This window comes from Podarcis liolepis, assembly GCF_965112155.1.
Source record: "Podarcis liolepis genome assembly, chromosome: 2".
In the NCBI taxonomy this organism is placed as follows: Eukaryota; Metazoa; Chordata; class Lepidosauria; order Squamata; family Lacertidae; genus Podarcis; species Podarcis liolepis.
Window position 1 is genome coordinate 55499922 of NC_139555.1, and position 144179 is coordinate 55644100.

The 144179-nt window shown below is 42.7% G+C and overlaps 5 protein-coding genes and 2 long non-coding RNA genes across 13 annotated transcripts in view; 3 read left to right on the forward strand and 4 right to left on the reverse strand.

Annotated features, from left to right (window-relative positions):
* Window positions 1-40009: 40009 nt before the first annotated feature.
* NDFIP1 (Nedd4 family interacting protein 1) lies at window positions 40010-63109 on the reverse strand. Its single transcript, XM_083487931.1, has 8 exons — window positions 62631-63109; window positions 50908-50995; window positions 49733-49863; window positions 49458-49545; window positions 48856-48980; window positions 46878-46944; window positions 44794-44899; window positions 40010-40967 (listed from the first exon to the last, which is right to left on the reverse strand). Exons 1-7 carry the CDS (start codon window positions 62697-62699, stop codon window positions 44796-44798), a joined length of 672 nt encoding a protein of 223 aa, XP_083344057.1. The 5' UTR covers window positions 62700-63109; the 3' UTR covers window positions 40010-40967; window positions 44794-44795.
* Window positions 48987-50857, forward strand: LOC310699688. Its single transcript, XR_014522203.1, has 2 exons — window positions 48987-49338; window positions 50383-50857. It is a non-coding gene; the product is annotated as an uncharacterized lncRNA (long non-coding RNA).
* Window positions 59010-62621, reverse strand: LOC310699687. The gene is made up of 2 exons (XR_014522202.1): window positions 59905-62621; window positions 59010-59860 (listed from the first exon to the last, which is right to left on the reverse strand). It is a non-coding gene; the product is annotated as an uncharacterized lncRNA (long non-coding RNA).
* Window positions 63110-68802: 5693 nt separating the features above from the next.
* On the forward strand, window positions 68803-77585 carry GNPDA1 (glucosamine-6-phosphate deaminase 1). Of its 2 annotated transcripts, none has more exons than XM_083487929.1 (7): window positions 68803-68955; window positions 71072-71201; window positions 72003-72104; window positions 73518-73700; window positions 74234-74418; window positions 74840-75014; window positions 75541-77585. In XM_083487929.1, the coding sequence occupies exons 2-7, from the start codon at window positions 71078-71080 to the stop codon at window positions 75636-75638; spliced, it is 867 nt and encodes a 288-aa protein (XP_083344055.1). In that variant the 5' UTR covers window positions 68803-68955; window positions 71072-71077; the 3' UTR covers window positions 75639-77585. The 2 variants fall into 2 exon arrangements, with proteins under 2 accessions (XP_083344055.1, XP_083344054.1); XM_083487928.1 differs by lacking the exon at window positions 68803-68955 and adding an exon at window positions 69622-69765.
* RNF14 (ring finger protein 14) lies at window positions 76036-89466 on the reverse strand. 6 transcript variants are annotated; one of them, XM_083487902.1, is made up of 9 exons: window positions 88855-89466; window positions 87039-87190; window positions 86101-86263; window positions 83238-83389; window positions 81210-81710; window positions 80259-80487; window positions 79197-79369; window positions 78146-78276; window positions 76036-77787 (listed from the first exon to the last, which is right to left on the reverse strand). In XM_083487902.1, the coding sequence occupies exons 3-9, from the start codon at window positions 86252-86254 to the stop codon at window positions 77736-77738; spliced, it is 1392 nt and encodes a 463-aa protein (XP_083344028.1). In that variant the 5' UTR covers window positions 86255-86263; window positions 87039-87190; window positions 88855-89466; the 3' UTR covers window positions 76036-77735. The 6 variants fall into 6 exon arrangements, with proteins under 6 accessions (XP_083344028.1, XP_083344027.1, XP_083344032.1 ...); XM_083487901.1 differs by having other exon boundaries at window positions 88831-89466; XM_083487906.1 differs by having other exon boundaries at window positions 81210-82787; window positions 82976-83389; window positions 88831-88972.
* Window positions 89467-91110: 1644 nt separating this feature from the next.
* On the reverse strand, window positions 91111-115244 carry HSPA4 (heat shock protein family A (Hsp70) member 4). The gene is made up of 19 exons (XM_083487853.1): window positions 114568-115244; window positions 107661-107718; window positions 106580-106720; window positions 106213-106335; window positions 104974-105073; window positions 103984-104117; window positions 101944-102188; window positions 100324-100400; window positions 99568-99719; window positions 98928-99034; window positions 98491-98624; window positions 97897-98078; window positions 96870-96974; window positions 96403-96555; window positions 96132-96257; window positions 95705-95812; window positions 94642-94761; window positions 94107-94268; window positions 91111-93069 (listed from the first exon to the last, which is right to left on the reverse strand). The coding sequence occupies exons 1-19, from the start codon at window positions 114672-114674 to the stop codon at window positions 92863-92865; spliced, it is 2541 nt and encodes an 846-aa protein (XP_083343979.1). The 5' UTR covers window positions 114675-115244; the 3' UTR covers window positions 91111-92862.
* A 20494-nt stretch (window positions 115245-135738) lies between these two features.
* The window catches only part of ZCCHC10 (zinc finger CCHC-type containing 10), a 14198-nt gene continuing 5757 nt past the window's right edge, over window positions 135739-144179 (forward strand). Inside the window, exons 1-2 of the mRNA XM_083487932.1 lie at window positions 135739-135870; window positions 143303-143461. Of these exons, the coding sequence (XP_083344058.1) occupies window positions 135830-135870; window positions 143303-143461 (200 nt within the window). The 5' untranslated portion in view covers window positions 135739-135829. The remainder of the gene's footprint in view (window positions 135871-143302; window positions 143462-144179) is intronic.

The following is a 144179-nucleotide window of genomic DNA, read 5'->3' on the forward strand; positions in this document are numbered from 1 at the left end:
CAACCGGCAAAGAGCTCTATAGCAACGGATTCAAGGAAAAGCAGAACCGCCTACTCTCGCCGTCCCCACAATGGCAAAGGAGAAACCACTTTACACATGCATTAGACCATTTTACCAATGTAATCAAACTTGAACTTGTGACCCTCAAGGCATGTTTTTAAGTAGGTGGGCACTGTGTGCATATTAGGATTTTGTTTTGTTTTTGGAAACAGGGAGAGACAGTGTGGTGTGGTGGTTAGAGTGTTGGACTGGGACCTGGGAGACCTGGGTTCAAATCCCTCCTCAGCCATGAAGCTCACTGGGTGACCTTGGGCCAGTCACCGGCTCTCAGCCTAACCTACCTCACAGTGTTGCTGTGGGAATTATTAAAAAACCCCAGAAAAACAGGCTAAAACCTAAAGTCCTGCTGAAGTCCATGGGGGGTACTCTTGAACAAACATATCTATGATTACACTGAAAAAATGCAAAAGAGATAATCAAGGAGAAGGCGGCAAAAAAATCAAAATGTTTGGACCAGTCAAGAGTAGCTCATCACTAGCCCTTTCCACAGGGCTACCCAGCAACAATGACTAAATTGAGCCACTGAATAGTGACTCCCAGAGCATGAGATTGTTCCTGACTCATCTGTCAATATGTTTCACTTGTGGTACAACTTGGGTACCTCCAGGATCCTAGCCTAAGATCTGGTAGTAGAAGGGAGCATGGGTAGAAGAAACAGTTCAGAGCAAAAGAAGAATTTATCGTGGCTATGTACACACCCTGCATTCATTATGGCTGTGTACATACCTTGCATCCTTCTCCCAAAAGATCTTGGGGACTGTAGTATACCCCTCAAAAAGTTACAATTCCTAGCATGCTTTACAAACTACAAAATGTATGTGTTGTCCACAGCCATAGGATCATACGTAAGTATATCAGTTCAGGCATGGGCATTAAAAAAAAAATACAAATATGCATTTCTTTTAATGGTGCTTTTAAGGGGCAGAGTGCAAGCTCTCGTTACCAGGTTCTAAAAAAAAACAAGCAGACACATTCTAAAAAAGGACTAGTTAATCCAAAACGAGAGCAGAGCAATCCTCTGACCTTTGTGGTTAGATGCACTGCATGGCTTATCCAGCCCACAGAGAATCTCCAGTCGTCTATGCAGGAAATAAAAGCCAGGAGCGAGAGGAAGTCTCCAAAGAGCCATAGAAGATGAGGCAAAGGCTTCTTGAATGGCAAAAAGCAACCACATGCCTGGACAAGGATACTCTCATATTTGGTGTGGTAGCATTATGTAAGTAGGTCAGGTGGGCAACTCACATGAGATCAGACTTGATTACCTGTTTACAGAAGTTGAACATAAGGTGAAAGGAAATATATAGACCCACCCTGCTGGTTCTGTCTTCCTATCTCCCTTTAGTTTCATCCACATTCATTCCCCCATGCAGACAATGTTCCCTTTTGCAGTGACATTGGATGGGGGTCTCTTTAAAGCCAAGTCAAGAAGAATATGAAACTTAAGAGTGGATTTTCCAGCAGAGAATATTGGCTGATGAGATCAACATTGTTACACATACCTGAACTTCTGAGAGATTTCAGGGGTGGTTCCCTTCCGCTAGTTCCATGGGTTGGTTTCCTTGAAATGAAGGTCACATAAAACTGATGTCATTTTTCTTCTACATGGTTCTAGTAACTCAAACATGGAGTAAGGTGGAAGGCTCACAGCATTAACAAATTAGTACCATTAACAATTTTAGCAGTCACCTTGTGGTGCGGAATTCCACCTGACAGCTATAAAATCACAGAAGTGGGAGGGGGACCCCAAAAACCAATTCAGTCCATCTCGTTTTACTGTTTCACCTTCCAAAGAGGTCTAGACTCCCCATACCCTGTAAAAACAGCAACAACAAACAGTAAAACAACAGGTCCTGTAAGACACACACACACACACAGAGAGAGAGAGAGAGAGAGAGAGAGAGAGAGAGAGAGAGAGAGAGAGAGAAACAAGATGCAAACATACATGACCGAAAGCACAGTTAAGGTTCGGGAACTGTGCGTCTTCTTTCGTTCCTTGCCCCAGATGTAAGAAGGAGCCTGGAATGTGTGCTCAGAGACACATGATTAGAAGTAACAATCATGGGGGAAAAGCAGTAACAGGGATGTTTCCCAGTGTCGCTCATTACCATCATTCCAAGCAGAGGCTCAGAGGTACTTGGTTCTAATGGAGCTTTAAAATAAGAGTTGAAAAAGCAAGCAGCCCCGTCCATCTCATGTCACTATCTGCATAAGCCTTCATGTAAGGAGGTGATGGTTGACGGCAGCCTAGCAGTGCTCCTTATAAAAATTCCAACTGTGCAGAGCAGCAGCCAAAACCAAACTCTATTTAGAATGAGAAAAATGTTTGCTTTGTTTTACTGGGATTCAGGCTTCTTTCCCCAAACCTTCAGCTGGAAAGGAATGGAGAGGGTCGTGTTTTTCATGCAAACAGAATCCCCCTATCTATGTTTATCTATCCAGAATCATAGACTTGGAGAGTTGGAAGGGACCCAGAGGGTCATCTAGTCCAACCCCCTGCAATGCAGGAAAATAACCAGAGACACATTTCATAGAATCATAGAATCATAGAGTTGGAAGAGACCACAAGGGCCATCGAGTCCAACCCCCTGCCAAGCAGGAAACACTATCAGAGCACTCCTGACATATGGTTGTCAAGCCTCTGCTTAAAGACCTCCAAAGAAAGAGACTCCACCACACTCCTTGAAAACTTGTTTTATTGTTAGGTTGTTGGGGGTTTTTTTAAAAAAAGTTTATTATTGTTATTCCTTATAAAAGTGTCTATAGAGCATCCCACCAAACTAACTCCAGGCAGCACAAAGAAGTGAGAGCTAGTTACAGGAAGTAAAAATTGGCTTCTGTTCTGTAACACAGAAGAAGCCAGTAGCTCAGCTTTAAACCACTTCCTTTACCTAGTCACAGTGCTCCAAGGAATTTCCACACTCTGGCATGACTTCCATTTCTAATCTTGGGGGGAAAGAAATATTATCAGAATATTCTGCTGTCGTCTCAGCCTCACGGACTGTTTGGTCTGGCATTCTTCAACTAAGCTAAAGGATCTTGATTTCCCCAGGGCAGGGATGGGGGAAACCCTCAACCTACCCACCACCAAAAAAAAAAAAAAAACCTAAACAAAACAGAAGAACAGAGGAAAGGTTAATGGCATTTTACAAGTGGCCTGAGCTGCAGTTGTAAATTTATACCAGCTCCTTAGGGCTGCCACTTTTCTCCTCTCCCTGTGCCATTAATCTCAGCATTTTGGCTCCACACGTATCTGCATTTTGTAGAGCCAGGGAAGATGCTGGGAAGGGCATCTGAAGTGATCCGAGGGCTGGAGCCACTCTCCAATGAGAAAAGGTTGCAGTGTTTGGGGATACCAAATTTAGAAGACAAAAATGTGAGTAAGGGGGAACACGGTAGAGGTTTATAGAAATATGTGTTATGTGGATAAAGTTGGATAGAGATCTATTTGTCTCCCTCTCTCAAGAATCCAGTGAAGCTGACTGACAGCCGATTCAAGACAGACAAACATTAATACTTATTTACGGAAGGCAGTTTATCAATACAGGATAGTGCAATGGTCACTAGCTGTGATGTTTTTGTCTCATGGAGGACAAGACTACCAGTATGACAGCTATATGCAAGCTCCAAGTTTAGAGACTTTTTGACTCTGAATACCAGATGTTGGGGGAACAATGGTGGGAGAGGGCTATTGTCCTCCCATCTAGCTTGTGGATTTCCCAGGTGTATCTGGCTGAGAGTTGTGTGAGCAGGAAGGTGGACTGAATAGGCGTTCATATGTACTTATCCCTGACAATCACCATCTCCTAATTTTTTTGGTGTCAAGAGTAGAGACTTACCATATTTTTCGCTCTATAAGACGCACCAGACCACAAGATGCACCTAGTTTTTGGAGGAGGATATATAATGTGGCAAGCCTATGGCCAGAATATTGTCTCCTGTTTGCTCTCTAGCATCTCCAGGGAGTAAAGACACCAATCTGTCACTCTGGAGAGCCACTGCTGCCAGTCAAAGGAGACAGGACTTAGCTGGATGGACCAACGGTTTCACTTGGCTCAAGGCATCCTATGCTTACCTCTGGTTTCAGGTGCGCATACATTAGCATTCCACCTTGGCCACTAGTACCCTTCTCTCATCAAGGGCACCAACTGCTGCTTGCCTGCACAGGCTACTGACACACCTTTAGGAGGTTGTCAACACCTTGTCTCATAGTCTGTTTCTCTGGTGCCTTGTTCATTTTTTCCATGGTAAGGAAATATTTTGCAGGTGGGACTTCTCCTAACAATGATGGGATCACTGGGATGAGCAAAGGCACACCTGCCCAAACCTTCTTTGGTAAGAAGTTGGCAACCACTGCCCTACGCCCCTGTTTTCCAGGTGTAAGGCTAAGAAAGAAAGCTCCTGGGAAGATTTGAGGACGTGTTTTCAAGCAACAGTCATCTCCTGCTGCGCACAGATGCTAAAACATTCCTCATTCACTGAAATGATCCCTATGCATGGCCAACTACCTCAGTGAGATCATGGGTGAAATCGGAGGATGCTGCTTCTGAGGACATGATTGGTACATAAATGGAAAACAGGTAAAGGGAGTAAAATCTAATCCAAATATTTACATCCTTCTGTATTAATAATTAGCCAAATGAAGCAAATGGCATATGAATTGATTGCCCAGCATGCCTGCTGAACTATTCAGCATGCACATTCCTGTTTAAGTCTGAGTTCAGTCTCGAGTGATGTATAGGATCACAGAATCATAGAATTGCAAGGGACCATGAGTGTCATCTAGTCCAACCTCTTGCAATGCAGGTATCTTTTGCCCTACATGGGACTCAAACCCATGACCCTGAAATTAAGAGTTTCATGGTTTATCTCATGCTTCTAGAGGGGATACTGATTTTGTAGTCAGTCTGCCCCTTGCATTAGGTAAGATTGCACAACATAATTTGCTTTCCTGGCTATGACCTCCTTTGGCCAAGAACACAAACACATTTCTCCTCAAGCACATTATTGAAACTGGGCCTACATTCGAGTAGTGTCACTCAGATGGGGAAACTGGGACATCCATCCTGGGCAAAGAATGAGGGATCATGTAATCCACTGACAATTATTAAAGAAGCATTAAACCATGCAATGTTTGCTTTCAGCTTGTAATCATTTGGCATGTTGTCCAGGGGACTGGTGGAAAGCCATCTATGATGAGCAGATCAGACACATTGGTGCCCAACTGCACATTATGCACAGAACCTATTATGCATAGGTTGGAAATGGGACATGTCATGGGCCTAGCTGGGGGGGGCAGGAAGGGGCAACTGCCCCCCTAAATCAATAAAAATACATAGCAAACTGAGGTTTTGCCCCCCTAACCAAAGGCTACGCCCATGGGACACGTGATTCTGACTAGCTAGTGCTGATTCAACATTGCACATGAATGTATTGGAGATTATTCCACTTTGTCTGAGTTCACTGAGATTTTTCTCCACCAACAGTGTTGTGACAGTGACCTGTTCCCCACTGTCAGTAATTATGATGCCATGACTAGATACCATGATTATATTGAGATCATAATGCACTCTTTCCACTAATTTTGTCTACTATGGGAAATGGCATCGGCCTCCTCCAGAATTGTGCTTTTTGCGGGTGTATTCTGCAATGTAAATGTATACTAGACTGCACATCATTTTGCTTTACTAGTTGTTCTGCTATGTTCTCCAGCATCATCTCATTATTGCCATCCAGAGGAGCCCTCTTGTGCTCTAGTGCAACTAAAGCAGGCTAAAAAAAACAAACCAGGACATTTGTGGTATAAAAAGTTATAGGATTTCAGCAGTAAGTTGTGGGACACACACTGATTAGAAATGAAACAGCATACATGCCCTGAAACCTTTGTAGATGCAAATGGTATTGAAAGTCGGAGAGCGTACAACCACCCCAATGCCACCAGGAGCACAAATCATCATGAATGTACCATATGTCTGGAGAAGCCCACAGACAAGGTTTCCTGGATTCTCACTTCCTGCCACTAGCTTGATGACCTGCTTATTCCTTCTCTCTCCCCACTCCATCTCCTACCTGTTTTATCTTTTATCTTTTTACAGGTCATAACATACATTCCAAGACCCTCCCTGTGATGGGCCACTATCATGAAGAATGAACATACTCTTCATTTTGACAATTCCTTCTGAGATGAGAAAAGGCCCCCGCGGCAACTTTCCCAGTCCCGCTGATGGCTCCCCAGTGTATTGGATCTCCTGGTTTTTTGGTAACAATACGCAGTTCTATTAGCCAGGGATTCTTTGTGCTGTTTATTTTCCATCTGCCCTTATGTTCCCCCACAAAATCCAGGCCGGCCTCTGTTTTAAGTTTAGGCTTCGAAGATGTAAGCGCAGCAGATGAGCAAGCGCATGAAGCCAAGCGGAAACAACACAAGTGAAAACAAACACCATATGTTTGGGGGGGGGGCTTCTTTCCTCCCAAGAAGTGGAAGGCTAGGACTGGTTCAGACAAACGCCTGGGGACGCCACGGGATGATTGCACGAAGTAACAAAAGCAGCATGTCTGAATGGACTGCTAGGTGATGGGAGAGTTCCAGCTGCAAAGGTGCAATATGGCACATGATGCTGCCTTTACTGAGCAATGAGCAACCCTCGCATGAACCAGCCACGTGAAACAGTCTGATGTTTTGATTGTGTTGACAAGGCTTCACAGAAATCTCGCAGAAGCTGGCAAGAAAGATGCCTGCTTCTAACAGTTCAGAAATAAGGGATTGGCTCTGCTGTTGGGCAGAGTGAGGCTCAGATGCTTGGGTGGGGGTAGGGTGGCGCCCATTAGTCATTCCACCTGAGCCCTCTCCCCATACCATTGTATGGCCTGTCCTAAGCCGCCCTCCCACCTCATAACTAGCCTGATGCCCTCAGATGCAACAAGAGGCATCTCCCCATTGCTAGTATTGAAGTAAGGTTCTGCTGTGAAGTAAGATTCTGCAGATGAAGGGGTGAGAGAGCCATCTTTCCTTCACCTCAGGTAATATAATGTCTTGGACCAGCCCTGATGTCTCTTAGTCACATATTGTCAGAAGCAGGTGCCAGGAGCAGGTCAGCAATAACTCACACGGCTTCAGTGAAGTTAACTCTTTAGTCAAAGAAACAAGATAGCTCAGGAGGACAGGCCTAGAGAACACGGCAACTTTTCCTGGTAGAACCTGCCCCTATGAGACCATTGCAAGGACTGAAGGTCCCCACATTCCCACAGCTCCCTAAGTCTCCTCCTCCCCTGGTCCCTTCCCCAGCAATCTGAGGCTCCTTGTCTGTCTTAGCTCCTCCCTCTTCAAACCTCTTTGGGTTCTGGGAGACCAGGGGGAAGGGTAGCTGGTAGGAGCAGAAGCAGGAGACAGCCAGGCTTTCTCCCTAGTCTGATGTATCTCTGCCTCTTGCCCACCTCACTTCTCTCCATCCTCCTCTTTTGCCTCTGCTTCTGTCACCAAACTTTGTTACCTTTCAGCTTCCAACCCCTCCTCCTCCTCCTGGTCTGCTCCCTCTTCTCCCTCTGACTACCTGTCATCATCCTACTACCAATCCCCTGGCATGAGCCTTCTTCCCTTGAGGGTTCCCCAGCTGATGCCTCCTACCACTCCTCTGGATCCAGCCAGTCCATGACCCAGGCTGTTCCTAGGACCCCATCATATGCATTTCCCACAATCCCCTAAAGTGAGATTCCATCAGAGACATGGTGGGATATTAGAACAGTGCCTGGTTCTAAGCAGAGCACTGCAGCCGGGTGAACCACAGTGGACCCACCAGTGCAGGAAGGGCCTCACTGGAGGGCAATTGGCCAGTGGCTCATTCAGACCTGAAGCCAGGTGGCTGGTTGCTTGCTCAAAGGCAGCCAGAGAGGTTGTGGCCTACGTGGAGTTTCAGAATCAGGCCTTTGCTCTCTGTGATGGGTGACATTTCATTCAGCAGACCAAACTGCAACGGTGTGCAGAAATGCAGACAATCAATTTTTGGGGGAGGGCGGTGATGCACAAGAAACACAAAACAGCCCTGAGGTTGAGAGAATTTCTGTGTCAAACTAGAGTAGGAAAAATATTGCTATAAAATTAGTGAACACTTCTGGACGCATGCTGTTCTTCCCATCTGGTGGTTATTCACGCCAAAATGGAAAGAAAGACGGAAATAATGCTTCCCCCCCATTTAAGAATCCTAATTTAATTCCAGCGATAGCTTGCATAAATGCACCATAACAGCTGCATGCGGTCTATGTTGCTAAATAATGCTTAATGGCTTCCATATTTGCTTACAGTTTCCATGTTCCCCACGGTCAGCAGTTTGTATCCATTATTCACATGCGGAGAGGAAAGGGGGAAATAGAGAACTCTAATGCTTCTGCAAATGCTTTTGTCTCTCAGGGTATATTGCAGTTACAATGTACAGGTAGAGCTTCTTGTAGCCAAGTGCTGGTCTGGGTAATAGCTCTAGGCAAGAGAACAGAAAGGAAATGCAATTTTTCTTTTGCTTGGAGCAGTACTGTAACCTGGAAATGCAGACAACCTTCCAGTTTTAGGACTGACTGCCATAAAGCCAACTCGGTCCTATGCTGCCTGCTCACGGGGGAAAACATAACACATGGCCCATCATGTTGGATGAGATCATCTGCAGAAGCTCTGCTTCAGGTCCCCAAGTACCAGGGAAGTCTGCTGAAGGGGGATTGGAGTCAAACTATTCTTGGATGTTGTGCTGCAGCTGTGGAATGCCCTCCCTGGAGGAGCCCAGTTTATGACATCATAAACCACTGTAGAGAAATGGGAAATGGCACATTATTTCTATATTTACAAGTTGAGCCTAGGATATTGTGGTAGGTATCAATCCAAACTGATATGCCTTCCAGTTCAAGGTTCCTCAAAGGTTATCCACAGCCACTGAACGCCAAAAGTCCTATCAGCACTTCCTGGTCATAGCCAACTTGGACTCTGGAGAGTTTCCAAGAAGGAAGGGAAAAATAAGGCCACTCTTGGAGCAGTGTGAACTCAGGCATACATGAGATACATGAGATACCTGAGAAAGTCAATCTGGGAGATTGTTCAGAGTAGACTCATAGTACCAGTTTGGGCCAACCAGCCAGTCTCTGCCACTCTAAGGTGCTACAGATCTTCACATACTGTAGTTTTAATTTGCACAGAATTGAGACTGAGTGGATCAGCACTAAGATATGTTGAACACTGTGAGTGCCATACTGTATGTTAGACTTCTGGGAGCAAGACAGGAGCAGTGGCATACCGATATTAAATCAAGCCAACACCGCTGAAAAAGTATTGTGCATGGAAATTCTGTCTGTGATAGAAGGTGGCTCTTTCCAACATGCAAATCACCATCACTTGATTTTACGGTCATCAAGTGATAGCAACAGAGACAAAATGGGTTGTGTGCAATGAAGTCTTCTCATTAGCACAAGGACTTCTGCCTGCACAATGGGAATTCCTTTCCCTCGCCTTGCACCCCTCTCCCAATTTGTTCTGGAGGAGATTTGGAGGGATGCAGGAGGCACACAAGGACAGAAGAGGGAGAGGGAGACCCATTGAGCAGGCGGAAGTCCTTGTGCTAACAGGGCAGCTTCACTGGCTCCAACCCAATGTAAATACATGGATGCTTTTATCTATCCACTTTCACACACAGGCGAAAGGTAAGAAATGTTGCAGACTCAGTGACCTGATTCTATTTTACTGCTTGCTCGTTTCACACACAGATTTGTACCCCTCAGTTTCCAGCACATGCATAACAATATTTTAATAAGATGGTTCTGTTGCAAGGGTTCCCAAACTCTGATCCGTAGATCACCAGTGGTCTGCAAGCTCCATTCAGGGGTCCACAGTGTGTTTGTGGATTTGTGGCTGAAGATGGGAGATGGCACATCCACCCCATTAAATGTTGATATTGATTTTTACTTGTTACCTCTTTTATTTTACCTCTTTTTACTTATTACCTCTTTTATTTCTTATATTGCATTTAACTATATTACAATTTGTATTTCATTGAATTCAAGTTACTGTACAATAAAATTCAATATAGAAGAAATACAAGAAGAAATAAAAATACAAGTAAAAGTCATATGGCATCTAACATAGCACATTACCATCGCTATAGCAGGCAGAAAAATCGCCGTGATCCACGAAGGCCCTCATTTTCAGGGGGTTGGGAGGGGGAAAGTTTGAGAACCACTGTTCTAGTGCACAGTTTATTTGTGGATGTTCATATTTTAAGGCATATATAATTGCTTTTTATACTTGTAAACCACTTAGAAACCTAGTTTGGCATTAAGCGATAGAGAGAGAGAGAGAAATGGCTGAGGAACATTCTGTTGGTTAGGAGGAGAATATGCATTTGTTTTATGGTTTTATTCTTTTGTTCAGTTTGCTGTAAAAGAGATAATGCCTAGATGAATGAGGAGTGAATCTGGCCACCACAAGAATGACTCATGCTGGACTGTTTTTAAATTTAAACCTGGAACAGCAATTTTCTGTTGGGACAGATTTCAACTGTCATATTGTTGAGACGCTGTCTAAATGCTACATTTGCTAAGTTATTATTCTGAAGGATAATGGTTGGCATGTTGCCATGTGTAAATGTAGTCGGTCACATGCCATATGATGTGTAATATGGTAGCTATTTTTTTCCAGGACATTATAAAGAAAGAACAGCCTATGGCGATCTTGCAATGTCCTTTCTTTCACCAAGAACTCAGGTTTTAACATTCTAGATGAACTCTCTGAAGCTGTTTCATCCTTAACCTAAGGTTACCAGATTTTTTCCAATGAATCCAGGGACACTTTTCAAGTTCAATGGATTTTGTATGAGGTCTGATGTATAAATCTGGAGACTGTCCCCGGGAAACAAGGACGTCTGGTAACCTTACCTCAACCGATATGCCACCATTACAGGTTTAAAATCCAATCTTCGGTTCCTTGTTATGTGACACGTGGTTTGCTGTTTGGGGGTTTGTTTTGCTTCAAATGCATTAAGGTGATCAGTGTTCTCCTATGGTTACAATGCAATATTTTAAATATATCCTTACATTGGTGGTTTTCAACCAGTGTGCCCTGGCACCCTGGGGTGCCTTGAATGATGGTCAGGGGTGCAACACTGGCCTCTGTCCCTCTTTCCTTCCCTCCCTCCGCTAAGCCCTCTTGCCTCTCTGCCTCCCAAAGGCTTGCACAGCTGTTTATTGCAGCAGCCCTGGCTACAAGCTTCCCAGGAAAATGGTCCTCTTGGGCTGTGTTTCCCAGGTCCCTGTGGGGCAGTGTGAGGAGGCACCTCTCTTTGGGGCAGAGGGGCAGCTCAGAGACCAGGGGTGTCAGCTGTGGCTGCCCAGAGGACTCCCAAGGAAGAGGGGAGAGGAGAGGAGGCTGAGGGAACATTCCACAAGGGAGGGGGTTCAAAAAAGGGTGAGAGGCTGCCAACTCTGCAGGCAAGGGGTGACATAACTGGGCTCCTGAGCCTCACAGGAGTGCCGCAGAAAGAATGTAGTTGGTCAAGGGAGCCATGGACTCAAAAAGGTTGAAAATCTCTGCCTTACATTATTTCAGGGGGGGGGGGGGATAAGACAACAAATCAGGCACAGGCAAAAAAATTCAAATGCCCAGATCAGCTGTGAAATTCCATGTTAGGGATAATTAGGAAAGGGGTTGAAAACAGAACTTGCAATGGCATAATTTATGGTGCGACTGTATTGTTCTGGCTCCCTCAGCTAAAGAAAGGATATTGCGCTTTTGGAAAAGGTTTCACAAAGAGCAAGCAAAATGAACAAGGTTCAGGCGATGCAGCAACTCCCATAATAACATATTCCAACGTGTTGATATTTTTTGTTTAGGAAAATAAAGCATGGGACGTGAGAAAGGGGGCATGAGAGAAATGTATATGTTTTTTGCATAGTATGGAAGAAGTGGATTGCTCTCCCATAATCCTAGAACCTGGAACCATCCAATGAAACAGAATATTGGAAGATTCAGAACAGACAAATGAAAGTACTTCTTCACAGTTCATAGTCAAGCTCTGGAACCCACTCCCAGAATATGTAATGATGGGCACCAACTTGGAGGGTTTTGAAAGAGGAACCTCAGCAATCTGCCTTGCAAAAATCTATGATGGTTTTATATGGTATTTGGAAATATTTGGTATTTGGAAAATGCTTGAAAGGTGTTTGTGTGGGATGCAGCTTCAAGTCACGTTAGGTGTGCACCTGAACAGTTGCTATGGGTGCCAGAGTGGTGTTCAGTTTCAGAGTTTGTGGCTGACAGTACTGACAGGAGTATTATCATGCTTTTCATGAAGAGGAGGCTCCAACTATATTGCAAATGGCTGTTTAAAGTCCCTTCAGCTTAACATACAAACATAAGAAGAGACTGGCTGAATCAGGCCAAAGGCCCACCCAGACCAGCATCCCGTTCTCACAGTGATGCCTTTGGGAAGCTGGCAAACAGGATGTGAGTGCAACAGCTCTCTCTTCAGCTGTGATCCCCAGGAAATGGTATTAAGAGGCATACTGCTAATAATGAAGGCAGAACATAGCCATTATGGCTGTTAGTCATTGATACACTGGTCCTCCATGAACTTGTCCAATTCTCTTTTAAAGCCACCCAACTTGGTTTCTCTCACTGCCTCGTGTGGGAGTTTATTCCATAGTTTAACTATGCAGTATGTGGCATATATCTGTACAGTGGTACCTCGGGTTAAGTACTTAATTCGTTCCGGAGGTCCATTCTTAACCTGAAACTGTTCTTAACCTGAAGCACCACTTTAGCTAATGGGGCCTCCCGCTGCCGCCGCACTGCCGGAGCACAATTTCTGTTCTCATCCTGAAGCAAAATTCTTAACCTGAGGTAATATTTCTGGGTTAGCGGAGTTTGTAACCTTAAGCGTATGTAACCAGAAGTGTATGTAACCTGAGGTACCACTGTATCTTGATTTTCCAACCAGGAACTCAAGCTCGTATACATTTTCTCCCCTTTATATTTGAAACAGACTTGTGAGGTAGGCTGTGTTAAGTTAATATATGTACATAAGAGCAGCAGTTCCTGTCAATAAATTGCCTGAGGAGAGGAGACAGGGGGCCCAAGCCACAGAAAGTGTGCCATGCCCAGGAAACCCTCTTGACATCCCTGCCACGGGCAGCCTCACACAGGTGTTTTCATTTGGCCCTGCTTCGGTTCTCCTTCTGCATAAAACCAACTACTGAAGATACCTTATTCTGGCATTAGAATTGCCAAGCGCTCCTTTGGGTAGTGGCACAAATTGCTTCAAACACAAAGGAACACAAATCTTAAAAAGAGGGAAGGAGGCATCTTGCAGGAAGTTCATTTTCCTCTCCTGGAACATCCTAATGCACCCAGCCAAATATTCTTGGCTGTACATGCTTATTGTTTCAAATATGCATGAGGTAATTCATAGTAAATTCAGGAAGTTTGTGGCCATAAAGCACTCCTTCCTCTAGATCTCCGGCAGCTGGATATAGGGATTGGGTAATGAATTGTTCTTGTCTGATAAATATCTCTGCTACACAACAAGCAAGGACAATGCGGGCTGCCAAAACAAGAAGACGAGCAAAACCCAGTTGTGAATGACATGTCCGTGTGGGCTTCGTGTCACCTTACTTTGCCAGAATCTCAGCTATGAGTCAACAGCAAGCGAGTTTTGAAAACCAAATAAATCCAAAATGGGCACTACTTGCTCATTCCTGCTCCGTGGGAGCAATTATTTAGATACTTCTTCCTCAGCAGACCGTACTCAGGAAAAAGGAGGCACATGGAAATGAACGCAGATGGATCCAGGCATGTGTGCGCTGGAGGAAAACGACGACAACAGAATGAGAACAAAAACAATGAAGGGGGGAACATCCGTAACTCTAAGCGGAATTTCTTTTTCCAGTTCTGAAGAGAAATTCTTTAGCAGTGACATCACATTCACACCAATGGTCCCCAGTTACCACCCCCATTTTTTAAGTAGATGCCCCTGTTTTAAACTGAGTTTCTTTTCTTTGTTGTCTTTTCCCCTTCTGGGAAGAGTTTGGGGCTGCCTTTCCACTATTTTGTTCGTTGCTATAGTTGTCTTTCTTCAGGTTTCAGCTCATTCCCTTCAGGTTTCTAAAAAGCCCAAAACCAAATGCCATGAGACGCCTTTCACACAACAAGCGATTTATTTTTTAATTGAATTGAAACAAATTAAATTATGTAATTTTGCTGGCTCAGTTCTGTGTTATTTTTGTGCTGCTGGAATTTGTTAAACAGATTGGATATTGTTAACTTATGTTACAGGCTCTGCTTTTATTACTGTCAGCTGCCTTGGGTCTCCTCGGAGAAATAGATGGCGCAGAAACGTTCAGAGTAAAATAAATAATAAATAGAATTAAAGCAAATAGAATTAAAAGGCTTTTAAAAAGTTAATAGCAGGTGTATGTGTGTGATCAAAATCTGGATCCTGGAGGAAGGGAGGGGGCTTTAATCGTCCATCCCCTGCTGTGGGGTGGTGCTATTGAAAGAAAAACTGTCAATGGCACAAACAGGCACTTAACGTCTGCAAGTAGCAGCTGGTGTGGATCCCCAGTCTGGATCAAGTCCACCGCGAGAGGCAAAGAAGGATCACAAAATCCTGATCAGGACTGGTGGGGCCGTGTCTGCTATTTACTTTTGGAAAACCACCCAAGCAATTGCTAATTGTGCCAATGGCATCTCATTTAGTTTAACCATGTACGTCGGAGTGGGAGTGGGATACTTTCTGACTGCACTACACCAAGGGTGTAATTCTGCTCATGGCTGGCCTCCATGGGATTCAAGCAGGCTATGTACCTATATGTGCAGCTTGCCATTTCACATACTACACTTAGGCAAAGTTCACGCTGAACTTTTATTTAGGGCAGCTGAGGACGACTCAGAAACTTCAATTGATCCAAAATATAACAGACAGGTTACTGCCTGGGGTTCCTTTTAGATCGCTTATAATCCCTGTGTTAAAACAGCTTCCCCAGTCACCAGTTCATTTCTGGGCCCAATTCAAGGTGCTCACATTAATGGTTAAGTAGCTCCAGCCCCCCCAAGACCCACAAAACCTCCTCCTTCCCTACAGACCCTCTTGGGTGTTAAGATTGGTAACATTGGAAGGTATGGCACAATATCCCAGGCTTTACATTCCTACGGCTGCAGTTCTTGAATGATTTATTAACAGAATTGGCCCATCTTTGAAATGAGAGGCAGTAAACTGGAGCGCAGGAGCCAGTGTGAATGTACCTGTTAGATCTAAAGCCATTTTTGTTATGAATGCAGTCCTTTGAAATTTGTTTTGGTAGGACATTTGAGTTCACAAAGGCTTGCACAACATTGCACAATCTTTCTCTCTCTCCCCCCCTCCCCGCCCCATTGAAAGCTGTCACGAATCCAACCTCCCACTTGAAAGCAGAACTGTTGAGCAACCACATGAGAAAAGAATGTTCTACGGGTCCCATTCACAAATTTCCTCCTTGTGTTATTTGAAAATATCGCTGCCAGTTCAAACAGCTAGATATAGAGCATGTAGTCATCTGTGTGCTGTGGCGGGTACATATCTAATGTGCAAGACCACAGGGATGATCAAGACTGCAGGACAAAACAAACAGGCCCATAAGATCATTATTCTAATTGTTAGCTTCCAATTCATAAAGTTTGTAGTCTCAAAACACGAAACAAGCAAGCTAACTTTATCTAACTGTCATATCAGTATTTCAGAAGGGTAAATAAATCTCCTCACAATGTGACACACACAAAAAAGAACGTGATTTTCTTTCTTTCATCTTTGGTTTTGACAGGGATGTAATCATTCATCCCTGCTTTTACAGTAATTATATTGCTTGCACTCAGCAATGCTATAGTGTTCTGTCAGGGAAGACATTTAACCATCTCTCTATAAAAAAGGTGTTAATGAATAACTCACAATGCAATCCTATCCTCAACTTACGACCATTGGGCAAGGATAGGATTGGTGGTGGTTCCACAAAGATATGACAGCTGATCCACATCAGAGCAGCACTGGAGGTACCTAAGCCTTACAGCAGTTAACCTTACACTGGTTATGGGGGTGCAGGATAGCCCATGTGAAACAGCCAGTTCTGTCCTCCAACAGAAGGGCACAGGGAAGGGGCTCTAAAGTAGTGGACCTCAGCATCTACCTGAGACCATTGTCCAACTTTGCCTAACGGAAGGGGACACACACATACTTCAGGCATTATGCCCTACCAGCAATGGGGAAGGTAAGGACAAGTGCACTTGTTTCATACACCCACACTGTCCCATCACAGTGTATAAAACAGGGGCCTATCAAATTATGCACAGGAAAGTTTCCCCCCCCCCCCACGTCCCATGATATTAGAACTCAGGGTCATCCAACACAATTGAATATTGGAGGTTTCAGGATGGATAAAAGATGCTCTTGCACACTGTGCATAGATACAGGCACCAACTTGGGTGGTTTTAAAAGAACATTAGACGAATTCATTGAGGATGAGGCCATCAATGGCTACTAGCAATGATGGCTATATGTTGATTGAGCAATGAATCTGTGCACATAACCTGCTTGTGGACTTCTCATGAGCATCCTTTGCCACTGTTGGAGTAGAATGCTGGACTAGATGGGCCTTTGGTCTGATCCTGCAGGACTTACCGGTATGTTCTTATCTCTATACAGTGGTACCTCGGGTTACAGACACTTCAGGTTACATACGCTTCAGGTTACAGACTCCGCTAACCCAGAAATAGTACCTCAGGTTAATAACTTTGCTTCAGGATGAGCACAGAAATCATGCTCTGGTGGCATAGCAGCAGCAGGAGGCCCCCATTAGCTAAAGTGGTGCTTCAGGTTAAGAACAGTTTCAGGTTAAGAACAGACCTCCAGAACAAATTAAGTTCTTAACCTGAGGTACCACTGTATTACACCAATTATCTCTGTGCTAGCAGTGAAACCTCATAGCTGGGTTGCGATGCCCTTCCATAGAAAGTGATAGGATTACCAACGTATGCAATGCCTTGGTTACAATGAAATTTAGTCATGACTAACTTTAGCTAGATTGGCCCAAATACTAGCATAGTTTGAGCCATTTCAGATGTGTTCCTTGAGTGTAAAATTTGCATGCCAGTTTTGATTTTTGAGAAATGATGACACAGTGACAACTCACCTTTTACTAGGAACCCAGCCATTCCCTGCTAAGGCTGTTCCTCCATTGCAGGAATACAAATATACTGGATTCCATTCAATTCAAAGGACATCAATTAATTCTAACGCAATAGGAATTCTAGTTTCCAAGTGTCTCTCGGCATTGAAAAGTGCATCCCATTGCTGTTCCCAAATGTAGGTACTTTCTTCATTTGTGGTTACCATGAAACCTTCCATGCACCTGTCCCTGAGAGGTTTTAGAGACTTCTGAAACACATTAATGATAACAACCTAGTTGGCAAATATGCCCAGTCACTTTGCATGGTCAATGTGAAAGTACATCACTCACCTTTCGAGGGAGCATTTGATGTGGTTTCTGCCTTCCATGCTGTGTCCAAGCAACCACAGAATGCCTATGTCGTTGCCACAAAAATGGACTTTCTATACAAATGCTTGAATGCTCCCGGTGGTTGTAAGGTTGTGTAGACTCATTTCTCGTCATCTGAAAGCAGAGGACCCTCAACTCAGTGATGATTTTCACACAAAGGTCTTTTTTGCATGCTATTTTGTAAGGAAATAGTGTGTGACAACCATTACAGGTTGCCTCAAGTTGGCTTAACACATAAAGAAAAATTACTGGATCATCACAGAACTGTGATGGTGCACCAAACAAATGAGGGCACTCTTTTTTCTCCTCCCAGCTGACATTATGACCAATTAATTGAAGGCATGGAAGGACTTGACTTGTGGTTCTCACCCTTGAATGGTCAAAGAGAATATGGTCTCCATAGGTGCCTAATGAAGATGGCATAAAGTGTTTTGCAAGGGATTCCCTTTATGTTATGTTTGACCCAGGAAGACTGGGGAATGCAGGCTGTGTGCTAATTGTTATGGGATAAAAAGGAAGCTGTAAGAAAATATTCTCATTTTTTAACAGCAGGATGGACTTGCCAAGCTGCAAAGAGCTAGTATGCTTTCTAGAAATGTACGATGCAGGGCCAATTTTTCTAACCTTCTAGTATTCCATGGTACCTGGAGAAAGACAACAGGAGCATTTGGTCTAGAAGCTAAATTGCTGGGTGTAACCTAAAGCAGTTCTCAGATCATTCTGAAACAAACAGAAGATAAGATAACATTTTTATTCTGTAGCGTGCCACCCTTTTACAGCGGGTTATGAAAGCAAGGCCAGGCTATATGTCATCCCTTTGTACGCTTTCTTTCAATGCATACAAAGCTTACCAAACAGACTCTGCAAGGCAATAATCAAAATAATGGTTTCTCAGTCTATGAGAGCTGAGCTACCTTTGTTGTCAACACCCTTCAGTAACACAGAATCTAAGGCAACAGGTATTCCTATAATGATATCTGATGGATGGCTGAGCAGTTAAGAGAAATAGATTGCATATAGGGCTATCACATCTGGTGTGTTTCTGCAATAGTGTTACAGAAGCACAGGATTCAATACACAGAACACAATTCAACATCCTGAAAATTTCAACTTCATTTTTTAAAATGCAAGTTTCTAGTGCTTCAATCCAATGAAAGGACTGTAAACATACAAGAAGAATCTGGTGATATCTCAGAAACAGAGGAAAGACAAGCAGGACTTTCAGAAAGCAGTAAGAGGGAGATTTCAGCACCCCACACAGCTCCTTGCCCTTCATCATACACACAGAAGAAACAACTATATGCACAATTGCTTAATGTACATAATTTTTCATGCTGCTTCCAAGGAATCCATGGTATTCTGTGCCATAATGCCTCTGAATACAGAGCCTCCGCATAGCCTTCATAAATGATATCGATTCCCATACTGTACATACTTGATGGGATTTGCTGCCACAAAATGTGATGAGGATTATGATGGCCACTCGTTTAGATGGCTTTGAAAAGAGAAATAGGCAACTTAATGGAGGCTTAAAGGACACTGAGCCACAAGCCCTAAATCAGGCTTCCTCAAACTCAGCCCTCCAGGTGTATTGGGCCTACAATTCCCATGATCCCTAGCTAGCAGGACCAGTGGTCAGGGATGATGGGAATTGTAGTCTCAAAACATTTGGAGGGCCAAGTTTGAGGAAGCCTGCCATGAATGAAGATGTCCAAGTTCAGAGGCAGTGTGCAGGCCATGGCTATTGCTTTCATGCCCTCTCTGTGGTCTTCCCAAAATCAGTAGGTAGACCACTCCATGAAGCAGAAACTCAGGGTTGACCAACCTGTGACTTGCCCCAGCAGGACTCCTCTTATGTGGGGGTGGCGTTGCTTTAAATTGTTTTTAAATGTTAGGTTTTAATTTGGATTTTTGTATTTGTTATGTGTTAATTTAGATTTTTGTATTTGTATTTGTGGGCTGGGGGATTGTTTAGGGACTTAGTTCATATAAATTAGTACAGTATTGTTAAATGTTATAATTGTTTTTATTATTTGTTTTTTTTTTTAATATTGTAACTTTGTGTTGTGAGAACTATGGTTATTTATTTATTTATTTATTTATTTGTTTGTTTGTTTGTTTATACCCCGCCCTCCCCTTCACTAAATATGAATTACAATAAAATTTAATAGGAAAACAACAACAACAACAACAACAACCAGTTAATTAAAATATGGGTTAAAATACAGCTTAAAATGCAGCCTCATTTTAGTAGTAGCCCATAAATCAAGACCATAAAGGGAGGAAACATCAGATATTCACCCAAGCCAGCTATCCATGTTGGTCCTACATGGGCCAGCAAAAAAGCCAAAGGATTTTTTTTTTACCAAATCCCATATAAGGGGTCAGAGTGAGTCTACGCCGAAGGCCAAGCAGAACAGCTCCATCTTGCAGGCCCTGCGGAAATATGTCAAATCCCTCAGGGCCCTAGTCTCTTGTGACAGAGTGTTCCACCACGTTGGAGCCAGTGCTGAAAAGGCCCTGGCCCTAGTTGAAACCAATCTAACCTCCTTGAGACTTGGGACCTCCAAAGTGTTGTTATTTATGGACCTTAAGGTCCTCTGTGGGGTATACCAGGAGAGGCGGTCCCATAAGTACAAGGGTCCTAGCCTGCATAAGGCTTTAAAGGTCAAAACCAGCACCTTAAACCTGACCCTGTACTCCACCAGGAGCCAGTGCAGCTGGTAAAGCACTGGATGAATGTGATCCCACGGCAAGGACACTGTAAGGAGCCTCACCACGGCATTCTGCACCCACTGGAGTTTCTGGGTCAGCTTCAAGGGCAGCCCCACTTAGAACAAGGTTATAGGGCAGTATGCAAATTTTAACAACAACAACACTTTTATATCTCAATATATATATTTTAAAATAATTTTTATTAAGTTTCACATTTTTATCATAATAACATCATATCAACTAACAACAAATTCATTTCCCGGATTCCACCCCCCTACGTGACTTCCCTCAACTTCCCCTTCTGGTTTTTTGCATAGTAACTTCTCCTGCTTGCTTTATTATATCTTAATATTATATTCTTTAGGGACGTGGGTGGCGCTGTGGGTAAAACCTCAGCACCTAGGACTTGCCGATCGCATGGTCGGCGGTTCGAATCCCCGTGGCGGGGTGCGCTCCCGTTGCTCGGTCCCAACACCTGCCAACCTAGCAGTTCAAAAGCACCCCCGGGTGCAAGTAGATAAATAGGGACCGCTTACTAGCGGGAAGGTAAACGGCGTTTCCGTGTGCAGCTCTGGCTCGCCAGAGCAGCTTCGTCACGCTGGCCACGTGACCCGGAAGTGTCTGCGGACAGCGCTGGCTCCCGGCCTATAGAGTGAGATGAGCGCACAACCCCAGAGTCTGTCAAGACTGGCCCATACAGGCAGGGGTACCTTTACCTTTTACCTTTACTATTATATTCTTTAAATTAAATATTGTTATGTTCTTATCATTTTATCATCATTTCTGTAATTTCTATATTTGCTTTTGTTAATTGTAAGTGTTTACTCAAATCCAGTTACTGAGTCCATTTCTTTACATTGTTTCTGTAAGTACAACACAAATGTTCCAGTCCTTTTTAAATTCTCTATTATCTGTATCTCTAGGTCTTTCAGTTAGCTTCGCCATTTCAGCGTATTCCATCAGTTTTTCTTGCCATTTTTCTTTGGTTGGTATTTCATCGCTTTTCCATCCTAGCCGCAGTCATAAAGGTAAAGGTAAAGGGACCCCTGACCATTAGGTCCAGTCAAGGATGACTCTGGAGTTGCGGCACTCATCTCGCTTTATTGGCCAAGGGAGCCGGCGTACAGCTTCCGGGTCATGTGGCCAGCATGACTAAGCCGCTTCTGGTGAACCAGAGCAGCGCACAGAAACACCATTTACCTTCCCGCCAGAACAGTACCTATTCATCTACTTGCACTTTGACGTGCTTTCAAACTGCTAGGTTGGCAGGAGCAGGGACCGAGCAACGGGAGCTCACCCTGTCATGGGGATTCGAACCACCGACCTTCTGATTGGCAAGTCCTAGGCTCTGTGGTTTAACCCACAGCGCCACCCTTAGCCACAGTCATAGCATACATAAAAAGTTTCTTTTTCTCTTTTGGCAAATCTTGACCTGAAATGCCTAGTAAAAAAGCTTCTGGTCTTTTAACAAAGGTTATCTTTAACATTTTTTTCATTTCATTATAAATCATTTCCCAGTATTTTTTAATTATTTTACAATTCCACCACATATGAAAAAAACATGCCTTCTTTTTCTTTACACTTCCAACATTTATTGGAGCCTGTTCTATACATTTTTGCAGGTGTAATGTACCACCAATAAATCATTTTCATATAATTCTCTTTTAATAATATACAATCAGTGAATTTTAAATTCACTTTCTATAGTTTTCCCCAGTCTTCCACTTGTATATTATGTCCTAGATCTTGTGCCCACTTAATCATTACGCATTTAACCTCTTCATCTTTAACCTCTTCATTCAATATAACTATGTGAGGAAGGCATCGCTAGCAGAAGCCACATTGCATTGGAGATTAAGAGAAAGGCAGGGTTTGTAAGTTTTTGGGGGGTTTTAAACCTTTTATGATGAGATGACTAAACTGTGGTCTTCCAGATGTTGTTGGACTCCAAATGGACAGCATCAGCCCCAGCCATCCTGGCCAACAGTCAGGGACGATGAGAGTTGTAGTCCATCAACATCTGGAGGGCAACACTAGTTTTATACACTCAGAAAGAACACGTGCCTCAGTCAACCTCATCTCCGAGTATCAATCCATGCAAGAAAAGAGGATGTGGCTTTATTCTCCTGGCACCATCTGAGGAACCCTCTTTGCAGATGCAACACAACCCCCTGCCCACCGCCTGTTCACTTTAGTGAACGCTCTCCGTGCTTGCAGAAGATGGCAAATTTTTCATTTTTAAATAAGGTTTGGTCCATTTCCACGTAATGCAAACAATACTCACATGTAAAGGCCTGCAACATTTGGTAAACCTAAACAGCAGATCTGAGCAAAGTACAGTGTGTTTTGTAGCACAAGACTGTACATGATTCCCCCCCCCCTTACTGCTCTTTACAATGCTAACATCAGGAAATCATTAACTTTATCACAGGCACAGCCAGTCTTTCTTTTGGCCCTTTAACAGACACAACAAGGCCTGACTGCCAGAAGAATACACTGTACCTGTAAATAGCACCATTTGTTCAATTCTGTGTGTGTGTGTGTGTGTGTGTGTGTGTGTGTGTGTGTGTGTGTGTAAACTTTGCATGGGACATTTCCTCTAGCTGCCTCTCAACTTCTGCAACAAACATGGCAATTTTAAAACACAATGCAATGCCAAGCTGTGGACTTCAATAGGACCTGTTCTGCCCCATGTTACACTATTGTGAGCTGCTCAAGATCACAGCATTCTGCTCCACCCCCACCAAAAGAGACGGTAGCTATGAAACTATTCTCAGGGGAAGGAAGGAAGGAAGGAAGGAAGGAAGGAAGGAAGGAAGGGAGGGAGGAAGGAAGGAAGGAAGGAATAGGGATAAGGAAGGTAATGTTTTAAAGCTCCCTTGAGGATACTTGTGAAGGTTCACAATTGGGCCAGATTTTTAATAAACAGGGCAAAAAAACACCACGTCCTGCTTGTGAACATCACCAAACACTTGTGTAACTTGCTCTTGGAAACAGCCATAGCATGCCATACCACAGAATTGGAAAACCAGTCTGAAATAATATATGATTAGCATCACCAATCAGCATCTGAAGGATGCAACACTGGCAAAAGCTGGTCTACTCTGACTAGCTAGGGCTAAGGTGGGAGGCAGAGGTTGCTTCCACCCCAACCCCCGAAAAGGCACCCTCTTCATGGCAATCAGAGACACTATGTGCCATCCAGTCCAATAAAGTCTACTCCTGAGGCAGCAGCTCTCAGGCAAAGAGAACCCCATTTCTCTGAGATCCTTTAAATTGAGATTGAAACTGTGATCTTTTTCTGGATGGAAAGCATGCCCTTTGCTTTCTGTACCCACCAATGAGCAATTAGTATCAGCTCTCTTTTTTTCCTGGTAGAGCTCCTGAACATTTAACTGTTGCTTAGCAGGCAGAAATTCAAGAGGTGAGGCTTTTTTCAGCTGCTGACTGTCTGCTTCCCATGCAGCTGTGAAGGGCGCAGAGCTCATGCTTAAAAAGGAAAACTGACATCCTTGCACCTAGAATGCTGTTTGTATCTGCAGATGTTTGATATTTATCCAATAGTGCTAAAATGCAGCAGAACTGAAATCAGACACATTTTCTACAGAGGTTTACTATGTTTCCATCTTCCATTTGGTTATTTATACTTATTTATTTTATATGTTACATTTATATCCCATCTTTCCTCCAAGTATATCAAGGTCATGTACTGTGCAGGCAGTAAAACTTAGTTTCAGGAGTGAAGGTTCCTAAAGTATTGGTATAGGAACTCAAGAAAGGCTTGTTAGAGCCATGTGGTCTCTAACCATGTGGTTAGAGCTTGGAGCAACTACCTCAGACCTCTTTACATGCTGAGCTTCTCAGGTAGACTGGGGTACAACAATAGGCTTAATTACCTTCCTCCAGGGTGAGGGGAAGTGACCTAGCTATAGCTGGAAAGACAGCTTACTCTATGGCATTAACCCCTTCATGCTTTAATTAGACTTAAGCAAGTTGGTTATGGGAAGCTGTTTATCCTACCTTGCCAGAGGGTTCTGTGTAAACCTGAATAGTATCTCATGCCAAATTAATGAGACCCCCCTCCCTCCCTGTTTAGCGTACCCCTTCCTGATTCAGGGAGGTGTGTGCACCAGAATCTCGGGATAAAATGGAGGTGCAATTGCCCTCATTTTACTAGGTACTCCATGCAAACCTGCATATGTATTCTATATTGCCTAAGATTTCTGACAACATATTTATAAAAGAAAGGCAGGTACACCTACAGAGGTTTCAGCTTGCAACGGAAATGAGCTTTCCATATACAAGAACTTACTGGTAGAAGTGAGCAACCACGGCCTCCAAGCTGAAACACAGATATGTTTCTCTTCAGAAAGATGCTCTGCAATTAGCCCAAAGGCTTTCAACATAGCTATTCCAACTGTATGTGTTTTGTTTTGTTTTTCCACAGACATCTTTCCAGCTATGAGAAGGACTGGGATCAAATAACATCACTCTCTGTTGCTGCCTGTTACCACTGCAAGATTAGATCCAGCTGAGGTTCCTTACTCAACATATTCTAAGCCGTAAAGCAGCCTTCACCAACTTGGCGCCCTTGAGATATTATGGGATATAATCAGTGCTATATTTCTAGAAAAAAGAGGCACCAGAATGCACAATGAACACCTCCCTCGTTCTCTTAGAATGGCAATGACGTCCATCTGAAAGGTGTCAGGATTGAGTTCCAGCAAGTTCCGGCTGAAAGAAAGCCCTGTCTATAATCCCCATGAGCCCCAGGGGCTGGTGAGAATTGTAGTACAAAATATCTGGAGGTCACCAGGTTAGAAAAAGCCACCCTAGAGAATGTTTAGGTATAGATGATCTGGCCTCGGTGTGGCTGGTTAGAATAGATCGCTTTCATGTTCCCTGGGGGTCTGATTCCAAATGCTTTGCTGTAAAGTCAGATAACAGCACAATTTCTAAGCCTGCTTAGCCCAGTAGCTCCGTATGTGACCTGTAGGTCTCAGAACTACAGCTTGGAAGTTTTGCTCATCTGACTGCAGCTTCACAAATGTACAGACTTGTCCCCTTTAATTTCAATGTATGCAAGTCCAGAAACAACAGAAATGAGCTGAGGAATTGTCAGAGGGCCAAACTACACATTATACTGATATCATGTGCTTTTGTAACATGCAGGTGTTTTTGTTTTTTAATTTTAAAAATGCCAGTTGTATCCGTTGTGTAGGTGGGTGAGAAGTAACAAGTCTGGGACAGACAGAAAGAGGAGATTTGACTCTTTTCCCTCCCTTGCTACAGTAAGGGAGAGAGAAGAGTCAAATCCTGAGGGAAATGCTGCTTCTGTAGATGGTATTTGCTTTTTGGGTGGGAGCAGGGGGATAGCAGCAAACAGCAGCTTCAGAAAAGACATTTTCCTCAGGATCACAGTAATGAGGAAGCACAGGGTTATATCCCATCTCCATGCTTGCCCTGATCCTGTTCTTTTCTCTCTCTTTTTTACTCATCTGCCAACTAATGCTATTTGGATTTTTTTAAAGGGCATATAGAATGTTGTGTAGTTTGGCCCTCAGTTTCCCAGACCTGTTGATTAAAGCCAGCACTCTGCTAATCTTGTTGACTGTAGCAATGTTTGTTTGATGCCAGTGCCCAGGCCCAATCAAGCTGCCACTGCTTCTCTGCTAGTACCAGAACATTCTAGAATCGTATCTCCTCAGGGATAGGTGCTGTCTTCGCAACTATTCCAACATCCCATACATTCATCTGGTGCAGATTTTATCAAGTGGTTAGAGAACACATAGCTGATCCTACTAGGAGCAGAGGATTCTGGGCAGCCTTTCAAGACCTATTTTTCTTGAGGGGATTAATAGATCTATTACCAAAGAGGTGGCAAAATATTTGAACGTTATCCTATCTCTCGGACCTGCTATGAATGTTAGTTCCTAACTTGCCAGAGTTAATTAATATTTAGCTCCCCTGAGGCTGTGGTTTTTATATTTTGTACCGTGTTAACTGGTCGATCAGCCATAATAAACACTTGCCTGATTATACAGTAGTTGTCATCTTCTGATCAGCAAATAGTGGCAGATTAGCAAAAAAAGATTAGTGACGTTAAATGTTATGACTGTGGAACCAACTACTAAGGTGCCCTGAGTCCACTATGTGTACCAACCCTAATAAGGGAGGGGGGAATCCATTGTTCTCTTGGTTGTGTGGCCATCTCAAGGTAGCAGTGATCAGGGGGAGAGCTTTCTCTGCGCCAGTCCCCTTTCTATGGAATCACCTCTCCTTGGAGCTCTGGCAGGCATCATCACATTTTGGCACTGTTTAGAATAAGGTGGAATATGTACCACCTAATATAATCTGTCTCAAGGCTGTGTACAAGCTGAAATTATAAAACAATATTTTTCAAAAAATTAAATTTTCATGCTGCCCTTCATCTCTTGATCTCAGGGCAGTTCGCAGAATGAAAATGCAAGATAAAAGCACAACACTGATAACAAAGACAAAAGAAGCCAATAGCCACCCCCTCTCTCCCACACCGAAACAATAAAACAGCAAAGAGCCCAAATGGCACTGCTACTTCTCCACACTATAAGACAGAGTGAGGTTTGAAGAATCTCAGACAATAAAGAGTAGCAAGCTGGAACTTGATTTTTAACCAATGGAACAGCAATTGAATTAGCCAGCAAGAGGGGGGCCAGATGAGCAATGGTGAGGAAAAGCAGGTCCACAAGGCTCTACATCAGGGGTCAGCAACCTTTTTCAACTGTGGGCCGGTCCACCGTCCCTCAGACCATGTGGTGGGCCAGACTATATTTCAGGGGGAAATATGAACAAATTCCTATGCCCCACAACTAACCCAGAGATGCATTTTAAATAAAAGCACACATTCTACTCATGTAAAAACACGCTGATTCCTGGCCTGTCCGTGGGCCGGATTGAGAAGGCGATTGGGGCAGATACAGCCCACGGGCCTTAGGCTGCCTACCCCTGCTCTACATGGAAGACCCCATCCTGCTGGGGTGTGAGCCCTGACACATGGCCAGCTGTGTTGACTGACCCCCTGATCCAACTCCCTTGGTCTACAATGGCTTTCTGTTCCCCAGCCAGAGGAAGAGGATAGGCAATCCTTTTGCCACAAGGAGAGCTGGCAGGCCCAGGTGAAGGGAGAGACATCCTGAAGACGAGTCCTTCTGGCCCCTGACCATTTTGGCCTGGTTTTTAACTGTTTTGGCCAGCGCTTAACATCTTAAAATGAAAAGTGCTAAGACTCGAGCCAGGAAACTGTAGCTTCTGAACTGTAACAGCTGTCCCCAAATGGGCGAGAGGTTCAGATTTTGGCTGTCTTTACTCAGCTGAGGGAGTGAAGATCACTGCAAATGACATTTGCCAAATGCTCAGAGGAACTCTCTTTCCTGTAATTGCTTCATGTGTTCTGAGGTTGAACCGAGAATTCAAAATGGGTTCTGAAATGGAGCCCTGAGGAACTGCAGCTCATTTTAACCCCCTAAAGATAGCTCAAAAGTATGATGTTCTAACCAGACATTAGAAGGGTTTTAAAGTCAGCTACAGTGCTATACTCATTGCTGGCCGGGCCAGACCAAGATATTTTGTAGCCTGAGATAGAAAAGCGAACGGAACCCCTTCCCACCAAGGCAACATCCATAGTATCTGTGGCAGTCAAATTATTGCCTTCTGTTAGATTGTGGCAGTGTTTACGTTAGCCTGACTTCTGTCGTCCATGCTCTGCTAACCTCTGGGTTAGATTACTGCAATGTGTTATCCATGGAGCTCCCTCTGAAGATGTTTCAGAAACTTCAGCTGGTGCAGAATTCAGCAGCCAGGTTGCTCACTGGGGCAAGATAATTTGAGAATATTACACCGATCCTGGGCCAACTGCACAGACAATTAGTTTCTGGACCCAATTCAAAGTGCTGGTTTTGAGCTATAAAGCTTTAAATAGCCCAGGACCGTAATGTCTCAAGGACTGCCACTCCCCATATGAACCGACTCAGATCCCATGATCTTCATCTGAGGCCCTTCCTCATGTGCCTCATCCGCCAGAGGTCTTTTCTGTGGTGGCTCTGTTTGTGGAATGCTACCCTCAGGGCAGCTCACCTGGCACCTTCGTTGCATATCTTTAGGTGCCAGGCAAAAACATTGCTCTTCTCCTAGGCCTTTGGCTAATTAATCTATGGTCTTTTAAACTGTGTGGGGGAGTACTGTTTCTGTTTGCTACTATGGTATTTATTATTGTGTTTTTATTTTGTAAAGCACCCTCTGATCCTCGAATGAAAGGTGATATAGAATTATTATTATTATTATTATTATTATTATTATTATTATTATTATTATTATTACTACTACAATATTAAACTAAATAACTACCAATTTGCTTCCATTTCAAGACACCCTATTTCAACTGCCTGAGGCTTCCCTGTCACTCTGCCTGATGGTAGGGCTTTGGCCTCTTCATAGTCACAGTACTTACACAGGGCCAGCTGAGGCAAGGTTCCTAATCACTGCCCGGGCCAATGAGCTGTTTTCCAGCTTTTGACACACATTCAACTCTGTGTGTGTGTGTGTGTGTGTGTGTGTGTGTGTAGTGATGTTGCTTGGGTTTGCTTTCCTTTCTTGCCTCTGCTGCAATCTTTTGCTAGTTATAGATTTAGCAGCTGGAGCCAATTGGATTTGTTTGATTTTTCTGTTGATGGTTATTAGGCACAGGAAGTGCCAGAAGGGATTTGCCTTGAGTTCAGAAATCCATTCCCATTACAGCCGCCGAGTCTTTAATTATAGATTGTGTGCTGCTTCTGGTTTTTTGTGCTTTGTTGTTGTTGGGTTTCAAACGGTCAGTTGTGTGCACTTTTGTTGCTTTTGGTGCACAGAGCTTCAGCAACAACGGGGGGGGGGGGCTGTGCTTATAGCCCATTTTAAGAGGAGGCTCTGCAGATTCCGCAGCTTGCCGAAATGGGTTTCACCCTTGGGAAAGAGTTGTAAGGCTCAAAATTAGGTGTTTACTAAAAACCAAACTGCATGGGAGGCCAGCAGATGATACAGATGATATTTCCAGAAACAGCCTGGTCCTTGGGGTGCACTTGGCTGAGTAACAGGAGTCATCTGAAGACTGTCTTTTTGGTGCAGTTTTGTTCCCCCACCAACACATTCATACCTTCTGCGCCCTCACAATGTTTTTCTGGCTTTCTCACAGCAGAAACACTGATGGGACAGCAGGGCAAGAGACTCCATACTTCTCAGTGTTTTGTGGGAGGGATTCAAAGGCACACCAGAAATTTATCTTGGTGGAATTCAAGTGGATTAAAGTGCTCTGTCACCCTGTAGTTTGGTTTTTTTGGCAGTTAAGAAAGTGAGGGGACAATGCACTGAGAAGTATGGGATGGACAAATGATTGACAACGAGACCTATCACCACTGCACCTGAGGTGAAATACAAAATGGCACTCCCCTCCCACCATGAGTGAGTGAAGATCTACACCAGGAAGAATGGGGGAACCAAGATCTACATTGGGGTGTATGACAGCAGTGGATCCTGTCCCCTGAGGCAGCTGTCTCACCTTGCCTCCCTGCCACTGCACAAGCAGATCAGGATCAATGTCATATAAACTCTTCAGAAGGAAGGTTCAATAAAAACCAGACACAGTCTAAGCTCCCTGTGAGTTTTATGCAAGTACATCAAGATGAATGCTCAGCCCTGAAGCCACCAGGAAGAACTTTTTGTTATAAAAGGACTCAGGTAGGGCGCTAACTGTAACCCAAGTGCCTGCATGCCTTGAGTGCCTGATGCGACCACCACCACCTATGCAATTGACCTTTCATGATTTGGTGCTGGGTGCAAAACAGGCAGCCAGTGTGGTGTAGTGGTTAAGAGCGGTAGTCTCGTAATCTGGGGAACCGGGTTCGCGTCTCCGCTCCTCCACATGCAGCTGCTGGGTGACCTTGGGCCATTCACACTTCTCTGAAGTCTCTCAGCCCCACTCACCTCACAGAGTGTTTGTTGTGGGGGAGGAAGGGAAAGGAGAACGTTAGCCGCTTTGAGTGAAAGGGGGTAAAAGGCGGGATATCAAATCCAAACTCCTCCTCCTCCTCCTCCTCCTCCTCCTCTTCTTCTTCTTCTTCTTCTTCTTCTTCTTCTTCTTCTTCTTCTTCTTCTTCTTCTTTCCCTTATTCACATCGAATTCTTGGAAGCCCATTACAACACTAATAGTTCAGAGGAGCTGATTCGAGTTGCCTCGCCACCTCCTTTATCTGACTCTATCCCTCTCCTGGTTTCTCCTTCCTTCTGGCCTCATCCTACCCTAGCCAAGGTTTTCACTCTGCCTGATCCCATCCACCAGCACCCCAGCCTTCAGCAGCCTTTCTCCCAACATTCCTGATTCTCACCAGACAGGTCCTGTCTCTTTGCCCATTTCTTTATTTCTTTGCATCAGGATATATATCTATAAATATTTCCTCCCCGCTGCATTAATATGCTGCTTCAGTTTGCTGTTCTCTTCTTGCTCCCCTGTGCCTCTTTCAGGTGACCCTGCCCCACACGGTGAGAAGCGCAGCGCTGAATTCATGCTAGCCCTCTTGCAAAGGGGAATATACAAGGCACAGCACTCCACTCTCCTGAGCGGAACTGCTGTTTCCAAAACACATTCTCATTAGTTCGTTTCCGAAGAGAGGGAACACATGCAGGCTTCAGGCACATACATCTGGAGAGCAGAGGCCCTTTCCCTCGCCTCAGACCCCTCCTTCCTGACCTCAGCAGTGAAACCAGAGGTTCTTCCGCTTCTCCAACCCCAGCTTGAACAATATCCACACACAGGCATAAATAACATGACAACGATATGGCCAGCTGTCTCGGCCAGCTGTCACTGATGTTGGAGGAGCCTCTCAACTTATTTTCACAGCTAAATAACATGCAAAGTATACAGAGTTGATATACACAAGTAGAGCTCTTGTGTTGGATCAGGCCCAAGGCCTACCTGGTCCAGCATCCTGCCTCCAGGGTGGCCAACCAGATGCTGGACGGAAGCCCACAGGCAAGGCAGCTGTTGTTCCCCAGCAGCTGGCGTGTATGGGTATGGTGAGTCCAGTCCTGGAGGTATACCAAGCTGGTTTATCCAGCTGTAATTGTGGTCAAACTACTAACACAGAACAGTTGACAGCCCAGAATGCAGCTCCCCATGTGCATCGAAACGCACGTCCACCCAGTTCATTAGGCATCAAAATTCTGAAAATAAAGGATTGCTAATGTGGGTGATTCTCTTTTGCTGGATGATGATGATGATGATGATTTATTTATACCCTACCCATCTGACCGAGTTGCCCCAGCCACTCTGGGTGACTTCCAACAAATTATAAAACAACAGTAAAACATCAAACATTAAAAACTTCCTTGTACAGGGCTGCCTTCAGATAATAATAATAATATAATAATAATTTATTACTTATACCCCACCCATCCGGCTGGATTTCCCCAGCCACTCTGGGCGGCTTCCAACAGATTAAAAATACATTAAAACATCAGTCATAAAAAAAAAACCCAAAAAATCTTCACTAAACAGGGCTGCCTTCAGATGTCTTCTAAACTTCAGGTAGTTGTTTATTCCTTTGACATCTGATGGGAGAGCATTCCACAGGGCAGGCACCACTACCGAAAAGGCCCTCTGCCTGGTTCCCTGTAACTTGGCTTCTTTCAGTGAGGGAACCGCCAGAAGGCCCTCACTGCTGGACCTCAGTGTCTGGGCTGAACGATGTGGGTGGAGACACTCCTTCAGGTATACTGGACCGAAGCCATTTAGGGCTTTAAAGGTCTGCACCAACACTTTGAATTGCGCTCGGAAACGTACTGGGAGCCAATGTAGGTCTTTCAATATGTCTTCTAAAAGTCAGATAGTTGTTTATTGCCTTGAGATCAGATGGGAGGGCATTCCACAGGGCAGATGCCACTACTGAGAAGGGTGTCTGCCTGGTTCCCTGTAACCTCACTTCTTGCAGTGAGGGAACTGCCAGAAGGCCCTTGGAGCTGGACCTCAGTGTTTGGGTTGAACGATGGGGGTAGAGACGCTCCTTCAGGCATACAGGGATCAGGCTGATTTGCAGGCCTGGGCCATTGGAACCTAAAAAAATATGTTATTTAGTCATTATCAAATTTATATCCCACACGTCCCTCCAAAAGAGCCCAGGACAGCAGACATGTCAGTACTAAAACAGCACAATTAAAAACTTCTAAAATAGTTTTTAAAAAAATTCCTAAAAGCAATGAAAACTCCTAAAAGCAACCAGCTGTTGCCAAACTAATAATTTCAGGGTTGCCAGGGACAGAATTTTCAACCATAAAATGCACTGGCAAACAGGAATGGTTTTTAATTTCTCCTAAGAGTTAATAGTGAGGGAGACTGGTACACCTCACCAGGGAGGGCATTTCACAAAGGGGCATGGTGTGGGGAGGAGTACCGCCAGAATAGTCATAGCAAAAAACAGGCTTTTAGTCGGTGATAGAAGAAAGGAGAAAAACAAAGCTAGAAATCCCAAGGTTATCAAACACCAGTAGAAACAGCATGGAATGGCATGTTGACAGCTCAGCAGCGTCAGAACAGGAAGTTATGTCCACAGCAAGAGATAATCTAGAGTTGGTCAATATCTATCCACAGCTGAGCCAAAGTTATTTTGTCAAGCCAAGGTCAATGATATGGGAGAAAGTTAAGGTCAGAATTCATTACAAAGCAACAGTTAAGCAAAAAAAAAAAAAAAAAAAAGAGCAGGACTCTGGGATGCTGAGAACCATCCAAGCATCAACATACAGTGCAACCTTATACATGCCTACTCATAAGTAAGCCATCTGGAGCTGCAGGTATCAGGTTATGCCTAGGATTCAGAGGTAAAGAAGCAATGGCTGAAACATAAAACACAGCTGTTACCCAAATCTGTCTCTTCTGAAAATAGTGAGATTAACTGTCCTCCAACCTGATCTTGGTAAGAGGAAAAGGAAGGAAGGAAGGAAGGAAGGAAGGAAGGAAGGAAGGAAGGAAGGAAGGAAGGAAGGAAGGAAAAAGAGGATTTTCCAGATGGCATAAGTCTATATTCAAGGATAGTGGTTGCTGCCTGGGCCCATTTTCAAGTAACATCCACACACAGACACAGTTGAGACTGGTCCATTAGGCTGACAGGGCAGCTCTCCAGTAACCTCAGCCAGACAATCAGGGGTGGGGCTGGATCTGCCTGCCATTGCTTCTGACTCCACCTACTGTTGGTCTCCCTACCTGCCACTTTACCAGTCCTAGTGCAGAGCTTTTGGTACGGTGGAGCTAGCCAGGTTTTTTTGCCCCGGGTGAAGCTTCCAGAGGGGCTCTACTGAAGCCTGTGTGTCTATGTATGCAAATACATGGGGGTGGGTTTGCCATACTGGGTCTTTGACCCTGGTGAAATAAAGCCTAGTTTCATCCCTGCCTAGCTGCCACTGCACGGGGGGACGGGGACCTTTGTTTGTTCCCAATCGAATGTTAGAATGCTCAGTCAGGATCTCAGGATAGTTATTAGGTATAGGTACCTTTCCTCCTATGTCACTACTGCACTACAGAAAGGAAGTGATGGGACCAGCAGTGAGGCCTAAATTGGCTGATCAACCCACTTCCTTGGATTTTGAAATCTAGGGTGTTCCCACCCACACAAAAACCCAGTGATTTGACTTAGAGGGGGAGAGAAACAGAAAATGAGATGCTCAAAGGAAGGGAGATTTTTTTAAAAAACTTACTGACAAATCCCAAGCTCCTCTGCACATTTAAAATAGCTCTTTGGGTTCCATTGATAACGAGATGGAGACAGAGGTACTAGCCATGAAGACTATACATTCGTATCTTGGTTTTCAAACAGCTTCATTCCCAAATGTTTTGGATCCCGGACGTCACAAACCAGGAAGTGACTGTTCCGGTTTGCGAACTATTTTTGGAAGCCAAACATCCAACGGGCTTCCGTGCCTTCCGATTGGCTGCAGGAGCTTCCTGCAGCCAATCAGAAGCCACACTTTGGTTTTCGAGTGTTTTGGAAGTCGAAAGGACTTCCGGAATGGATTCATTCAACTTCCAAGGTACAACTGTACTCTATTTCCACAGTCAGAAGTAGCAATGCTTCTGAATACCAGTTGCTGGGAACCACAGAGAGGAGAGTACTCTTCTGCTCAGGTCCCACTTGTGGGTTTCCCACAGGCATCTGGTTGCAGTGGTGTGGTGTGGGTTGCCAGAGCCTGGGGGTGCGTGGAGGGGGGGATGGGTGGAATACGCATGTGCATTCAACTGCCTAATGGTGTCTGCATCACCCAGGAGATTGCAGCCGCAGAGATAAGAAAAGAAGAGTGGTTCTGTTGTCCGGAAAGGTCACTTCCTGGTTCGCATGGAGAAGCCATTTTCAACAGAGCCCAGCGACGAACACATGCCGCTATATAATGCAGCACTGGGTGTTGGAATTTTGTGCCCCTAACAATTTTGCACCTGGCGCAACTGCCGCTGTTCCTCCCACCAATACCACACTACACCACTGTCTGGTTGGCCACTATGAGAACAGGATACTGAATTAGAAGGGCCTCTGGCCTGATCCAGAAGGGCCCTTCTTATGTTCTGGTGCCAACATGGCAAAGAAGCACAGCAGGCCTTGCCCAGCAAATGCAGGTAGCTTGCATTTTGTTCTAGGTGCTGTGCACAGCACAGTCAATCATAGTGTCTTTCTGCACTTTCCTACGTAAACCATTCAAGCCAAGCAGATCCAGGGAAATGGTAAACAAAAAGTTCATGAGAAAGCCACGCCTCTCCAGTTACACAAAAACATCCTTCCCTCCCTCCCCCCAACCTACCCCGCCTCACCTCACGTGGGTGAGGCGCTAGAGGACAAGCCAAGTTGCCCCACTGTGACCCAAATGAAATTCTAAACTTTGCACCATCAAGGCAAGGTAAACATGTGGCTGATTGCTAGGTGCAAATAAACACAGTGGGAGATAAGGTGCTGATACTCTGTTCCTGGTGCTTCCGGCAGGCCTATTTGAACACTTTCAGAGTAACACACAAAACGTTCCTTTGTCCGCTGTACATCCGCGGCTATTCCCTCTGCCCCGTTTCTGCTGTCAATATTGCTTGAGAGGCACATAGGTTATTATGACAGCATGCACTTTTGTGTTCTTCATGTTGTTAAGACTTGGCGCTTCTTTTCATTTGGCATAGCCAAGCAGACTCCGCGCCAGTGTTCGTTGAGGTAAACACCTGGAGTCTGAAGGAGAGGCATGTATTCTCCAAAAGCCCAAAGAGTTGCAGTTGTTTTTCATTGCCAGAAAACCAGCAGAAAATCAGGATGCATTTCTCCCAGATCCTAGATTTATGCTAGTTGCCTGTTAAAAGCAGGTAAAGGTAAAGGTACCCCTGACCGTTAGGTCCAGTCGCGGATGACTCTGAGGTAGTGCGCTCATCTCGCTCTATAGGCTAAGGGAGCCGGCTTTTGTCTGCAGACAGCTTCCAGGTCATGTGGCCAGCATGACTAAGCCGCTTCTGGCAAAAAGCAGGTAGGGATGGACTAAATCTGTCAATTTGTGTTTATTTTCTCATTTTTCCAGTCTTGAGTTCAGCTCCCCACATTCACACACTAGTTTGCAGCTGTTGTTGGGTTGGCTTTTTTGAAAAGTTAGCATGAAAAACCTTTTCATGTGCCTGTCACATAATATACGCTGGTTCAGGAAATGCATATTAAGCAGGCTCACTTTAAAATGCTCACATTATTTTTCCCTCTGTCCCTAAAAATATTAGTGTTCAGTTGAAGGGAAGTCATAGGACCACTCTGTTGTGCTTTGGTCAGACCCCCCACCTGGAATACTGTGTCCAGTTTTGGGCACCACAGTTCAAGAAGGGCTGTCACATAGAAGATGGAGTATGCTTGTTTTCTGCTGCTCCAGAAGGTAGGACTCAAACCTACAAGTACAAGAAAGGAGATTCTGACTAAACATTAGGAAGAATCATAGAATCATAGAATCATAGAGTTGGAAGAGACCACAAGGGCCATCGAGTCCAACCCCCTGCCAAGCAGGAAACACCATCAGAGCACTCCTGACATATGGTTGTCAAGCCTCTGCTTAAAGACCTCCAAAGTAGGAGACTCCACCACACTCCTTGGCAGCAAATTCCACTGTCGAACAGCTCTTACTGTCAGGAAGTTCTTCCTAATGTTTAGGTGGAATCTTCTTTCTTGTAGTTTGGATCCATTGCTCCGTGTCCGCTTCTCTGGAGCAGCAGAAAACAACCTTTCTCCCTCCTCTATGTGACATCCTTTTATATAAGAACTTTCTGATGGTAAGAGCTGTTTAACAGGGGAATGGGCTACCCTGGGAGGTTGTGGACACTCCCTCCTTGGATTTTTTAAAGAGGTTGGGTGGCCATCTGTCAGGGATTCTTTGGCTGTGATTCCTCCATTGCAAGGGGTTGAACTAGATGACCCTGTGGATCCCTTGAAACTCTACAGTTCTGTGGTTCTATGACTATTCATGAATTGGCCAACCACAGCATCTGGCTGCTTGCCCACAGGAGCAAATGTAACTAAGGCTACATACCTGCCACATGTCGAACTCAGTTCTGATTGCATTATATAGGATTGATTATAAGCTCCCTGCTTCCTTGGAATTGTGAATAATTGGAACTCTGTTAACCCCACAGCAGGATGATACAAGCCATTGTCTCTCCATAAGGGCAATGTTTTGAAATAGCCAAGCCTGTTTATGAAACACTTTGCTAAGGCATGGGGAATATTTGGCCCTCCAGCCATTGCTCAACTCCAACTCCCATCATTCCGGGCCATTGACCATGTTTACTGGGACTAATGGAAGAAACACCTGGAAGGCCAAGGGTTTACCTCTTCTGGCCTATATGAATGGAAGCCTCTGAGACTCACTCAGCACCAACCCTACTATCTAAAACCAGCAAGCTTAGATACTGCCAGTTACTGCATGACTATATCCTTCCTTTTTTATTGTTTAGTAATCTGCTCTAGGAAGGCATTTTCCAAGACTTCTACCTGGCTTGGAGATCTGTGGCAGACCCACAGTAAGGTCACTGCTGCTTCCCTCTCCTACAAGAAATAATGCATATTTTTAATGATGTCAATTGAGATATTTGGGTACCACCCCATTTTGCAAACTTCTATGGAGCAAAACCTGAATTATGTTGCTGTGTTTGTTTCTGGACCAAAGAATGGCAGCATTTAAAAATGCATTTCACTAAAGATCACTCAGGATGAACTTAATGACATTTCTTTGTTCCTTAATATGCTCTGTGTTATTGTAAGAGGAGTAATAAGTGTTATCCATAAAGTGCACCCTGTGAACCCACCCCCAGCACACTCCACCTCAAAATGTTTTTAGTCTGACTGCTAATAGAGTGAATATACAGAGAACAGATTTGCCAAGTCAGCAGTCTCTCTCTTCATCCACACAACAAGCACAATAAAAACAAGGGCACCTTCTATTAAAAGATAGTTAATGATGTAATTGCATGGCAGGTTTGTCTCTGGATAGGATTGTAACATGTAACTTTGAGCTGGTCACCATAAAAGTAGCACAACCAGGCAATTCTCAGATATGGGCTCTGGTGCCTCGTACTCGTTGAGCGGGATTAGGCAGTCGTGGGATAGGGCTAATCTAAGGTGATAACTATGGGACACGGGTGGCCCTGTGGTCTAACCACTGAGCCTAGGGCTTGCCAATCGAAAGGTTAGCGGTTCAAATCCCCGCGATGGGGTGAGCTCCCGTTGTTCAGTCCCAGCTCCTGCCCACCTAGCAGTTCAAAAGCACATCCAAGTGCAAGTAGATAAATAGGTACCGCTCCGGCAGGAAGGTAAACGGCATTTCCGTGCACTGCTCTGGTTCGCCAGAAGCGACTTAGTCATGCTGGCCACATGACTCGGAAAACTGTCTGTGGCCAAACGTCAGCCCCTGAGTCGTTCGCAACTGGACTTAACTGTCAGGGGTCCTTTATTTTACTAAGGTGAAAACTGCCACGCACCAAATAAATGAGAGGCAGTTCTCCTTGAGGTAGTGACTACGTTAAAAATTAGTCTGCTTCCCTGGAGCCAAGTGAGGATGAGTAAGTTTCACTGATACAAACTGCACAACAGCTCAGTTGCAGTAAGGTGTACCTAAATTGTCAGGGCACTTAGTGGCACCACTGTAGTGTTTATTTTTAAAATTCGAAATGCACGTTTTTTTCAAAGCTGAAGTTGTAAATGATTGGCTTCTCTTTGCAAATGAAAGGATTTGTGTTCACCAAGTGCCCTGCCAGGACAGTCAAATTACCCATTACCAAGTATGCTTCCTTAAACCTCTTAGGAAATGACCAGAGGAAGAGGGAATGTGACACCTCTTTAGCAAAAACAATGAATATCTATTGAAGGTGACAACAGTGAATACTCAGTATCATTTTACAATTAAGAATGCTGGAAGCTATACACTGCAGAGGATTATTTTCTTTTAATAAAAAAAAATTAAATATAATAAATTAAAAGTTCTTACAAGGGTCAGAATATTTAAATGGTGTTTTGGTGGGAAGGAAATAATCCTGATCTAAATAGGCCACTATGAAAGGTTGAAACTCATTAAGCTCCTTGTTCCAATAGTAAGCAGAAGCTTTAGAGCACTGCAGAACGAGGGATAACAATACAGAGTGAGCCATGAAGCTATGCCACCCCAGTTATAAAACTTTCATCACCAAGTCTCCTGTACATATTGCATCATCCAGAATGTACAATCTGCCACTGTGCTGCAAGTTTAACACTTTGTCACAGGTCAATAGGGAGTACAGATTTTCCATGTCAGCAGATACGGAGGCAGAGTTTAGGTGACATTGCCATATCATAGACTGATATGCCTTAGAACAAAATGGAAAAAAAGCTTCTAAATTGTGGTGTTCACAAGCATTTATATGTAAAAAAGGAAGGGGAAAAAAGAAGCACAGTGGGTGTCCCATAATCCTGTTGAAATGCTCTTGTGTGGGGGTGGTGCAGTTTTGGCTACATAACAGCACTCTTGTGCTGAACTGTGGAAGTAAGATTGAAACAAGGGGGACCTGAACAAAAAGTTGCAGTGTGGAATGCTCCTGTTCATAATTCCAGATGCTCATATTTTATACCCCCACCCTGGTTGGATGGTGCCATTTTGGCTACATAAGGACTGATATTTTGAGGACTGAGAAAACTACCAACATGCTTTCAAGTTTCCGAACTAATGGCAATGGAAGCAACAGGTTTATGGAAAATAAACTCTATGCATCCACCAATATTGTAATATTAAGAGCTGGCACCTGATTTTGCTCCAGATTTGATTCAGCAACACACACACAAACTTGCCTGGGGTTAGTCAGGAAAAGTTTGTGTCTTCTTTGGCAACTTCTCCCTAGAAAGGCCCAATGTTCCCAAATAGAGGGATCCACAAAGGAAGTCAAAGTGTTTAGGGCAATGAAACACAAATAACTAAGAATGGAGTGACTTCAAAGACAGTAGAGTGGAATGCCCCACTCAGTAAGGAAATCATAGCAAAATAGTTATTATTTGGCTGCTACCATCATGTCTATGTAACTCAGTTGCCATGAATTTACGGGGAATTTACACTGAAGAAAAAAAATAGGCACCCATGTAAACACTGATGTACAGCAAAAAGAAAGCCCTAGTAATATAAGTGACATTTATTAACATTCTGCTATATTTACAGTTTTAACATAATAAAACTCTGAATTACTGCTTTGCAGAAATCACACAAGTGCACATTAATCTATATTTGAATGCACCAGAAATTAGAAAAGCAAGAAGTACAGCTATGTTAGGAACCATTTCAAGTTCTAAAGTCAACAAAAATGGCGATGTGCTTTCTGATTTTATGCACTGCATTATCAAATTATTTTAGGTGCTTTCGCATTTTATACACCACATTATCAAATTCTTTGAATTTGATACCACCAACATATACTATGAGAGTTCCTACCCAAAAAGTGTGCAGTACAACAGTAAGAAATACTGAATACATACTACCAAGAGTTAATACTTGTACCAGCTTCTTAATGCTCTTTCACTACTATGCCTTAAAAACATCCACATGGTACATGTAGATTTTATTTCCAGGTTGTTTTCATTTTATTTTAACAACAAATACATACTATGTGCAGAAATACAGTCAAAACAAATTTCTAAAGTTCCAAGAACACCCCTTCACAATGGCCAGCATTATTACTTATCTTACACTAAGAAAACATATTCAAAGTTCAATTTTAAGGAGAACAAAAAGCAAGACTGACCCCTTCTGGCTGCAGGGCAATAGCTCATGCTATTTAAAGAACTACAAATACTATATAAGGCATTATTAGTAACATCACAGACTTGATTGCAAGAGCCGTTTCAAACATTAGCCACTAATGATTCAATGATTACAGGAGTTCTGCATTAAACTATTAAAATTTTACATCTAGAAACAAATAGAAAGAAATGCTTCTTTTTTCCAACAGTACTTCATTCATTTTAAAGCGGGTGATTATTATTTTTCCTTCTGTGTTGAGAGTCTTGATTTATTTCCTGCAGGTGTCCACTTAAGGGAGAACTCATCAATGCAGGAAAATGTTGCCAGAAAACATCAGTCTGAAAAGAGCAAAAGCACAGTTACTATTTTAGCTAAGAGAAGGATGTTTACAATCTTAGAATATGTTTTTCATACGCAAATGCACAACTGTTCACTAGTTTTTGAATCCTTTGTTTCTAGTTCCCACCTTGCCTGTTACATTTAATTCTGACCTCATTCCTGTGCCTCTGTGACTGATGAACAAAATGTACACGGTCAAACTTTATTTCTGGTATGGCACAGGAACAGAGGTACAATAAATTCCAACCCTATTCCTCCCACCCACACACACAAAAAACCTAACCGGGGATGGAGGGGGGGGGGAGAGAAATCTTCTTGATTACATGAGTTTAAGTTTAGAATTAAAATACTTTAAACTAGCAGAATCACCCAGAATCTGGACCACATCAAAAGCATACACCCGTGTGTGTGTGTGTGTGTGTGTGTGTGTGTGTGTACGTGTGAGTGTCATAGTTTGTGTCTCTAAGAGCTACATAATTAGGACTGAAGAGCAAAAAAGAGGACAGGCCAAGCTGCTGCCAGTCCGAGCTGGGGAAAGAAGTTGGTGGGTGAAGGTGGGCGTGGTCACTGTGCCCACATGCCTCTTTCCCCGGCTTGGGCTGGCAGCAGCCGCGGCCTGCAGAGCAGCCCAAGCTGCCCTCCAACTACGAGTCCAAACAACCCCCCCAACATTTCCTTTGAAATGTAAAAGTCCACTCAGATGGGCATGTTGCCCCCCCCCAAAAGAGGTTTTTCCCAGACATATGGTATCCCTAGCATAATGGGGGGGGAGAGAATCAGTAAATTTTCATTATCAAGCAATTTTTATACCTTTTTAAAAGATTAAGATTGGTAACGATATGCTAGATTTTACCATCCAGTTTAAATAGCTCCAAAAGGAACCATTCACAGGCAAAGGGCGGCACTGTTGTTCATACGTGGCTGCTCACTGTTCCCCCTCCTGCGCTAGGCTGGGTAACGTTTATACAAATTAACGCTAAGCACACCTCTTAGCAGTGTTCTTGCTTAGGCTGTAGGAGGATGTGGGCAGAGTAACCAACTATTACAAGAAACAACATTTTCTTGTCATCAGGGCCACAGGCCTTTTAAAGTTCTCAGGGAATTTAAGAAGATAGAAGAAGAAGAAGAAGAAGAAGAAGAAGAAGAAGAAGAAGAAGAAGAAGAAGAAGAAGAAGAAGAACCTCCAAGAGTGTAAATGGTAAAAACAAGGACAAGTGCTGAACTGGTGTTTTGTTCACAAATTACAGTAGCAGTACATTTATTTCCGATAGACAGGAATCTGAAAGCCCTGCTGATCTTATGGATATGAAACAAAAAAATAAGGAAATTGGCTTTTGCCAACAGGCTTTTGGGAACGGACTGCTCCTAATGAGAGGGCTGTTTTATTATAATTATTTGTATGGTTTTAATAAGATTTTATATATATATGTGTGTGTGTGTGTGTGTGTGTGTGTAGAGAGAGAATGAAAGAGAGAGTTTTAATTCTATCAATGTTTAATTGTTTTTAAATTATTCTTATTTCTATGTTTTTAGTTTTCTTTTTATCTGTAAGCCACCTTGAGTCCCTGTCAGGGAAAAAGGTGGGGAGGGGTATATGGGGGGAGGAGTTATTAGAATACACTGCTTTGTGCTGTTAAGCAAGAATTAAGAGAGGCTGGGTGATTTTGTGTATGAACAAGGACAGACTAGACATAGGAAGCATGCAATCCTGTGGCTGGCTCCTAAGCCCTTAACTATGGTTACATATGCACCAGCCAACGGCCTCCCCCATGAGCACAAGGTCAAGCCTCCCATTCTACTTAAGATTACTTTCAAGTAAGCCCCATGGAACTGAGTCAGACTTACTTCAGGGTAAACATGCCCAGGATTATACTGCACTTCAAATAACTAGTCATCTTTCTAGTCCTGTGAAATTTGTTATAAAGAACCAAGCAGCTTCAACGTATTATTTCTTATTACCTTTCAATTCCCCCTTTCCTTGAAGGAGCTCAAAGATCTGTACATGGCTCTCCCAATTTTATTCTGTACTTACAACAGCCCCGTGAGGTAGGATAGGCTAAGAAGATAACGATTCCTCCTCTTCCCCCCCCCAAAAAAAGTTGCATGAAAAAGCTACATTCAGATAAAAATTATATTTAATGGTTCCAGCAAGAGCAAAAGAACAAGAGTGGCCTACTAGTTAATGGTGTTTCTAACATTGGAACTGAGAAAAAAAAACATAGGAGCAGGGAAGTTTGTAATTCAGTGTGAATTTCAGATCCAAAAGGACTACAGAGGACACCACAAACCTTACTAAGGAAGTAAAGAAACCCTAACCACAGAGCGTTTCTCTTTTTTTAAATAGCTTTTCCAGCTCAAATGTTCTAATGTGGTGGGTGCCAACTGCGTTTCTTACATGGCCCATGTCATGATGGTGGTTGGGTTTGGTTTTTTTAAGTGTCCCACCACTGCTAAAGAAATCTTCTTTCTGTGTGTGGTCCAGCCATGTATCTCATTAACTACTGGAAGGAAAGGCAAACCTTTTACAGCTTGTGCGGTTGCTGGCCAGCTAAAAAGAAAAGTGGAAAGGGAAAGCTAAGGTTCCGTTTTATAGGATGCATGCTTAATAACATCCAGTTGAAACTTTCATTTTTCCACTACTGTCCTGGACAGAAAATCTCCAGGTTTCTCCAGGGTAACAGTTTCTATGGAATGGCAAGGGCATGTCTTTCAAATATTTTGAACTAAGTACAGTACTCTTTTCTCAGCTTCTAGGCCCTTCTAACCCAGCACTCAACATCTGCTTGGCAGGTGCATACAGAGATTCCCACATCAAATTTTGTGGTGTCTAGGGCAGGGCAATAATTGGTTTTCAATATCACAATATATCACCAGTTAAACATTGTGATATATCACAATATCTGAAATAAGGAAAGAACTACGCAGAGGCAAATAGGACAATGTCCTGGCAACTGCTACTACTTACGGGTCAAAAACTGATAAATGATGATATTATCAATCACCTCATGGCCACTTTCAGCAGCAGGCAAGCCAAAATGCATCCATATGAGACTTTTGGTTTTGGGCTTGGCTACCAAATGGTGGACAATCCAAAGTACAGTGATGAGTCATAGTGAATACAAATAATCTGGAATCTATTGTGGCATAAGCTTTCATGGACTAGAATCCACTGTATCCCATGCCTTCCTTGGGTTTTGCTCCACCATTTAAGATCCTAGACTCTAAAAAGGCTACCGCTCTAGCAATTCTTGATCTGGGAGACCAGGGCTCGAATTCCCACTCACCCATGATGCCCACTGGGAGACCTTGGGCCAGTTCATATCTCTCAGCCTAACATACCTCACAGGTTTGTTGTGTGGTTGAAATGGGGAGGAGAACCATGTAAAGCAACTTGAGCAACTTGGAAGAAAAGGTGATATATAAATGTAATAAAATAAATAAACTCAAGGGTTTCCTGTAAGACACTACCCAGATTCCAGGAAAAAGGAAATGAAAGCAATGTTGTCATATGTGTCCTTTCAAATTGGTATAATTTAGTATAATTTAATATTAAATTGGTATAACTGGTATTAAATTGGTATAATTTAATACCAATTTACCAATTAGTGCACATTAGAAGTTGGAGGAAGTGACTTCTACTGAAATCAATGGGACTTCAAAACGTGTCTAGGATCATAACAGCAAATGGTGCTCTACAAATAAAATAAATCAGCCACTCTTATTTGGTGAACAACACTGAAGACGGTATATAGGGTGTGGGATGTCCTGCTTTTTAAATCAAGCAAAGAAACACAAAGAATTAAAGTAGATTCCCCAGAGAATTACCTTTAGTAAATAAAGAGAACTCTAGTCCTGGGAAGAGTGGAAAATGTATCTGGCATCTTCCGAACCTTTGCATAATTGATAAATCCTCTGAGGAACAGGAGAAACCCTAACAAAAAATAACAGAGTTATATTTCACCTACACATCTTCCATTCTTCTGAAAGGCAAGGTTCATTCCTACAATTGCTTCCCTCTCGTTTAACCAGTTATTGATCCACAGGATTACCCATTCTCTTATCCAATCACTGCTACACTTACCCAGGAACCTGCAGTGAAGGACTTTCTCAAAATGTTTTCGGATGTCTAACCATATATCTTCTGAACCACTTATATGTTTGTTGATACTCTCAAAGAATTGAAAAAGTTGCTAAACTGGACTTCCCTTTATAGAATGAAAAACTTGTTCTTTTATTTGCTTAATAATTCCAGCTTCAAAATGACTTTTAACCAACTTTAGAAAAAAGGTTAGCATGACAGGGTCTGTTATTTCTTCAGTTCCCCTTCCCTCTCAGTCCCTTCTTTTTTTTTCTTTTTTTTTTTTGAGGAAGGGGATATCATATTGGTTACCTTCCAATCCTCTGATAAGGATCAGGTGGCCATGATCAGAAGCACATTTGTACATCTTTGGCTAATGTACCTTTCATTCCTCTCATCAGGAGGCTGAGTTTAATGACATGGTATACTGTCATTGGAAATTCAGCAGTTTCAATTTTGAGCAAAAGTTCTTGGGTTCACACTATCTGGACCTACTATGGCTTATGGTTATGAACCTTGCATGCTCCACACACTGTTTTGAGTGAGAGAATATATTGAAAGTTTCCATGCCCTGTTTAGAAGAAAGTACATCCAAACCTGGCAAAGGGTGGTTTGTTCAAACCATGCTTTGTTAATGAGTCACAAACAACCCAGGTTTTAATGCAATGACAAACAACAGTTTCTTACAAATCAGAAAAGGAAGTTTTAAATCTCACCACTCCATGCATAGTGGGGAAGGGGAAGTGAACCTGAGGCTCATGTTTGTACCCATGGGAGCATCTCTGCGTCCCCCTTTAATTTTCCTTTCACAACTCTGTTGTCCAAAGTTCCTATTGCTTCCCTGGCTAGTTCCTTGTTCCTGATGTAGTTGAAGAAATATTTGTTTTCATGCCTTTACCAACTTTCTCCTCATTTTCCCCCTTTTCTTGCTTGACACATTTATTTGCTGGAATTAGGAATAATTTTTGTTCTCATTTTGGCAAGACTTCTTCTTTTTAAGGGAAGCTTTCTTGCCTTTTATGGTTTTCTTCACACTATTATTTAACCACACAGCTATCATCATGAACTCGTTTCTAAATCTGTGGTGTTCATTTTTCTAAGCCTGTTATAAATACATTCCTCCCAGCTTCCCGAGAGGATCTGACCCACCACTGACAGATTTACTCCGTTTTGAAAAAGCCACTCTTCCTAAATAGTTAACATCACTAATGTTTTTTCCAAGTCAATGAGGGCTAAACTGTGATCCAACAGACCTGTGGAAGAAATTTCCCACTTTTTTTTCTTCTTTATTTCAAAAAGTCAGGTGTGGATGCCAATTTGATCACAGAGGGTATTTAATTCTTTCCTCCTGTGTTGTTTTAAGAACTGAACAAAAGCCCTGCTGGATCAAACGAAAGGCCCATCTGTCCTCATAGTGCCCAGATGCCTATGGGAAGTTTGCAAGCAGGATCTGAGCACTACATTATCCCCCCCCCCCCGATTACCATGACTCCCAGAGTTGCTATTATCCTTCAGGGGTGAGGAGAGACAGATACAGCACTGTACCTGTCATTTTCCACAGTCAAACAAGGTTGTGGGTTTCTTATTGCAAAGAATGAAATGTCCACTAGATGGCAGGATTCCTTGAAAGGAACATCTCAGAAATCTGCCAAAGTTCTCTCAAGTGGCCAGCATAGGAACTAACCTAAAAGACTGGCAGAAAAGCCCCTTTCTGAAATCAACATTAAAAATACACTACAATCATTGTTACAAGAAAGGAATAACAACTAGATATGAGCAGGTTCATGCACAATTCCTAAGGTAAAAACTGAAATGAACGTTTAACACTTACCTAACACAAGGAACACCCACCACAACCAGTACTGACCATCAAAGTAACCAGGAAAATAGGTGGAGAACTAAAAAAAAAAAGTGGGGGGGAGAATAAGGTCAATCAGTATGTAGTTGCAGGATTTTTGCACTGGTATTTTGTTACTAGCAGCAGTTATTGCCAGATAAATTACTGCTATTGCACACATTTCTTCTGTAAACTGTTTAGTATAATAATTAAGCAGTATGTAAATTTTGTAAAATTATACACACACTCCACCAGTAACTCAGGGTTAAGCTCCTAAATCTCTGCAAAAATTAATACTGCATGGTGAAAGGACATGATCCAAAAAATCTCTATGTGAAGAGGTAAATCTCCAGATACACACAAGCACTTCTTGTTGCAATGGTCTGGGATGTATGCTAACAAGGTCAGACTTAATCCAGACAAGACAGAGTCCTTTTGGCCAGTAGGAAAGCTAATCTCAGAACCTGTTCTGGATGAGGAATTCTAAGGTGGCAGGTGATGTGAAAGAGCTTCTTTGCCTGAGATCCATAAGAGCGGCTGTAAATCAAGAATCCACAATACTGTGCTTAATGGCCAAAAACAGAAAGCTCCTGCGTGTGCAAAATGCAACTACTGAAATACAAAAGACTGTACAATTAAGGACCAAACATGAGTTCTCTGGCTTCTAAAATCAAAAATCAATTCAATCACATTTTTTTCTTGCACATCCTCAAACTATCGCCACCCTGACACAAACCAGTCCATGAACTGCATACAGAATGTGTTGGGTGACTTCACTGCAACACCAATAACTTCCAGCGGGGAATATAAGCTTTGCAGACAGTAAATCCTTTCAGCCACTCAAATCATTGCTTCTACATAGGCATTTTCTCTTCTATCTCCACTTCAGAAATTAAAAGGTACAAGGCCAGTGAAATTCTAAATAAGCGCCACTTAACAAACAGCTACGTTATACACATGTAGTTTTATCTATCCAACAACAGGCAAGTCTGGCTTTATTAAGCCATGCTGTGATTCAAGAAACCTACACACACACACACACACACACACACACACACACACACACACATTTTTAACTGGTTCTCAAACCGTGCCAGTAACTTTTACAGTGGTGCCCCGCAAGACGAATGCCTCGCAAGACAAAAAACTCGCTAGACGAAAGGTTTTTTCATTCGTGATTTGCCTCGCAAGACGAATTCCCCTATGGGCTTGCTTCGCAAGACGAAAACGTCTTGCGACTTTGTTAAACCGTTTAAACCGTGCTTCGCAAGAAGAAAAATTCGCTAGACGGCAAAAATTGCGGAACGAATTAATTTCGTCTTGCGGGGCACCACTGTATTGCAGTTTTGAATAAAATCTAATCAATAAAATGGGCAGGTCATTTTGGCATACTGTAGCCAGTACTCCGAAGGGCATCTAGTCTCTCCTTACAGTTTTACATACATTAAAAATGGAAAGTTTACATCACAGAATTTGTTCGCTCCTCTACATCACCCTATCTAACCAATCTGTTCCCGCTATTTGTGGGAATACATTACACCAAACATGAGTGATTTTAGTATCCATGCCCTTTGAGACAACATTCACCTCACATAATTACACAGCGAAGTATTTCAGATATCTTTTTTTTCAATTACTCCTCAATGGAGCTGCCTTTTGGTAATATGAAGCTATGCAAATTAGCTGAAACAAGCACACTGTGCAAATCTGCATAATTTCCATTTCAAAAATCATGTTTGGTGGTTGCAAAGAGCATGGTGTTCAGAATTTCAGAATGCTTACACAGGGTTAGTAACTCAATGAAGATGCATTTTCTTCATGTAATAAAGACATATTCATATGCTTTGTACATGTTTTGTCTTTAGGACTTTCACAAAGGGAGGACTCACTGGGGAATTATTTGTTGCAATGCCTATCATACACAGATCACTCGCCTATTGATGCAGCCTTCTTTTTCCACTCCTCAACTTACCCTGACAATCAAGATCCACTTAATGAGAGACAGACCAAATCCAGAAATAGCCCCATATCTTCCTGCTGCTGAGGTAGTCAGGCAGAAAGAGAGAAAGAATCCAATCCAGTTGAAAAGGAATGCCACTAAGAAAAAAAATAGGGAGAATACAGCAATCACAATTGATTTCAATTTGTTCCAATTGTGGGCTTCATGGAGGCATCTCACTGGAAAACAGAGTGCTGGACTAGAGGGATCTTTGATCTGAACCAGCAATGCACTTCATATGTTTTTAAGCAGAAATGGTCACTCCGCCCTTCCATTTTTCTGAATGTTTCATTCCTAACTTTCCAATATAAAATGCATCCCAAGTAACGACAAATCCCTTCTCTGCCCAGAAACGGCTGGCTTGTCATAAAAGTTGCCCATCTGCACTAGCAAGGACAGCAACCACACCCCAAGCAGGCATGTAGCACACAATCAACATGGAAAATCAATATTCAGGTGAGACAGTCTACTATATGGACGAACCACCTCTTTGAAAAAAGAAAGTAAAATGCTAGTTCAATCATGTTAACAGTTCTGTCACAAAGATTCAGGTGTGTGTTTTTTAGTGTACTTACTGAAGAAAGTCAGCATGAAAATGCCGTCATTTCCTATCCTCAGCTGGTCAGTATCGTCAAAGTCATCCCGTGCCACAAAGTCCTCCTCCTAAGACAGAAATAATTCAAGGTGTGTAGCAAATGTCAGACAAACTAATTTACCGGCATTAGGTTTACAATACTTTCCCCCAAAAGAAAGCTAAAGTGCAGCTACCGTCAATGCTTACTCTTTCTTGAAAATCGCATGGTTGAGATACCATAACTAAAGGCACATGACACAAAATCATCACACTTACCCTCCCAGGAACTAAAGGTATGGTAGCTTCTGCCTTGGTTCTCTCTGCTTCATCGTAAGTAGGCAGGGTTGTGGCTACATTGTAAGACGGAGGATTAGGAAACCCAGCCTCATCTTTATAATCAAAATACACTGCGGGGAAATAGATAGGAGAGAGATAGGTTAATTATTAGAATACCTACATACTAAAAATTACAACCTAATATTTCTTCCTGATAATAAAAAAATAAGGATAGATGAAATGATTATAGTGCAAGTATCGTGTGTATGGCAGCAACCCAGCTTTATGGCACATAATGTGGCTAATCTGTGACCTTTCAGATGGCACTAGACTACAGCTGCCATCATTCCTGACCCCTCGCTAGGTTGGCTGGGGCAGATGGGAGTTGTAGTCCAACAGCATCTGGAAAGTCACTGATCAGCCACCCCTGCTCTATACCCTGCTCAGGTATAGAAATGGATAAAGCAGGATTCCTTGTGCACAACCTCGTCAGACAAATCAGTGTTAATTTGCTTTCCAAAATGCAAGGTTGTCAAGGCTAGGCTGATGTAAATGATGAACATAATCATATAATGAGTGTCACTTAGAAGTAGATTATGGTGTTTTGATTCATCTTATTAATTCTACACTGCATGCAAATATATTCCCAGGTGCCAATTTGAAACCCAGATGGCTTGGAACTTTGCAGGATGATCATAGCCTGTCATAACAGCTGAGCACAACCGAAGCATGTCTGCAGAATCCTCACAGATATAATGAAGACTTGGAGAAAGATGTACTCTGCAAGCAGCAAGGAATAATTATCCATGGTTTCAAAGTATGTTCAGAGGTGGCAACAGAATTTTTGGGTCCACAACACTACGTAGAGCAGACCAGTCACCCAGCTGCAAAAAACTCTCACTCTCCCTTTCCTGATACACACACCATTAGCATCAGGTTTTACAGCCACAAATGCAGTATAATATAAATTGGCAACAGAATGAAATGCTACCTTCCTCTCTATGCTAAGACAGAGCACTCAGGAATGTAAGATGAGCCAAGAAAGGTGGTTTATGAAATCACATTATTTTCCCATGAATTTATGTTGCCTGCACATAACTTTGCTATCCTTCCAACCATTAGCAATGATAATCAACTAATGAAAATCAGTGAGCATTTAAAAAATAAATAAATACCTGCGTTCTCCCCAGAAATGCTGCTGTAAGGTGGTGGGAAATCATTTACAATTTGCAGGTTCTCACAAGGCTCCTCCTCATTCTGCAACTAAACAGAGACATTTTTGGTTTTAACATGGCAAGGACAAGATGAAGAGTGCACATTTTTTATCTTAAAGGCATAGATAAAAAGAAGTCAGATTAATTTCAACTGTGGCGGCAGAAATTAGATGCCAACAGAGTATTCTTCCTATTAATAAACATACTTTAAAATGTTTTAAATGGTGTATAGATGTTTCATAAATTAAGAACATTTAATCAATGTTTTAAATCACGATTTAACTCCCCAGTTCCCCTCCCAGAAAATTTATATAACTGAGTCAAGATTCCAGTTTTAAAATTATACTTTTCCTAAACAAGAATGCATACTTTCTGGCTACTGTAGCAATTACATGTACTGATTTGCAACTCAACGGAGTCTTTATATAACATGGGAGCATAATCCAGAACATTTGACCAAACAGATCATGCATCTTTGTGCAACAGAATTGTGACCAAGGTACTTAGAAAAAGAAGTACAGTTAGTTCTCTTTGTACATTCGCAAGGATCCTGAGCAAGATCATATACTTGAAGTCTAAGTTTACAACCCTATGCATATTTATTTGAAAGTTAACTTCCACTGAATAAACTGGGACTTAGTAACATGCATAGAATGGAGCTGTAGGTATCCAGAATTGTTAAAAAGCAATGGCAAAACAATGTTTCTCCATGAGACAGAAAGTAAATGCCCATGCTGTTTGGTTGGTAAGGGTCACAAATATTCTACAACACTGATGAACTCAGATAGCTGGAGTAAAAGGTCATCCACAGATTTGTCTAAATAAATAAATATTGCCTCTATGGATCTGGGGAATTACAATACCGTATCTCCTGGATTATATGCCCACAACCATAGAAGGCAACGAATAGTGTGTAATTTCTCCCCATAGTTCTCTATTTTACATTCAGGAGGGAATGTTCTCTTTTACACTGAAGGGGCCCTTAGAGGAAAAGCTGTAGCTCAGTGGCCGAGCACATGCTTTGCATGAAAAACATCCCATGTTCTATGCCTGACATCTCCAGGTAGATGTGGGAAAGAAGACTCCTGGCCTGAAACACTGGATAACCACTAGCAGTCAGTGTTGACAATACTGAGCTAGGCTGACCAGCTCTGACTCAGTAGAAGGCAACTTCCTGAGTGCCCAAGTGCAGGTTTTAACTGCTGATTCAGATATAATTTCTGTTATGATGAAGAGCCTGTGTGAACTTTAATCCTGGGCACTCTCTCCCCTCTTCCTCCATATATGGAAGGAGGAGAACAAAAGCTTCCACTTTCATTTTAGAACTTTCCACAGCTCCCTGTTACATTCTAACTCAGGGAAGTGTTGTCTGTTCTAACTGCAGTGGTACTTCGGGTTAAGCACTTAATTCGTTCCGGAGGTCCGTACTTAACCTGAAACTGTTCTTAACCTGAAGCACCACTTTAGCTAATGGGGCCTCCTGCTGCTGCTGCAACGCTGGAGCACAATTTCTGTTCTTAACCTGAAGCAAAGTTCTTAACCTGAAGCAATATTTCTGGGTTAGCGGAGTCTGTAACCTGAAGCGTATGTAACTTGAAGCGTATGTAACCCAAGGCACCACTGTACAGCCTATATTGACTGCAATATTTAACAAAGGACCCAACATTTAGCGAGTAAGCAATTAAGGAGAAACAGAAATATAACTAGGACTCAATTCTCCTTGTGATTTGGTTAAAAGGTTAGGAGGGGACAGAAAATGATGTATATAAGTAAAAATACAGAATAGTAAGGGAGAGAGCTGAAGAGCTGTGGTTGAAGAATTGAAGAGAAAGAGCGAAGAGACCTAGATAGCTTTAAAGGATGCCAAGAGACCTAGAAACTCAACTATAGAGTATAAATTGTTAAGTATTGGCTTGGTTAGAAAAACAGTCTCTAGAATAGTTGGATGTGTTTATGTGTTTCTTTTTATATGCTCTTATAGGTAACTAAGCAAAATGCTAAACTAGTTTTCTTTTCTCTAAAATAGTTTTCCAAAAAATTATTTGTCTGATGCTTTACAAAAACTCTGAGGTAAAAGAAGTTTGTTTCGGTTGAGAACTTGTTATTCACCTCACACTTAAGTGCCATATGACTCTTCTCAATAAAGGCCCAATTAAAGAAAAATAGGAACTGCTTGGTGACAGTGGTGAAGGAGGGATGGGTTTGGTTGCCTCCCTTCCTTCTCAAGGTGCACACCAAAGCCTGTGACACCACAGGAGCAGTGAGCAGTCTGAGTCAACCATTCCTGGCATAAAGCAATTGTTTGCAGCAAGAATTGTGGAATGACTAGGCTGAAGTGGAAGGCCATGCCTCTCAAACTGCAAGCCTAGGGATGGTGTTTCCTTCCCCCTCTCAGCTTCCAGTTAACCCAGAAGAACATGGAAGACTGCTGCTAAGCTGGAAATCATCTCTACTTCCTGCACCACCCAAAAAGAGCAACGATGGTGTGGCAGAAAAATAAGGGAGGGGTGAAGAAGAAGAAGAAGAAGAAGAAGAAGAAGAGTTTGGATTTGATATCCCGCTTTATCACTACCAGAAGGAGTCTCAAAGCGGCTAACATTCTCCTTTCCCTTCCTCCCCCACAACAAGCACTCTGTGAGGTGAGTGGGGCTGAGAGACTTCAAAGAAGCGTGACTGGCCCAAGGTCACCCAGCAGCTGCATGTGGAGGAGCGGAGACGCGAACCCGGTTCCCCAGATTACGAGTCTATCGCTCTTAACCACTACACCACACTGGCTCACACTGGGTGAGAGGGGAAGGTGGTTGCAGATGGGAAATGGCAGACCAGGACTTGGCTTGCAGACCACCAGTTGCAATCATTAACTTTAGTCTATGGCTCTGATAGATGGCTATGAGGGACAGGAGTTATGGTACTGGAGCAGCTACATGTTGTATACATTTGCAAAAAAATGGACAGCCATTAGATAAATGAGAAGTGATTACTTTGAATATATTTCTGTGAACAGGAAGAAACAGTCAGAAGAACCTGTGAAAGAAGTGAGAATGAAATCTGAGGCCGTGCACGTAATGAAAGAAGAAATGCCACAGACATGGTTAAGGTATTTCCCCTAGAGAAATGGGAGAAGTGCTGCTTTTGCATTCTAGATGCAAGAAGGAAAGGCATGCTGGAGGCGAACGGGGTGGGGGTGGGGAGATCATTCAAGATTTAAGTGTCAACCCTGGGAAACCATTGAAAAGGTGACATAATAATATCAGATAGAAAGAATGACAGAATGAAGGAGGAGGAAAGATGGAAATTAACAACCAAGAAAACATGCTGACAATTCTGTTATGCAGAGTACAAGAAGTTTTTTTTTACTTTTTTATTCAAGCAAATTCCACCGATGCTGATAGTTATATGTGTGCATACACACGCACACACACACGGAGAAAATGAGAGTAAAATAATAGTGGTGTTGAATTATTGTTAATATGCTTCAATTTTGTTATTTTGCCATGATATTTATAATGCACCAAAGTCTAGGTAATTTAGATGCAATACATTTTTCAAAGTCCAGAAAGTTACATGGGCTCTCCTTACAGGCCCCTTCCTTCCTTCCTATTCAGTTGTTCTATTAAGAGGCAAGCTATAAATTCCAAGACTCAACATTACATCTTGCCAGCAACATGAAAATGATCCTCCTCTTAATGGACAAAGCACACAGCCTCTTTTTCAACAATGCCAGCCATCTAAAATCAGCTAAGTGCTTATTAGCACAGTAAAGATTCACATAGTAGGAAGATCATATCATACACTTTTACATGAACAAATGCTGCTCTAATAGCATAAAACTGGCCAGTTGTCACTTGCAATACGGTTTTATTTTTTGAGAATTAGCAACTGGATGGTGAGGAACACAGAAAGGTAGAAAATAAGGCCTGCTCAAAGTTTGGGGTAACCAGGATAATGACTGTTTTGTGTTTTTGCAACTGGTGAAGTGGGTTTACTTTAAAATGGAGGTGGCTAACCTTTTCTGCCCAAGGGTCAAGGCAACCCTTTCCAGAATCGCATGCCAGCGGAAATTGTGGCAAAATATCAGCACAGCACTCTCCTCCAACACCATAATTTTTATGTAAAAGTGCCCAATTACAAGAGATTCAAAAACAAAACTGGCTCTCTCTTTGTTTTTGTTATTTCTGTCAGTTAATAATGGCATGGCTAGAATCTACTTCTGATCTATACTACTGCAATATATTCTACTATCAGGTCTTCCCTTTCCATCTTTCTCCATTAACTTCTGATCAAAATCTGACCACCTGGTTAATGTAATGCCCATGTCACTATGATCACATTTCCTCGTTGTAATATTTTATTCATTGGCTCCAGGCAGCATTCAGTTTGACTTGCTACTTTTAAATGCTCCTCCTTACCTTTCTTTTCTTATCTCACATTAGTCCTGCTTTTTTCATTTGTTGCACACTCTTCTTTTTTCCATCTGCTTTATCTTTGCATGGGTTCTTTCTCAAACCCTGCTCATCCTCTCTTCTTCGCCATCACTGAGAGCAGCTCAGAGTGCTCCAAAAAAAGGAAGCAGCGCTCCAATTTGCTATAATGTTTCCCAAGTGCAGGTGATAACAAAAGGGCCATGAAACATTGGAACAGCTGCGCAGTGTTTTTCAACCTTGGGTCCCCAGATGATGTTGGACTACAACTCCTATCATCCCTGAGCTCTGGCCTTGCTAGCTAGGGATGATGGAAGTTGTAGTTCAACAACATCTGGGGACCCAAGGTAAAGAAAGGCTGGAAGAGTTCCTTCCTGTTTCTGGAGTGCTCTTTTCTGTTCCCAATGGTAGTTAAAATAACATCATAAAAGGGAAGGGTGCTTTGCTGTTGAGCACCCACAGAAAATTGTATTCAGGGCAGGAAGGCTGTCAAAAACATTATGATGGGTCAGATCAGGCACATGGGCCAGTAGTTAATTACGCTTCCTTTAAAACATGGAGATAGAGCAAAACAGACCATTCCTAAACCCCATCTGCTGAATCTAAGGGGTTAGGATTGGTTCAAAGTGACCCATCGGCCAGTGGGGAGGAGCACCATCAAAGGGAGGCACCTCCATTCACAGAAGCTCTGCAGGCATAAATTTACCACTGGCAGTACTTCTGCCAGAAGCAGGCCCTGAAACAAGGCATTCCAGCAGTAGAGGATGTCAGGAGTCAAATGAATCTGAAGGCCCTCTGCTTCTCCAAGAGGCTGCAAGATCCAGGCCCATCAACTATACCACTCTGGACCTGGTATAGTACCCCCACAAGCAAACAAAGAACCAATAAAAAAATCTCAATATAAAATAAACCAATGCAGGGAATTAAAAACAACAAGAAGAAAAACTACCAGAATGAAGAGAACACCCACCCAATCTCATTCCTTGGCCAGGACAAGTCACCAGGGCCTGGAAGGTGCTGGAATATCTGCAACTTCACTTTCCACTCACCTTGTTCTTAGGACTGATCTATAATCCTTCTAACTCAATATGAAAATGCGTAAATTTCTGAGTACATTTTTTTGCTAGGTACTCCTTAATTCTGATACTATTCATGACATTTTAAAACGATGTGCCCTTTTCATTAGGTATTTGCACCTCTTACTCTTATTCAAATTACTCAGATTAGAATGTGTAAACAAGCCTGTGATTGGTTTATTCTATTTTAATAGAAAATGGATACATGGTTCACTAGCCATTAGGATGCTTCTTTATTTGAAAAGAAAAAGGTCAGGCCATTACAATTTTCATATTCACATTCACAAAGCAATGTAGAAAGGGAAAACAAAACAAAACACAAACAACTGGCATTTGAACTTCAATTAAATTAGAAGAATGGTCAATATTTCCTAACCTATGTTTTTCTTTCATTCCTTCTAGTAAAAGCTAATCCATTATTCCTCAAGAGTTTTCACACAACAAACCTCTTATGCACATGCAACAGCAGAATCAATATAGGCATTACCTTACAACTGCTTATGTACATATCTAGAACAATGCAAGCCTTCATACCAAAACTATCAAAGAAAGCTGGAATATTAAACATAGGCTTCTATTTCTGAATTCTATTGCCTTAACTTGTGTACAAAAATTAATCATTGGTCCCAGAATGACAAATCATGAGAGCCTCTAGATTGCAGAGATACCACTCCTCAAATCTCATCCTGTTGCTATGGCAACATAGGGGAGTTCTCAAAGATCTCTACTAGGCATGTTTAAAATACACCATTAGCACTTCACAACAAAGCATGTAAAATACAACCCATGTATCTCAATCCATAGGAACGTAATGTATTATTACATCTGAGGATTACTGCCAGTCATTTCTTTATTGGCTCTAGCTTTCTGAACCATATATCCTCATCAATGTGCCTCTTCACTTTATGTCATAGCTGTATATGACTACATTTAGAAACATACCTGCTGAAGAGCAAGGTGATTTGCTCCAGTTTATGGACGCTACCTCCTGTAGGTGAGGCCGTATACATGATGCTGCCAATTAAGGATTATTAAATGACACAACAGGAAGACACACACATCAAACAGAGGCAGAAGTCACCTAGATTGTCATTTGTTCAATGCTGAAAGAAATGCAGGGTCACACCCACACGGTAAAAGCCTCATTTCACCAGTCCTACCCGCATCTTTTGTCATTTTCTAGCCGATGCCTTTCATTTTTCAACATACATTTATTCAGCCATTTTGAAACATCTAGGTACAGTGGTGCCCCGCAAGACGAATGCCTCACAAGACGAAAAACCCACTAGACGAAAGGGTTTTCAGTTTTTCGATGCGCTTCGCAAGACGAATTTCCCTATGGGCTTGCTTCACAAAACGAAAAAGTCTTGCAAGTCTTGCGATTTTTTTCGCTTTCCCCCCCTTTTTTCTAAGCCGCTAAGCCTTTAATAGCCTTTTAGCCGCTAAGCTGCTAAGCCTTTAATAGCCGCTAAACCGCTAATAGCGCTCATCCACTAATCCGCTAATAGGGTTGCTTCGCAAGACGAAAAAACCGCTAGACGAAGAGACTCGCGGAACGGATTAATTTCGTCTTGCGAGGCACCACCTCATCCCCAGATGTTGCCTCTACACTATTTTAAATCATTCCACATTATTACCTTCCAAATGATCTGTAAAGATCAGTTGCTTTCATATGTACTAAAACTGTTATGAAGTTTAAATGTGTACTATGCCAGTCACTGACAATAAGGAATTACATCCAAGCAAGTGAGTGGCAGAAGAGTGATGGCTTCATGTTCAGGATCCCAGTGTTGCCTGAGGAGACCTCAGATTCAGACACCTCATGAGTCAGTCTACTCTGTGAGGATATCTCAGCACACCCTTCTATGCTGCCTCAGCCTGAGGATGTGGGCCTCACATCAGTCCTGCACTCATTCTAGTTCTTTACACTTGCTCCAACTTGAACTTATCATTGACAAATCAAATTGGATATATAACCATTGTTATTGTTGTTATTTTAATTTCTATACCACCTTTCATCTGAGGATCACAGGGCAGTTTACAATATAAAAACACAAATATATGTAACATAGTAAAAAAAATAAAAATACCCCCACCCCACCCCAGTTTAAAAGGTCATTCCTGCTAGGATATTAACATATTAAATATCTACTACATTTTGAACGACAACCCTATGCATACCTACTTCACATGGGCCACAAGCATTCATAGGATTGTGGTGTAAGAACAGCATGTGTCTTCTTTGCGAGTACATCATTTTGGCAGGACTTTGTCATCTTGCAATCAAATGAGATCTAATTGCTCTACTCTGCTTGTAGTACACTATATTCTGGAATCACAAAATTCTGTAGAACTGGTTGATACTGAAATCTGAATTGTGAACACTGATGTTTAATTCCAGGGATGGGGGAACCTGCGGCTCTCCAGGAGTTGTTGGACTACAGTTCCCATCATTCCTGACGATTGGTCATGCTAGCTGGTGCTGTTGGGAGTTGGAGTCCAACAACCTCTGGAGGGCCACACATTTACAAAATCGCATTTGTGTTTTGTCCTTCCTTTTCCTTCATTTCTCTCTCTCTCTTTTCAGTGCAAGCTTTTATCAAGGCTCTGGTGGTTGGTAATCTTGATTGTATGATCTTTTAAAACACCATGGAAATTTGACTGTGCAACATTAAAAGGTTAAAATGGAAACTTACCATCAGCACACTGCATGTTTTTATAAAATAACTGAATTCAGTGTGGCTAATTCTATAATATGTTTAAGTTTTCAGAATAATCCTACCTGGTCTGGGGAGGGGCAATCAAGGCTGGGTGAACTGCCAAATCCCAAACCTTGCCAGGCTGATGCTGTGAAGGGCACATGACATTTTACCCCACACACCTACTGTCAACAGCTTTCTTTATTCAAGTTTTTTCATCCCATTGCATACCACAGGAGAGAAAATAAAGATCCAAAACCTCCTCTAATCAATCCCCAACATGTCTCCTTTTTCTCCTTTCCGCCACTGGAGAGAGACAGCTGCAGTTTTCTACAGTTGCAATGAATAGGCCTTCTACTCTTCCCAAGGAGGAGATTTCCAAAATCCCATTGCTCACCCTCAGGACACCCTGTGAGGGACCATAGGATTGTACCCTATATCACATTTACTTGGGCTTTTCATGCACCAGCAGCAAGTCCTTATTCACATTAATTTCTCCAGAAATTTTAGTAGGGTACATTTTACAACTGTTTTAAAAATTGTAATAAATTCGACAGGTAAGCATGATAGGAAAACAACTACAGGATAAGCAGTCCTATTTTTTCAAGCTTTGCTAAGTACCACTAATGAAAGAAGATAACACCCAATCAATTTTACTGTTATTGATTGTACAAATTGTAGAGCTTTTTTAACAGCCACAGAATATGAAATGTATAACCTGTTGGATCATTTTTAACAATAAAACTATATGTAATGCATAACCTCTTGGATCTTTTTTAACAACAATACAGTATGAACTGTATAAGCTGCAGATAAGTCAAACATCTTATTTCCACTTGAGAGGCCCAAATCTGAGGTACAACAGGGAAGTTGAAGAAACAGCTATACAAAATCAAAATCTGAAATATATACTATGAGGTGCTGCATGATTTGGTAGAAGATCTAGTGTAATGTAGTAGACATTGCTGGGAATTGGACATAGGTTCAAATTCCCATACAACCATAACACTCACTTGGTGACCTTAGATCAGTAACTAGCTCTCAGCATAACCTACATCACAGAGTTATTGTAAGAAAAAATTAAGAGGAAACTCCATGTATATTGCCAAGTTCCTTGAACAGAATATGCAAGTAACTAAAAAACAAAGTAGTCCAGAATGTTCACGTTCACAGATACTAATTATTGTTAGTAACTAATATTCTGTCCTGAAAATTTTAATATGTTTCCCTCACAAAGTGTAATGTTAGGACCATCATTTATGCTGGTGGTGGGCAATATGTAGTCTGGAGACTGTTCTCAGAATCCTAACAAATTAAATTTATAAATTCAAACTCAAATCCTCATCTGGTGAAGCATGGCTGAAAATATGGGGTGTGGGGACCTGTTTACAGAATTTGCAGAAATGAAATAAAAAGTAGAATACATTAATTAAATCTGAAAAATTCCATAATTTTGAGCATAGGGTGCTAACACAGCTAGCGCTCATATTAGGAGGGAAGAGCGCTTATCTCTCTTTCCAACAATGTCATCTAGTGCCAACAATCATGTGCTCTAACAAAATACCACACAACTAAGAGTGTTAAAAGGCCATGTGCTATCACAGAAATGCATGTCTTCTAGAGCTAATCATCAATCACTCATCAGACACATCTAAATTTTATGTCGCTGCAAGGAAGACAGAGTCATTTTTAGGCCTAGCATACTGTATGCTAAACTACATGTATAAGCATTAATTCCAAATAAAATAAATTTCCTCCCTCTAACTTGAGAAATCTAGCTTTGCTTGCAAGACTCCCTTCAATAGGGATCTGAAACTGCTGAGTAAGCACATTATGAGTAATTATTTGTTCAGCCCCCCAAAAATGTCCTCAAAAAGGCACTAATAGACGACCATTTGTTGCCTTGAAATTTTCAGTCCAGGAATAAACAGGGATAGGGTCAACTCAAAACATAAAAGCAACCGATTAAAACAAGAGTAAAATAAAAACAAAAAGCTGCATCATTATTTTTATATGTGGTTGTTAGTGGGAAGATACCCACTTACAGAAATCTCCCTGCTTCCATATATTTAGGTTGCAAACAAAGACTAACAACTATCATTTCTCCTTGGCTCCCACCAACTGCACTCAGGAAAGCATAAACAAAGGCATCCCAGTGAAAGTTTGGGCCTTTTCAGAGCACTAAATTTACTGAAGCACTGGAAATTCTGTAATTCCCATGAAGAGGAAATATGCTGCAAATGTATAACTATCCACGGAATGCCACCCCACCACCAATTCTTTTCTGCAAATGTCAACTTTTGCTTTTGCAAATTTAATCAAAATAGGAAGCTACTGTGTACTGATTCCACTGGTCAAACTAGTTCAGTATTGTCTTCAGAGTTTTGGACAGAAGAGACCTCGGAATTACAAACACAATCCCAAATGCTGGAATTCAAGAGTGTTTTGGGGTTTCCCAAGCCCGGGCCTTCAGCTGTTTTTGGACTACGACTCCCATGATCCCTTGCTAGCAAGACCAGTGGTCAGAGATGACGGGAACTGTAGTTCAAAACCAGCTGGAGGCCCAAGTTTGTAAAACCCTGGCACAAGGTGGGCTGGGAGGCTGTGTTTACATCTCAACATTGTGAACATTTAAGGATCATAGGAATGCATAACGCCCCTTAACCTAAAAACAACAAACGCCCGCAAACTGGTGCTGCTGGATTTTCACTGCTTACATTGGAAAACTCGGGATTGGCGAGCGAGGGGGGGTGGAGGTGACAAACGCCAGGATCGAATTGCTTTCAGGATCTTTTCATTGTACTCGATGTCAATTAATCCGGGATAACTACCAAGCCATCTCCACATCATTGGCAATCGAGGCTGGTTAAAATCCCCGTATAAAAAGCAAGTACACACTGAAAGGCCGGGGGGGGGCACTTATACCCCCTGCTACTCTGCCTTTAATGACCCGACTGTCGAGGGTGGGAATGAGAAGGCAGCCGGGCAACTCGTTGATCTTAAAAGCACCGTCCCTCCCCAGCAAAGCGAAGGGAGGCTTAACTTAGGGCCTCGTATCCCCGAGGAGCCCGGGAGCCAAAGGGCCTCCCCGCCGTCTTCTCATCGGGGCGGCTTCCGCTTCTGGCCTTCAGAAGCAAGGGGAGGGGGAACCGGGGTGGGCGATCCAAAGCAAGGGGGTGGGAAAACAAATGAAACGGCCCCGCAAATAAAGGGCCCAAGCAGCAGCAGCAGCAGCAGCTGGAGAGGGGGACCCTGTTCTGGAGCAGGTAGGGGAAAAAGCAAGATTAGGCCCGTGACGGGGGGGGGGGGGCAGAGAGCGATTCCCCCGCTCCTTCCGGGCTCGGCTTCCACGTCTTCAATGTGGATCGTAGACAACCAGCCTCTCCCCCCCCCCCCCAGTTCCCCACAAGCTCCTTCTTCGTTTCGCTTCCCGCGGCCTAAGAAGCCTCGGCGCTGCCGTGCTCCGTCTTGCCCAGCGCATTCCTCACCTGCTGGTATCGGCCGCCGCCGCTGCTAGGCTCGCCTGCTGCTGCTGTTGCCGCCGCCGCCGCCGCCATGGCGCTGGGCAAGAAGCGAGCGTGCTGAGTGAGGCGGGAGAGAATTAGCCTGGAGTGCCGGGCGCAGAGAGAGGGAGAGAGACCGGGCGGGGGCCCCGCTGGGGACGGTTCACGCGAACTCCCGTCCCCGAATGGGCGCTGCCGGGGCTGGACTTGGCCGAGGAGGAGGAGGAGGGCGGCAGCCAGCCAGCTAGGTCACTTGCTGCTGCTGCCGCTGCCTGCTGAAGCGCCAACCCCTTCTGGTCGCCGTCCTCCTCCCCTTCCTCCGTCACACTCCTCCTCCTCCAGGCCCCCTCGCCATCCCCGGCGCAGCAGCGCCTCCGACGGCCCTCGCGCCCGCTCTTTCCCCAGGCCGCGGCGCGAACCTTCCACACAAGAATCCCTAGCGGCTTCGTTTCTCCTCCTGGTTTCATTTGGACCGCAAGGACCGCGCAAAATCTCTCGCGGCTTTTCGCATCCCGTGAACTGATCGGATGCCAGTGTTCCTCCCTTGAGCTCGTTTTATCATCGCCATGAGGCGTGAGGAGAGTGTTTCGCCGCTGATCTTGAAATGCGGACAGTAATAACGACGACACCCTTCCTTGGGTCCAAGCAGTGCCGGATTTACCTATAAGCTAAACAAGCTATCGCTTAGGGCCCCACTCTCTTGGGGGCCCCAAAAAAAATTAAAGGGGGAAAAAACTGGATGTACATTTCCAAAATATAAGATAAAAAATAAAATAAAACCTACATACAGCAACAGTACCTATTAGGTACATAAATTACCATATAGCATATATTCAACACAAAAAAGCAACAATTTGTTGTTGACAAAGGACAGCTGGACATATAAAGGGTCCCACTACCTTCAGTAGCTTAGGGCCTCATCAAACCTAAATCCGGCCCTGGGTTCAAGTGATGGCCCCAGTGATGGAGCTTGCAGGAAACAGGCCCTTTAACTGAGGTGCATGGCAGCCACATTTGCTTGCCAGCGCCCTGCCACCAAGCAGTGCCATCATCTGAACAGACACCCCCACCTCACCCAGTGATTATAATTTATAACCACATCATTCGGACTGTGCCAGAATCCAAAAACCAGTTAACTCGCCCGAAGAGCAGATAAGAGAGTAAGACAAGCCACACTAGCCTGCTTGCTTAAGTCCCCTATTGTATGGCCAAGGCATTAAGCATCTAGAAAACGGTTGCCCATTTTACAGATGGAGAACGGGAGCTAAGGTTATCCTAAGGACAATCAGCATCAACAGTCATTAGGCAGCTCAGACTGACAATTACACAATACATTGTAATTACGGTGCACATAGCCAGTTCAGAGCCTGGCTTGACTTCGTTTGATCCTGTGAATCCCTCCAGGTTTCCTGTTTATATAAAGTCAGGCCGTGGGAGCTCATGGCGCAATTTAAAAAGTTCTAGGTGGGAGTGAGGTACCATTCTGAATCTCTGATATCACATCCGCTCCTCCTTTAGATCACAGGAGCTGCTGCAATCCAGGTTGGTGTGCTCCCAGCTCACAGTTTGCCATCCCTTCTGCAAGAGCATACAGTGGTACCTCGGGTTAAGTACTTAATTCGTTCCGGAGGTCCGTTCTTAACCTGAAACTGTTCTTAACCTGAAGCACCACTTTAGCTAATGGGGCCTTCTGCTGCCGCCGTGCCGCCGGAGCACGATTTCTGTTCTTATCCTGAAGCAAAGTTCTTAACCTGAAGCATTATTTCTGGCTTAGTGGAGTGTGTAACCTGAAGCGTATGTAACCTGAAGCGTATGTAACCCGAGGTACCACTGTACTCAGAAGGTAACATAAAAGCGAAGCCTTCAGTGTGGGTCATTCCAGCTTTCTTCACCCATATCAACGATTTTGTTCTGGGGTTTGTACAAGTGGAAATTTGTTAAGAAATTAAAGTCATTGTTTTCTGTGAAAGTAAAACTCTCCCCCTCCCATACTGAAACATCATAAAATGCCATAGGTACTGAAATACAAACCAAATTGAAAATGTTATTAAAAGCATTTACTTTACAAATCAGATTCAAGTATTCTAGTATAAAATATTTCTGATATTTTCAGATTCCTCTTCACCTGCTAGTTGTTGGCTTTTTTATAAGTTGCTGTTGTTTTATTAAAAAGAACTATGAAAAGAATAAATGATATTTTCGTTGATCCTAATAAAACAGCCTTTGCCAATCCAATGCACTCTAAATGTTCACCTGCTAGCTGTTGATTCTACCTTGCCAAGTGGTCAGCTAAACTACCTGATAGATGAGGAATTATACCTTTGATTTGTCACTTTTCATACCAAGAAAACTGGGAAAAGGGGAGCTTGAGAGAGAGAACAAATGAAAACACTAATGAAGTCAAAGACATTGGAACCTGTTGTTCACTATCACAAATGGCTGTCTAATAAATTAGTGACACTGACATACAGCATATACCTCTGTGGTTATTTTTAGCCATGCCTTTTCAATTGTGTTCTAGGGAACTCGGAGGTTCCTCCCAAACATATCATGGGTTCTTCAATGGAAGGATGACAAGCGTTGCAGAAAGTCAAGGGGTCCACTTCTGATCTTCCTCTGCAATGCACAGCTCCAGGGGAATATTGGTTATACAGTGGTACCTCGGTTTATGAACTTAATCGTTTTAGAAGTCCGTTCTTAAACTGAAACCATTCTTAAACAGAGGCACGCTTTCCCTAATGAGGCCTCCCGCTGCCAGTGCACTTCCACCATTCGGTTTCCGTTTGTAGACCGAGGTAAAGTTCGCAAACCGGAACACTACTTCCGGTTTTGCAGAGTTCGTAAACCAAATCGTTCGTAAACAGGACTGTTCTTAAACCGAGGTACCAGTGTACTATGATGCACACTCAGTACCTGCTCCAGTTGTTGCATCTTCTGAAGGAATTCTTCATCTTCTTTATTCACAATTCATTGTATAAAGAGATCAATGACAATAAATAGAAATCAACAGGACCTAAAAATGGTTAACTTTGGCTAGGTTCCTCTTCAGCTATTTAGTAATCAGATATGGCAGATTCAATACAGCCAAAGTCATGTGTTTCATGTGTCCTGTTGATACTAATAGAAGATTTACGGCCCCTTCCTATGCATGTTAACTGCAAAGTCTAGTGAATTCAATGATACTTACTCCCAAATAAATGTGTACAGGATTGCAACCATATGCAACTTTTCAGCTCCCTCAGTGTAACCAATAGAATGTAGCTGCACTTAGCTTGTCTGGATCATAGGATTTAAAATTAGTTTTGAAAAATCTGACCCCATTGGAGCTCTTTTTCTTGATGCTTTGGTAATTTGAAAGAAAGTTGGTAAAAGGCTGCCTTGTTGGAACATCAGGGATGAAAGTATGAAGTTGGAAACATCTCTTGAATAAAGGCTGTCTCTAGTCATTTGCTTTCCAAATATGGTATGAATTATCCAGGAGCTGTGTAACCAAACCTGATGATAAACATGATTTTATACCTGCTAATTTTCAGCAATTAGTAACAAATGGGTTTCTGACTTGATAAGAGCAAAATGCCTGGATGTTGTCATCTGAAACTGCTATGCAAGAGAATTATATTGTGTCTGTTATTTCCTGCAGTTAGGAACATCACATGTAAAACAGCTTCCAAAGTACCGTTAGTCTGTACCTTCCTATTTCTATGTTTTATTTAACTGAATTTTATATTTATTGTTTGCTTAGCAAGTATACGATAGCTTGCAGAGCAAAGGAAGGCTGGCGTACAGTTATAACATCAATCATAAAATACCATAAAAGCAAAAGAGAAACCATCACAAAACCAAAACATAAGCCATCATAAAACAAGGATCAAAATACAATAGCTAAAAACAAAATGTAGCCCCTTTAAAATGACTTGGCAAACAAGAAAGACTTGACCTGCTTTCAAAAATATTGTAATGCCAATGCCAGTCAAGTCTATCTAAGGAGGGTTTTCCAAAATTAGAGTGCCACCAGGAAATGGCTGTCTCCTTCATGCAAGTATAACGCAATACACAAAGAGACAGCACTTGGAGAAGGGCCTTAGTTGAAGATCTTAAATGCATGAGCAGGACAGTACAGTACAGTGGTACCTCGGGTTAAGTACTTAATTCATTCCGGAGGTCCGTTCTTAACCTGAAGCACCACTTTAGCTAATGGGGCTTCCCACTGCTGCTGCGCCTCTGGAGCACGATTTCTGTTCTTATCCTGAAGCACTATTTCTGGGTTAGCGGAGTCTGTAACCTGAGGCGTATGTAACCTGAGGTACCACTGTATAGGAAGAAGTGCTCCTTCAGGATATTAACGGTAAGGACAAAAAAAGTTCCTTGATTAATAAGCCCAAACCCAAGAAGGGCACCCTATTATTGTAATGTTGACTTGATAAGATCACAGTCCCTATGTGTATGTGACTTTTTCTTCATTGAGGTAATCAGTATAACCTATTAAATGCCTTTTTCATCCTCCCTAATTTTCCTGCAGAGGTGAACAAACTGAAGTTGTATTAAAGTATCATACTAGGGTTGAATGTATTTACAGTAGGGCCTTGAAGTAGCCTGCCAACACCCAGACATCTTCCTCATCATTTAAAGTCTCCTTGCATATATTCCTACATTTCAGGTGGTGCTGGTCATTCCAGAATGACATGTGACTCCTTTATAAAACATCACCAGAATAGAACTTATTTGCATATTTATCCATATAAAACTGTATAAAGAAGTTTTCTTTCATAAGGAAATGTGATGGCAGCATCTTACTTTATTTTCCTCAGAAGCCTATTAAAATTCAATGAATGGCACAAGAATTACAGTAGGAAGTGCCCACCTGAGAGGAGCCGGAACTGAGTTTCTGTGATGAAGAAACTCCCTGCCTGTGGTGATGTTTTTCTGGGTGCTGTCTCCCTCCATGCCCCCTACTTCCATTTTGTTTCCATCAGCCCAAAGGAAAGGCTGCAGTCTGCCTTTCCCCACAACCAACTGCTGAAGGCACATTTATGGTATTTCTATTTTTACAATTAAAACGGCTCTTTTGCACAGAAATGCATTCGCACAAAAGAGCAGTGTTAAAAATCAAGTTTCCCTTGCAGGTGGTAGCTTTTATATGAGAGTGAGTCCATTGTACATTGTCAGAACATCTGCTTGGGATGTCTAAGACTCAGATTCAGTCCCTAGCATCTCCAGGTAGGGCTGGGAAAGCTTCCTGTCTAAAACTCTACACTGTCAATCAGTTTAGTACAAAGCTGAGCTGGATGGCCCAATGCTTTGACACAGATAAAGTAGCTTCCTCTGCTCCAAGAGCTATTGCTGGAAGAATCCACTGCGGTCTGCCTGGTAACCCATTCCTATGCTGGCCATTGAAGTTTGTCTACTTTGTACCAACCACTTACAAAGGCAAAGTCCAGGCTGGTTGTAGATACTGTCAAGAGCTTTGCCTGTTTGCACCCCATTAAGACTGTTTAACAATCTTGACTGTGCCAAATTACAGAAACTGCTGCACTAGGTGTGTCTGTTTCATATTGATGATGAGGATGGACAGACTCAGTAGGTTTTCAGAATTCATATAAGCTTGTAAAACTCCTTTGGACCAAAGATTTAATTATGAACAAACAGTCTGAGCTTGTATCAGATACAGCAATAGTAATCAGTGGTTGAAGGGCTAGACTAGCGCCTTGGGAGATCAGGGTTCAAATCCCCACCCCGTCATGAAATGCACTGGGCAAGTTACTGCCTCTCAACCTAACCTACTTACCTCACTGGGTTCTTGCGAGGAAAAAAAATGGGGAAGAAATTTGTTTCATTAGTATTATCTGACAAGATTTACAAACCAGCCTCAACTGATGAAAACCTCTAAGCAGTTTCCAACACCTTCGAGGAAATAAACAATGAAAACTTAGAAAAGTGGGATGGGAGGGCAAACCGAATGGAGTCTCCTGGGAAAGGTCGTGGCTGGCTGGCACATCGGAGCTGAGCGCTCGACACACTACACCGTTTCGTCGCCAGCCTGGCCCCGCTTGCAAAGCAGAAGTGCCTTCGGCTTTTCCCCCCCAAGAAGTGCTGAACTAAGCGGAAAGGAGGAAGAAGTGCGAAGCTCAGCAGTTCCTGTTTGCACGGCGGCCGCAGCCGGGCGATCGAAGGGGAGGGGGCCGGGGGCGGAGCTTCTGCTCTTGGCTCGGCTCTTCTCTCCACGTGACCCACCGCCGTTCACATGACCGCCTAGGCTCAACGAGGAGGCGGGTCAGGAGTAAACTGGAGAAGTCGGGGCTGTAGCGGAACGGTAAGTGGGAGGAAATATGCCCGGCGTTCGGTGTGGGCAGCGATCCAGGATGCGAATCCGGGGTGTTGCCTGTTCCTGCATGTGTGGACGCGCTGAATGACGTGTCGAGGCGTGTTCCGCACCGGAAGATCGGTACCTGTTGCAGGACCTGGGTCTCTTGCCGGACGCGGCTGCCTTGCGTGGCTGGTACAGAGGGGTCCTTTTGCGTGTGTTTGTCTGTCTGTCTGTCTGTCTGTCTGTCTGTCTGTCTGTCTGTCTGTCTGCCTGCCTGCCTCCTCGTCGTCTCTTCTCCATCTAGTGCTCTAAAATAAAGTTCCCTTTCCCGCGGTTTGGTCTCTGACCTCTGAGCCCATGGCATGCAGGTAGGAGTTAAAGGTTACTTCCCTCCTGCAGTGGCTTCCGCTATGCCTCCTAGCAACATTCCTTTTAAACTGCTCATCCGCCTCGCGATGTGGGGGGGGGGGGTTGAAGAGAGAAAGGGGAAAGAGGGCTTTCTAAGTTTGACACGCTTACACGTAACCTGGGTTGATGGCTATGAATCAGGAACTAAGACTTGGCCTGTTTCTGATCAATCGATATAATGTGGGGGACAGATATGCACTCTTCCCTAGGTGTTGTTAGCTGCTTTTGTTGCTTAGTGGATCTAAAAGTGCCCGTGCAACCTGTTGCTTACTGCCTTCTGCTCAGTGCACTGGAGGGTATATGAATGTGTGTGTGTTATATAAACACACTCACAACATCAGGTGGGAATTGTACTGGGAAAATATCCAGGTCCGGGTCTTTGCTCATGGTGCCTACTGTTCACGCTGGGTATGTTCTATCTCCACGGTTGGAGGCCTATGCCTCTGAATACCAGTTGCTGAGAATCACAAGTAGGGAGGGTGCTTTTGTACTTGGGTTTGGCTTTCAGGCTTCCCACTGGCATCCAGTTAGCCACTGTGAAAACAGGATGGCCTGATTTAGCAGGCTCTTTATAAAAGTTTGGAACCCCTTTGTTTCACTTGCCCTTCTCATTGGGTTATTTGGAGATCCTTTCATCATCTAGCAAACCACTTTCCCCTTTCAGATCACCCCTCTGGTGCTATTTATTATGTTTTTATATATGCTGGACGCCGCCCAGAGTGAGTGGGGCAACCCAAATGGGCGAGGTACAAACAAATAATAATTGCTATTGTTGTTGTTGTTTCAAAACCTACTTCTTCTGCAAAGCTTTTCTTGGACCATCACAGTCTATGCCCTATAGGATTTTTTTTACCAGTGAACTTTGCATGAACATTGTTTCTTTCATGCCCTCTTCTGCCTCCACATCTCTTCTGTTGATCTAATCTACTCAACACTGGACATAGTACACAAATGAATCTGAAAAGAGCAGACCCTGTGCGCTGGCTTACAACCCACCCAACTTGTGCCAAATGTGTATGTTACAGTAGCAGGGGAGAAACACAGGAGGAGGAGAGGCAGAAATTGGAGCTAAAAGATGAGTGTAGATGTTGTATAAACACTTGGCAACAAGGAAGAAGTGCAGGTGTCTGAGGCATCACAGGACTAGAGTCTAGACTTCAGAGGAAAAGGGGAGGAAGTGAGTGGTGAGGCATGAACCCAAGGCTTTGATGAAAGAAGAGCATCAGCTGAGTAGATTCATCCACTGCTGCTCTTGCAGTACATGCTATGCTGTCATGTGTACTGGCAATGGCAGCTCTGCAGGATCTGAACCAGAGGTTTGTCCATCCCTGTTACTTGAGTGCCGTTACTGGAGATGCCGGGGTTGAACCAGGGACCTTTTGCATATATTTCCTCAGCCAGTGAGCTACTGCCCTTCACAGTGTACTGTTGTTGACCTGCAGGAGAGAAACCACTTTTGTGTCTGATCCTTCAGGATCACTGTTCCAAGCTGATCTCGTTTGCCCTCCTTAGACTCTGTATAAGCTGCATTTTCCCCCCTAAAAAATACCCTTATTACTGTTTTTACCTGGGAGCAGTTTTAGGCTAGCAGGCCAAATGCATCCAAGCAGAAGAAGTGCTGTTGGCTTTAGGAGGGAATGGTAGGTGGTGATGCTGCTGATAGCTTGCCACCTATTAGCAATCAGTTAATCAAACCTTTCTTTCAAATTTGCAGGTTAGCATGAAACTCATCATTCTAGAGAACTATGCTCAAGCCAGTGAATGGGCAGCAAAGTACATTAGGAATCGGATCATCCAGTTTAGTCCTGGTCCAAGCAAATATTTCACCCTTGGACTTCCCACTGGTAAGTGACAAGCCTGGCTTTGTGATGGAAGGGCTCTTACCTCAGTTTTCCTCCCCTAATTTACTTTGCTATTAATCAGCTGGAGGACTCAGCCTATATAATAGACATTCTTCTTTATATAGGGTATTTGCCATTCCTTATGAGAAGTGACTATTCTGAGGGCATCTCTATTTTGGGAAACTACTTTTAAATCAAGATCCATGGAAACTTCTTTTTTAAACACTTTTCAGTTGTGCGACTGCTCCACTACCCTCACATGCTACACATATTATTCCCAGTTTTACATAACCCCAAATCAGCCTCAAAATCCTATGGGCTATGTAGAACTGGAAGATGGGGTGCAATGATGGTGGGGGATGGCATCTTCCTTGGAATGTACAGACTATGGACTCTGTTAGATCATGTGATGAAGATTCTATCACTTAATTGGCTTATTTGTGTTGCGTCATACACCGTCCCCAAATTCCTGATTCATGTACTACCCCACTGTATATGCACAGATTGGAATCATTTTCTCTGCATGCCAGCACTTAAGAGACTCTTCCAGTACTATTGACAGAAAACACTTTCAAGAAAATGTGTTTTGGAGCTGGGGTGCCAATATGGTCTTGGAGACCTTGATGGAAGTACTGATGAGAATGAATCAGGTGGAGCTAGAACTGAGCAGCCCCACAGGCACCTGAGCTGTTGTTCTGTAGTAGCACACACAGTGATTTCTAGTCAAATGCATGCTGCTTACCATTTCTGTGGTCCAGATTTAGATCTCCCTGACTGTGCAAGGCTTTTTTTTTTAATCTCCAGGAAGTACTCCGTTAGGATGCTACAAAAAACTGATAGAATATTGCAAGAATGGAGATCTTTCTTTCAAGTATGTGAAAACTTTCAATATGGATGAGTATGTGGGTGAGTCACCTTTTTGTTGAGAACTGCAGGGGGGAGAAATAATTGCTATTCTTTGCCCACAGCATTTATTTACTGTGATCAACTCAATAAGGGTTTATTTCTATACAGTATTGCAGTGATTCAGGAAGCAAGAACCGAGCTTATGAACCAGGAAATGGCTGGTTCGCATCTCGCCACTTAGCAGCAAGTCACTCTCTCTCAGCCCTTTTTTCCCTATCTGCAATACGAGGACAATAATAACGGCCCACCTTGCAAAGATGGTTGTGAGGATTACTGAGATAATGTATGAATGCTGAAAACCTAAGAACCGTCTTTCAGAAACGAATAGTGGACTATCAGATAGCAAACTCTAGTAGCAAAGAATGAAGCACAGCAAAACAGGGGAGGGCAGACTTTGGGCTTGCAGGATCTGTTTTGTTGTTGTTGTTTTACTAAAACCTCAAGATCCACCAATCTGAGCTACTGTAGGTATAAAAGACATACAGTGGTACCTCTGGTTATAAACGCTTCGGGTTACAAACTCCACTAACCTGGAAGTAGCTGCTCCTGGTTGTGAACTTTGCCTCAGGAAGCGAATGGAAATCCCGCGCCAGAGGTGCGCACGGAGTGGGAGGCCCCATTAGCAAAAGCACGCCTCAGGATATGAACGGTTTCAGCTTAAGAACGGACCTCCGGAACAAATTGTCCATAAGCAGAGATACTACTGTAAAGTTCCATAAATACACATCCAATTAAAGATCCAGGTGCCTCGGAGTAGCTACTGAGCAAAGGGATTTGTTTTTAGTACCAGGGCTCATGGTCCTTTCATTCAAAAATCCATTCCTGCTTATCCCCAAACATTGTTAGTTCAGCAGTCTGTTTTTTTGTGGGCAGGGGTCTGTTTGTTTCACATTGCTGTTGCTTTCATTCAAGCTGACACACACACACACATATATATATATATATATATGGAATATTCATTAAATTGCTTCTCTGTGTTTTTAAACTCAGCCTTTGGGAGAGGAAGCAAGAATTTAGTGTGTGTAATGTAGACGAACATTTTGAAGCTGCTATAATCTGAATGCTGCAGGTTCTGACACTTCCCCATGATCCTTGCTTGCTGTGAATTAGAAAACAAGCTCCAAAGATTTGTTCTGTTCTGTTTGGCCACACTTTCTTATCATGGGTCCATAGAGAGTGAACTTTAGACTGCTGTGTAATGGGTGAGGAGGAGCGTGGGTCATCAAGTAGTGACATAGTATCTGTGGAGTGTGAAACTCATCTGGAGAGAAACTCATCTGCAAAACCAACAATAAAATATGCAACTTTCCCCCCTGCTGGATACTACAGGAGAACATTGGTCTGTTGCTGCTGCATTCATTTCACAGAAATGCAGGAATATATAGCCCTGAGCTAACCTTGTGTTCTTGTCAGGTCTTCCAAGGGATCACCCAGAAAGCTACCACTCCTTCATGTGGAACAACTTCTTCAAGCACATCGACATCTCCTCTGAAAACACACACATTCTGGATGGAAATGCAGCTAACCTAGAAGCAGAGTGTGAGGCTTTTGAAAGAAAAATCAAAGAGGCTGGAGGAATCGAACTCTTTGTTGGAGGTGAAGATTGAGAGGGGGCAAGGTTTGAACATGCGTGGCCATCCCTCAGTGACTCGCAGGTGGTGAAATGACCTTCATAGATCAGCAAATTGCCACACTGGCTTTTTGTTTCTACCTCAGAGCATGTGCTTTGTAGCGAAAGCAGTTCATTTTATGCTGCAACCAGAGTGATGAGCCATGAAGGGATAAGATACCAAGTGGTATACACATATTGTACAGAAGAGGCAGATAGTGTCAGTTACTTGAAGATTGCTGTGGCAGTCTAGTTTCATTATTTCTGCTTACCCTGTAGATAAATCCATTCCTTTTTTTAGTGACTTTATCAGGTCCTGGGATATGGGAGATGCTTTTCCTAAATGTTTATTAGGGGCATGTAAATTTTCACAGGATGGTTTATGAGCTAAAGTCGACTTGCAACTTCCCTGTTAAGTTTTCTTGAGCCCAATAAGCACCTAATCCTGAATCACTTTCTTGTATTCTTGATGTTTCCTTTCTTTTCGCTAGATTCTAAACATGAACTGTCTCCATTACAGGTATTGGCCCAGATGGTCATATTGCCTTCAATGAGCCTGGCTCAAGCCTGGTGTCCAGAACCAGAGTCAAGACCTTAGCTATGGACACGATATTGGCTAATGCCAGATTCTTTGATGGAGACCTCTCCAAAGTGCCCACAATGGCACTTACAGTTGGAGTGGGTACGGTCATGGATGCCAGAGAGGTTAGCACAACAGTACCTTAATTTCAGGGATAGGGAACCTGTGTCCTCCGGAAGTTGCTGAACTACCAGCTTCTATCATCCCTATTAGCAATACTGACAGGGGCTGATGGGAGTTGGAATCTTAGAGGAAATCAACGTCACACTGACTATGATGAACATTCCAATGTTGATAGCTCTAGTTGCTACTTTGCTCTCTCTGCCCCTGGTTGGCAGACACTCTCAAATATTGGTAGTATCCGCTAACTTTTGTCCCTTACTTTATTTGTAAAATGTTGGTTTTCTAAATCACATCCCTCTCTCATCTCCTTCTCCACCCTAAAATCTGTACATATTGGAGAGTAGCAAGGAACATTTTTCTTATCTCGGAAGGTGACAAAAGCCCTAAGCCTAACTGTGTTCCCTCTTGTGTCTTACAATTCAGGTTATGATTCTAATCACAGGAGCCCATAAGGCATTTGCTTTGTACAAGGCTATTGAGGAAGGAGTAAATCACATGTGGACAGTGTCTGCCTTTCAGCAACATCCCCGCACTGTCTTTGTATGTGATGAAGATGCCACACTGGAACTTAAAGTAAAAACTGTGAAGTACTTTCAAGGTCAGTAGCTTGGTAATGAGGATGAGAGATGGTCACCTTGTGTGTAAACAGCCGTTAAAACACGGAAGTGAAATATGGTCACTCAAAAGGACTTTACAAGAACTCCCCCTGGGTTGATAAGTACGGCTCACTGCTCACCTGTTTTATCTTTTGGGAGCCTTAAATACAAGGAGAATCTTCTGAGACCATAACATGCAATGCAGATTGTTTTGGTCCATTCTCCTATTTGGAAAGCTGTTACCTCACTGGGGAGTCACTAATTATTTTTCCTTTACTTGCTGCTACTCTTTTTTAGAAATGTTGAGGAGTGCAGCTTATATTTTTTAAAGCTCCAAGGGGTGTACAGTATACTACTATGAACTGAAAACATTTCAACTGGTAACCACCCCAAGCTATTTTAGTAGTGACTGTAAGTTTAGGCAGAATGTGAAATATTTCCTTTGAAGCTACTGCCAGTTTTATTGAGGGACTCCTCTAATATCTGCATTAGAACTAAGTGTCTGCTGTTTTGTATCAATTAATTCAGGTTTGATGCTTGTTCACAACAAACTTGTGGATCCACTATACAGTATGAAAGAAATGGGAGGAGAAAAAAGGCAGTCCAAGAAGCCATATAGTGACTAGCCTCTTATGATTTGGACCAACTGGTTATGCAGTCCTTAAACTCACATGGAGCTGGTTGAAAACACCCTGTCTTTGTATCTTGGGAACAGTCGGCAGCAAAACATGTTATTGGAAAATATCATTTTCTGAATGGTGAGGTAGTAGCAACGGATGCAGCTACACCAAGCACTGTTCAGCTGCAGAGCTAACTGTCAGTTTGCCCCCTTTTTAAAGACCAAATGAGAAAACAGAGGCTGTCTATTCTCCTTAACAGAGCACTGCATAACTTAAGGATTACCGAGAAGGAAATCTGAACCTGTTATCTGTTTGCATAACAAAAAGATGACCTGTAACCAAGAATGGAATGTGAAAATGTGGAGCTTTTGCTACTAATTTTTTTAACATTAAAATCCGTACATTTTTCCAAAACAATCAAGTTGTATTTATTCTGTGGGATTTGGAAAGATGGATTGAAACATTGTTGGGGGCTGACTGGGAACTAAGGAAACATAATCAGAGAAAGCAAGAATTGTAAGTCATCCAGAGAACACAATTTTTTAAAGTTTCCACAATTCTGTAGTGCATCATATACAATAACTATATAATTCCTCCACTTCTAAGTCCTCCATGGTGCCAAAACATCGCCCATACCAGTGACCAGCCTGCTCTTGAACTCTCCTTACTATTACTGCCTGGACTAGTCTTCCCCAACCTGGCCTCCAATGTTTTGAACTAAAACCCATCAGCCCCAGCCAGAACTGAGTAATAATCCAAAACAGCTGGAGGGCACCTGCATGGGGAAGACTGACAGCAGCTTCTGGGGATGCAGGATAGTATATAGTTTTTGTTTTCTGTTTTGGTTCCTTTTCTATTACATCAAATATCATACTAGCAGTATATAGCTTGCGTGAAAATTAAGGTTGCACACCAAAATTCTTTAAATGTACAGTGCACTGATTTTGTCTCTTCACAATGGAACCGTTTCTTCTTTAATTCCATCTTTTGGGATAATGCAGATTTTTAGTGCATTTCCAGGATATACATCTCTTTCTGCAGCAGAAATAAACACCTCCTTGACTAACTGCAAAGCCTTCTCCAGAGACAAGGACACTTGCTCCCTATTTTGCAAGTTCTTGAGGCCAACCTGGTTGTCAGGCAGAAGCTGCCGCCTCTCTCACACAATCCTAAAACTAGCGTGCTGGCAATAGTTTGAGGACTTAATTGTGCCAGTGCATCATTTAGCCGTAAACTAGATTATCTAGAGGCAGGTGTGATGGTGAAAGTGAATTTGTATGTAATTTTAGTATATATATGAAGCTATTTTATAGCACCTGTTGACCTTCAGTAGGGTGAGCTAGTAGGATGGCGAATATTTGTATGCTGTGTGGAAGTTCAGCTTCAGAAATGAATATGGGAAGAGTCCCAAAAGTTCAAATAACCTCACTGTTGGAAAGTGCTTCAGGAGGTGATGAATGAAAGGTAAAAATCAAAGAAATCATGCTCTCAGGTTCATAAGCCAGAGAGGATCTCCACTCCTGCTGGAATAGATTCTAGCATGATTGAGTTGTTGTTCTAGCATAAGAACCATTAAGGAATCCCTGATTTTATAGCAATGCACATTTATAATGCCACTTTCTCCTTAGTATGGGTAAATAACAATAATAATCACTTTCCACTTGTTTCAGTGGCAGCAGAGACATTTGCAAGAACTGGCATTCTAGTGAGTTTGATCTATTTTTTCAAGGTGCAAGGATCTGAAAATTACGTAGGATTTCAAATCAGCCTGTGAATTTAAAGTGGGAATAGAGTACCTCTGGCCTACGGGCCATTTCTCCCCTAGCCACACCCACCTGCACCACACTTGATGCCAGTTGAGTGACAGGCGGGCAGTGGCCTGTGGGGTAAATTCCAGCCCCCTTGCTGGAAATGGTTCCCCAGCCCCAGTTTGAAGACTTTTAGTGATGACCCCCCCCCAAAAAAAAGTTCTATATTCATACTCTTTCAGTGCGTATGTATACTCTTCTCAAATGCCAATGTTTAAGTACAATCTTGAACACATCATGGGTGGCACAACTTCATTTTTCTTTGATTTCTTTCACTTTGGAATCTGGGTACAGACTAGCCCTCCTCCTCCCAGAAGTTGCCATCATCTTCCCCACCTCGAAATAGCCTGAAACACACAAGAAAGCAACTCTTGAATCAGGAAACCATCCAAACGGACCTATACATAACAAGACATGCACTCTGAGGTTCAGCTTCCTTCAGCTCTTACTGAAGGACCCATTCATACAGATGTGCTGAAAAAGCACATCTTTGGATTCCAACATTTCAGGCAGCACGTTCTCAGCACAAACAAAACTCGTATATAAAGCCTGGTCACCAAAAGAGAGCATGTCAGAGAGAAGGCTGACTAGGTAATAATCTGCGCTGAAATCCTTCTAGGTTTCAGCTCCTGCTGATCCAAATAAACTGGCCCCAAATGCAGTTGATGTAACTTTACAGTTTCAGTATTGCAGAAGTATACATACCGATTAAAACAGGGAGATGCTGGATCATTAAAGTGCATATATGGATTTCCTCTTGGCAGAGAACCCATACAAAGCCAACAGAAGTACTGTGTACAAGCAGTGCATGTCATCTTGTTGCAGCCATCCAACTTCTGACAGTGGAGAGAAAGAAAGACACAAAGGCAAACAACTTCAAGTATCAATTATGTCTTATGCCCCAGTCATCTGTGCTGTAATCACAGCACATTCAAAAATATGAAACTTGCTGATGCCCTTCTAGGGAAAATTAACTCTGCTCTCTCACACACAATCACGCAGGATTTCAGTTTAAGATCTTTCCACAGGGGGTGGCTGTGTTAGTATATTGCACAGAGAGAAAAACACATGCACAAACAGCTTGCAATTCTTCTCGCCCCAGATGTACACACACACACACACACACAACTTAGAAGAACACACCATGCATCTGACAAAGCAGGGTCTATTTGATGCTTATGCTGTTTAAATTTGTCTAGGTTGAATCCAGACTTGGGCATGCTTAGAGTAGACCCACAGAAATCAGTGGGATTCAAATTAGTCATAACTAGCCTAACCCCCACTGATTCTAATGGGCCTACTCTAAACATGACTAAGTCTGAATTCAGGCCTTAGGGCAGATCTACACCACATGTTTAAAACACATCCAACACACATTTGAAGTGCATGGCTTCCCGCATAATGGGAATTATAGTTTCCCTTCAGAGTTACACTTCCAAGCGCCCATGTCCTAATGCCAATAGAAGGGGACACCCTTCCTCTCCTTCTGCCTTCCTGGGTACATCATGTTCCTTAAAAACTACAAAAGCCAATTTTCTAAGTGTGTGTGTGTTCCAGCTTTTGAACCCCAATACCAAAGCTTCAAGGGAAATCTGGCTTTGGTTTAGTCTTTTCCCCACAAAACAGACTGTGCATGGGTGCTAAAGAAGGAAACATTCAAGGTTCTAAGTTATTTGCCTATAAGAATCTGTGTTAGTATCCGTAAAACAAATGCCTTTGATTCTCTGAAGCATTTCCCCCTCTGCCCTGTTCTCACCTCTATAGGAGTCCCACAGCAAGGACAAGATTTGGAATTCTTTTCCAGCCACTCTTTGCTGTCCATTTCCTCCAGTGTCTTTTGAATCACCCTTTTCCCGTAGCGCTGCTCTAAAAACTTCTGCGTGGCCTCGTCTGCTTCAAGGTACTCCTTGCGCAGGTCTGCTAACTTCTCTGAGGGAAACAATAGAATGAACAGAAGGCGCTGATCAAGTCTGCCAAAACCGAACTTCACAAACGTGCCCAACTCCACTTCTCAAACAAAACAAATGCCATTACCGGTCAGCTTATCCCATATGGAACAATCAACAGGGGTTGTGAAGCAGCTGAATCATGGGCAATCAACGGGTTCTGAATCAATTCCACCACCGAAACTGATTTCCAAAACTATTGATGTACATAATTAGTTCAGGGCTTATTAAGAGCACTGAGCTAATTGAGGAGTTGATTACAGCCCTTCAGCCCTCTCTGTCTGGCTATCAGGGCTCTCCCCAAGCTTCGCCCTCTTTCTCCAGGCAATGCCCCTCAATGGCCCTGTTTTGCACCCCGACTGTTTTTACCTGGATCGAGTGTGTCTGAAAATGCTCCTGGCTTACCTGGGTAGAAGATAAAGAGGAGTGTGTGGTGTGTGTAGAAAGTTGCTCTACTGTACGAAGGTAAAATGTACATTTCTTGCTCCACCTTCTTCTGCCTCTAGCCCTGTCAGCCACTGTCATGTGGCCTTTGGAGGGTTGGAAATGGAGCCTTCAGGCCGGAAAGTGTTTCCCCACCCCACTCTGGTGCACATCTGACTGTACACAACAGAATCTCAAAACTAGAGGCAGTACTTCTTCTTCTAATGGGGTGAAGAGGCCAGTGGAATGGAGAGACAGCAGAAACAGTGGGACGAACATGTTACGCAGAAGACAACAGAATAAACTACATCCTTCAGAGAACTCCACTTAAATGATCCTATGGAAATAATATCATCAAAAAAGTGTCTACCTCAAAAGGCGAAGAGTACATACATTTAACATCCAAACATTTCACAGTTAAAAGACTACTTTTGTTGAGTTCAACTCACCTGCAGTGACTTTACACCGGGAGACGCCATGGTAAGTCATCTTACACAACGTACAGAAGGCATAATTGCACCTGGAACAGATGCCCATCGTGCCAGATGGTTCCTGCATTACAGGTGTTTGGCAACATGGTCGTGGGCAATATACCACATCAGCCATCATATCCAAGCTCGACTGGAGCAGCAGGCGGTCGTAACGTGCAAAGAGTTCCTCTTCCACCAACTCTTTTACCTAAAATGAAGGTGATCAATAAAATTTAGGGTTGGATCCAACTACATTCTAGTCAAGAGTAGATCCACGGAAATGAATGAACCCATGAATGAATGAACCCGTTCATTTCAATGGGTCTATGCTGAGTTTGACTGCCATTGGAGACAACTCACAGTGTTGATGAGTTTCAACTATCGGAAAAAGAAGGAGCCTGCAATGGCTTTATTTGCCTAGCAAGATTCAGTCATGGCTTTGCTAAGAGAAGCAAAAGACACACTGCTGAGGTATTCATCAGCTACTTTCTAGTTAGACCTGTTGCCTTTTCACAGGAGCTTCAGCTAGCAGATCATAGGAGAGAGCAATCAGTGCCCAAGACAGCATATCTACATGTGTTCCAGTTATTCCAGTACCAGACCAAGTCAAATTCCAGACAGCATCAAAGATTCGCAAAAAGCTCCAGGTAGCACACCCATTCCAAATTACCGTGGCCATCTACCTAATAACTCATTGCAGAAAACTAGAAACATGGATTTAAGTTTGTGCTTAGTCTAAGTGCAAATCTATTTTACAAAACTATCGTCCTAGTCCTTTACAGCCACAAATCTTTTGCATTGAAGTCCAGGCTTTCCTCTTTGGGTTAGCGCCTATCTATTGTGGGGCTGAGAACAGTGCTGCACTTAAAAACAAAAAAATCAAACTCTTTTTTTTTTTTAATGGATTGCCATAGAAATGATTGTTGTTACCTGCCCAGGAGTAGCAACGGAAGGACATTTCGGTTCTGGACAATTCAAGTAGTGGACCTCACCATCTTTGATTTTAATTTCAAAGTAGTCCTTCAAGCAAGCCCTGCAGTACACATGCCTGCATTCCATAAAGTACATACATTCACTTCCCAGCTTTTCAGAAAAGCAGACATTGCACGTGTACATTTTACTGTTGAAGCACTTTTGCCTTTGGGCCTGATCAAAGTCCAGAATCTCTCTAATCAGGCTGGACAGAGACTCAACATCCTGCACGGCTCTTGCATCGAGGGCTTCTTCATGCGCGGCTGCGGCTCCTGCCCCATCCTCTTTGCCTTTCCTGCTTTGCTCTTGTCCTTGGTCACATATCTTTGGCTCATAGGGCGAGCTGATGTTCAGATATGTAAGTGTTTCTTCCTTGAGAAACTGCATCCAGGCAAACAGGATCACACAGCCTCTGTTTTCTTCCCATAAGTTGTCCAAATGCTTACAAAGCGCAGAGAGCTAGAAGAAAAACAAACGGCAGGGACGTGAGAGCATCTTCTACACTTCCTGAGATCTGCATCGTACTTTATCTTTTAAGAAAGCATACCATTTCAAGATTAGGGGTTGGATTCAAGTAACGGGTCCCACTAGCAGAAGCCCACACAAGGAATTCCACTAGTGAAACAAGGCTTTTCTCTCTCCCCCACCCCCGATTAGCTGGGGGGTGGGAGTCAGAAGAACCCCCAGAATAGCAAATGGGGGAGGAGACAGCAGATTGTTCTATCTGGAAAGCTGAAATGCTTGCGCTGACAAAATGATTACCATAGCACCATGCTGAATTCCTTCCTGGGGTTGGAACTCAATGTAGTGCAATGGAGCATTCTGTTGAACAGAAGCTCCTAGCTTAGCGCTACAGCCTTAATAATATAGTAAGAATTTAGAGGTCTCCCTGACAGCAGCCACAGCATAGGGTGTAAAATACGTGCAATTCCAGAAGCAATTAAGTGTCCTTTGTATTTATATTTTATTTATAAAATGCCAGATGTAATAAATACCAGGGCAGTGTACAATGTTAAAACATAAAACTTCATTCCACTAGCACGTTACATTGGTAAAATGTAAGCTGGAAAGCTAGAGAGAATTTGGCAAGACTTCTAGTAAAGAAGAAAGCAGTCTCATTTGGCAATCCACTGTTGTTACTGCAATAATTAATGGAGCTAAGTTCCACTGATTTCAATGTCTACTCTGATCATGACTTACATTGGATATCACCCACACACTTTTCTCATGATAGAATAAACTAAACCAAAATGTACATACCTCTCTCACTCTTTCATAAACAACTATAGTTCTAAAATAAAAGCTATTTCTTTAATGTAAGGCAACAGCATCTAACTCTCACTTTCATGAAGCATTTTTAGTGTTATTGATGTCAAATGTTGAAACCCCTTTATTTCCTGACTTGGGTCCTAAACATAGAGTAAGAAAACCTTTGGAAAATCCAGTGTTCTGATAAACTGGATTACTATTTACTTGGAACTAAGCATGGGGCACAAAGTGAGTTTGGATAACTAGAAGGCTGGGGACTTTGCTGTACTCACACCATTTTTAGGAGAGCACAGTTGCTCATCATGTGCAGTGTTCATACTGCATGTCCCACATCACACAACAACCCTTTGTGTGCAGAATATTATGGGTGCACATATATAGATGACGTAGAAGGGAAAAGGAAAACCACCATTTATGGTAGGATTTTTTAAAAGAAGAAGCAATGCTAATCATGCCGAAGTTCATTGGACATGAAGGGTTTAGAGCAGCTTTAAGAACAATTAAAAACGTTTTAAACTCACACCATCTGACTTTAGGTATGACAGTGATACATCTAAGAAGTATTAATACATTATTCTTCCTAGCTAGCTCTTAAGCTTCTTCTAAGTAGTTTTTTGTTGCTGCATCCAGATTAATAACCAACCACGATATTAATCATTAACAAGAAATATTACCATTCTGGTGAACTACACAAATTGTTAAAGATCTGTATCAAACCTGTGCCTGAGAAAGCCACTTGCTACTGAGGGTGAAGACAGGTGGGGAAGTTGACGGGTAGTCTGGTGGGAATTCAAAATGCAGCACAATTGGAGGCAAAAAACAAACTCTGCATTCAAACTTGCTGTTCTGGAGATTCTCTGTCAGGTTGCCTAAAAAAATAAAAATCTGAGTGTCAGGAAGAGGCAACAAGCTGTGCTACTACCTAACAGAATTGTTTGATATGGTTTCATAAAGTTTCCCTTCATCTGAAATATTTCTGTTATAAAACTAGTTCACACAGACTCTACTGAGATGTGTCTGGATTGCATGGTCCCTCCTTCCAACATGTTTTTTAATTCTCTCTTCCACTTCCTGGTTCACAGTAACCATTGCTTGCTGTGATGTTAAGCAAAGATCATGGTTATCACTAACCCATGTTTTGTCTCCAAAGAATGAGATACCCACTCGGTAAGTTCTAGCTTCCAACAGTGGTTCTGAGGCAAACTGTAGTTAGAAGTAACAGTCATTGGCCCAATGCAGACATCGCAAGAAACTATGTCTGAGGATGTGAGCCTGCAATTGTTGCAATGTCTGAACCAGGCCTTAGCTAAATAACATGTCTCTAAACCAGTGACAGGGAAACTCTTGTCTTGTGGGCCAAATTAAGCCCAGCAGGTTGTTTTGGCCAAACCATACCCACCTTATTGTTGACAATAAAATATTTGAAGCCCCAGAAAGAATTCAAGCCAGGGATGCAAAGGAAGAATTTTTCTTTGCAACCTCAGCTTGAAGTTTGACTCACCTAACATTGTATGGTGTCAGGTGTTGGGCTGGCCACTCCCAGATCTGGCTTTCTGTTCCCCATCCCTGCTCTAAGCAATAGTTGAAGCCTCTTAATTCTTCTACCACTGTGATTAGAGCAGGGGTAGCTAATGTGGTACCCTGTGGATGTTGTGGACATTATCATCCCTGACAACTGGCAGCGCTGGCTGAGGGGGATGGAGGGCTCCATGTTGGCTACTCCAGGCTTAGGGGAAAAGCCCATTCCTTTCTCTGAATTCCCCAAAGGGAGAATGGTTTAGATCAGGCTTTCTCAAACTCGGCTCTCCAGATGTTTTGAGACTACAATTCCCATCATCCCTGACCACTGGTCCTGCTAGCTAGGGATCATGGGAGTTGTAGGCCAAAAACATCTGGAGGGCAGAGTTTGAGGAAGCCTGGTTTAGATGCTCCTGAACAAAACAGAAAAGCCAGACAAGCAAATTCAGCCTAAGTAACACTGTCATCCCATACAGTTAGGTGCATTCATACTGGTGGGACAATTTAGTTGTGCACATGATTTCAAACTAAATAAATGTATGCATAAAATATTTCAGAAGGGAACAACATGATACCAACCATATCTAGTAATCCACAAAGCTTTCAAAATAAGGTAATGGAAAACTTTAAACTAGGATCTTAAGTTCAGTGTCTATCTTCTATATCTTATTAGGAAATTGTTCCTCCCTCTTTTGCTCTGTAAAAAGAACATTGCAAAATGAAGAGAACGGTAGGAAAATGTTGTTGAGCTCACAATCTTAAAAAAAGCATGGTTCTGTCAGCGGCAGCTGTTTTATAAACATAAGCATCATTTCCAATGCTTATACGCAATATTAGACAGGAGGCTTGCTTCAACAGCTCTCTTTCTACCAATTAATATTTCAAGAACTCTTCTAAGAAGCTCTGATGAAAGATACTACACAAATGAAAAATTAATAGAAAAGCACATAATTTTTTAAAAAGAAGTGTGAGGTTCAGTTCTTTAGGTGTAAGTAAGCTTCAGTCCTCTAAGTTGCTATGCCAGCTAAGATACAGGCAGGGTGAAACACAATATTGTGTCAATGCAACATCTCATTCTGTGCTGGCATCACACCAGCACAACCATATTCAGTCAAAAACTAGGGAGTTGCCTTCTGCAAGGACTTCTGCTTGTGCTATGGGGCTTCCCCTCCATTCCCCCTCCCAAAAAACCTGAAATGGAGAAGGGGATTTCAGGGGAATCCCTAGAACAGTGTGCAGGAGGAGGATTGATCCGTCTGGCAGGTCAAAACGCTTGCCCTGATGGAGCAACTGCCTTAGCCCAATATTGATTTCGTCCCCAAATAATCCCACTCTACGGAGGCCATTTTATTTTGAAGACAAAGCTCTGTGATTATGTGTGATACAAGCAGACTGGGATCTCACATAACCTGAGCAGCTTTCTTGGCAAACATTCAATGCACCTACCCCCTTATAGAATTTACAGTTAGCTAAATGTTTTAGGGCTGGTTCACCTTCAGGCCCAACATGTAACACTCACACAACCTATACCAGGGGTCCGCAATTTTTTTCAGCAGGGGGCCAGTCCACTGTCCCTCAGACCTTGTGGGGGACTGGACTATATTTGGGGGGGAGGGGAATGAACGAATTCCTATGCCCCACAAATAACCCAGAGATGCATTTTAAATAAAAGGACACATTCTACTCATGTAAAAACACGCTGATTCCTGGACCATCCTCGGGCCAGATTTAGAAGGCGTTTGGGCCTTAGTTTGCCTACCCATGACCTATACCAACAAAATGTGTTGCATGATCTAACCTGTATTGCACATACTTGCCCCCATCTATCATATATCCATGGATGTGGCATAGCCATCTGCTCACACCATATATTCGCCAGTATGGGGGTGGAGGTAGGGAGAGCAGGTGATCCCAAGGCTTGGTCCTGTGCAATACCATGTGAAGAATGAACATATCAGGCCACTGTGCAAATCAGCCCCTACTTCTTGAATAAAGCACTTGGAACATACAATAGTATTGCAATAAACTCAAAGAAGGTAAGTATCCACAGAAATGGACTCACCACTCATACATATGGTGAAGCCTGGTGGCAATTCCACAGAGATTCTAGTTTCTCCTCCTTGTACAGACTGCGCTCTCTTGAATTCATCTTCATCATAGATACTTGCCAAAGCAAGTAGCTCATCTTCCTGAGCTTCTTTGTCCTCTGAAGACATTTACAGTTCCTGTGAATGATGAACATATCCCCAGTATAAATTAAGCAGACTTCTGTAACAAGAATGGTCTATTGCAGCATTAATTCAGATCATGCTTAGGGCAATCTGAGGGTGATCGGAACTGAGAAAGAATGAGCCGTCACTGATAATCCTGGCTTCTGAAGGGATTGGCCATAGGAAACGAGCACATGTAACCAACAAAGCAGGACTGAATGGGCAAGAGGGTTAAATAGGGATTTCTGCACTGTACCCATCAAACCTGCCCAGCAGCAGATGTCACCCACCCATTAAGGTGATGTCATCTGATTGATAGGTGGGCATGGTTCACAAAAATTGTCTTAGGGACAAAACTGGAACCCAGCAAGCCCAAGAGGCTCAGTGGTTTAAACCACAGCACCACCCGTGTCCATTACAACAATAGTAGGGAGGAAGAAAGCAAGACTAGAAAGCAATGGTTTTGTAAGTTTAAGCACATGTAACTTAAATACCCTCCTATTACTTCCCTGCTTATACCTGCCCCTACTTCTCTCTTCCTCTGTTGTGACTCTTGTGTCAGATTTTAAATTTGTAAGTTCCTTGGGGCTTACATATCCCCTCATACTTGATAAAGTGAAATGCGCACTGGTGACAGCACAGCAATCTTTTCTTAAAGATACATTAAAAATGCATTTTCTTCCATCAAAATAATTATTTCTTAAGCTACACACAATAATACACAAGCAACTCCAATGTGTAATGTTGCTGATTTTCATTTTAGCAGAGGAATGTCGTAAGAAATTGGTACCTTTCTAGTTAGTCACATCAGTAAGGCCTGATCATCAAACTTGTTTATCCACTGAATATCTAGGGCAACAGGAATACAACTTCTTGCTGAAGACAATGGCATTGGTGTCTTAAGTGGTCTCCAGAGGATCAATGATGCTTAGTGCTTGTTTTCTGCAGAAAAAGAAATAAAAGGTAAGAATCCTGAATTTCAGGGGGTTGGACTATTTGACACTCATGGTCCCTTCCAACTATACAATTCTATGATTCTAACATTACTTCTACTCTGCTAAAATATAAAATTCCTGGTGGGTGCTTTCAGTCCCACAACAGGGTTTACTGAATTTAGAAAGGCTCCACCCTACTAAACCAGCAAACCCATTTAGTAGGAGTAATTCCCATTGCAGTTCAAGGGACTTATTTCTGAGCAGGCACATATAAAAGTGCACTATAAATCTGACTAGTTTTTAACTCTACAGCACGTTCCAGAGCATATACTATGTTAAAAGATGGGATTGTATCCAATGAAGTTGTTCCATTTGCACAATGACTTTGGCATGTGCAACAAGCCTTGCTGCCCCTTTCCTTCCTCTTGCCCCTACCCAAAAAATACGATCTGGAGGATTGAGGTGAACCCCAAAACAGATTTGAGGAGCACATGAGGGGTGTTGCTCTGTTGTGCAAGCAGAAGTCCTTGCCCAAATGGGATGACATCACTGGATATAACCCTTAATGTGTAGACAAAAATCAAAGTCATAGTGGTGTAACAGAAGGCAACAACAAAAATCTACTACAAACTCCTGCTCCACGTCAGAAGAAAATGGAGAACAAGGCATTCCTGACAAATGCCTACACAGTGTCTAAAAACCCTTAGCTTCCCTTAGCTACTGCGTAGGGCTGGGCGATACCTGGTTTTCAACATTGTGCTATATCAACCATGCGATATACTGATTTATCATAATGTCTGAAATGATGAAAATAAGTAGAGGCCAATGGAGTCATGTCCTGGAAACTGCTACTACTTAGCAGCCTAAAACTGATACATTTTTAACTACCTTTACCATATTGATAAGACTGTTATTATATGGAACAGCAACAGCGGTAGCAGGAATCAGGAGAGAAGCGATGACCAGCTTCAGTTTTTCCCACATCGTGATTTTTTACATAGCACACACAAAACATTGTGATTCGGGATATATTATGAAACACTTATCACAATGTTGACTACTAACTGGTTTGGGACAATATATCGCCAAACCCTACTCTCGCATAATCCTGCAAAGTGTTCCCTTGACTGCAATGGCTCTCAAGAGCCAGATGCCCCGTGTCCTTAAAGCATTAAGGGAGAAGTAAACAAAAATAGCACAAATGCAGAGAAAGGATCGGGGAAACTGCATCCTTTTGGTGTCAGTGACACTCAAAATGCCAGCATGTCGGACTTTCAGCTATAGTAGCTGGGGACAAAAGAAGCAGGTGTGCAAATCATTAGACTTCACTGTTGGGGGGGGATGCATTCCCCCCCCTAACCAGGCTACCATTTACTCCAGGTTAGTTTCCTAATACAGGCTGCGCTTAGCTTCCGGCCAGACCCCGAAGAGTCTCGAAACCTGGGCGTGGCAGACCCCGCCGGTGCACAAGGAAACGCCGGAGCCGCGCCAGCGTGCCTCTCCTATAGGCAAACCCCCCTGCCAGCTCCCGTGGCCGCTCCAGCCTCGCCAGAAGCCCCCAGAAGGCGCCGCCAGGAGCAGAGCAGGGGCGTCGCTCGCCCCGCAGGCAGGCGCGCGCGGAGACCCCGGCCCCGACCCGTCACTCACCAGCCGAAGCGGCCCCTCCCTCACCTAAGTCGCCTGCCCTCGGCTTCCGGGTGCGACTCCTAGAGCGGCAAGGAGAGAGATAGAGGGAGGGGAGAAGGGTAGAGAAGCCGCACGGCTGGCAGCCTACGGGTCATGCGCGCCCTTCGGCTTCCGGTTTGACTGGAGGTCTCCATCTTAACGTTCTTGGAGGGGTTGGAAGTTAATGGAGCGGCAGCCGCGTTCGTGTCCGGCTGGCCGGGGGAGGGGAGAGGGATCGCCCTCCCGACCCCAGTGAGAACTTTTTGGCCGCTTTGGAACGTGGGTTGATTGCAAACGTGTTTGGCAAGACGCCCTTTTTTGCCGAAATCAGTTTAACTTGTCGTAAATAACCTGTGTATCTTTTTGGGTGTGTAGTTTGGCTCTGCTGCCTCTTAGCAGCAGTGTGTGATTACGGCGCGACATGGAGATCCGGGTCTGTGACGTTGCGTTTCGCCAACAAAACAGTTGAATTTGCTGAAAGGTGCGATCGTGGCATCATAAGCACCTTTAAGTGGTGCTTAAGTCATTCCCTTTGAATTCGGTACGATTTACACCCTACAAGCAAGTGGGGTTAGAACTGCAGTCTAAACTGTTATTAATCGCAGGGCGATACCACATACCCTCCCAACATTTCTCTGATGAAAATAGGGACATCCTATGGCGCTGCGGGTTAAACTACAGAGCCTAGGGCTTGCCGATCAGAAAGTCGGCGGTTCGAATCCCCGCAACAGGGTGAGCTCCCTTTGCTCGGTCCCTGCTCCTGCCAACCTAGCAGTTCGAAAGCACGTCGAAGTGCAAGTAGATAAATAGGTACCACTTCAGTGGGAAGGTAACAGTGTTTCCATGTGCTCTGGCACTTGTCATGGTCCTCCGTGCGCTGAATCATTGCAATGAAAGAATTTAAAGTGGATTGGTAACCTTTTCCTTCAAAATTATTGGAAGGGCTTTGTATGCCAGCTTAACAATTTAATTTGGTACAGGGATTTTATTTTCAGGATAAACAGGACCTAGTTTTGCACCTAAACTTTTAATTGTTCTCCCGAGATGTGAAGGAGGAAAAAGGAAAACACCGATATTCTGGGATCACATCAGAAACAGGGACAGCTTCTGTAATTCTGAGACTGTCCCTGGAAAGAGATGCTGATATTATAGATCTATTGAAATGGTCCACTGATTTCAGTGGCTTCTGTCCATTAGCCATACTCAGAGAATATTCAATGATATTAATGGACATGACTAACAGGTCTATTAATTTCAGTGGGAATAGTCTGCTTATAATGTAACAGGTGTACTCAGAGCATTAGGCATGTATCAGCCTCAACGCACACACATCTTTAGAAGGCTAGTATAAAACACGGTACAACATTCACACATCTGTCCTGTTTCTCTCTATGCAAAATGGGACGTATAATATTGGTCAGGTTATCTAGTGCAGGATACAACTGCATGATAGTTCTTGTTGTTCAAGATTAACATTTTTCTCCACAGATGATTATAAGGGTATCAAAACACCAGATGCATACAGTAGTTGTAATGAAATGAATACTACTGAAAAGGTGGGAAGAATGAGTTGGACTTCATTGCAAAAGGATCTGTGAAAATAGATGTAATTTCAGTTAGTACTATTTCTCCATAGAAGCAGCTGACTGCAGGAAACTTTTGCCATTGGGTTACTGTAAACCTCATGCCTCAGGATTCTCACCACCAGAATTTTATTGGAACGACTGCTTTGGATCACTGATGAACAAATATTAACCCTGCACCTAAAAACATTTCTGAAATAAAGAGGAACCCCCCCTTTTTGCTCCTTTTGCCTTAAGCAACATGCTGAAAGCAGCATACTGTTCCTAAGCAAACCTTTACACCTTAAGATGCTTTATTCTATTGCTGCAACCTTGTATATCAGCTATTCTCCATGACTTCCCATTCCTTTTACCAGCACCTTGTATGTTTACTCCCACCTTTTTCTTCCCTTGCATATGCTGTCTTTCCCCACATTAAATATTCCCCTTCATTCCAGTTTGGTTCTACCTCTCACCTTTTCCAAATTTCTGAAACACTTGGGAAGAACACACCCTATTTAGCTCTAACATTACATACAAGCCCATACATAAATATGGTAAGATTAAATATTTGTATAGATGTACAGCAGTATGATTTCATCATTTCATGCACAGTGAAAAGCATTTTTTCCCCCAGATTTAAGGAAACTTGCACTATTCCCCGCCCCCCGATGAAATAAAAGCTGACAAAACAATGGGGCATCATAGACCTAAAGCTTTTATTTCAGTAGAAGGGTTGCCCAGTCAATTACAGGCAGCAGTTGATGAACAGGTAGAAAAAAACAATAATATTTTGAGTTGTCATTTAGACTCAAGGTGATCTCTGGAGTCTTCTCTTAGCCCATAATCAATGATTTTTGTTTTAACTAAAAGTTGGATATTTCCAGAGGTAAAAAATGGACTTCTGCATGTTAAAGAACCACTTTGATACTAGCACACAATACTTTGCTGTAGCAGAGTACCAGTTTAGTCTAAACTAACGGAACCGATTGTTTGATCCATGTGTGATTTTAAGGTATGACTTAACTGATGAAAGAACGTTACTTTCTTAAAACAATCCACCTCAGTTGTGTGGTAGTGTTTTCTTGCTTTACAAGAAGCTATTTGCAAAAAGACTGGACTCAACTCATAGATTTCTTGAGATTAAAAAAAAGAGAGATTTGGCAATAGAGGGAGGCAAGCAGAAGCTGACATTTCTTCCCCTGCCTCCTGTTGCCAAAATTATCTCCCCCTCCTGGAGGACCAAAGGACCCTGCACCTGCTCACTTTTCTGCAATACCCCCTACACCACTTATCAGGATTCTCCGAACTTCAGGGGAACAGAAAAGTGGGCTTCCGCTCACCCCCTTTTGTTGGCAGATTTCTGAATCCAAGCTGTGTCTTTCACCAATAAATGGGTTTTAAAAAATCCAGTACAATCCAGTGCATTTATTTCTTGCAATGTGTATGGATGTATCCATTCCTATTTCAACACATACAAGTTTATATGACAATTATCAATACTAGAAGCAAAACAGCCAAAGTGTAGAGGAGCACATGAGAGAAACTGTCAGACTTCTTGTTTTGCCCAGAAGATAAAGCTAAGCACTTCCAAAATGAAGGAAGCAAATATCCTCTTCAGGGTTAACAATCAGAATTATCCAGAAGTGTGGACAGCAAGCAGTATCCTCTTTCCCCCCGCATAAGCAACTACTTCAACTAGAGACAGAAATTTATACAGCATTTCATATAGCTGGGGCGACTTTACCATGAGTATACATTTTTGCATATCTAATAGCAGGTTTAGGTATATATTTGCTACTCTGCATATCAGATAAACAATCTGATACAATGCCCAGGACATCAATAATGGAGTGCGGACATGAACTGGAAAAAACACTCCAGCCTTTTCAATTCTTTGAATTTAGCACAAACATGTAATCTGATCCATGGCGCCATATACCTCACATAACTTATCAATGGCACAATGTGAAATGAATTATACTTCCAGCTAGGAAACATGCCATTATTGTCTCTGTAATTGTAGACAGATCACAAACTTGTATTTTGCTATATTACTCTTGTGCAATAAAACCAGAACTGCAAACACTTCTGGAACTTGTCTATCAATACTTATAAATGCAGCTGCTGCAATTCACAATAGAAACCTAGTGGCAGATTAGAACAAAATTATCTTCCTGTTATCCTCACGCTTTTAAAATGATCACCTGTGACTGCAAATCTAAGTGGTTACTGGTGGGCTTTTAAAGTCATGGCAAAAGAAAGAACCTATCTGACCGTTTAATTAAGCTACCCAAGAGTCAATATGCTTTATACTGACCAATCTGATCTAAAAAGAGTTAGTGTGAGAAGCTGCAGCTCTCACTTGGCTCCCCGTTTATACTCAGAACATAATAAAGTTGACAAACTTAAAGCTTTATTGTAGTTTCTAATATAAACAAGGAACTGTGATTCAATCAATGTCCATTTCAGGAAGTTTCTTTTCTGTAGATGTTTGGGCTGTTGAATCAGTACTCTGTTCTGTAGTCTGTGACGCTCCGAAGCCATCCCCCTGGCCTTCTACTGGACCATTCTGTTCTGCTGGCTTTTGATCCTCTTTTGGAAGTTCCACCTTGGGTTTAGGTTTGTTGATTATAGGATTACACATACTGATCAGTTCCTAAAATGAAAGAACCAGAACACATCACACCAGGAAATTAAGTAAAGTTATGTTAAGGTTGCTCTCCAAAATGTAGCAGTAGCAGGACCATGGCTGGCAGCTAGATACCAACATTATCTTCCATAGCTTCTTTCTATAGTACCTGGGGAAAAACAGCCTGAAGTGGCTGGAAGGTTTTGCCAGCAAACTGCCGGTGACACCTAACAACTTTCCACAGCAATACATTTTGGGGTGGGGAGCGGGAAGGCAGGGAAACCTAGTTTTTGGAGGTCACAATTGGCAGCTGGTCACCACCAGCTTTGGGTGCCTCCTTTGGGGTGGGAGAAGTGTGAAGGAGCCATGTGGGTGAGTGGTTTCTTTTACAGATTATTAATTGTATGTCTGCAGAGATAGTTTTATTGTTTTTAGATCGTTATACTTTTTATTGCTTTTAGAGCTTGTGGTTTTGTGCTTTATTCCATTTTTGTCTTCTACACTGATAACTTCATGCTCTGAAGCAGTTTATGAATTTGTTAAATAATAACATAGTTGTGTGTTGGCTTGCTCCTAGGGGAGAAGCTGGAGCAGCTGTATGTTTGCAGTGGGCAGGATATGGATTAATATATTGTTCACCGCTTTGGAGGCCTTTGGGACAAAAAGTGGTCGATAAATGAACCATAACATAAGGTTAAGAAAACAGTTGAAAAAATATATGTGAATGGACCAACTGAATCAGAATGTACAATAATTTCTGCAACTCTCTGAGTTGTAGAAAATTCAAGAATATCAATATACTAATTAAAGGCACTGTGCAACACTAGTTTAACTCAATTTATGGGGAGTGACTGTAGCTCAGTGGTAAAAAACCTGCTTTGCATATCAAATGCCCCAGCTTCTCCAGGTAAAGTTGGGAAATACTGCTGTCCAAAATGCTTGAGAGAAACTGTGTACAGACAGTTCTGAGCTAAATGGGACCAATGATCTGATTTCATATAAGGCGGCAGCTCCCTAGGTTCGTAACTTCATCATTCCCCTGCAGTTTCAAAATTATTACTTACTTTTGTTTTTGCTTCAATTTCCTTAGCTGTGATAACAGGGTCCAAAGACAGGCTTCGCTTGTTCTGAAGATTGAGTTTGTTGTTCATCCATTCCATTGCATCATTTGCACTCTTCTCCACTTTGGCCACTTCTGCAGGATCTAAGTGGTCGTACTGTTCATCCTAAAATTTTAAGTAGTGAAATGTGACTTTGTAGAGTAATGCTATTCTACACTTCCTCCTTTTGGTAAATCATAAAAAAACTTTAGCCTCAGTCTGACAAAATAATCTGAATGAATGAATCCTGGTGGTCTACTAAACAAAGAGTACTATATCATGCTGTACTGATTAAAACATATCAAGTTAAGAGGGAGGATAAGCAGTAAAATCTGCTTGTTTGCTAGAGGAAGAGACTACAATTTCCAAGCATAGCCATCACCTGAAAATTTATCGTATACGGCCCTGAAAAGGAAAAAGGATTTCTGCCTTAAAGTTCACTACTGAAAATATTTAAGACAATTTTGAAATACTAACGTCATATAAAAGATAAAGATACCTTAGCTTTAAAAGCAAGAACAGCTTTCATGTAGAGTTGGATTTGTTTTCCAAGTTCTTCAAAGGCTTTTGGTCTTTCTTCAGATTCTTGAAATCGTACCTGAATAGGCTGTCCCACAGCCTGAAGAGAAGTTTACCAAGACAGTTATTGATCTGAACCACACTTGTAAGATGAGTTACACATGGACTGAAGACAGACACAGCATATTAATTTTAAAAGCAGCTTATGTCTTGACTGCAGAGAACTGTAGTAGCAACATAGAAAAAAAAGCTCAAAATATAATATCTTGTAAGGAAAGCTGGTGATTCAAGATGCTTGTTGTGATTGCTTTACAAGTGTATAATTTACATGTTAAAGTTAACAATTATACAGTAAGCCTGCAACTTACCCAGGGGTTATGTTCTACAGATTGTGCCTAAAGCAAAAATTGCATATAGACAAAACACATTGGGTTCAATTGTGGGTGGGATCGCTAATGTCATTTTCCCCAGAACTCCACTCACTGAATCCAACCTTGTGTCTTTCACCATGCACACAAAGCTGAATGCACACAAGTTAAATGTGTGCAAGTTGCAGGTTTACTGTATCAGACCCCTCAAGTGTCCCGATTTATTTGGCACATGACGGATTGGCAGAAGCCGCCCTGGCTTCTGTTCCCAATCCCAAGATGGGTGCTTGGATCTGGGTCGTATCAAGAGATGCAGTGCAGGCTGGGTGTGGCCTGCCGGAAGGTCGGCCAGGCCTGCACTGCTTCTGCCAACATGGCACAGGATGGGTGCTGTGGAGGATGATGACTGGAGAAAGGTAGGTGGAGTGGGAGCAGGCGAGGAAGGGGTACCCTGAACTGCCCTCCTAAAATGTTGGGAGGGATGCTGTATACAATCTGGCCAACCTGGATGAGCCTGTATAATCCTAGCACAGCTAGTTCACTCTCCACCCCAGCCGCCAGAATGTTTTCCCACGGTAATTACAATGCACAAGCAGCATTCATGTATTGCAGATAGACCCTTGTGTGTCAGGTTTCAGCTAAGTCAAGTTTGACAGTTTCTGAAGTCCCACTTACTTTCAATTCTGTCAATTTATCAATGTAAACCTGTTTTGACTGGTCTTCACCCTCTTCATATAGCCAGTTTTCTGTGTCTTCCAACTTGAGAGTGAAACTATTACGATCCTAGGAAAAAATTTAAATAAAGCAAATTGTGGGTACTTTTTTTTTTAACGAACAATGCATTTCAGCTTAACTAAAGTGACATGAATCTTCAGCTCACATGACATTCTGTATGTAGCAGGTAGGCATAACTTGGTGGAACCACCTCTTGGCCAAATTAGGACCTATGCTGGGGAAAACTAAGTCAATATGGCAGAGGTTGCCCATCAATGATTTATAGAGAAAGTTTTCTGATTAGTGGACTATGTAAGCCACCAATGCTGATACTGGATGAACAGGTCAGATCCTAACTTTCATGGCACTTGTTTTTAGAAGCACTTACCTCTTCACTAACAAATTTCTCATACACGCCACAGAGTTTGTCTCTCATTTCATAAACGTATTCCTCTACAGCATTCTTGGCATCATTCCGTTCCTTCTCCAGCTTATCTTGCATGATCATTTTGCCCTGTCAGAAACATACTTATTACATTTTCATTTCAATTTAAATAAGGTTACTTTGTGCCTTTGTGATTTATTACATGATCCCCTCACCTCAGCATCAACCACCAGTAATTTGTAAAAAACTTTTCTCCACTGACATTAGTGCTTACCTCATTCTCAATAAATAAGTTCAACATATCCTTTCCTATCTGCCACACCAACTGATTCTCAATAGGAAGGTCAACGGTCGTAGTCTTTACTTTAGCTTTTTTAGCCTGAGGAGGTTGATCTGTTTTCTTCTCTTTTGATCCAGTTTGAGTTGTCTGCATTAAAACAGAATTCAAAACATAAAAAGAAACCGTGACAAATCAATTGTGGCTTCTAGACATTTGTTTCAAGTTCTTTTTATTGAAGCTTTTTTATGTTGGGCACCAGCATTCTCACTAAGAACTCAACACTAAAACAAATCACTGTTATTCAAGTCCCTCTGGCTACCTGTGTCCTGTTAAGTATTTTTATAATTGAAGTAATATGTAAACAGAGAAAATGCCTGTTTAGTCTAGCATATGTTCTAACTTTCTCACAAAGATAGGGAGGCTATTGGTCAACACATTTCAGTTTAACACACAATTTTTACCTCCATTTCTTCAGCCTCAGTCTTGTTTTCAGCTTGTGCTTGTTGCTGGTGTTCCTCAGTCTTCTGTTGCTCCTTCTGTTGTTCTTCCTGGTCTACTTGCATCTTCTGAAATTAGTGAATAAAGCTTTGAATATAGATCAAGGAAACAGATCTTACTAAATGTGACTGACAGAAAGCCAACTGAATTTCTTTCATGTCCTTGTAGTACATTTCTTTCTACACTTCCACTACTAAAGGAAGGCAGAAAAGCTCTCCATTTCAGAGCAAAGGGAGGAACTCACTTCTCATACTGCAAAGGCTCTCTCACTTGTCAAAGTCCTCTCTCAGCAAATTCTCTAAGCGCGTTAAAGTTCAGAGACAGCACATACCCCTAACAGTAATGTTCAGCAAGAGCACAATACGTTTGACAATAACATATGTTCTTCTGGCTTTTAAAGACTATTTACAAGTAACTTGAGGGTTTGTTTTTTTTAAAAAAAAATGTACATCAGGGATGGGGAGAACATGGGCCTTTACTGGACTCCAATTCCCATCAGCGCCAACGGTTACGAGATGATTAGAGCTGCAGTCCAGCAACATCTGGAGGGCCACAGGTTCCTCATCCCTGTGGGTACATTCTAGTTTCCTATATATTTACCTAAATGTATTTATATTGTTGGGACAGCTGCATAGTCTATTTCACTGAACATGTGAAGACGCAGTCAAAGTTAATTGTCAGCAACTTCAGCGTTCCTTGTTAAAGGAATGTTTCAAATCCTGTGTTTGCAAAGTTCATTATTCTGGACAACCCGTATCAGTGGTAAGAGACAGTGGTACCTCCAGATGCGGACAGGATCCTTTCTGGAGCTCTGGTTGGATCCCGAGGTTTCCGCAACGGGAGGGACTGCTTCTGCGCGTGCGGCAAAAACCTGGGGTTGCCGCTTACGTATCCCAAAGTTTATGTAAGCGGAGGGATACATAAGCGGAGGTACGACTGTACTGCTAAAAGCTAGGCTAACAAGGGCATATGACAATGAACAGAAGTTACCTCTTCCTCTTTTGCATGCTGATCTGTTTCCATAGGCTCTTCACTTTCTTCGGATTTATGAACTTCTACAAGTGATGCACTTGAAACACTGAAAATGCCATGGATGTTTACTCGGACTTTAACTTTAACTTTTGAACTGGTTCCATCCTTCTGGGGAATTACCTTCTGAACTAAAAATTGAGCTAAACAGGAAAATAAGACAGTAACTTTATTATAAGCAAATTCAGTAATTTTAAGGTGGTTCTTAACAGCAAGCATGTGGTTCTATTTTAATAGTAGCAAAACATTTTGTGATTTGAGTGAGAAGCTTGATTTTGGCATGCACTCAACACCTACCCATCCCCAACAGAGTACAAAACTGGTTCCAAAACTCATCTTTACATAGCTTTTACCTTTCCATTTAGTAGGCATCTTTACACCAAATTAATATTTACATTAGTTCCCCGTTTTTACACATTCAAAACCTAAGCACAATGGAAGCTGCAGTAATATTAAAAGAATCTCACCAACAGAATTAATTAGAGGGAAACTGGCAATTAGGTTCTCACTCCAGTGATATTACAAAGTCAACATTACTTTCTTATGCATACATACCTATGGCAGGATTTGGGTAAGGCAATTCCTTAGGACAACTATAGTAAGCTTCCAGCGTGAAAGGTTCTTTTCTGTAGAATGTCAGGACCTTGGAAAATGGTGCAGCATGATTCTTTGGGAAGACTTCACAATCACTATAGGAAGGGAGGTTATTTTGAGTGTACATCTTTATATAATCTATTTAAGAACATGCTATCCTGCCATTTCAGACAGGGGCAGTTATGTTTAGTGGACCCAGAAAACGTATGTGTTATATCCTACAACAATCATAGCAATTTATAATAAATTTATTGCATGTTTCATTATAAGCCAAACAACTGAGATTGAAGTTTTTGTATTCAAATATTCCATATGCACATCTACATAATATAGTATAAAATAAGGTATGACAGTAGTAGCTAGTCTTTCAGAAGCACTTTAAAGTGTTAAATATTTACCTTAGTCCTTCTTCTGCTGGGGAATTCCATTTCAAAGATATAGGATATGGCACTAAATCTGTGATAGAAAACTCTCTCACTTTAAAAGCTGGGGATAGAATAGCACACTGCAAAGGGGGAAAAAACATTAAAATAAGTTGTGCAATATTAAAGCACAGGTCAGCTGTAATATAAAAGCACTGATGGTTTATTAACCCCCCCCCCAATATAATTTGATTTGACAATGTCTATCTGCTATTGTGGTTCAGTGGACCTCTTTAAGCTAGGATTTCAAAATAACTTTCAAGTAGATTCTATTTGTATTGCATTCCCAAAAACGTAGTCTAACTGTTGAGATACATTGGATTTTAAGAAAATCCAAAAAAGTTGCCTGATTTCAGCTGCAAAACAGCATGTAGTGTCCTGAGCAGCACATCCTTTAAAAACAAACCACACGCACAACACAACACAACACAACACACTTGATGAGGTAGGAAATAAATGTATTACCTTTCAATTAAATGAATATTTCTTCCAACATTAATTATTATTACTATTATTATTTATATACCGCCCTATACCCAGAGGTCTCAACATTCAAGAAACTAGGATCAAATCAACACTGAATAAAGGTCTACAATATTCCAACAGTTGCTCCTACCTGCAGGGCAGCGCCTCGGGTGACAGCTTCATCAGCATTCAGAGTTGTACTGACCTCTTTACCAAAAAATTTACTGACACGCTCTTTTATAGCAGGTATTCTTGTAGACCCTCCTACTATTTCTACTGCATAGATATCCTCCTTCTTTAACTCTGTAAAGAGAAAAGACACTTGAGACATTCAAAGTCTGAACTCATTTGAGCTGGAATAATCTGACCAGATGAAATGTGAGTTACAAGTGCATTTTGGAATTGCAGCTATACTTGATACACACAAATCAAGTTAACTTTACTTTACTGTCTCTCCAGAGAAAATAGGTTCCCTAGTGGAAGATGAACACCTCTGAAACATCCCAGCTGGATCCACTCATTAGCACCAAGAAAGTCTCTGTTCACATACTGTAAACTGGGCAGCAGTTGCCAATGAAAGTGGACTTCATGGCTAAGAGAGTTATTGTTCCAACAGTTCAGAGGAAGAACAATTGGTCTATATTAAGTTTAACTCTTGTTCTAACATAAAAGAATCTTATAAACAACAAAAAAACTTAATATATGTATTATTAGTTTTCTAAAATGAGTTAACCACAACATTACCTTGAGGATACAAAGCCAGCCTAGCAAAAAGCTAACAAGACATCTAAAACAAAGATTACTCCTTTTATTATAGAACACTCAATGTACCAATCCTCCATATATTATACTACTTTGTGTAATCCTTTCCTGTTTATTTTAATCTTTGAGCTAAAGTGGCACTTACTAGCTTGCTCCAAAACACTGCGAAGTGGTGGTTCAACTCTAGCCAAGAGGTCATCACACATCTCTAAGAATTTGCTCCTGTGGGTGAGTTAAAATATGAAAATATACTTTAAAACAAAGCAGAAAATAAAATATAGTTGTTTCCTGCAGCCTCTTAAATCCTGCCTCTCCAAAATTTACAAAGTTGCACTTAAAGGGGTACAGACACCACGTGTATTTAGAAGTAGCAGCAATGTTAAGAATTTTACAGTTATTGGTGATTGATTACTGTACTGGCCCGAATATAAGCTGTGCCTTTAAAATTGGAGGGGAGAAAAGAAAAATAAACCCCAAATATAAGCCAGTCCCCTCGCTGCTCCTGGCTGCATTGGCGGGGGGGGGGGGGGAGTCACGCTCCTGGTTGCGTACTGCAAAGTTGCAAATATAAGCTGCACTTTAACTTCTCATGGTCGGAATTTGGGGGGAAAGTGCGGCTTATATTTGAGACTGTATGGTATGTCATATTCAAGTACACCCACTTACTGAAATCAATTATCTTAATTGATGGGCGGGGTACAAATAATAAATTATTATGATATTATTATTATTAAGTTACTTAAATCTATTGATTCCAATAACACTCTTTCTTACTATTACTAGCATTGGATATTATCCTATATTTATTTTTATTGTACAGGATTCTACTAAATTGTAACACTACAAATATATAATTCACTATATATATATATATATATATATATATATATATATATATATATATACACACACACACACACACACACACATATATATATATATATACACATATACATATATACATACACACACCCACACACCCCTTAAATCAATTTATACTAATTAATCATTTAGCTCCAAACTAACTCTTCTGCTTAAGATTATCACCTAAATAATGGAAGCAAATTGTCAAAAGGTCCAAGTGTATATCACAGGTTCATGTGTGAGATTCATCAGTTCCTCCCCCAAAAGTGTCTATCACTGGCCACAACCACGAAATGTGGTTCATATCTCCCTTTGGTGATCCACACCTTTAACATTTATCATCATACCCAGCATATACTTTACAGAAATTTTTGTGGTGTTAAGCTCGTTTTACACAGATTTTCTTTCATATTTGCACTTGTTAGTCAATTATAAATTTTGTTATTCTTGAAAAAAAATTCTATCTAAGTCTGCATTCAGCAACCACCTCCTCTTTTGAGATTATTACTACTTCACCTATTCCAGGCTTCAGCTCCAGTTCTAGTAAAGGGTTAGAGAGCTGCATCCAACATATTCGACCATGATGAAAACAGGTTGTGGCAAACATTCCTCTTTCTATTATCTTAAATCTGTAATATGGAATGAGTTTCTATTGCTTTAGGTAATCTAAGCACTGAATTAGTGATATCCCCAAGTACATTGTGGGTCGGGGGGGGGGAATCACATCTTGCTATATGTAAATAAATAAATACTAATACTAATACTAATAATAATAATAATGTATTTATACCCTGCCCATCTGGCTAGTAGCAATTTCATTGGTTTAGCTATGAAAGACATTCAGAGACATTCAGAATTCATATGATTAAAAAAATGAATACACTGAATTAAAATAAGTTACCTGTTCATAGTTCCAGAGACATCAATATCGTTCATGAAGCATTCTATGTTCAGTGGCAGATCAGAAGCATTTGCACTCATCAACTTTTTCAGTTTCTCACATTCCTGAGATAATCTCAACAGTGCACGAATTTTGGACTTTATGTCTAGTTTATATTTTTTCCCAAATTCTTCACAAAAATAATTTACTAATACTTCATCAAATTTCCTGCCACCAAGTACTGTGTCAAATGCTGTTGCAAGAACCTTTACAAGAGAAGGCATAAAGTATCTCAGTTAAATACAATTACTTTTCAATATTCTAAATCACTAATGATTTGATTAGCTCAAACTGGCATTTCACTCAAATCAGTGCCTGGTTTAGAAATTATCACAATGATTGTTATTGCTTATTGTAACACAGAACGTTGTACACAGTTATACAACATCCCTACTATTTACAGAGCACTAACAGGACGCTCAGGTGTGAGAGAAAATTACCAGCACGTTGAAAGCTTTACACCAGCCTATCCACTTCCATGTCGTCTGTGTCAGCATGCAACCTGGCCAACCACAAAGTCATATTCAGCCAAGTCAACCCACTCACACAAGGACTTCCAATTTCACAGTGGAATTTCCCCTCCCTCTCCTCCCCACCAAATCTGGTTCAGTTAGTTGGGGGAACCCCCAGAACAGATTTTGAGGGCACGGGGGGAGAAGTGATGAAGAAGTTTCGTTGTGCAAGTGGAAGTCCTTGTTCAAAAATGATGGCTTCACTGCATACAACTCTAAGTTGCCATTCATACATTTAATGTGGCTACCATTATTTCATAGAACCTCTTCAGGGAAGGCATCCAAGTTTCACCCAGTCTCAGAGACCTTTCAAAACCAACATTCTTTGAAATGATAGCTAAACTAAATGTGTGAGTCACTGAAGGCACAGAAGTTAGGCATCCAATCAGCTGTTATTTTTTTTATGGGTGAACCCCTGAAGGAATATATAGCCTTCTATATATGAACCACTACTGAGTTGTTCTGACAAGGCAATGAAGCAGTTGCCTACACATTGTTGTGTGCAAAGTGTGTTACATATTTTTTGATGAATTTTTTTTTGGAATAAGAATATGACAGGTTTGAACAGCAATGGGACATTACATATTTGTTATTTATCCACCACTTCTCAGGTGACCCCCACAAATAGTTTAGATCAGTGCTTTTCAACCAGTGTGCCGTGGCACCCTGGGGTGCTTTGAATGATGGTCGGGGTGCTGAGGGAAGACGCCAGAAGGGAAGGTGTTTGAAAAAGGGGTGAGAAGCTTCCAGCTCTGCAAGCAAGGGGTGACATAACTGGGCTCCTGAGCCCCACAGGGGTGCCACAGAAACAATGTAGTTGGTCAAGGGAGCTGTGGACTCAAAAAGGTTGAAAACCGCTGGATTACAATATGGTTATTGAGTAGTGCTCTGTAATAACTGCGGGCAGGGAGAAGAAAGTTTAGCTTGAACACCAGCTGCTGAACCCTCTCTCACTGCCGCTTTTAAGAGGAGTACTTTATGACTGCCTGTGCAAACAGTGCATTTCTGACACTGGAGTCAATCCAGACATCTTTACAAGAAAGATGAGATACCGTAAGAGGCGCAGTGAAAAAACTGGACTGACTTCATCTGTGGAGAATGCATTATCTACCAAAAAAACCCACAAAAAAACTTAACACCTTTCATGAGTTTTCTTTTAAGCAGAATACATGCCACTGCTGGAGACCATATGTTTCTGAATCCCAGTTGTTGGAAACTGCAGGAGGGGAAAGTGCTGTTGTGCTTTCCATAGGTATCTGCTTGAACACTATGAGAAAAAGATACTGGACTAGATGGAATACTGGCCTGATCCATCACACCTTTGTGTTCTTTTGCAGAAGTGATGACAGAGCAGCAACTACTAGAACATTACATGTATTTAATGACCCAGTTTGTTATCTTGACATAGCAATGCTTCTTGACTCTAACATTTTGTATACCAGAAAATCAATATATTCCATTATTAAAATAAGTGCATAGCTTTACTTACCTTTAATTTTCCCTTGTTGAATGCACATACTGAAACTTGATATGCTGAATGGCCTATGTCAACAAACACGACGTTTCTTGGCTTCTCTTCTAATGAAGGCAGATCTTGTTTATAGATCCCATATGCCAGAGCAACTAGAGAGAGTTCAGTTCACTATGAGTGAAATACATTTTCATTCCTAGCTAGATACATTATTTTTAAACAAAATGATTTTTCCCAATTATGTAGCTGCAACAATAAAATAAAACTTTATATGGCTGCAAATTATTAGAAAGCTAAGCTATCAAAGCACAAATGCTATAGTGTATAACAGAGGTGGAGAACCCGTGGCCCTCCAGATACTGTTGTGCTATAACTCCCATAAACCCCAGCAAGTATGGTCAATCGTCATGGATGATGGGGAGTTGTAGTCCAGAAACATCTGGAGGGAAACAGGTTCCCCATCCTTACCCTATAAACTCATTAGATGCTTCCATAAAGATTTCCTTGGGATTCTGGATGCTTCTTTATTTTTATCAAACAAGTCTTAATATTAATTGCTTTGCAAAGTTCCAAATAAAACTACAAAACAGAAGCATTTGTTTTCCTCAAACCTTTTAATCTAAGCATGTCTTACATGCTTCTGGCATCCAGAGAACAAGTTCACATACGAATGCTCACCTTGCATTGACTGTCATCAAGTGATGACCATGTATGAATAAGCCATCAAAGTTTTATTACCAGACAGAACTTTCATTTCACCCAGTGCCAACTCAAAGCCCTTCTACAGAAATAGCCATAAAAAGTCGAGTAAGCAAGTGATGTCCATTCATGTGTGAGCCAGCCCCAAGACAAAAATTAAAGTTTTCAGCCAGTGTCTGGAAATGATTTCACCCTTCAACACCAACAATAAAGCAGGTGAACCCTTCAAACCTAATACAAAAGAACCTGAATGATTTAAGCTTTATGGGAACAGCCATCACACTGTATTTATTACAATTAAGTAGTCACCTGCTGTAGTTTCATTAATTAATCGCAAGCAGTTGAGTCCAGCAATTTGTGTAGCATCCATCACAGATCTCCGCTCTGCATCTGTATAGAAACAAGGAACCTAAAAGAGAGACAAAAGCATATTTTTACAGAAACTAATTTTCCAAAACAAAGTCCAACAAAAAGTTTTTCAAATTCTGGGGTACATATTTTTAAACTAAACTGCAGTTTACAGTAACAGTAACACATTATAATGTGTTTGTGGGAGGGGGTTATTGGTTTCTTTGTTTTATTCTGTATTTTCTGTTCCGTTTGTATTTTTATGTTATGAACTGTCCTGTGATCTTCAGATGAAGAACAGTATACAAATTTAATAAATAATAATACTTTTTCATTAGTAAAACACTGGTCATCTCTTTGAACATTAACATACCAATTCTTAACTTTAAAAAACCCCAAACAAACCCACTTCTTTACTACAGGGTGAAATCACACAGGCTGGTTTCCAGAATAATATTGATGGAAGCTGCAATATTAAGCAGAGGTTCACAGAGTTTGGCAGCTCTTGGAAGCCAAACATTTGGACAAGGACCCTCCTTCCATGTAAGTTTTGTACTTGACTACATGCTGCACTTCTGAAATTCCAAACTTAAACGTGGGGTATGTGAATTCCATAGCATAACATCCCCCTTCCAGCTCTAAATTAGAAAATTAAAGGCTAGCTTTGGCTCTGCCCTTGCTGGGAGCTCCTAACACCAGAAAAGCAGAGAGCCTGCAGACCTCCACATAGCTTTGAAAGTACAAAATGCATTTTTATTCCTTTGCCTTTCCCAGAAGCTCCAGCTGCAATTCAACTGCCCCTGCCATATCTGCAGACCAATTGTAAACTTGTAAATGGCATCTCTCCTTCCCCTACTATTACTATTACGTAATGAAGGTGAGTCATCTTGTCCAACATTGATGACCGTCTCAGATGAACTCTTATCAATAATGTTAGACGAGATGTGATAACTTAAACAATGGTTTGCTAGATCAAATATTTGCCTAATTGTACTCTTAAGTAGCACAAAGAAATCTGGTTGCAACTTAGAGAAAACTAAAGATTCCTAAAATAACAGGAATTAAAATCTAGTCAGGAGATTTTCATGTTAACCAAATTCAGAGGGACAAAGTGCCCATTCAATTTGATTGAAATTCCATTATACTCTTTCCATTTACAAAAGATCCATACAGAAACTAAGGCAAATATTGTCTACTTACAGATACAACACAGTCAACTACAGGTTTCTTAAGCGCGTTCTCTGCAGTTTCTTTTAGTTTAGTAAGCAGCATTCCTGTCATCTGCTCTATGGTGAAATTTCGTTCTTCTTCCATATACATAACCTTAGTGGAAATATAAAACAAAGCAAACACATTTTAATGTTGCAACATTCAAGAAAGCCCTAAGCATTTCTAGTGTTGATCAGAATAACATCTAAAGGAAGTAAACCACATCCATATCTGTTTTTCGATATTTTCCAAAAGGATTCTACTGTTTTTACTTCTATCAAACATCACCACGTGGAGGGGGCACTATAATGTGCATATTTGTACGTGTGTTTGAATGCACACATACATACCAACTCACCTTGATGCCAGCTGAGTGTGAGGGAAGCTGGACAAGTTCATAAGCAAGCTTTGCTTTTTCATCTTGAACAAAGGGATCCGAAAATGCACGGCCATGAAATCTTTTAAAACCTTGTACAGTATTCTTTGCATTTGAAATTACCTATAAAAAAACCCCAAAAAAGTTTAGTTTCATCTTGTAACATAGAAGATTTCTAATACTTCCTGATGAATCATACTTTATAGCTAATTTGTTCTTCCATGTTATATATAAAGCAACAAGTGCATTGGGGGGGGGGAGAGATAAGCAATCACAAAAGCAATCAGAAGCCAGCAATAACCATTTGAAAATCTACTGGAAGTGGCATATAAAAGATACTACCATTACACATTCATAGCTGTCAACGTTTCCCTTTTTTAAAGGGAAATTCCCTTATTCTGAATAGGATTCCTCGCAAGAAAAGGGAAAAGTTGACAGCTGTGCATATTCCTGATAATTCTATTAACATGCTCCTCAGGAAATTCACATTTACAATTAGCTTTCTAACAGTAAAATAATGAGATTTATTCTATTTGAATTCTCTAGTACAGTTTGATTAGAGAACTGGGCACTATGCTCCAGCACTGGTGAGCACAGAGATCTCATTCTCCTGCTTTAGCTCAGAAAGCAGGCCAAATCATCTGCCAAAAGTTAGTGCCACAACTAGTGTTTCTCAGTGGGGAAAGGGCTCAATAACTCCTTAAGCTCGAGAGCAACTCTGGCCCCTAGCACTGCCCGAACAAGAGCAGGCACATTCTTTAATTTATCTTGTAAAACAGTCTTCACCCACCTGGTGTCCTCCAGGTATTTTAGGCCCCAACTTTCCATCAGCCCCAGCCAGTTTATCATGATATGCAACACAGGTATATAGTACAGAGTGCATACAGCATACACACACATTAAAAAGTCAAATCAATGCAGCCAGCAGAAAATATTTAATAAAACTGCATTATGAAATTCTGCTTTCAGTATTTTTGTGGGGGGGGGGTTTACTACTATCCTAGTTATTATATTGGTGTTTCTATTAATTGTTGCCAAATACAAAAAAAAAAAAAATCCTTACTTGGCTTTTAGCTGCAGCTCCAATTGAACGATTCTTGGGTCCAAAGGAGATACATGACCTACAAAGAGAAGAACATGTTCAGTTATAAGACACAGGTTGAAATCAATTTATCCTGATGTGAAAACATTATAATCAAAGGGATCCATTTTACAAATATCTGCTTTAATACTAGATCTTTTGTAAGAGGTTTTCTATCAGCTAGGTAAAGTTAAAATTGCCACCAATAGATCACTTCTATGGAATACAGCCACTAATAATATTTTTATTGATTATACCCTACCCATCTGGCTGGGTTTCCTCAGCCACCCTGGGCAGCTCACAGCATATTTCGAAACATACTACAACATCAAAATAAAAACCCGATACAGGGCTGCCTTCAGATGTCTTCTAAAAATCAGATAGTTGTTTATTTCCTTGACATCTACTTGTTATGAATGCCTTTATTCTGAATTAAAATATTAACACAATCCACCCACAACTTTCTTCTAAGCTGTTATTGTCTCCTTTATCTCAGGGATTAACTTTTACTGCTAAAGCAAGCATATTATAACGATTATTCATTGCATCATCAGTTTGGATCCTAAGTTCCCCTTCTGTCTGCGCAAGGGTGGATTCCCCCACACCATTCCCAAGGGTTACCCAAAAATCTATTCCTGAAGATTGGGGGAGTGCTGAAGTAACAGGGACAGAAAAGCCCCATCTGGTGAAGCCAAGTTAATATCAGCACTACTGATTCCTGTGTAGAAAGATGTTGCTTCATTTGACTATTTCAAAAATTGAAATCACAAGAATACTGAAAAATAACTTTGCAAAATAGCAAGACTGTGCTGCCTGTTGTTTCTAAACTATCAAGTACACAGATTAATGGCCCTCTAAAATATATCAATCAGACTAAGGCAATAAAACCTTATTTTACACATATGCTTGATACTGGCACATGTTCGATGCTACAGAAGTAGTAAATCCACTCACCCCTCCTTAAACTAGATACAGATTTATTATAATACAAATATTCAAAATAAAGGACATTTATTTATATCGTTCAATTGAGTGATTCCCAGGGTGCAACACTTTTCATGGGTAAACATTTAGGCCAATATCTGCATATTCTTGAACAATGATACCATACTTATTTATATTGCTTTTTATGCTATTTTAGTGATTGGCTCTTAAAGTCAAAATCAAGTTAGTTAGGTCCACTGAATTGGGGATTCACTTCATGGGAAATGAATATCAAGCCATTACAAGGACATGTACAGTAATTATACAGGTAATACAAAACAGAATATGGCAGTGGATGTGTCAGGCAAGGACATGTTAACAGGACTGAGATTCTGTTAAGGATACCACCTATGCTGCTGCATAAGAGTCTCCCTGGCCAAGCCTTGGGGGCTTTTGGCCTTGGGGGACTTCAACATACATGCCAAGGCCACTATATCTGGAGTGGCTTGGGATTTCATGGGCCTGTCCCAAATTATATCTGGCTTAATGCATACAGCAGGACACACAAATCCAGTGTTCTGTACTAGATCAGTAGGAGGTGGGCTGTGGGTGGAAGAGCTGACAATAACTCAGTTGTCATGGATAAATCACTATCTGATGAGATTAGATTTTATGTCCCCTTTGAACTAACCTATGCACAACTGTCAGGGTGTTTTGTCATCAGTTTTAATGACAACCATGCAACTTATTGCTATGAATACACCTCACTTGCCAGAACTGCCCCCGTGTTCCAGGCAAACAAAGCACTTTTTATTTATAACTTGCATGACTCAATAATTGTTAAAAAAAACCTTTAGATGTAAAACAGAAGGTCTGTTCTGTAAACATGCATTTTGAGCCCGTGCAATTTTTTTCTGGTATTGATGACATTACTTTAGTTAATATGTTTCTAACCATTTTTACTTCATCACTATATATTTACTAACATATTCAAAATGTATACTTTTCCTGTACATGGCAAGTTTTACAAACTAATGCTAGTATTTACAAAAGAGATGAGTTCCTCTACCAACCTGTTTCTCAGGGTAAACCTACAATGTCAGACTAACAGCAAAGGCCATGATGACATTAAACATGCACCAGTCTTGCATCTGGACAGGTTGAGTAAAGGTTCCTTCTAGACAAATATAGACGACACCCCACTTAGTGGAGGTTATATTCCAGGCCCCCAAACACATGTGTGGGGAGCACCCTCTAAACACCCTTTAAAAACCCTACCTCTCTTCAATCCATACCAAAAATACAGTGGTGCCTCTTTTCGTCTTGCGATGTTTTTCGTCTTGCGAAGCACGGTCTGTCGCAACTGCGCCTCTTCAAGCGGCTTTAAAAAAAAAGCGCAAGACGTTTTCGTCTTGGGAAGCAAGCCCATAGGGAAATTTGTCTAGCGAAGCAACGCAAAAACGGAAAACCCTTTCGTCTAGCGAGTTTTTCGTCTTGTGAGGCATTCGTCTTGCGGGGCACCACTGTACTGTATCCAAAAATATCCACAATGGAATTGAAGCTCTGGGGCCAGCGGGAGGCCATGCTGCTGCACGACCCCACACATCAGCAGTTAGGAGGGGAGGCTGGGCAGTGTAAACAAAGCCCCACTGTGCCTCCTTTTGGGGGCTTCCTCTGTCCTCACTGATTTCTTCTTTGGGCTCCGGGAAGGGTTCTCCTCATGCACCATGAGAACTCTCCAGCTCTCTTCCACCATTTTAAGGTTTGAATCAAATCATTTAATTATTTCCTGGCACTGCACATACAGTCGTGCACAAATCAGAAAGCCCATAAAAAACAGCATTTTTTTACTAGCCTACTAAGGGTCTAGTAACACCCAACAACAGCCCTAATTGCAGAGACCACCATGCAAACTGTGGTCAGAGGGTATGATGTGGACACAATGAGATACATCCAAACCCCTTTAAGCAGTGTACTGAGACGGATACAGTATCTCACAAAAGGAGATCCTAGAATAAAATTGTGCCTAAACACAAATTAGCTCTTGAAAATAGCGCCGTAGTGCCATCATTTTGGTAACAGCAATTCCAGGCAGACAGCAATCTCCATCTTGGTAGCAAACTCAAATAAACTATGCAACATTAGCAGTGCCCTCAAGTGCACTATAAAAGGCAATAAAAACAGAAACCATAAAAAGCACTGACATCACCCAGAAACTAAGGTGACACTATATTGCTCTCAACTGTTCATAAATCACAACTTATCAGATGTTAACATTTCTTCCCTACTTTAAGAATAGTTTGTTTCAAGCAAATTGCACTTGGATTGTCTTTCTCCTTGTTTTGCTTGAAATTTAGGCCATTCCTCACCACAATTTAAGTGTTAGGAATTCAAAAGATTACCAGAAAGTGCAAATTTAATTGCAAAAACCAGTTTTAGAAATGCTTAATAGCAACTTGTATTTATTTTGTATGCCACCCTCAGAATACATATCAGACACTGAATGATAGTATAAAAGTCTCAGAAATAAGTAAATGAATACAAGACTTTTAAAGTTCTTAGGTTCCTTGATACATCATTTCCATTACAATGAGACCAACAAACTGAAGCTCAATCCCAGTAAGACTGAGGCACTGTTAGCAGGTGGTTCCCTAGACCAGATGGATTTGAGGTCACCTGCTCTTGATGGGGTTACGCCCCCTCTGAAGGAGTGGGTACGTAGCTTGGGGTACTCCTGGATCCTTTGCTGTCACTTGAGGCTCAGGTGCAGCGTTAAAAACTCAGATATAGATATAGATATAAAAGCTAGGGGCTGAATGGCTCCTTAAACCAAGTTACAGTTGCCAAAATGGAATGTCTAGTTGCCATTTGGGGGCATTTTCAAATGATGGACTGATTGATTATCAGTTAAACATCTGGCTAGTTGAGATGACAACCTTGAGCTAGGTTAAGAACTTTGAAAACTTGAAGAAAAGTCACTTTATCCAGGGACAGTACACATAAATATTGGCTTATTCCTACCTCTTTTTCTTAATGATGACACTGACCATTTATAATGTATGAATGTTCTTCACAACTGTGAGCAGGGTAGTGGGGTGGGGTAAGTGAAGACAAGCTACAAAAATTACTGTACCTATAATGTTGTTCACTACTCCCTCTCAGGCTGCACAGAAAAAGCATTTTGGTTCCTGAAATTTATTATGATTGTACAGATAACTATAACTGATAGAATTTTACAGGATGTGGTATGAGTGTGTGAAAACTGTCAAGTTCCAATGATCCCTAGGCATGCACCTCCAGATGGTGGAGATGTCAGGTCAGGTGCCATCGTAGCACCCAGGCATCTTCACTTGGTAGCAAGTGGCCGAGAGCTACCTGGCTAATTTCAAACACTGGCTGACACACGTAGTGACTCGGAACATAATCCCCGCGCCAACAGGGAGTTGCCTGTATACCTGTTCCTAGTTCACTAAGTACTGTAAGTTAAGACAATCTATTTGACATTCTGAAAGTTTAGTTTCCATGTACAACTGGCCTCCCATGGGATAAAAAAACCATTCTTTAGCAAGTTCTAAAACGTTGGTACCAAGAGCTGATGTGAGTCACGGTCACAATTTCAAAATTCACCTCAGTTGCAGGCTTACTAGGTAGGCAAGTCAATTCTCACTAACTCACTCACAAATAATATCTGCAATATAGGGTTAATACTGACCTGTTTAAAAACATAAAAACAAAACAAACCAGCAACCAGTGTTAGAAACTGAGATATGAAAGCTAAATGGCAACTTAACCTAGGTTATGGGTGCCACAACAGAATGTCTAGGGGCACTTTTTATATAACAAGAATACAAAGCTAATAATGAATGAACTGCAACTAAAATCTTATATTCATTTTTCACATGGTCTAGTCCTCATCTGAAGACTGCAAAAACCAAAACCATACTTCCCCTGCCTACCTCCCTAATATTCTTATGAGGGCCCCTTCTCTAGTCCTCAGAGAGTAGCTGGAAGTGGGGAGGCAGAAAAAGGTCCTTCTTTTGTTCCAGCAGTGGCAGTTTTAATCTGAAATCTTAGGCGCAGTACTGCACCCAGAGCTCAGAAACTTCTCACATTAATGAAATTCCTTGTCGCAAAATGCACCTAGAACAATGGGCATTTCGAATGCTGCCAGCAACGCCTTCCCCATCACACCTTTAAAAGGATATAGGATGTCAGCAAAAGGCCTGGTTGAAGAAGAATGTTCTTGCCTGGCACCTAAAGTTGTATAATGAAGGCACCAGGAGAACTTCCCCTGGCAGAGCATTCCTCAAAAGGGGAGCCCAATGGACTTCTCATGGGGGAGGCAAACGAAGAATGCCTCAGATGACCACTGGATCCAGACCCATTCATATGGGGAGAGGCAGTCTTTGAGGTATTGTTGTACTGAGCCATTTATGGTTCTATAGGTCAAAACCAGCATTTTGAATTGGGCCCAGAAACTCACTGGCAGCCAGTAAAGTCAGGGCATGATTGGTGTAATATGCTCAAACTGTCTTGCCCCGGTGAACAACCTGGTTACTGAATTCTGCATCAATTTATATCTTACCCTTCCTCCCAAAGGAACACAGGCATTCTTGACCAGTGGCGTAGCGTGGGTTGTCAGCACCCGGGGCAAGGCAAGTGATTTGCGCCCCCTAACCCGTGGATTTGCGCCCCCTAACCCTAACCCCCAGATGTTGCGCCCGGTGCGGCCGGGCCCCCTGCACCCCCCACGCTACGCCACTGTTCTTGACCATGGTTGGTGGTGAGATATCAAAGCTCACCAGACAATAAAAAGAAAGGTAGCCATACTGGTCGATTAAAATACCATAATGGGACACGCCTTTATTGGGACCACTCTGAAAATCAAGCTTGCCACAACTATGTGACACTTTGGTGAGTTTTCAATAAAAAAGCACAATACAAATGTCATACTGTGTGTGGTGCATAAGAAAACTATCCCAAAAATACAACAAGAGAAGGCAACCAAACAAGCAAACTCAGAATTCATACCAGCTGAGAAGTGCTGGCTTCAACAACATTTGCAATTTTATTTCCCAATAATGCATGTGTTTTGCTGCCTCACCTTTTTACGGAGAGCTTTACTTGTGGTTTTTAACACAAGCCTCTCAGCTCTTCACCCAAATACATAGGCAGAAATTTTTACTTCTCCTGTCACAGCTGACACCAGAAGGACCCACAAATCAGCACCATGCAGAGATATACATACCATTTGAGAAAGCCATCCTTATGGGGTAAATTTACAAATCCGAAAGAAGGTCAATTATCAATTATCACAGATGGTTTCAGGCATTTAAAGCAGACACACAAGAATAGCAAAGGACAGTATGGGAGCAACACAGAACTATATTCTCGAAACAAACAACGAATGACGCTTCCACATGGGCTGCATTTTGCAACCCCACGAACGCAGAGCACGAGATCCTCCCGGTTGGCCCCCTCTGCGCAAAGCGGTAGCGCAGCTTCCCCCGGCTGGTCGCCTCCAACCATTAATGCACCATCTTTCCCCCGAGCGCACGCACGTGGGGAAGGAGAGGGGTGGGGAAGAGAAAGGCACTTCCTCCTCTTCCTCCTCGGCGCAGGGGCTCGTCTTACTCATAGATTAAACCTTCAGCCTCCGCTTTCTTCCCTTTTTTCTTTGAGGGGGAAAAAAGGTGTCGCAAAGACCCTGTGCAAAGACTCTCCCACCTCAACAAAGGAGGGCGGGGAGGGGAAGGCAAGGGGGAATCTGGATGAGAGCCGGCCCTTTAGGCCCCGCATACTTGGCTCCTTGGGATGATCCGGCGTGACAAGTTAGCCGCAACTGCGCTGCTTCCCTCCCCGGAGCCTCTCCCCCCCCCCCGCCCCCAGGAAGCCCGTCTCCCCATTCGTCGTCGTCGTCCGTCCCCCCGACACTCGCCCGCCCTCCCTGCCCGCCGTTACTCACGGGGTGCAGCGGTCGCTGTACTCGTTGGCGATGGTCTCGATGCCTCCCGCTCGGGCCACGGCCACATAGCAGCTCTGGAAGCCCACGTCGATGCCCACCACCGACATGCTGAGCCTGAGGGGGGCGAAGGCGGCGAAGGCGGCGGCGGAGACGGAGCAAGGCGGCCTGAGGGGCCCCCGAGGGAAGGGAGGAAGCTCGCCGCGAGGGCCGGCTAGGCAGGCCAGGGACAGGGGCAGGTCCCGTCTTCCTCCTCCGCCTCTCGGTTCGCTTCACAGAGCGGCCGCTCGGGCAGTTTTAAATGAGTGGCGGCGGCAGCGGCGCGCGCGGCTGTGGCTGCCTCCTCGCGAGGAGGGGGAAGGGAGGGCAGGAGGGCGGGCGCTACAAGAGGCAGCCGGGGAGAGAAAGAGAGAGAGAGATCTCGAAAGATCCTGTCCCGTCCAGAGGAAGGGGAGGCGGGAAAGCGTCTCGCGAGATTCCCATTTCTTCGGGTTCCCGCGGTGCGCGCGCAGTCCTGCTCTCACACGCAACGCACGCACGTACGTGGTCTATAAGCTCTGTGGCTCCGCCCCCCTAGCGGCTGCTGTGGGAGGGAGCCAGGATAAGGCAGGCGGGAGGGGGTGGGACACTCCGAAAGCCCCCTCCCCCAAGCAGCTCTTGCGCACGCTCCGATCGTCACTGGCTGCGCGGGGTGGGGCGCGCCGGGACACCGTAGCTCAGTGGTGGGGGCTTGGGGTTTGTATGCAAAAGGTTCGTGTGCGCCGAGTTCGATCCCTGGTGTCGCCTCTGCCTGAAACCAGAGGAGTTCAGTGTAGACAGGACTGAACTTGATGGACCCAGTGGTCTTTCTAACTCAATACATGGCAGCTTATTAGTCGGTATTTTATTTTATTTATGTAATTTGTTAGTCGTGTTATCTTGCCCAGGGCAACCCAAGGCAATTTACAACCAACCAATCAATTGACTGGTCGCTGATTGGAGCATAGTTCGCACCTTCCTCCGAACTCGCCAGCACCCAGACTCCGAATGTGCTTCTCCCAGACGGCGCCATCCCTTCAGCATAAAACACTCACAGTTTGTCTACTGGAGGGGGCGGGAAGGGAGGGAGGAATAGGGCCTCCAGCCTCTTTATCTGACCCAGGCCACACCCTTCACTGACCCTGCTTTGCACTCCCAGGTGTTTGGGGCCTGGCTGGAAAGTTTCTTGTTTGTCTGGATGGAGGCTTAGAAAGGGGGATGTATGGAAACTAGCCTCCTCCTATAACATTTCTTGCTCCATCCACTTTTGGCCCTGGCCACGCCCACTGCTGACATTCAGTGCTCAGAAGGTTGAACAGAAGAATGTGGTCCCAAGGCTGAAAAATATTTCCCACTGCTAGCCTTTGCCTCACAAGTGTGCTGGAATCCCTTCATATCTGTCTCTGGGCTTCTCTTGCAGCAGTGCAGTTATCCACAAGGATCTCCCCAGTACCTACACTTTCCAAAGTGCTCATTTCAAAACTGATTTGGGGGGGAGGGGTAGAATCTGGGCCAGGACTTGGCATCAAAACTTATAAAATACACACAAGGGTGAGTTTTCCGTGCCAGTCTTGGTGCTGGAAGAAGAATCCATCTGAGCGTACAAATACTTTATTTTCCTCACCACTGAATTCTCATGGCCCCTTTTTGCTATATGGTTGCTATATGGTTTGCTTACATAAAGGCCCCAAACTCTTCCACTGACATCATGTCCAGTTATGCTGGCAACCTTTCAAATCTCCTGTCTCTGTTCACACCCTAGGACAGCAGGGAAGGACAGTTTTATTGCATTGCCAGTGGCCCTCAATGACCCTCTATTGTTTCTTAATGGCCCTTGCTTAGCCAGGTTGTTTGGCATAGGCTAGAGTAGGAATTCCTCTCCAGATTGTATTTCTCTCTTCATGTCCCAATTAGTCAGAATCCTACTATTTACAGTTGTACCTTGGATCTCAAACGCCTTGGCTCCCAAACCAACTGGCTTCTGAATGATTGAAACCCGGAAGTGAGTGTTCTGATTTTCGAACGATTTTTGGAAGCCAAATGTCTGGCTTGGCTTCCGTGGCTTCCAATAGGCTGCAGGAGCTTCCTGCAGCCAATCAGAAGCCGTGCTTTGGTTTTGGAAGTCAAATGAACTTCCGGAACGGATTCCGTTCGACTTCCAAGGTATGGTTGTACAATGGTACCTCGGGTTACATACGCTTCAGGTTACATACGCTTCAGGTTACAGACTCCCCTAACCCAGAAATAGTGCTTCAGGTTAAGAACTTTGCTTCAGGATAAGAACAGAAATCGGGCTCTGGCGGCACGGCAACAGCGGGAGGCCCCATTAGCTAAAGTGGTGCTTCAGGTTAAGAACAGTTTCAGGTTAAGAATGGACCTCCGGAACGAATTAAGTACTTAACCCAAGGTACCACTGTATTAATTTCTATGGTTTAGGGAGGTTCCCCCCCACAACCTATATAACATGTAGCAAGTGTTGGTAGTTATTGTTGGAGGAACAATATTCATTCAAAGAGAAGGAGTCTTTTGTCAGGGAGCTTAAATGAAGCAACTGTTGCAAGATGGAAACGGCACCTTAAACATGCTAGTAACACACTAAGGAGAGCACTTGTACGGCAAATGATTCAGATCTGAACCCTACCATGGAAATTCATTTAAGAAACATTCTTCCACAATGACAGTGTTAATATAACAAAAGCAAAAAACAACCACCCAATAAAAACAGCCAGCAGATAAAGCAGCACAATCAGCAATATTTTAAAATGCCTAAAATATCTTGAAAGCCTGGGAGGGTAAACTAGGTTCTGTGCTGTACCTAAAAGAAAGCAAAGATGGTGCCAGACAAGTCTCTGGAAAGGCACCCCATGGAAGGAAACTCAGCTGAAAACATCCTTCTCTGGTTGTCACCCACTTTACCACTAACAAGCAGGAAGGGCTACAGATTATGATTTCATGGTGTGAGCAGGTCCCTGGGTCTGAATAAAAGGCAGTCATCATTTAGATGTCTGCCTAGCAACATTACTGTGTCAAAGGGAGCAGAACCCACACTACACGGAGCAGTTATCCAACAATTCAGCAGTAGGAGAAGGATGTATCTAGCTGTTATGATCTAGGCCATATACACTAGGACCAAGATAATCTTAACCTGGAGAAGCATGGCAGGTGTCACATGGAGGAGGTTTCATCTTCGTATGATACCCAAAGCACCGTAAGGTAAAACGTGTGGAATACATTTGGAGAGATAACCTATGTTTATATGCTAATGCCAGCAGTCTCCAAGCCCAGGTGGGCAAGCTGGAGTGTTGGGTGTTAAGAGGAGAGCATAAATATACAGTAGGAAGCGTAGTAAAATGGAATAAAACATAGTAAAATGGAAAGAAGCAATGGGACATAGGAAGAGCATTCTGAAGGTGGTGGTGCAAAAAGGGCATAAGAGTCCAAAAAACCAGAAATCCCAATAGGGCCACTTCTCCACAGAATTGCAGTGGGTGGTGATATAGGACTCCCAAGTCCAAATGGGAAAAAAGAACACACTTCAGCAAAAGAAATGCAAGCAGAAACTGGTCACATTGCTAAAAACATAAAGAGCAGCAACATGTTTTTTTAAAAAATTACATTAGTAGTAAGACTAGGCAGTAGATTGGACCTTTAGATAAGAAGGAAGTCAAAGATATGGTCAAGGGTGAAAATGAGATTACAGAGAAGATGCATCTGTGGGTCAGAAGATGTAGGTCAGAGCCCTATGCCTGAACTTGCTTTCTTGAGAACAAGAAGAGAGGAGCAGAGGCAACTAGTAATGGCAAGAAATAAAGTGCTAGGCCTTGCTGATAAATAAAAAAACTGACAAATCACTGGGTCTGGGTGGGCTAATTTACTTCCCTGTAGTTCTTCCCCTCGGCCAGGTGTGGGTAGCGGTGCGCCAGCTGAATCTTTGCCTGACATCTATTAGATCAAAACTTCAGGACCTGCTGTGGGCTTAACTTTTGACATTCACTTTGCTTTATCAAAGAGAATTTGGTCTGCTTTCCACTGAAACTGGAAGATGGGGAGAGAATAATTCCTCAACTGCAGCATGGGATTCAAAGATCTTTTAGTCATGCCTTTGTTGTGAGAAAGCCACATTTTTACAGGGCTTAAAACCAAAATATTTTGTCCCTGAGTGTCATAGGCAGCTGCCAGACTGTCAGTATTTTGCATTCCACCAAATTCAGGCTGCATAAATAAAGTGGATTTGGTACATTCTCATGACCCTGCGTAGGGAGGTGGGGAGGATCAGGATTTCTGCAGTAAGTAAATATTATGATTATTATGGTATCTCGTTTATGAAGTGACTAAAATTTACTTAGTGCTGTACTGTGATTAAAAAACCAAGGCAACCCCTTTCTTCAGACTTACAGTCTAGTAAGAGTGACACAAAAGGGAAAAGGAATGAGGTTCGAAGAGAAAGGTTATGCAAACTGAGTCAGTATTAATTCTTAAACTTACATAGTTCTTATAATGACCAGGTTGAATGGAAATAGTTCATGGAGGATAACAGTTGAGTGGAAGCTGGTCTCTGAGTTGTGTCAATCGAGTGAACCCCCAGCCCTAACTCTTTATCAGCAGCCAGGTGGAGGGGTTGCAGTCAGAAGAGCTTCAGTGTCCCTCAACGTCTTTTTTATTGTTCATTCACAACAATTTTTTCTCATTATGCTATTGGAGTAGTCATACACAACAGTGGCGTAGCGTGGGTTGTCAGCACCCGGGGCAAGGCAAGTAATTTGCGCCCCATAACCCGTGGATTTGCGCCCCCTAACCCGTGGATTTGCGCCCCCTAACCCTAACCCCCAGATGTTGCGCCCGGTGCCGCCGGCCCCCCCTGCACCCCCCACGCTACGCCACTGATACACAATCCTGATTTCAGTACCATTTGTGTCTGCAGAGGCTTCGCAGCAGTAATACTGCTCCCATCAGTGAATAGCTTGTAACTTCCTGCTGAAATCATATAACTTTTCATGCCACAAATCTTCTGGTGTTTTTGTGTGTAGAAGGGGCTGCTGCTTTTGTTGTGTTATAGTGCTTTTTTCTGGTGGTTACTCAGTGGGACACAGTACTGGCACCTTCCCCCAAAAAACAATCTTGTGAGCGTGCGCATGCACGGCTGGGCGGCAGTGCAGGTACAGTGTGGCTTAACCGCTATGAGGGGAAGGGACAGGACAGGTGTCTGGCTGTCTGGCTCATCAGGTGGGGACATTTTGAGGGGCTCCGTGATGCACCCCTGTGGAAGGCAAATCACCGTGAACCTGTTGAGCACCGGCACTGTTTTTCCTAGAGAAACAAAAGCACTGGTTATAACCCCTCCAGATAGCAATGGTGTGGTAAGCATTGGAGAAGCATCACAGAACAAAAAAGAAAGCAAAATAAATCTATCATTAATGCTGTGCTATGGGGTTAAAGACACTTGCAATAAAGCAGTCTGTAAAGGCCCTGAGAGCGACGTGGGTGGTGCTGTGGGTAAAACCTCAGTGCCTAGGGCTTGCCGATCGTATGGTCAGCGGTTCGAATCCCCGTGACTGGGTGAGCTCCCGTCGTTCGGTCCCAGCTCCTGCCCACCTAGCAGTTCGAAAGCACCCCTAAGTGCAAGTAGATAAATAGGTACCGCTTTATAGTGGGAAGGTAAACGGCATTTCCGTGTGCGGCACTGGTGCTGGCTCACCAGATGCCGCTTAGTCACACTGGCCACGTGACCTGGAAGTGTCTCCGGACAGCGCTGGCCCCCGGCCTCTTAAGTGAGATGGGTGCACAACCCTAGAGTCGGACACGACTGGCCCGTACAGGCAGGGGTACCTTTACCTTTACCTAAAGGCCCTGAGACCGAATTCTAATGCAATGCTTGGTAATTGGGTAAAAGCACAATAGTGAGCTGAAAGCCCCTGACTTAATGTCATAGGTAGCCTTAGGGCTCATCCACACATCGGCTTGTCCTGCCACTTTCCCCCAGGGAAAACCTGCTGTTTACTGCTGAATCAGAGCAAACATAAATCAGGGGTTTTTTGTGGATTGACATTAGCTCTGATTCAGTGGTAACCAGTGGGTTTTCCAGGGAAAGCATCAAGGCAAATGGAAAGACTCATGCTTTCTAGGCACTTAGACAAGTGTTATCTCCCTCATTCTCGCCTCCTCTTATATTGGCGAAATGAACCAAACCTACCTTATAAAGCTGCTGTAGAGGTTGCATGTGAGCACTGTGGGTACGTGAAATAAAAAGGATAAGTATCATTATTGAGGTCATATGACTTACATGCTAAATATCTTCAGCAGTTGGTTGAGTATTAAAGGAACAGAATTGTTCTCGTGACACTAGGTGACCTTGGGGCAGTCACACTCTCTCAGCCTAACCTACCTCACAAGGTTGTTGTGAGGATAAAATGGAGAAGGGAGTGAACTGTGTGCTCCACCCTGAGCCCCTGGGAGGAAAGGTGGAGTATAAACATAATGATAATGGGAAAGTCTGTAGTTTACAGCACAGAATAAACGAAAGTCACTGTGAAAGCTAACATTGACGTCATGTGTATTTCTGTCTTTTTTCACTTTCCTTTTGAAGAGATCCCTTGCCAGAACATGACCGGGATGGGATACAGCAGCCCACATGCATCACAAGATCTTTCATGCTGATATAATAGCCTACAACTGTCTCCTCACACCTGTTTTGCATGTCACTTGACACCTCAGTGAAGCTCTCCCTACTAGAAAAAAAATATTATGTTATATATGGCAAGGAAACTCTCCATCAGAAGAACATGGCTATGGCAGGCTAATCCTGTTATGATCCAACCATCCCAGTGGCTGTTATGTCAGGGCTAATGCCAGCATAACGTGAGTGCCATCCTTTGCACCGCCAGTAGCAGCTCCACAGTTTTGAGACGGCAGCCTTGGGCAAGCTGTCCTCAGCTGCCTCCCATCCCTGAGTCTGTCCCCCCTTCTTTCCATTGTCATTACTGTCTCCCTCTGGGCCCAATCCATACCACTGCCCAGAAGGAGAGGGTAGGGTGCATGAGGGTGCTAGTCCTACTTGTTGATATCACTGCTTGGCTCAGCCCCACTAAAGCCTTGGAGACAGCAGTGAATAGGCAGAAGCAGCAAGGAGGAGGTGGCTCTGGGTGTCAAGCCATGGGCCTCATCAGATGTCCAGCTATCTATATCTATGTTGCATCAGAGAAGTTCCCAGACTCTATCGTGAAAACTCTGCCTTCTATATGACTGGGATATAAATTTATAAACCAGAGAAAGAGCCCCTTTCTTTCCCAGCACATATCCTTCTCTCATTAATAAGTCATCCTTTCCGTTCAATTACTGTATATTTCATTATCAGAAAGAGTTCCTAGCATTATTGTTGTAGCCAATGGAAATCATGGATATAAGTAATGTTGGTCTATTCATTTCCGTGTGTCTACTCTGAGTAGTACTGAATGGGTTACAAAACAAAGTACTGTATCTGATTAACAGTGTGATCCTAGACATATCGGCTTGGAAGTCAGTCACATTGAGCTAAATGGCACTTATTCCCACTTATAGAATTACAGCGTAAGGGTATTAATAACTCCTTCTCCTGTTCCCTTTACTTACCTTGTGAAAAAGTAAAATCGTGTAGGAATACACTTCACACCTGCCTGCCTTTATATCCTGGCTTATGTCCAGATGTCCTGGCCTTGTATGTTGTGACATGGCCTGAAAACCACTGATAGATGCCTGAGCGTTAAAATAGATGTGACCTGAATATAAACCATAGCTACTATTTGTGTCAATCAGTCCTGATGTCATTGCACGCAGCCCTAGCATGTCATGTAACATATTGCTCATAGTGCTATTCTCGGGTGTGCATGCACAAGTGGCGTTTGTAGTCTCCTGCACTCAGGAATATCATGTTTCTCAGAGGCCACATTCAAATCGTCGGCAGATAATGTTACACAGTTCTCAGAACATCCCAACTGTCTGTGGAATTGAAAGTTGTATATAAGCCACTTTCCACCAGAACAAGTTTCCAAATATTTGTAGGAAATTTGTATTTTGATTATGGTCCATAAAACTTCTCTGTTTTAAAGGCCTGGTTATAAGTTCAGTGGCTTTCACAGGGCTCCACACAACATCATTATCTTTTTGAAAGTATCCCATGCCGACCCCATATTTTCTCCTAACACAGATAGTTCAACTTTTATGAAAGATCTGAAACAGCACCAGAAAAGAATCTGGTTGTGAAGTTGTAGGTTCTTTTTTTGCACTTTTATCCCTCAGGTTTTGGTGGGTGTGGTTTTGACAGTGACATTCTTTTTCTTCTTCTTTCCCCCCCTTGTACGCCGCTTTTTATTGAACATGAGCGGAATTACTAAACCATACCCGACTGGTATGACTCACAATACCATAAGGCTGACTAGAATTCTCTTTTTAAAAATAAATAAAATAAAATAAAATTATTTTTACATAAAGTTATACACAATAACCATATCCAGTGGGTTTTTTCTGGGGGGGGGTACGCATACCCCTAAACATTTTGTGAACCTTTGTACTTTTGCCCATTTACTGTATTTATTTTTCCTGATTTGAACTATAAAATGGTGATTTTCTTGAGTCAAAATGAGAGTACCCCTAAACATTTTTTAAAGAAAAAACCCACTGACCATACCCACTCCAAAACAAAAACAAAAAATAAAAAAGGTTCCTTCGAACCTTCAGACTTCCTCCCCTCCCGCCAGGGGTTCTAAAGATTTATTCCTTTCCCCCTGAATCTTTTTACCTTTATAAATCTATTATGTTTATGGGCTAATAGCTGTAAATAAATAAATAAAATATAAATCTATTATGTGATCATAGTAACCAAAGTTCATTTCACTTTACAAGTGTTACTGTATTCCTGCCAATGATTTCAGCTGTCTGCAGTGGTCTTTTACATATATAAAAAAGTCATTCCAATCTTTTAAAAATACTTGGTCTTCCTAGTTTCTGATCTTCCCCGTCAGTCTTGCCACTTCTGCATATTCCATCAGTTTGGTCTGCCATTTGACAGTGGCATTCTTTCAAGGCTGCCTGGCAGCTATAATCTGTAAGGCATGCAAACAGGCCAAGTCCCTCTCCCCCTACCACCTTCAGTTTCCCCTGCCCCCAACGGACACCCAACATCCTGCAGCTCACAGTGACCACTGAGCTGGGCAGCTTTTTTGGGGGGGGGGTGCCCACTCTTGGCTGTTATTGGTTTCTAAAAAACAAAACACTTCTGTGAACACGCTATCCTCTCATTTCTTGGAAGTCCCATTGGACTCCATTTCTGCTGGCATCTACCATCCTAAGCCTGAGGTCTTCTGGGAGGAACAGGGCTCCCAGAGAAACTCATCATCACCAGCAATCCTAAAGAGCCCACTGTTCCTGCAGTGCCTTCTGACCAGAGGACCGACACGTTGCCTGGACTTGTTAATAGCAGGGCCATGGGAGTAGAGCAGATGACAAGTTATCCAGGATCTTCAGGGCCACCAGCAAGATGCACAGTGGTTGCAGTGGTGTGAAACACCACAATGCTGAGGTGGGGTAGTTATGGGAGTCGAAGCAAGGTGCTGTGGCAGGTGTATCCCAATAGCTTCTTGGGTATGCTGGGTGCTGATGTTGGGCCCAGTGGGCATTGACTAAGTTTTCTGTTAAACGGAATGACAGAGGTGCCTCTGAGCTATAAAAGGAATATCTTTGGGAGTCATGTTGGCAGATTACTATAACAACACCAACTGGATTGGGAATAGTACAGCAAAGACAGTTGAATGATTCACTACTCCTTTGCCAATGTTTACTTACCCACTTCACACACAGAGGCAGGCTTCATAGTCACTAAAGATTGAGATTTATTGCACAAGAGAAACACTTGTAGATGTACATAAAACATGAAATACATTCCAATAATTTGTTGAAAGGTGTATGTTTCTGCAAATCCACCCAGAGTGGCTGGGGCAACCCAGCCAGATTCATGGGGTATAAACAATAAAATAATAATAATAATAATAATAATAATAATAATAATAATAATAATAATTCACCTCAGTAATATCCTTCTTACACCCACAAACATCACATTCTAGCAGTGTTGTTTGTGAACTGTTGCCACACAGAGATACGCCATGTTCACTGAAATGTGAGTTCAGCATCTAAAAATACCGCAGATCTTTATAGTCCAATGCTTGGGACACTCACCATGCAAGCATTTACTAAGGAAACAGAAAGGCAACAGCATGTTTCCATGGGAACATTACATTAAAATGAATCAGTAGTATCAGGTTCACAGGGCATGAAACAGAAGGCCTGAGAAAAGATAATTAGAACAAAAACCAGCGGAAGATTTGTTGACCCTTGAGTACTGAAGCAGCTTGGTCCTAATCAATATGTTTGCTACACCTGGATAATCCTTTCTATATTCTACCAACTCCCTCACTTTTTAATATTATGTTATAGAACCATATATAAAATAAAGGGGAGTTCTGTATGGATTTTTCATACAGCTTGGTGTACAAGCCAGCAAAATATATTATGTTCCATGTTTGGATCTAGTAACTATGAGGTCATGAGAGGGACCCATGGAAGGTTCCCCATGAGGCAATATAGTGCTTTGTCTGAAAAAAATATTCATCACCCCTTAAATGGCCCAGGACCACAATACCTCAAGGGTTGCCTCTCCTCATATGAACCAATCTGGACCCTGCAATCATCATCTGAGGCCCTTATTTGGGTGCCTTCTCCACAAGAAGTCCAGAAGGTGACAATATGAGAATGGGCCTTTTCTGTAGTGGGTCCTTATTTGTGGAATGCACTCCCCAAATAGGCCCGCCTGGTGCCTTCATTACATATCTTTAGGTGCAAGGTGAAAACATTTCCCTATAATGGGGGTACAGGACTTACTCCGCAACCCAGCTTGTCGGGGTGCCACTCCCCGCGGGTCCTTCCAGTCAGCAAAGAAGGAGTCTCCAGCCAAGTTACAGAAGCCAATCAGCGGTCAGTAGACCTGGTCATTATTTGTTGCAACAAAGGTTCAAATGCAAAAAGAGAAAGAACCAAGAGCATGGAGCTGCACAGACTTTTGAAACTTTCCCAGATTTCCCATAATACACCACTCGCATCATCATCAAAACGTCATGAAAGAGGAGTGGATGGCATGCAGAAACATGAAACTGTCACCCACCCCAGTCAATCATTCCAATTCCCAATGCCTTTTAACCACCCTCTTCCCCAAAGAACAATAAAAGTATTTACACATCCCCCTAGCTGCAAGGCTTTCCTGCGCTTCTTCTCTGAAAGTACAGAATCAGGATTCAATCCATCATCCCGATGGGTTTTTTGGCTGCTTAAACAAATCTATGTATGGCCTTTTAAATGTGCCTTTGCCAGGGGGGTTATTGGTTTGTTCTTGTTTTTATTTTACTATGTATTTTGTTTTCTTATTTTGTATTTTCTGAATTAGTTCATTCTCTTCTGCTGAGTACCAGCTCTCACCACGAGGGGGCAATAAAGACATGGACTGAGAGGGCAGGGAAGCACGCAAAACAAGCTCCTCCTTCATGTTCACATCATGGTTGCCACCAACCATAGATGTTTTTATTTTGCTCTGTCTGCTTCCATGAAACTGACCTTCTGGGCTTTATCTGGCTCAACCCACTGCTGGGTAGAGTGGTGTGGAGGAAGTGGCTAGAGAGTAGTTTCTCTCCCTCTCCCTTCACCCTGCGGCATCCCAGTGTGTGAGTTTGCTGTCCTGCTAGCAAAAATGAGAGAGAAGAAGGAGAACTAGCAGGACTGTAAGCTGCAAGGACCTCCAGTGGCAAGGCATGAAATGGATGACGTCTCTCAGCCTTGGTGGGTGGGGCAGCGTAAAACCCAGGCAACCCTGGAAATAACTGTAGTGAGTAATATGGGAGAGGCTTCCTCTCTGCCAACCATGAGAAGAGATGCACAGGTCAAACACCCACAGCTTTAAATGAATGGCAGAGACGATGAGCACATATTGCAGAGGGGCAACAGCACCTATCTACCCCCACCCCCCAGGGTGGGCCTGTGGGATGGTCGCAGCTGTGGGATGCTCCAGTGTGATCTTGGCTTCTGGTTCCCAGGCCTTCATGCTAGTGACAGCAGCCCAAGTCCATATGAACTGTGATACATAACACAGCATACTTGGGCATGCCGCACTAAGGACTTTCTGCGTTAGGTGCCAACTGGCTATTAGGTGCTGGGTGTTTGTGACACAATATGGCAGAAAGGTGTGAGATAGCTTCCAAACAAACAAAACAAATATTTAGAGTACCTGTCCCCCCACTCTTCAACTAAAAAGGTTCCCAAAGCAGCCTACATACAGGCAAAATCTATGCTGCCTTAGGGGTCAGCACACCTATGCTTTTTATCAGCTTTCTCTGTCACATGTATGGTGTCTAGAAGAAAAAGAAAAAGGCATTATTGTTTATCAGCAATGTTCACACACACCATTTATAATAAGCATCTTTGCCAGAGCCCTTGCCCAGTGCCATTGCAACTATATATTTTTGCAAGGCAGGGGTGCAGTGATTTCCACTGTTAGGAACGACAGCTGCATTAGTGGATTCCTAGTCTTCATTACACCCTCTCTGCCCCTCCCCCAACCCTGCTTTACCCACTGTATCACCAGAGGAACTGCACATCTTTGTGGGCCTCTCTTAGCTAGACTTGCCACAAAATGCCCCCTTCTTATCTTGTGCTGTAATGCTCTGATTCTTGATTCTGACCACAGAGCACCCCATAGGTCTATGACTTCTTTCCAACTTCCTTAGTCCCCTAATCTTGCTCTCTCTCAGTTATGATGAAAGCAAGAAAGCCAGTGGGTTGAATGTGAACTTGTCCCCTTTCTGATTCTTTCTCTCACTCTCCTCCCCACCAGCTAAGCTGGATCCTTAAAGCTCTGCCCCACATCTCCATATAAGGTCACCCCCCATCTTCAGCCTTCTCCCTTCCTATAACTACATGCTGATCTGGGCAATGTGAGTGAGTGGCCTGCATAAGGTCTTATTAATTTTTTTTTACTCTCTATATTTTTGGAAGGGCATGCTAAACCTCAAAAGCCACTTTTTTATGCTTAAACTGTTTTATCTTCCATAAATAAGCAAGCACATTGATATGGGCTTCTTACTGATCAGTGCTAAATCACCCAAAGTTAGGAAAGTCATCACTATCAAGGCTGGCCCTAGAACAACAGTGGGCCTCATAATGGCCTGCCACTCCGCCTCATTTGGCCTGTGAGCCTGTTTTGACCAAGCTACACCCTCCTGCCCCCTACAACTGAGCCGAAAGGGTGGGAGGTTGCAGACACCAACCACCAGCTGATTAGTGGCACCCACAAAGCTGCACCCACCTTGTTTGGAAAGTGTTGATGACCAGCTGATCGTTGAGGCGTGCAAAAGTGCTGCGCACAGGGCTTTGCAAACACCCAAGATCACCTGATCCTGAGTGCCTGCAAAGCTCTGCACTTTGCACGCTCAATATACAAAGTACGGTAATCACTGAAGCTTGCAAAGCATTGTGCCCTGAGCCATACAATTCAATTTCAAACCATGTGGACAAAAACAAGTCATTGTGACTTCAGGTGACTGACAGGTAGAGGGCCCCACCCACCTGTCAAACTTGGCCTGTGGGACATGGGGTGGAGTAGATAAAGATGTGGCTTGCTGGTAGGATCCAGTTTTCCCTCCCTGCCCTATAATGAGGTACCGGGAGACACGTGCCTCATTCAGTGGGCAGAGACAATGACATTCTGGAGAATGTCACAGGGAACCACCTGATGAGCAATGACCCATCACCAAACTATAGGTCCTCCTTGCCAAATCAGAGCATCGCATCGTCAACATCTCATGTTAAACTGTATCAAAGGTCACAGTAAAGATGGAAGAGGATTAAGAGGGTGCAGTGCTTCTTATCAGACTCTAGGTGGAGATAATCAGTCTGGGTCATAAACACAGTCAGTGCCATAGCCAGACTGTGAAAACCAGATTGGGATGGGATTGAATTGCTAATGCTAATGTGCACATTAGTTTTCAGAGGAAAGGTACAGGTAATCATCACGGTTAGCTAGGCTTGAGGTAAGATTGGAATCCAGGGAAGTAGGCTGAAGCAGAGGGATAAAGGACAGGGAAGGCATGAGCTGAAGGCAAGATCAGTTCCCTCCCCAAATCCTCTATCACTCCCTCTTGTTAGCATATTCAGGTGGTGAGAGAATGAGCCAAGCACAGCCTCTTGAGAAACAAGAGGGGGGGGTAAGAATAGCACTGTAGTTTCAGAAATATAAAACAAAAATAAAACACCAAACCCTAAGAGGGCACCCTGCAAAAAGAAAAGAAAAAGAAACCAACCCAATGAGGGCTGGGGACTGACCATGTTCAATAGCTACAGAACGTGGAGTTTGGGTTAGAGAAGAAAAATTACTGACTTGGGTGGTGGAGGGGAAATGGAATGGCTTCTGTCAGTGGGCTTGGCTGGCTGGCTGGGGCCCCAAACAGCAACACTCCTGCGAGGGGATGAGAATATATTGCAGTATCTTGTTAAAAGTTCTCCTTTGTCCTGAAATAATGCCAACAGAATGTCCATCCATTGGTGATATATCCCAACTAGCTAGTAAACCAGTAGCCCTTCGGGGCTTTAAAAGGAAATGTCAGATAGATTTTGCTGCTTTGGAGGCATTTGCAAAAAACAGGGCCAGTTGAGGCTTTTACCCACAATCAGCTAGATTACTGGGGGGGGGGGTGTTTCTAGGTGTTGACCTCTGAAGTGTTGCCTCTGTTGTGTCTCAGTGACTTTTAATGTCACGTGTGAGTTGTCCTTGAGCCTGTCCCACTTTTCTGACAGCCACACCCCTGGTTATGCCATCTTCATGTAACAACAAGCTTACTTCTGTTACACCACAAATACTAATAGCTGAGGTTACCAATACTGTAGGACACTGCTCTGTCACTGCAACACATTGGTTTAAAAGTAGCATTAATGCTACAATTCTTACATCTGATTTTTGCTTATTGGCACAGGCATAGCTGTCAACTTTTCCCTTTTCTTGCGAGGAATCCTATTCGGAATAAGGGAATTTCCCTTTAAAAAGGGGGAAAGTTGACAGCTATGGGCACAGGGGTCCATAGGAGTAGTCTGAGAGGTAGCAGTACCAGTAAGCATGATTTAGGTTGCTCAGTCTAGGAAGCATCTTAAATGAAGTACTGTACTGGATATTTGGCAGTAAAGGTTGCAGTGGTGGAAAACAAGAGGCAGATATGAGTAATCACAATATAAGTGCATGGTATCATATAGACGACAATCAAGCAGTAAAACTGAAAAGGAGCAGAACTATCAAGCAGCACCATTAAGAGTGCAAGCACACAAGCAGTTATTCAACATTACAATTAAAATGTTCAGAAATGGGAGTTGCTTTGGGATTCAGTCATGAGTCATGAAGTAATTAACAGTGATAATTTAGAGGCCTGAATATCAAATCAAAATCTTTATTAGTTTAAATGGCAGGTGAGGCAAGGGAATGTATTTTCTTTCCTTAAAAAAATCAATAAAGCATTTTTTATATATGGCAAGCCTTCAGAAATTCCTGATGTGAAACAGGTAAGTGCTAGTTTTACTGAGTCAATGTTTGAACATCAGTAACAATTATGGTACTTAGTATTTCTTAGGAAAAAGCAATATAGATTCAGTTCTGAGCATATTAGAATATGCATTAGATTCATGGCACAAAATGAGTCCTGAAATAGGCCCATGTTGGAAAGCCTAAGAAGTCAGAGCAGACCTGTGTACGCAGGTGTAACATTTGTGACATCAGCTCTTATCCAGCTTTTAAGTGGGTCATGAAATTCTGCCCCAACTTCAGTTCCTGATAGCGCTGGAAAGCAAGTTTCTCCAAAATGTTTGTTGTAAGCTATTGTCATATGTGCCATTAATAGAATTTCATATCATAGAAATGATTGTTCAGATTAGCATAAGGAATCATCACAGCTTCTTATGTCAATGCTTTTATGTTAGGCTGTTGCAGCGCACATCCTAACTGGTTGTCATACTACAGTTAAGTTTTTGTATGAAATATCTAGTGGTAGCACATTAAGACTGGCAGTATTTTTAAATACAGAGTAGTTGCTTTAAAAAAATCTATTTATGTGGCTCATTACATATATTGTTAAATCCTTGCCCATTTATGAATTCAGCACAAATGCGTGCATCCCTTATCTTTAAAGCTCTCAGTGACTTTGCACCATGCTATTTTTCATAGTTCCCATTTCGTCCTTACCTTTGACCTTCACTCCTCCATATTAATGCAATACTTCTGTTACTTTTGCCTCTCCATTCCCTCTTCTGTCTCCTCCCTTGGTTGTCTCCACCAGAGTCCAAAGTGAGCTTTCAGGCCTGCCCTACCGGAAGGCAGCCAAATCAAGTAGCAAACATGGAGGAGGGTGTAGCAAACATGGAGGAGGGTAGTGGTGAGGTGTTTGAAGACAGAGCTGTATGAGCCTTCTCCTGTATCCTGTCCTGTCCTGTATCCTCTAAGCTAGCCTGCTGTGGAGGGCATTTATCCCACTGCCAGAGTTGATGTAAGATTCCAGTTTTCATACATGGATTGGTGGGGAGGCACCAGCTTGTCCTTTGCCTCAGGCAACAAAATGTATTGGTGCTGGCTTGTTCAGTTTGCACTTCTCATGACTGGCATTGTGAACAGACAATTATCACTTTAGTCAAGCTGATTTGCACAGCATAATTCCGTAGGCTGAAATGAATGGTTAAAAGTGGAATGCTCATCAGAGACTCAAGAGTTTCTATTGATCAGGCTTATCAGTGACGTGCACACAGAAGGAAAACTAGAGCATCAATACAATAGTGAGGCTGTTAATGTCTAAACTTTAATCTGCCAGAGGACACCTTGTTGGAAACAAACTTTTTTTGTCCAAATGGCACTATACGAGCAGGAGCAGAAATTCCCCAAATATTACACATGTATACTTAGTACTGTATTGTTAATCATGCCTCACTTCCCCAAGCACTGAGAAGTACAGGGATTAGTTTTGCTGGAAGAGAGAGATATGGAGACTTAGGATCTCTACAGATGTACCATCTTATGTACAGCTGATATAATTTGAATGCACACATTCCCTGCTCAGTACATATTTATTTATTAAACTTATTAGATGCTTGTCACCCAAAGAGTCTCCAAGCAACTTACACTGAATACACACACACACACACACACACACACACACACACCATATTCAACCATGGGGGGGAGGGGGGGATCATATATTCCATACAACGTATGGGGGAGGGGAATCCAAACCGCTTAACAGTAATAAAAAAATTACAAACAATAAACAAAACAATACAGTGGTACCTCGGGTTAAGTACTTAATTCGTTCCGGAGGTCCGTTTTTAACCTGAAACTGTTCTTCTTCTTTTTTTATATATTAACCTGAAACTGTTCTTAACCTGAAGACCACTTTAGCTAATGCGGCCTCCTGCTGCTGCCGCACCACCGGAGCACAATTTCTGTTCTCATCCTGAAACAAAGTTCTTAACCCGAGGTACTATTTCTGGGTTAGCCTGAAGCGTATGTAACCTGAAGTGTATGTAACCCGAGGTACCACTGTACTCCCAATAACAACATTGACACTCCCTCCCTAGTCCCAAAATCATTCACATCAACCTGGCACTTAAAAAATAAATCAATCCCATTTTTGCCTTATCTCTGTAACAGCACATAACATGAGAACAGTGGATCAGACCAGGACCAGATCAGGATCTGTGTCCCTCCAGCCCAGCATTCTGTTCACACAGTGTCCAGCTAGAAATCAATGGGAAGCCCATTGCAGGACCTGAGTGCCGTAGCATTCGCCCCTCCTGTGGTTTCCAGCAACTGATATTCAGAGATATACTGCCTCCAACAGTGGAAGGAGGAAGCACAGCTTTACTGTATCCAGAAACCAATTTCCCAGCTAATTTCACCTGCAAGTGAGTTGGCAGCATTCCCCACCCACCCAAAGATGCCAGAACAGCTACAGGAGGGCATTTCACCATTTGGTCACTGTTGAAAACATTCCCCACTCCCAGGCCTACCTACAATAGTTACCTAGGATTATTCTCACTTGCAGCTTAGTGGGTAAGCTGCCATCAAAATAAGCTATGATATGTGAACATGGATGACTCAAGATGCTGCAGCATTATCTGAACATTTACGTCACTCATAGTCGTGGAAGGACTGCACAAGAAACATTTTATTTGTACAGGGTTGTCTCAAGATACATCAGATCAAGCCTGACAAAACTCAGATACTAGTTTGGACTTTATTCACAATTTCCCCCAAGTAAGTCATCTGATTGATGGTAACTACTATTCTTCTGTTTCATCAATTGAATGTAATTACTTCAAATGTAATTACTTTTCTTTTCTGCTGGTTTTTCCCATGCTGCATTACACACCGAGAATTGTGATCACATTTTCTTTTGCAATTGAGACAAATGGGACTGCTAAGTTAAATCCATGTGCAGAAGATCACAGCCATACCCTATGATATTTGGGGGTACCTGCCTTCACCTCCCTCGTGGGATATAAGCTTGCCAGCCTTATTTTTTTCTGAGCAAAGGCTCTGTGCCTTCAGTTAGTAGTATGATGGGCATCTGTCAATAGAAGAAACTTTCTCTCCATCACTGCATCGCTATACAGAGGGAAATATTCATTTATTGATTTCTGCATCTTAAAAAGACACAGAGCTTCTGTTTATAACCATACAGCATGGATGTTTGAAAACCTCCCGGCAGAATCTAAAACAGGCAGCATTGAACTTGTGTAATAGTGCAAACATTCTTTTTTTTTTAAAGCCACATAGTTAAGTAAAGGGTGATCCTATGCCTGTCATCCCAATAGCATTTCAGTTATGGAAATGCCTCTCTCTGAAGGTTAAACTGGTGCCAACACTGCATAACTTTAAGGGCCAGCCGAATATCTGTTTGTACAACCCTTTTAAGCTAACCCATTGAATAAACAGACATGTTTAACTTTCACATTTTGTATGATTTTCACTTGTCTTTATGCTTGCAACCCCCCTGAGATTTTGGACAAAAGGTAGTACAGTATGTAAGTCTGATAGATACAGATAAACACAGTACCATATCAACTTGAAGATACATAGTAGCTTAAATTGGTGGCTAAAGTTTAACACCAGCAAGAAGGGATATTCTGTGTCCTATGACGCCAATTACACTTGTAAACTGTGATTGTATCTAATCTGTGAGCTGGATTGCAAGCTGTGTGTGTGTGTCAGTGAGCCGAATATATTTGAGCAAAAGAAAGCTGTATAATTCTGTAGTAGCAAGATAGGATGGCAGAGGTTGCAATGCACAGAGGTGCAATCTTATGGAAGTCTACTTTCAGTTAGAAGGGACACGGGTGGCGCTGTGGGTAAAACCTCAGCGCCTAGGACTTGCCAATCTCATGGTCAGCGGTTCGAATCCCCACGGCGGGGTGCACTCCCGTCGTTCGGTCCCAGCGCCTGCCAACCTAGCCGTTCGAAAGCACCCCCGGGTGCAAGTAGATAAATAGGGACTGCTTACCAGCAGGAAGGTAAACAGCGTTCCGTGTGCTGCGCTGGGTCGCCAGATGCAGCTTGTCACGCTGGCCACGTGACCCGGAAGTGTCTGCGGACAGCGCTGGCTCCCGGCCTCTAGAGTGAGATGAGCGCACAACCCTAGAGTCTGGCAAGACTGGCCCGTACAGGCAGGGGTACCTTTACCTTACTTTCAGTTAACTTCTTGTGCAGCAGAGATTTAGTCTATAGGGGGTGTGAACACAAATGAAGCCCAGTCAGGGCTGGTGCTGTCATTAGGCCGACTGCCTAGGGTACAGACTTCAGAGGGGTGCAGAATACTGACCTTTGAGGGGCACAGTTTTATTCAGATTAGTTTTTGGTATATCTTACAAATTTCTGGTAATATTTGATTTTTATTTTATATTTTGAAGAATTTGATCATTTATACCAGACACCTGTTTTTGAAAACTGATATTAGCAATTTGGAGTGGGTGGAGGAAGCCCTTAGCTGTGCCAAGGGTGCAAAATAGCTTGGCACTGTTTACAGTATTTGTATGTATGTCACATAAAACTACTTGTTAAATATTTTATTTTTGTCCACCTTTCCCCCAAGGAGCTCAGGACATCATACATTATTCATTCCTCCCCTCTTCCAATTTCATCCTCACAACCATCTTGTAACAGAGGCAAGTTGAGATAGTGGGACCCGATCTCCCTGTGAGCTTCATAGCAGAGTGGAGATTTGAGCAGGAATCTCAAGTCCTAATGCAACACTTGAACAGGACACACCTTATCTATGGTGTTTGTTAGCTACCAAGGTTTGTATCTTATGCTGTGAGCAGCATGCTATCAATTAAAGTGATGCTTCGCTTGGGTTTTTATAGATTTCTCATATTACAGGTTGGATCCACACATGCAGCAGAGGTGAGGAATTAGAGGAAAGAGTTCTGAAGTGACTGAATGGAATGGATCTCTTAGTACTGCAGATGCTGTCTGGGTGCCCTGTAAGTAGAAAACTAGACAGCAGGGAAAGGGGCATGGCAAATGTTTCTCTTTGATGAGGTAGTTTTCCTCTTGCAATTTGTTTAAACGTGGAGTAATCAGCCATTATATGGACCACCTGCAGTCTGAAACGGCACACTCCGTCGTTGTTATTCAAAGGTTGTAAAGCGGACTGTCCAACTCAAGTATGCAGGTGGGCCGCACAATTTATGATACCACACAACAACATCGCTCGCAAGAAAGCAAACTACTTCGGGTCCTCCCTGCAGTGCTAGATTTCCACTTGCAGGGAGTTCTTCTCTTAACGCAAGGGAGAACGAAAGCGGCCCAATCCCATGTCTTTTAGAAACCGCAGAGCTTTCGAAAGCGCCAAGAACATAACTTGCAGCCGTCATTTCAATATTGAGAAGGGAAGCTGGGAGAAAAGGACTGTAAAGCAGGTCCGGCTCCGTACAGCGAAGAGCTGAAGACGCGGGGATGGGGGAGAGAGGAGCAGGAGTGAGACCGTCTTCGCGCCCCCCCCAGCCCCTAATGGTACCGCCCTCCTCCCCCCACCCTCCCGGCGTTCGCTTGACGGGCTGCCTGAGCCCGGCTCGTCCAATAGGGCGGATAAAGGGAGGGCGGCGTTCCCGGCATGCAGCGTACGCCAGTGCCCGGCCGGTGGCTAAGATGGCGACTCCCATGCACCGCCTTATCGCTCGGAGACAGGCGTAAGTGTGCGAGGGGCTGCTGCTGCGGTGGGCGAGGGTCGGGGGTCAAGCTGCGGGGAAAGAGACGGCGGTGGGGGGGGGGAGGGGAGGCGGCGCCGCTGCCGGAGAGCAGCCGCGGGGAGCGGCGTCCTGAAGGAGGGGAGTCGCGTGCAGCCCAAGAAGCTCCCGGGTTGCTGCTACCTGTCAGCCGCGAGGACGAGCGCGAGCTCTGGGAGCGGGGCAGCAGCTCGCGCGGCCTGAAAGCGAAATAGAAATGGAATGAGAGCGCTAGAGGAGGCGGGGGGGGAGGGAGGGAGGGGGCGCCCGGTTCTTCGCGAGGCGGGACCGTCCCTTGGTGTCCGCGCGGGGATGTGCCACCCGGGCGCTGCTCCCTCGCACCTGCCTCTGAATGACCGGCTGTGGGAAGCGTCGGGGTTGTGGGCGGGCGATAGATGGGGGTCCCTTCAGGTTCACGAAGGGAGGCTCTCCGTGGCCTGGTGGGCGCTTCTTTCTCCTTTTCTTGTTTATCTTGCCTGCTAGCAAAATGTGGTTAGGCTTTCAAATGAATCTTAGTGGCGTTGGTCGTCTTTCGTTTGCGGAGTTGTGTTATCTCGCCCAGTAGCGCTTCTAGCCGTTCAAAAGCTACTGTTGTGTAGAAGGTGGTCTTGTGTTATGTGACGTACGGTTGTTCCCTCGCCACACACACACACCACCTTCTCGCACAGAATGACACACTGCTTTCATACAGGCTTTGCGGTAAGTTGCCTTCGGTGCAGTGCAGCTGGAAAAGTTGTTGTGTGTAGCTGGTTGGAAGTAAGGGCTGCTAAGTTGAATGGGGCTGGCTTCTGTGTAAGGGTGAAAAGGACTGTGGTTTTAAAAAAAGATTATCTAGGCATACAGAGTTGGTAGCTGATTCCCTCAGAGTGAATGCTTAGCAAAGGTTGAAGGTATTTTCTTTGGCTTGGTGCCTCCACTAGGGTTCTGCATGTAGACTGGATATGTGGATATAAGACTGAATTGGAAATAACCAAAGCTTTCCAGTGCTGTGACATTTCTATTAAGAAATATATAGAAATGATTCTCACACTAGAAGTGTGTAATCCCTGTGAATCTCAGCACTTTTTGATGGCTCTAAGCTTAAAGGAAAATGTGAAAAGGAGACATGACTTCATGCTTGTTTTTGATTACCCATACAAGCTTTTTATGTACTCATAAATGCTGCTTCACATTATTGTGCTAATACAGTAAAGTAGTAATACTTATGTGAGTCAGTCAAGGTCATTTACAGAAAGAATATCAGAGGGACAAAGCAAAATTTAAAATGCTGCATGTTCTTTGGTTTCAAAAATTAAGATGCCTGCACAAAACAATTCTATCCTTGTTTGACTGATTCAGTTTTCCTATATTTTTTCTAGTTTCTCTTGCAGCATGGATTGTAGGGTTTGTTGTAATATCCTTTCATTTCTATCATGCAGAAGGCTTGTACAGTGTTGATTCTTAATCCTCATTAGGATTTATGATTTACTCAGAAACGGTATAGGGCCTTTTATGAGGTCTTGGTGTGCGTATTAGTAGTATACCATGCCTTTAAAATGTTGTTCCCTTTACTAAGGGTGAGTAAAACGGCAAGTGGAATAAAGACACAAGTATCCATCTAACCCATCTCCTAGTTATTATTTATTACTTGGTACAAACCACATACTCTTAGCTGCTTCATATACACTCATAGGGCTTCAAAAATGCTTGGAGGAAAATCCATCATAGTCATACTCTTTCATTTAGTACAACAGGGTGAAGCGAACAACACTTGTAGGTCTAAAGAGGGTTTCTTTTGGAGTGGTTTCACAATATTCTCCTTCAGGACACCCACAACCACTACCTATCAGAATGAGACACTAATGCCCACCTCTAGCCACCTGGTCAACCATTTCTTACTGTACATTAGAAGCCATGAGTATCAGGTGTCCAGCAATGTGTATGAGTATCAGGATGAGTATCAGGATGTCCAGCCACATCCTTGCAAGCATGTTGACCTTCAACAACTGGCATTCATCTGATAAACTATTACCAGTTATTTCTTCGGACACATTCACTGATTGCAGCAATAGTAGTGGTGTCTAGGTCAAAACAGCAATTTTATTCCTAAAGTGCTTAGCAAATAAATCGCAGGAGACTGCCGAAGCTTTTTAAAAGTAAACGTTGGCCTAGCTGAAGAAGACCCCAAACCAGGTGTGGGAAACCTTTGGCCTTCCAGGTGTTGCTGAACTACAACTGCCATCCCAGGCATGGCCATTGGCCAGGGATGGCGGGACTCCTAGTTAAGGCAACAGCTGGATAACCACATGTTCACCACACCTGCCCCAAACCATTCAAAGTTTTACTGGACGTGGGATTCAGTGGTTGTGAAGTATTCATTTTCCTATCACTGGTACAGAGTAGCTCTTAATATTAGTTGTTCATTGGAATCAGTTGAATTGACCCAAAATTCCCATAACTTGTGTTCAAACCAGTGTTTGGTCTGCTTCACTGTCCCCAGTTCACTAGTATAACAGAGAGCTAAATGTGCCCTGTTTAATAGGCATGGGCATTTGGGAGTGATGTTCGAAGCCCAAGTCATTTCTGCAGCATACAAAGCTGCTATGACTTTGACATGAGCATCAACCCTTCCTAATTAGGTCCCAAACATTGTCAGGAAATGTGGCTCACTCTGTTTCCAAGATGGACCATTCTACGTAATTTGTTCACTACTCCTGCAAAGGGAAGAGGTCTTCTTGGTGTATTTGTCCTGTATGGAGCCTCACTTTTATCCATGTGGAAGCCACACTCAAATAATTATTTATTTAAGAAAACTTATGCACCACTTGATTGTAGAAAATATTTCAAAGTGGTTTACAAAAAAACCCCACACAATCCCAATAAAATTATTACTTAAAAAAATATTGTCTGTAATTTGAAACGCACAGAAGGTTAAAGCTGCAGTAAACTAGACTAAACAAATCAAAACTCCTACAAACTTCCTAAACATCTGGCTAGGCTTATCTAAATAAGAATGTGTTCAGCAGGCACTGAAAGGAATACACAGAAAGTGCCTGCCTGATATCAGTAAGCAGGGAGTTTCAAACATGCAGAAATGTCTGCAGTGCAGCTGTTAACTATGGGATACTTTTCTGCTTTTTAAGTTGACTATTTTCTACATTCCTGAGCAGTTTTTAATTTTTACTTCTTGTTGTGTTGTTGCTGCCACACTAAATGATCAAGTTCTTGCAGAAGTGGTGTGGGTTATATGGCATTGGTAAAAGTGCCAATTCTGCTGGTCAAGTGGGCACATAAAGGATACAGCAATCTCCTAGGTTAACTTGTCCCAAGTTGTTAAGGGCTTTATATCTTCATAGTAACACCTTGAACTTGGCCCGGCAGCAGACAGGCAACCAGTGCAGACTCTGAGGACAGGTGTTAAATGTGGACAAGGCCTCACTCCCCCAGCAATGCAGTCATGTTACAGCTTTCTGTGCATAGAATTTCAGTGTGGGTATAGTGATTGGCCCATCAAGTTTTTATGGGGCTATATTTGAGATATAGTTTATAAAGTGCCTCATTATCAAACCTTGCATGATGCCAACTATTGTCATTCTGACACTGAGTGAGCACAAATGTTTCATAGTATTCCTACATATAATGTAAATTGGTTCTAGATGTAGTTTCATCTGTTTTGCTGAATTTATTGACGTTCTGACCTTTGTTCTCCATTGTGTTTTAGAAACTTTTAACCATAAGATGCACTAAAAATTTAAATTGAAGGATAGTGTAGAAATATTCTAAATATAAAAAAGATGATAGTAGCTTTTACTTACTCATTTAGAAGTGTAAGTATTTTGACTTTTTCTAATGGCTCATAACTGCTTACAACAGAATTAATATTATGTAAATCAACTCCAGGAATTGAGAACATTAAAATTTAAATAATGAAAACAAAACTAAAGCCTCAGTTAGCACACCTCTCTTCAATTCACTCATACTTATACAGTGGTACCTCAGGTTAAGTACTTAATTTGTTCCCGAGGTCCGTTCTTAACCTGAAACTGTTCTTAACCTGAAGCACCACTTTACCTAATGGGGCCTCCTGCTGCTGCCACACCGCCGGAGCACAAATTCTGTTCTCATCCTGAAGCAAAGTTCTTAACCTGTAGCACTATTTCTGGGTTAGCGGAGTCTGTAACCTGAAGCTTATGTAACCTGAGGTACCACTGTATCTCTTTTTAAACCTTTAGCCGTTTTTCTTGCAATAATAGACCATCAAAATTTGTCTAGTTAGAAACAATTTATTTTTTGTTTTTATTTATTTTTTGTTTGTTTATTGTTTTTATTTATTAAATGTGTGACATCCACATATGGATTTGCACACATGACACCCAGGTAAACTTGCTTAGTTTCAGCAATAGAAATGTAGTAGAATATCAGATATTCACTGGTTCAGTTTTTGTAGATCTGTGAGGCATCAAGGGGTGGAGCCTATTGCTAGAATATTGAAATCAATTTGAAGTCAGAAAAGATACTCTCATGTAAATAGCTTCTGGACCGCAGCCCAGATTCCTGACTCTGGTTTTAGTTTTAAAAAGCCAAAAAGATACTCTATGCCTTCTAGGAACAATCTCAGGCCGGGTAGAATGTATATGTTTTTCAGATGAATTCTCAATTTTTATCTTCAGAAATACTTTCAAGTTGCTGCTCATGATGAAGAACTTATATTTTTAATACATTTCCTCCAATTTATACAGTTGCTGCTTTGCAGCTGTAATCATTATCACCGAATAATAGTCTGTGAATAAATGTACTAGTATTTACCGTAGCTGTTATTCCAGTTTGGATATTATCACCAGTCTTGTGAATTGCATGTGATAGGCAGGGGTGTGTGTAGTGGTGGAGAAGGAGAAAATCAATAACTGCTAGCTCCTCAGCTAGTGAGGTGAAAATAGCTCTTGGCTACATTTTCCCTACTTTTGTCGGGTGTTTTTTATCATAGTAACAGTTCCTTAAGCTTTCTTGCACTTATTTGCATTCTAACAGGACAGTTTGAAACCATATTTACCACTTTCCCATATGGCAATTAAATTTGTCAAAAGTTTCTGCCTTAATTGTGAAACAACAACAAAAAAAAGCACTTGCTTTAGTTCTAGAAGATTAATCCTCAGTCCAGCTAAACAAGAGTACTGTACTTACATGTAAGTCATATTTGTCCCAAGGGAGGAAAAGTTAGTAATGCAGCAACCATTGGAGGCAATGGTAAAACCGCAATCATTTTAAAAATGTTTTTAATGGAGTTAGATTGCATTGGACCATTGATGTAATCCATGTACTCTGGTTCAACTGGCTTGTGGATCAGTCACCTAAATTCCAGTTAGGTCATTGGTGTGAATAGCAAAGCATACATTAAGTGAAGCTATAATTTTAGCTTAAGCATATTTCCTTTACCAACTTTTCTTTGTAGTGTAGTATCCAAGAGTGTTCTCTCTCCCTGCCTTTGGAGCTCCTGCCTCCAAAACCCGAGGTGTTGTCACTACCTCTCCCATTTCCTCTGACCTTGAGACAAGGACAATTCTCAAGACAGTAGGTGATTACTATTGTGGATATGAGGGAGCATCCAGTCTGTGCCTCTTTCTCTCCTGGGAAGCAGGGCATCTTAAGAATGTAAGACAAGCCTACTGCATCAGGCCAGTGGCCCATCTAGTCCAAGTCTGTTCTTGCAGTGGCTGACCAGATTCCTGTAGGAAGTCTGCAAACTGGACATCAGCACAACAGCACTTTGCCCACCTGTGATTCCCAACACCTAGTATTCAGGGGCATACTAGCTTTGACAGTTCCCTCCAGTTCTCCCTAGACACAACTGAGTAGCATGGGTAGAAGATGTAGGCAATCAATGTCTCCTGAGCAGTCAGAAGCACACCCCAAATCCCAGTAACTATAATGGGAAACAACTATAACTCTATGCATCTTGTCTATCTTGGTCTGTCTTATGATAACCGTGCAAACATGGCAAGTCTCCAACTGGTATATATCCAACATGATCCAGTGAGACCTGTAATGCAGATGAAGCTATGAATCCCCATCAGTACTGAACCTGTATTTCAAACCATCCCCCAAATCAATTGTCAGGCAGAGGGTAAGGAGGAGTTTAATATGGTCTAATAAACTGAATAGGAAAATTAAAATTAGGATCTAGCAATGGTCTGTCATTTGATCTTGTATAAATACACTTGGCCTTTGCTGTCCAGTTTGCTCTTGGGTGTAGTAACTTATTTTCAAGAATGTACTTCAGAATCTTATACCACCTTGATGTTCTGGCAGGCAGCTCAAGGAAACTGAAAGAGGGTTTGACAGCTGCTCCTTGATTTTTCATTTTTCTTGTACTGTAAAACTATGTAAACATTTTTTCTATTAAATAATTGTATGGACTAAAATACATTTCTGTCTATATTCAGTTTTCACCTATCTTTGCTATGACAATGGAAAGAACATTCAAATGTTATTTTGGAACATGCTGTAGTTCTAGCTGTTCCTTTTTCTTGTTACAGCTGCTCCTGCTGGTAACACATCTGTGTCTCATGCTGGGTTGGGGGAGAGATGAAAGGATGTCTGCAGCAGGTGTGGAATGACTTCATTGGACATTCAGCCTCCTTTGCACTTTCCTCCTTTTACTAATTTACTGCCTTTTTGGAGTAAACAGGGATGGCACACTCATGAATATTTAAGCACAGAGATCATAAGCTGGGAAGTGTTAAAATTACCCTCATCAGTAGATTGGTTCAATACAGTAGCTAGCTCCTTGTGACACCGTGACACCTTATTGTCTGGAAATGGAACTTTCTGATTCCTTTAAACTCTATATTTTCCCCTTTCCCCTGGGGTGGAAGTAAGAGCTGCCCATAGGAAACCGTGGGATTTCAGTGTTGCTTGCATTTAGATGGCATTGTGCCCACCCAGGAACTGAAGCAGAGAGATTAGTGCATGCTCATTCTAAATTGGATCTAATTTCATTTGTGACTTTTAAAAATCAAAGCACACACCAGAGCAAATCAAAGGAGCACAAGGCTTCTCCATGTAATTGAGTACAGGATTTGGGCTGGTAAGGGAACTAAGGGAACAAGTGAACTAGAATGACCTTAGCTGTGATGTGAGGGATATCTTAGATAGGAGATATTTTTGCTGGAAGTTGAACCCAGCCTCTAACTTGTAATGTTATCAGTGGATTATACTACACAGTTGTCATAAGCTTCTTGTTCAGCCACAGTCTGTTCTCATCAAATTACAAATATAATCCCCTACTAGGGGCCCAAAGTTGGTAGTTTTTATGTTGAAATTGCCATCTATTTTCTAGAATGTTGATCTTAGCTGTGGTTAATAGTCAGCTTTTAAATCAAAGCCATATGGTTTAAAATACTCTTGGATATTTCCATAGGGAAGCAAACAAGCAGCATGTGAGATGTCAGAAGTGTTTGGAATTTGGACACTGGACCTATGAATGTACAGGGAAAAGAAAATATCTGCATAGACCATCAAGGACAACAGAGTTTAAAAAAGCACTTCAGGAAAAAGAGAAGCAACTATTACAACAGAGGTAAAATCACAGGGGAAAGAGACTGTACACCATTTGCAGAAAAGTGCATGTGATCAAGCTGTAGTTTAAGAGCCCTTGAATCGTACAATTGTAGAGTTGGAAGGTGCCCGAGGGTCATCTAGTCCAGCCCCCTGATATGCAGGAATCTCAACTAAAGCATCCATGGCAGAGGGGCATCCAACCTCTGCTCAAAAACCTCCAAGGAAGGAGAGTCCACCACCTCTCATGTGAGTCTGTTTCACTGAAAGTTCTTCCTGATGTTTAGTCAGAATGTCATTTCTTGTAACTTGAATCCATTGGTTGACTGTTGATTTCAGTGGGAAAGATACCGTATTTTTCGCTCTATAGGATGCACCAGATGATAGGACGCACCTAGGGTTTTTTTTTTTGGGGGGGGGGGGAGAAAACAAGAAAAACATAATTCTTAATCCCAGAAGCCAGAACAGCAAGAGGGATGTGGCTTCTGGGATAGCCTCTTGCTGTTCTGGCTTCTGGGATAGCCTCTTGCTGTTCTGGCTTCTGGGATAGCCGCTGGGATAGCTGGTCTAGCTTTGCATGAAGCCTCCGCAGGGCATGAGGAGCCTTCATCCTCGTGCCCTGCGGAGGCTTCACGGGGCTATCCAAAAGCCAGAATAGCTAGAGGGAGCGCTAGCAAAGTTCTTAACCTGAGGTACTATTACTGGGTTAGCGGAGTCTGTAACCTGAAGCGTATGTAACC

What these genes read in the sequence shown, in the direction of transcription:
- NDFIP1 (XM_083487931.1), bottom strand. Translation starts at nt 62,699, where the DNA reads ATGGCGGCGGCGGCGGCGGCAACAGCAGCAGCAGGCGAGCCTAGCAGC. An exon ending in CATTTCTGGGGAGAACGCAG is followed by an intron (nt 49,864 to 50,907) that starts GTATTTATTTAT and finishes ATTTCCCCGCAG; the next exon opens with TGTATTTTGATTATAAAGAT. An exon ending in AGTGGATCTTGATTGTCAGG is followed by an intron (nt 46,945 to 48,855) that starts GTAAGTTGAGGA and finishes TTTTTTTTTTAG; the next exon opens with TTCTCCACCTATTTTCCTGG.
- RNF14 (XM_083487902.1), bottom strand. Translation starts at nt 86,254, where the DNA reads ATGTCTTCAGAGGACAAAGAAGCTCAGGAAGATGAGCTACTTGCTTTG. An exon ending in AGTGGCTTTCTCAGGCACAG is followed by an intron (nt 81,711 to 83,237) that starts GTTTGATACAGA and finishes TTTTTCTTCTAG; the next exon opens with CTCTCTGCGCTTTGTAAGCA. An exon ending in CCGGTGTAAAGTCACTGCAG is followed by an intron (nt 79,370 to 80,258) that starts GTGAGTTGAACT and finishes TGTTTCCCTCAG; the next exon opens with AGAAGTTAGCAGACCTGCGC.
- HSPA4 (XM_083487853.1), bottom strand. Translation starts at nt 114,674, where the DNA reads ATGTCGGTGGTGGGCATCGACGTGGGCTTCCAGAGCTGCTATGTGGCC. An exon ending in GAGCTGCAGCTAAAAGCCAA is followed by an intron (nt 106,721 to 107,660) that starts GTAAGGATTTTT and finishes GTTTTTTTATAG; the next exon opens with GTAATTTCAAATGCAAAGAA. An exon ending in ACTTATTTATTGAGAATGAG is followed by an intron (nt 96,258 to 96,402) that starts GTAAGCACTAAT and finishes TGTTTCTGACAG; the next exon opens with GGCAAAATGATCATGCAAGA.
- GNPDA1 (XM_083487928.1), top strand. Translation starts at nt 69,658, where the DNA reads ATGAATGTGTGTGTGTTATATAAACACACTCACAACATCAGGTGGGAA. An exon ending in GTGCCTACTGTTCACGCTGG is followed by an intron (nt 69,766 to 71,071) that starts GTATGTTCTATC and finishes TCAAATTTGCAG; the next exon opens with GTTAGCATGAAACTCATCAT. An exon ending in CAATATGGATGAGTATGTGG is followed by an intron (nt 72,105 to 73,517) that starts GTGAGTCACCTT and finishes TGTTCTTGTCAG; the next exon opens with GTCTTCCAAGGGATCACCCA.